This window comes from Uloborus diversus, chromosome 1 (genome assembly GCF_026930045.1).
Source record: "Uloborus diversus isolate 005 chromosome 1, Udiv.v.3.1, whole genome shotgun sequence".
Lineage (NCBI taxonomy): Eukaryota > Metazoa > Arthropoda > Arachnida > Araneae > Uloboridae > Uloborus > Uloborus diversus.
Genome location: NC_072731.1, coordinates 108,691,862 through 108,811,195, shown reverse-complemented (window position 1 = coordinate 108,811,195; position 119,334 = coordinate 108,691,862). Strand labels below are relative to the sequence as shown.

Sequence of the window (119,334 nt, the reverse complement as noted above, 5' to 3'; positions counted from 1 at the left end):
TGCATTTTGTTCAAATGTAGAATCCATAACATGACACTTTTTTGCCATAACTATTTAATTTCTGTTTGTTTGGAACATTTATTTGAATTTGAGTTTGTGTTTTGGTAGGATAAACTCAAAAAAGATCAGGGCTGCGGAGTCGGAAGGAAAGTGTCCGGCTCCAAATCCAGGGATTTTAAAAAATTCGACTCCGACTCCGACTCCTTCAACCCGAAATCAGTTTGACTCTGAGTCCGTAGCCATGGCAGATTGTTGATTCGGAAAGAAAACGACCGACCTGAATTTTGGAATTTTAAATTCTTCGACTGCGGACTCCGACTCCGACTCCTATACCCCAAAATCAGTTCGACACCGATCCCAAAATTCTGACCCTGCATCCCCGATAGAGATTGTTGTAGAAACGGGTTTTTGATTTCCCAGAAACAGCAATAAAATATTGAAATATGAAGGCAAAAAAAAAATGTTTTTTGTTCAGCGGAAATTAACTAAGCATGTTTGAACAGTAAAGTCAATGAAAGATAGATGACAAAAATGCAAAAATATGAAACATTAAAGATTTGTCAATATAGCAATATACCGGCTGAGGACAGCATATTCTATAAACATCATAGCGAGTAAAGTTATACAAACTAAACTATTGTTTTACGAATTACAGTCTTAATCTCACAAAAGAAACGGAGTCAAATAATTAAACATAATGTTAGGATTAGAACAACTTCTCTGTAATATGCATTACAACAACCGTCTTTTACCCCACTTAGATCTTCTGATAAGCTAATTGTGGAAAAAGATCTTGTCTTTTAACGCAATTTTGATTGCGGATAACGCCGAACCGTCTTTACGGACGAGTGAGCCCAGCTTCGTATTGAAATTATGGTATCTGCTTTTAAATTTTACAGCTTTTTGAAACCTTCGGGGTTTTAAGAAGCATTTTGTCCGCTAAGTGAGTCATTAATGGTATAAAAGACGATTCGTATTCAAAGTTAGAACCAGACGAAGAAAGGTAGCTCTACCGATAGGTTTCGCTTTTTGAGTAAGTAAAACTTCTCTATACATATCGTATTTAAAAATCGTGATCAAAATTACAATGTAGTTGGGAGATTTTTACCAACGAGAGTTTTCAGTTTTCTTGTTTTTCCAGTCTTCTAAAGTCATTGAATTGTTGGATGGTGGTCCAGTAGCTCCTTATGTAACATTGTATCCGGTTGTGCATTCCAGTACAGTGTATTTAAGTTGAATATTTGGAGTTCGTTTCAAAATATATTTTTTGACAAAAAATTATTTTTCTCTCTTTTTTCCTGATTTTCAGTGTCAAAAGGGTGCGGTTAGATATTTTTAAAAATGCAAGAAAATTTTTGTGAGTTCTAACTAGCTTATTACGCACTTTTTGCCCGTTATTCAAAAAGAAATTTGAAAAAAAAAAAAAAAAATCGGTTTGTTTCAACCCACCCTACTGAACACCCGAGTATTATGAACACTGTTTTTAACCTCGTTTAATGATTACCTCTCTTTATACTGAACCTGTTCACAATCGGTACTCCGGAATTTCAATGAATCAAACTGGATAACTTATAATATTTTCACAATTTTATCATAAGTATTGAAGGTAATGAAGGGAAAGTTGGAGGAAAAAAAATCTTTTTTCCAGGACATTGCTGCATCACACAAAAGCATTTTTCTGAGATTTTTCCATAAAACAATTAAGTGATAATGCCTTGCATAATAATACACAATGCAAAAGCAGATTAAAAATACTCTTTTTTTCAGACATCATACCAATAGCTATATTTTAATATTTTATTGTTGAATTTTAAGTAAAACTTCTTAAATTAAAAAAAAAATGTTCATTTAGGTCCTACTGAGTTAAATTAGATATTGCACTAGCCACCGAATCCAAAATTCAGCACCTCTATGTCAGTCTGATATAGTTACTGACGGCACCCAGGTGTAAAAAATCATGGCACCCCGGGCGAATATTTTCTGGAGGCCCCCTCCCCCACCAGGGTTGACAGACGTTCCGGATTTCAAAGGACAGTCCCGTATTTTGAAAAATTGTCCCGCGTCCCGGGGAACTTCCATATGGGAAGGCTAAAGTTCCGTATTCTGGCTAATAACAATATTTTACAAAACGAGACATTAATTTGAGGGAAAATAATAAAATAAAACAAAAAATGTGAAATAAAGAGCAGTAAGAAAATCATGTGGTGCCAAATGCAGTAATTATTTTCGTTTTATTTATTTATTTATTTATTTTTTTTTTTTTTTGGTGGTAGACCATGAGGAACCGAATGATTGCTTCCTCTTTGCTCATTGACTAATGTTGGAATATCTCTGCGAATGCGTCGTCGAATCGCAATGAAAACGATTTTTGTACTTCGGTTGGCGACATTATGTAAGGTTTAATGCTTGGTTACGATTGAATTTTTCAGATTTATCATGAAAAGACGTTCTACGTCAGAAAGCACCCCTTAAAAATACATCGTCTCCAGTAATTGCCCTCAACCTGAAAAATATCCCCCTCCCCCTTCACTCCTAGAAGCCTGTTCTGTATTTATTGTTCTTAAATCTGGCAACCCTGCTCCCTTCCCCCCACACACGGAATGGTGGGAGTATAATGGAAGAGTGCCGTATATTTTCAGATGAAGTACTGTATAATTGAACATGCAATCTGAAATCTACGTGTACCATAAAAGAGTGGAATTAAATCTACTGTGTTATCATTTTTAAAACTATTTTTCATAAAGAATAATTTTAAAGAATAAATAAATAAATAGTAATTCAGAAAAAGCTTAGTTTACGGCGCCTTTTCATACCTTGTTGCCCTGGACGATCGTTCCTCTCTTCGGACGGCCCTGAGGTGAAGTGATGAACAAAGTCAATCAACGCAATAAAATACATGCACATCGTCGCTTCAGAGCAACAGTAAAGCAACTAATCCCAGAATTAACAGTAAGATATTCTACTGTTGCTCTGAGGCGACGAAATGTATTTCCAGTCTTCCTGTATAATGAACACCGCCATAATCCCCCCCCCTTTTGTTCGGGCCCATGAGTGTTCAGAATGGAGAGTCCACTGTAGTAATTTTTATAATTAAATCCTTCATTATATGCGCTAAAAAAATCATGAAAATATGTATGTATATATGCACTAAAAATACTTTAAATATGTTCTAAAAACAAAATAACATGTAACGTATAGTATTTCTTCTCCCAGGAAGTTGCCACATCTAAATAAGAAATAGCAACTCTATTTTATATTTTATTACAAAGGCATTAAATGCATATTTAAGCAAATTATTTATACTGAAAGTGGTTTGCACAGTCATTATTACTCTAATTGTTACATATTACAATGTGTGATTTTTTTTGTTTAACATTGTCATTTTTCATTTCCCATTATTTGTAAAGATGAAAATATCCTTTCAACTTGCATCGAACCTCTTTAAAGAAAAGAAAATCTTGTGAAAACGTAGTAATCAACATTTAGTTTTAAAAATTGCCGTTTTTAAGTATTTAAATACACTAACGAGTAAAGGAACAAAAATATGCTATTGCATATGCACATATGCATTCTCATATGATTCGGGCTCTCAGAAAATTTAATGTTAAGTTAACATACTTGATATTATGCTTGTCTTGGAATATTTCTATTCAATACCATATGTGGTCTCAAGGCTGGAGATTTCTTATCACTCGATTGGGCTTTTCCGCCAAAAATTTCGTAACACTAGATTTCCCCGTCCAATATTAATCAAAACAACCATTTTTCACTTTATAAACGCACACACATTTATGAGAATAATCACTACATAGTATTAAATGAAGTCTCCAAAAAGCGTCTGTTCGTGGAAACGCGCAAAACTCGAGAACTATCCAGCCGACTTCGCTGAAATTTTCAGTGTCTTTATTTTAGCTCCGTAAAGGTCTGCAGATCAATTCGAAAAGAATCCGACGGGTAGTTATTTTTTTATTCCAATTTAGGCCCAATTTTTACATAAATTCTCGAATATGGGGGATGAAAAATGACTTGCACATATTAATATTATGTATCGTTGGAAAGGGTAGAATTTTCCGCGTTCTACGCAATTTGTTTCAATGCTCTAACTTAATTACGGCGGGAGTTATTTAAATTTTTAGCTCGAATTTTTTTACGCTTAGCTGATATTTAGGAACTACTTTCTTCATTAAATATACCATTAAAAACTGAAGGAATTGTTCCACAGTTTTCTTTTTGACACCTTTGGAAAAAGCGACATTTTAAATTCCAGATCTAACTCGTCAAAATCTTTGGTCGAAAAAGTAAGCTTCTAACTCCAAAAAGAAAAAAAAGGTACAAGACTTCTTAAATCAAGTTCGAAAGATCTCATTTCCATTCAAGTTGTTAACCATTTTATTTTCGCGTTTCCACGGTTACGTTTATTGAACAAATTGTATCTTTCACACTTTAATTTCTATAACTTATTTTATTTTATATTTCCATAGTTACGCTCTTAAAATCCATCTTTTCCATTTTAATTTCTTAAAAGTATTTTGATATTGTCACCATTATTTGGAAGGGAAATTTTGCATGATTCTTTTTTCTTTTATTTAAACCTGATTTTTGAGCATAAGTCACTTGGCACAATTTTTATTTTCATGGTATACCGCTTGCAAAGCCGAGCAGCTAGTTTTCTTATTAATGGCTAAAATTTCTTTACACTAAGGTACAGCATTTTTCTTCCCCCCTCTCTCTTTATCAAGAATTTTGCATTACTTTTGTCTTAATATGAAAAATGTGTATCGAATAAATGTCTTATAAAAAACTATTAATCACTAACATTCCAATATTATCTTTGTCTTTTCTTCCTTTTTTCCCACATCAGAGAAACTAAATTAACGAAATGATCAGCATTCATTCTATATCTATGATTTTGCAGTAACTCGAGGTTCTATATTTTAATAACAATCTCATTGACTTTCAGAAAACTGTTACTCTAATCCCCATATATATAACAGCCAATGATCGAGTATCCCGCGTGTTTTAACTACGAAACTCGCGTCACGTCATGATAATTTGACAATATTTTTTGGTAATGTTTAAAAACATGCAGAGAAAGGCTTTATTGTGACAAGGCTAAAGACACTGGAAATGACTGTCATTTCAGGGGAAGGAAGAAACGAAAAAATGGTCTACAATGAACGCTACCTAGTGGAATTCATGGTTAATCCACTGGAGTTAGGGTTACAATTTCAACTATGAAAATATCACCAAAAAAGCAATGGCTTCGTTCAAATGTAGAAGCAATTTTCACTCGTCATACCTTGTCGAGCAATTTTCTAGTAATAAATATTTTAAACAATCGGAATGAACAATAAAGCAAAAATAATACTATACAATTCTTAGAGTTTTTGCGTTAACGTTAATATCATTTGTAAAGAAAAGTTTCGGCTTGTTGAACAATAGAAAACGTTTGCAGATAACCATCAAATGAATTGTTTAGTTGATAACGTATTAACTTATAATTTTTAGCCTACTTTCCCAGTAAAAATCAGAGAAAGAAGAAAAAAGCATGAATGAAGGCTTAATGCATCTTAAAAATATCCTGAAAAACAAAAAAAAAAAAAAAGTCAGAAATAAATAAAATAGTAAGATAAATATTGAAAAATTAAAAATTGGAAAGTAGGGTATTGAGATGGGGAAAAATGTCTGTTGGTCTGTCTGCCCCCCCCCCAATAACTTTTGAATGAATGGTCCGATTCGAACAATTTTTTTTTGTTAGAAAGATCTCGACAAGGACCTCTCATTCCCATAACTCATTTTTTGATTTGAACAATTTTTCGTTCAATTTTTAACAGTTTAAAAAAAACTTAACCTTAGCGCCTAGGGGGGAAATTCAAAGCAAAAATAAATCTTGAACTTAGAGGCGAAGTGGCTCCAAACAAACTTTGTAGGGAAAAGCTTTTGATGAAAAACATGTATCGAAAATATCTTTTTGATTTGAACAAGTTTTCGTTCAGTTTTGAACAGTTAAAATCTCTTAATATTAGCACCTACGGGGAAACTGAAAGTCAATATAGATTCCCAACTTAAAGGCGGATTTACTTTAAACAAACTGTTGGAAATAGCTCTTGACGGCCTACTCCCGACTCCGACAATTTTGTGACTCCTGACTCCGACTCTGATTCCTGTGCCCGAAAATTACTCGGACTCCGACTCCCCGACTTTGTCTCAGACATCATAGTTTTAGCAAAAATTTATGCACGGAAGAAAAATGACTGACTCCGACTCTTGGAAATTTGACTCTGACTCCGACTCCTGTATCAAATAATAAGTCCGACTCAGACTCTGCAAATATTGGCAGACTTGCGGACTTTTTGGGGAAATGACCGATACCAACTCCTAGTCTTTGAATTTAAAACTTGCGACTCTCGAATCTAACTCTTTTGTCCCAAAATCAGATGGACTCCGACTCCAACTCCGCAGGCATGGTTTTTACTGTGATATAATGGTTTTTAATATGTTTTGGTTTTATTTTCAAGCTAAAGTTTTAATTTATGTATTCAGTTTTTGGCGGAGAAATTCGGAGTCCTTTATGTTTCTACATAAAGGTATGCGCAGACGATTTTTTTTTCCGACAATGAAAATTATTTCTTTAAGTTGACATTTTATTGTTGTTATTATTATTTTTTTTTTGAAAGTACATTAATTCATTCTTAAAAAATTTTTTGGCAACAGGGGAAAAACAAACGTTTTTTTAAAAACTTGATATGGTGCATTGATTTTAATGAGCTTTTAATTTGAATTCTTTTTTTTTCCTTTTCGAAAGCGGTTGAAGATTATTTTTTTGTTTTGATGGAAAAAATGTATTTAGCTGATTTGTTTAAAAGGTGCTGCTATTTTATTTGTTCTTTTATTTATTTTTTACGTATCTAATTCTTTAGATGAGCGAGGCATACTTTATTTATCGAAATCAGCTTAAAAAATTAAAAAAATATGTTTGAAATAATTTATGATTTTATCTATTTTTGAGAATACTGATCAGATACTAGAAAGTCGATATTGGTGTATGGGAAAGTAGGCTCGTTTAGTTCTAGACAGAACTTCTTGTTAAACTACTTATCTCTTCAGCTTACAGATCTTAGACTCAGATCAGATACTTAGTTTCACGGCAATTATTTATTTCTTATTTCAGAATCTTTTTAGTTTTTATTTCTTTATTTATTTTCATTTTTTAAATTTTATTTATTTTTCGTGAAAAAAGACTATGTTAGAGTTTTGAAGGAAGTAATTACTGCATGATTAGCTCATTTGTTTTCTCATGTTATGTAGCATGAAAAATATTCCCAACTTTTCCAATTAGCTTGAAACGATCATTTAGTTTTTTAGCTTACTTTCCAAGTAAAAGTCAAAAAAAGAAGAAAACAGCATGAAAGAAGGCTTAATGCATCTTAAAAATATCGCGAAAAGCAAAAAAAGTCAAAACTAAATTAAACAATTAAGTAAACATCGAAAAATTAAAAATTGGAAAGTAGGGTATTGAGATGGGGGAAAATGTCTGTCTGTCTGTCTGTCTGTTCCCACTAATAACTTTTGAATGAATAGTCCGATTCGAACAAACCTTTTTTTGTTTGAAAGATCTCGGCAACGACACCTCATTCCCATATTTCATTTTTTGATTTGAACTTTTTTTTGTTCAATTTTGAACAGTTCAAAAAACTTAACATTAGCGCCTACGGGGAAATTCAAGGCAATTCCGAACTGTGAGGCGAGTTTGCTTCAAACAGACTTTGTAGGAAAAACCTTTTGATGAAAAATTTGTATATAAAATATCTTTTTGATTTGAACAATTTTCCGTTAAATTTTGAAAAATTCAAATCCCTTTACATTAGCGCCTACGGGGAAACTGAAAGTCAATGTAGATTCCGTACTTGAAGGCGGATTTACTTCAAACAAATTTTGTTGGAAATAGCTCTTGACGCCAAACTTCAGAATCCGACTCCGAGAATTTAGGGGCACCTGACTCCGACTCCGACTCCTGTGCCCGACAACTATTCGGACTCCGACTCCCCGACTCCGACTCTGACTTCGTAGCTTTGGCAAAAATTTATACACGGAGGACAAATGACTGACTCCGATTCTTGGATATTCGACTCCGACTCCTTTATCCCAAAATGAGATTGACTCCTACTCCCACTCCGCAGCTATGGTTTTAACTGTGAAATACTTGTTGTTGATATGACTTGTTTTTATTTTCACGCTAAAGTTTTAATTTAGGTATTCAGTTTTCGGCGAATAAACTCGAAGTCATTTATGTTTCTACATAAAGATATGCGCAGACGATTTTTTTTTTTTTTTGACAATGAAAATTATTTCTTTAAGTAGACATTTTTTTTTAGTTTGGTAAGTGCATTAATTCATTCAAAACATTACTTTTGGCAGCAGGGGAAAAAGAAACGATTTTTTTTGTTGATATGATCTATTTATTTTAATAAGCTTATTAATTTTAATTATTATTTTTTCGCTTTTAAAGCTGTTAAAGAATTTTTTTTTGATGGAAAAAAGTGTATTAGCTGCTTTGTTTAAAAGTGCTGCTATTTTATTTGTTCGTTTTTTTAGATGAGTGAGGAATATTTTATTCCTAGAAATCAGCTTAAGATATAAAAAAAATATGTTTGAAACAATTTGCGATTTTAGGTATTTTTGAGAATATTGATCAGGTACTAGAAAGTAGTATGGGTATACGGGAAAGCAGGCTCGTTTAGTTCTAGACGGAACTTCTTGTGTATTACTAAAATCAAAAATTAATATCACAAAATTACTCCTCTTTTGTGTTTTGTTTTCTAAATATACATCGGTAACTGATATCTTTGTCTTACTTAATTAAAAAATAAGATATTTTATTAACTCATTAACGTTATTGACTTTGATTAGAAAGCTAAAACGTATCAATTATAAATTCATAAATACAGGCTATGACATCACTTCTCCCATAAAAGCATTTGTTAGCTTTCACTAAGCTTAAATCATATCAAAAAGTTCGATATTTGGTGAATTCCGGGAAAAAAAGGCGACATGATACTTGAATTTTGAAAACTTAATATTCTGTCACTTGCCATGTACCATTCTCTTCAGAAATAAATGAACTTCTTGAATCTTAATCTGTTTTTCCCAAATAGTTTGATGGCTTACAGAAAATCAAGGGCAAAATCAAGTTTTCTCTTTGCATTTCTTCAGCGCAAAAAATCTCTTCCTTGTTACGCACTGTAATTTCAATAAACTTGTTATCAGCATAAAATATTTAGGTAAACTTTTATCTTTTGAATTTCTAGTTAAACGTTTTGGTAAGCAAGTTAAAATTTCATTTTTTTTTCAACCATGAAATAGATCCATTACTAAGGTGACAATTTGATGCCCTTCCGTTACCAAAATACAACATCTCAGTTAGTTCACTAAGAACCTATTGGGTATAGAAACTAACGCTTTATTACGCAAAGCTGAATCATGTCCCTCGTCAAGGAGGCATTGTTATAATTTTAATGAATGTTTAATTTATATGGTTTTTAATGGTAACGGAAGGACAAAAAATTACGGTTACGGAAGGACATTTAACATTAAGCTGATACAGAGAAAAATTTAAGAATGCTAGTATAAAACAAACTATTGTTTAAAGTTAGTAGTCACATTTAAAACATATATAAGTAATATTTGTGCAAAAATTATGTGTGCTTTTATTTAAAAAAATAAACTTTTATTTAATTATTTTTACAAATTTTTCGTGATTTTATTTCTTCGATTGTATGTGGTGAAAATCATGTAAACTAGATTAAAAAACTCCTAAGCATGTGAAAATCATTTTGGTTTGACATGTTTGCGATATGACAAATCAATTCAAGCAGAAACATATGCTTAAAAACTTGAAATTTATATTAGAACAATACAATATTGGAACTTCTTTCAGATTTGTTGCCACAAGTCACAGGAAAAAACTGTTAACAGCCTTGATTTAACCGTTAAACGTACTCCGAAAAGTTCAGTAAATTTATAAATCAACTTCCAAAGAGATGGAGAAAAAAGGATCCAAAAAGATCCATTCTCATTCTGACACACAAAATATGCTCTATTTGGATCCTGTAACAAGTTATGTTATGGAATATCAGACTCTCAGTTATAAATAATGTTAAAAATGAAGATTCTGCTGAGTTAAAAACACTAAATCATAAGGATATGCCAAAGGATTCATTAACGTTTGAACAAGTTTTGTTAGTTGGATGGAAAGGAAAGAAATTAACAAAGAGCAATGCTGGACAGGTACTTCATATAGAAGATGAAGGAATAGAAATAACTTGTTTGAGAATGCATAATAATGTGGGAATGATCTTCGTGTTTACTGAGAAAGAAGATAAATGTTCTATGGATTGTGATAAAATTACTGAACATTTAAAGAATTCAGAGTTGCAACAGATGGCTCAGGCATTAGATATCATTGTTTCAGACTGCTGTATTAGCTGAATAAATGTTTATAAGTTGAAATTTTCCAAGTTTAACTGTATGGACTTCTTGTTCTTCCGTTAGTCCTTCCATTACCCTTAACAAATAATTTATAATTTATATGCTTAAAATAATTATTTTTTAAAACTAGAGTTGGAGTTGTAATGACTAAACACTGCTGTATGTGCTCAAATTTTTATAGAATTTTCCCTTTTATAGTTTAGCTGAACTTTTGGGGAGAACATGATTGCGTGAAAATCATGTCGCAAAAATATCCTTCCGTTACCGTTTTTTAAATTTGATTAAAAAAAAGTTACTAAGAAAAAATTCCCGACTTTTTTAGCAACTTACTATGATGTGTATAAAAGTCTATGCATCACTTTTTGAAAAAGTATGTAATTTGATATGCTCACAGACAGAAATGCATCTATATTTTTGTAAAACTCTCCTTCCGTTGCCGCTGGAATTCACCATTTCAGATATTAATGTTTCAAAACATCGATTTTTTGGGCGGATATATCGATGCCATCGATCTTTTAATTTTGAATATCGATGTTTTCAAACATCGATGTTTTGTCATCGATTTCGTAATTCTACCAATTGAAGTATCCCCGATAGTGAAAGGTGCATTTCTGAAAGCGTGTTTACTAAGAAACATCAAAATTTCATCAAAAGTTTTTCTTGTCTTACATCATTTCAAATATTTAACCTTTTTTATACATTCTGTTTCAAACCTTCTTTTCAGTTGTTTGTCTTAAGCTTTTACGGAAAAAACTTCGATTTCTATCGTTACGTGAAGCACTATAATACTCGGATTGGTTCAAGTTTAAGTGTTTGAGAATTATGACAGTAAAAATAAGGAAAAAGTGTTTGTATTGAACTTGAATATGGGTCATATTTTCCTACAATAGAAAATGTGGGGCAAAGTGCTGGGCCACTGAGAGCTAAGACGGAGTCATGTTGCTCGCCGGGTCCTCTATCACAATAAAAATCATTAAAATTTATGCTATTCCTATTCCGCGCCGAGCCCCTAGTTTCCTACTAAGCTGACATGGCTTCTCAACGGACTTGATGAAGTGAAGTAGTTCTCATCTGCCCTGGTAAAGTGAACAGGTTAGATAACTTACCTTTTTCAATATGAACAAATTGGAAATTTGTTTTGAAAATGCCATAAAAAGGTACATAAAAAACAACAATGTAGTTCATAACAAAATTTGCATTGAAACCATATTTTAATTTTTGGCAGTAAATTTGTACCTTCGAAGAAAAGAAAAAAGGATAAGTGTTTTCAAGGGACATTTTTTTTCAAGGGGAACAAAGAAAAATAAAATATTTTACTGATAAAATGTTTTCTATTTGATTTTTAAAAACATTTTTTATCAAACAAATGAGCAAAAAAAATATGAATGAATAAACAAATAAATAAATCAATAAATTAATAAATATATGAGAAAAAATAAATGAGTAAATAAAATAGTGAATAATTCAGAGAACTATTTATTGAAGGAAAATAAGCAAATGAATCAACGCATGAATGCATAAATATATAATAAATGACTTAATAAGTAAACGAATCGAACTATTTTACTTTGCTCCGCATGCACTTGACTAACTGTATAAAGCATTTAAAATTAAAAAAAAATAATAAAAATAAAAAGTTTAATGTTAAACAAAAGAAAAAAACTATCGAACATTCGTAGGTCTAATTATTATTTAAAATGGTAATAGCAAGAACTTTGTCTTTTTATATAAAACAAAAGTAGTTCTGACTTACACCAAAACATTGCAGTATGAGTATCAGTTTTTGAAAAGAGCTTGTATAAAAATATGCTTTGATCTTCAGAGATAACTTTTTTCTGACTTCAATAGATATGGGTTAGAATAGGAGGTGGGAGGGGGAGAGAGGGAACAAAAATGTAGAAAAAAAAAGTGTAACAACATTTATAGACAGCCCTTACAATCTTTTTCCTCTCACTGCCTCAAATAATAGTTTTTGTTTTGTGTGCTTCCAAAAGAAACTTCAAATTGAAAAAAAAAAATGAAGCTGTTCTTACCTGACTAAAATAACATATTTTGTTTTAGATTGCTTAAAAAGGAAAACAAAAAAGAAAACGACAATGTCAAATAAAGTCACTGTGCTTCTCGTGTGCATGCTTGTAAGTTCCATGCTGCTTGAAACGCAAGCTGGCCATGGCATGATGGGCGGACTTATGGGCGGAGGAAAGCATGGACAGGGCAGTGGAAACCTGGAAGCTCTCCTAGCAGCTGGAATTCTGGCAAAGTTATTCTCGGATCACCACAAAGCTCAGGGTCATCATCAGCATGCTCACCACATTTACCATGGTCATCATCATGGAGGCTATGGGTATCATTAAAAAGTAGTCATCTTCCCTCATAGTCATAACCTTGTAAAAAGTGTAGAATAGATGCTTGCATATGATTGCAATGGAAATGTAAATAAACACCATTTATCTAATTTGTTGATTTATTTAGTAATATTGGTTCTCAAGGAGGATAAATCATAGTGAACTTTAGTTCAGGGCTTAAATGCGTTTTTAGGGTTTAATTCTTTTGTAATGCAAAGTATTTAAGATTGCGCTCCAAAACTTTGCTGCTGGTTCTCAAGGAGGAAAAATCAATGTAAACTTTAGTTCAAGGCTCAAAAGATTCAGTTTTATAGCTTTCACGTTTCACTTGTTTATGAATTGCTGTTCAATGCTCAAGTTTCGATGTATACGCGAAAAAGAATTATGGACAAATAAAAATGTTTTCGTTTTCGAAATTTCAGGAAAAGAAAAAAAAAAAAAAGAGATTTTAAAATACGTGCTACTATACGACTATGACGCTTGTTCGGGTGTAGCGCGAATATTCTTGGGACGACAAAAAAATTTCAAACTTCAGTTTTTAGTTAAATGAAAACATTTTGTCTTTTTGCTTCCGGTAAATATTATATAATGCTAAAATTTTGACCAACTATCTAGTAACAAAAAAACATTTAAAACAACAAATAATGACAATAAATAAATAAATATTTAATAACAATAACAAAAAACAACGATGAATTTACAAGATGATTGTAGAAAAAGCAATATTATTACACTACTACTAATATTAATGTTACGGAGAGAATATGGGAACTGTTCACATGCGCTCCAAGTCCCAATGTGTCCTTAGTTTTCAATAACTAAGTTTAGCTTTTAGTTAGTTTAAATATGTTTTTCACATGAAGAAAATAGATAAAATTATATCCAACACCTGCTAAAACAAACACGTTATGACCACAGAAATATAAGTTGGCTCATCGCTCTAAAAGTTTGGTCAGTTAGTAGGACTGGCACTGCCAGTATTTGAGAATTGTTCATGATTTTTTTGTTTGAAGTTATCTTAGTAAAACGTTACATGTTCACATGCGCCCCGTGTTTACATGCGCCCTACTTTCCCCTACATGTTTTCAAGTTACAAATATCTTCCGTAGTAAGAAAATAAAAGCTTTGTTCTTAAACAACATCATTTTCCAGCAGCACAAATACTTTCAACAACTCATCTAGACATTTTTATCAACAGTTAAACAAGATTGAAAATCTTAGTTTTATTTATTATGTTGAAGAAAAAACTTATGCTTAGGCGTCATTGCAAAAAAACCAAACTAAAATACCCTTTGCAATCAACGCTGTATGCTGTAATCCTTTTATGTAATAAATCCTTGGCACTTAGTGTGTTATCTAATATTATGAAACAAACAGCTGTTAATATTTCACACTGAGTTTTGTAAAAGAGCTCGATTAATCTGTGACATAACATATAGATAACTAAACTGAGATGAATATCATTAACATAGAAAGTAGCTTGACAGAAAATGTCCCTCATGACTACAAAGTAATACACACAATGCACCAAAAAGAACAGCTGCTGTCAGTAAAATAAGATTCAAAACTCATCATCCGTGCTTTTGAATAGAAAGTTTAACTCGATAAAAGTAAGAGAAAATGTGTTTGCAGAAACAAAATACTTTATAATTTCATGAACAGCGAACTCAAATCCAAATCATACGAAAAGTTTGGTTCATTATCAATTCAGAACCAGTGAAACTGACTCATATAAAACATTTAAAATGTGGACGAAAATCCTGTGATAAAACTTTAGCTTCAAAATGTTTTTCTAGTAAAATTTACATATTTCTCTAAACGAAGGGAAAGGGGGGGGGGGGTGTTTTTAAGCTCTGTAGCTGATGAGCCAAATTTAAATATTACTTTAAAGTAAACATGTTGCAATTCATACTACTCATGATTTCATGTACTGCTATTTACTTGCAAATACAAAAAAAGTAGACAATGACAAATTCCCGATTCCGACTCATTGAAGATTATGGCTGTCGACTTAGACTTCTGTACCCCACAGTTAGTCGGACTCCAACTCCATGACTCCGACTTTGACTCAGCAGTCTTGGCAGATATGGCAGACTCAGAGGAAAAGTGATAGACTCCGACTCTTCTAATTTTAAAGTCTTTAACACCCGACTTCGTCTCCGGCTCTTTTATCCCAAAATCATTCCGGCTCTGACTCCGACAAGAGAATTTTCGAGCTTTCGACTCTGACTCCGCAAAGCACTGACAGAGTTGCGGACTTTGTGGGAAAATGACCAACTCTGACTCCTTTACCCCAAAATCAGTCCGACTTTGACTCGGCAGTCTTGATTTTTACTGTGAAATGATGATTTTTGATATGGTGTTTTATTTTTCCTTCTAAAGTTTTTATTTATAAATTTCATTGTTGGCAACGGAAAGAAAAAGGATATTCGGAGTCCTTTATGTTTAAACAGAAAGAGCTGTTCAGACGATTTTTTTTTTGATCACGACATTTATTTAAGTAAACATTTTATTGTTACTTTATTATTTTCGAAAGAATATTTCTTAATTTCTGGCAAAGAGTGAAAAATATAATCCAAGTTTTTACCCGACAGAAAGAGCTTAACAAATGCTTTATTTTGATAAATTATACTTATTTTGATGAGGTTTGCATTTTAAATTCATTTTTGTCCTTTTGAAAGTGATTAAAGAATTTTGTTTGGAAAAAAAGGAATTAACTGCATCGTTTAAAAGGTGCTACTACTTTATTTGTTTGTTAATTTAAATTTTACGCATTAAAGTGCATGAGTGAGGCCTATTTTGTTTCTAGAAATCAGATTATGTCTGTAGGTTTGACATAATTTGCAGTTTTAGCCAATTAAGGGAATATTGATTAGATACTTGAGAGTTGATGTTGTCATACGTGAAAGTAGGTGTGTTAATTTTTTGTTGTACATATTTCCTTTTGTAGAAGTTCGCGCTTTATTTAATATTGCAGTGGGGTTGTTTCCAAAATTTTAAAAGTATTGTTTTCTGAAAGAGCATACTTAAAAACATAGTATCTGACCATTTAAAAAAAATAGACTAGATTTAATATTTTTGAAAAAAATATTTAAATTGGTGCGCTTTTATTGTTTACGCTTCTGCAGATGACGTCACAAATGATGAAATTTCATTCAGTGTTGCCATTCACAGAGCAAAATATTTAATTCGCATCTTTACTCACGTGCATTGGCAACGATATGGTTGATAACAAGCTTAGGGCGTAATTTTAATTCGCTTCTTGATTATTATAATGTGGAAATGCGGTAGAAAGATGTGCCAAAGAGCATCATTTGCGACGTCATTAAGATCACGCCTTGTTTGAAAAATCGGACATTTAAAAAAATTAACTAAAAAATAACTGTTGGTTAAAATAAAAGTATTTTCTGGGTCCATGCTATTTTTTTTGCTTATTCTATCAATTTCAGTGACTAAAAGGGAGACCTTAACTGAGTAAAATTACTTTTGACTGAAGGAAACAATCCTATTGTGCGCATCTCTTTTGCTTAGATAAATTATTTCCCGATGATTTCCTTTTATAATATAGCGTAACTTTTAAAATGTTCCGAACTATTATTCATTTTGCATGCTATTTAGCATGGAAAAAGTATGAAAATATCGTGTGAAATTTATGCAAATACATACGTTTAAAAAACGTAGGGTAATAACAATGTAACAAATGCAATTCACAGAAATTCGAAAAGAGAAAAAGAAAGAAAGATAATAAGATTTCTTTTCTCCACAAAAAAAGAAAGAATTAATAAATAAATAAAATGATAAATAAACAACATAAATAAAACTACCTTTTAAATCCTTACTTTGTGAGCCTTAATTGTGGAAACTTGAACTTGTAAGAAAAAAAATTCTCATTGCTGATTTATTTATTTACTAGTGGCACCCAAACGGCTTTGCCCGTAGTAGAAAATTAAATGTCTTCTGGTTCGCCTGTATATTTACAAATAATGTATGATGAATTTCTCGTCAATTGGCTTGCCCATGTTACGGTTCCACGTTTTGATAACTCGGTAATTTACTCGTTCATCTTATGATAATTTTGCTCGGGAAAATGTTCTTTAAATTGAAATAGAAAAATAACAAAATTGAATTTTCAAAAAATCACTTCGAGGTGCAACCCCATGCTACAAACTAATTTTGTGCTAAGTTTCATGAAAATCGGCCAAACGGTCTAGGCTCTATGCGCGTCACAGATTTTCCGACAGAAATCCGGACAGAAATCCAGACAGAGAAACTTTCAGCTATATTATTAGTAGAGATTTTTATTTACTTATTTTTCCGAATGTAAAATAGCACTAAAAAGTGTATTATTAATAACAATGAAAAATGAAATACTATATTGTTGATATTTGCTGATAAATACACAATACAGATGACATTTACTAAAAAAACAAAAAACAAAAAAAAAGTAAACGCAGTTTAGTATTCAACTGCGCTTACTTTGTTAAGTTGTCATTAGTAAAGTGTAACTATTTTGTGATTTTGTTAGCAATGCCATCAAAATTATACGTATTTTATTCAATTCCAATATAGCTTTACCTCAGGCGGCATAATCATAACATGACTAAGTCAATGACACATATTACATTTGACCCTATTCATTGATAAAGAACATGTGTTGGTTTTTTAGAAATTTCTTCAGTCTTTCGATTAAGTAGATAACTTTTGGCAGTAGTATAAAAGACGTTGCTCGGAAGTTAAAACGTGTGAAAAAAAGCACGGGACTCCCGTTTGTGATACTAGATAAAAATGATATTAGCTTTTGCACATTTGAGCTTGCTGCTGGCTTGGATTGCACTTGCTGTGAGCTGCCCACCCGAAAACGCTATCAAACCGTGCAAATGCGAGTATGGAAGATTATATTGCGCAAATCTAGTCTCCGTCAACGATTTGATAAGGGTATTTAAAAATTCAAAAGGGCAGATTGAAGAGGTAAATATGAGTGCATATGTTTTGTGTCAGGGATTTTTTAATAGATTTTAAGCGTAGGATTTTTGTAAAATTTTTAAATCCGTTCAAAATGATTATTTACTCGCACTTTGCCTTCGGGTGATCGATAATACATAAAGATCTGCAATGCGGTGGGCAGGTAAAGAACAGTAAATTGCAAACTTTAAATTTAATTTGTTTTTTGCATTTTTGTCATCTATTGCACGTCAGCTGTATTGTACAATCTCCTTATTTGATTTCCGCTGGGGGAAAAAAGATGTGTAACAAACGTCAAATTCTAGCAATTTGACGTTTTTTCGAGCTCCCCCCCCCTTATTGTTAGCATTGAATCCAAAACGTGCTTCTTCAAATATCTCGAAAACACATTTCTACAGACACTGCCGTTTACCTGCCAACGGCAGGGTACTGTTCCAATCCGGATGGTGGAAAAGAAGTGTCTTAAAGCTTCAAACTCTTAAACAAAAGAAAAAAATACATTTGTCATATTTCTTTTTAGTTCGCCCCAAGCATATTATATGTACTGCATTATCTCTTTTTTTTCTGTACTATGCGTGGAAAAAAAAAAAACAGATTCAGCATTCGTTTGGAGTAACAATTTCTGAATTTAATTGTTTTTACTTACACATATATAGAGTTTCTGAACTAATCTTATACATTACATCTCTAGCCTGTCTGTCAGCCTGACTTTATCAAATTCCATGATTTGTCCATCCTTTTAAAGCTTATCCTGCTGGCTAATGACGAAAAATCAAGGCTACGGAGTCGGAGGAAAAATAATCGACTCCGACTCCGGTAATTTTAGAGCCTTCGACTCCGACTCTTTTATCCCAAAATCAGTGAGACTCTGACTTTGACTCTGACTCCGCAAACACTTGCAAAGTTGCAGCCTTTGAGGGAAAATGATCGACTCGGACTCTTGAAATTTCAAACCTTCGACTCCCGACTCCGACTCCGTAGCTCTGTGAAAAAGAGATCCACGGTCTAAAAGTGTACCACTTCTCTTAGATTTGAGATTTAAATTCATCTAAGAAGAGGTCTTTTAACGGCTGTGTCGATTTTTCGGTAGATATGGAATCGGAGCTTGAATTATCAAATTGGAGAACCGGATAGCTCAGTCTGTTGGTTCGACTTTTAATCGAATAGTCCCGGGACCGAATCGCTGTTTGAGTGGCTTACCTTTGTAGCATTTTAGAGTAAGTATTTTGCATAAACCATCTGGTGGCGTTAAAATTAATGCAGCGCTTTTTTGACTTCTTGCTGCAGCATACCTTCTTATACAGCTAAATTCATGAAGCATACTGAAGTATGGCATTTTATGCATTTTTAAGTCATTATAGAGTTTGTGAAATATCGAGTCTGGTAATTTCCAACCTGGTGAATATGTTAATATTTACACCGATGCATTAGTTTTAACACCTCAGAATATATTTTTTTTCCAGTTCATTTAATTTAGTTTTATTTCTTTTTGCAAGACATAATACATTTTAAAAAGATTATTTCACAAGAAAATAGACAAAGGCATCTTACCTATATTTCTCTTTTAAATTCAAAGCTTAAAACGCATAAATCAAAAGCCTTTTACAAAATGAAGTATTGTCCCTTAAACTATAAAGTGATTCCGTTTCCTAAAAAAAAAAAAAAAATGAAAATTGCATTTGCTATTGAAAAATGTACATATGTTATTCCCTGTTTTAAAATTGATACACTTAAAAATAGCCGTTTGTCATTTGATACAAAATTTGGTTGTGCATTAATACACGTTAAATGCTCTCTCTCTCTTCTGTGTTTCAGGTTCGAATGGTATCTGCTGTGTTACCGTACATTCCTCGTGAAATATTTAACGGTGTACAGCTTAACTATTTTTTCGTGGAAAATTCAACAGTTACTAAATTGTTTGATTTCCCACCGGACAACCAAAAAGACTTAAAGTATCTACACGTTATCAGCTCAAAAGTTTCAAAGTAAGAATAATATAAGAAAACAATGTTTTTTAAATTCTGAAATTATTGCTCTAAGGGAATCAGTATAATTACTATTACATTGTTTCAAATTCGAAAAAAAAAAAGAAAACTTTGATTTCTCTTCGGATGACAGTAAAATGTCAGACTTTAAACATGCGCATTAGTGCAACGGCTCCAGTCAGAGATATGCTTAAGACATCGCTGTCAGGTTAACTCAATTTTCTGATCCTTTTAATGTATTTAGACATTTTAAACTATTTTTCTCTCATGCAACTACAGCTCGTCTAATGTTGGTTACTTCTGGATCCTCTAAATTAGTTAATTCTATTTTTATTTGCTCAATTTTGAAAAAAAAGTTCCGACTCCCAATAACAGACACCGAAAAATCTGATGATACCGAGTAACAAATTGGATGAGGAAAGGAGGAGTAATAGACAAAATTCCTTTTTTCTCTTCAAAATGCAAAAGATCTTTATTTTTAGAACTAAAGCCTTTTTAATTAAAATGAACATGAAACACCAGGGCTGCGAAGTCGGAGGAAAAATCGCTGACTCCGACTCCAACTCCGACTCCTGGATTTCGAAACATCCGACTCCAGCTTTTTTATTATTTATTATTTTTTTCCATATCCCCCTTTCTCATGGGAAGAGGAGAAAACCCCTAAACAGAAATTGAAATATTAATTCATTTTTATGAAATTTTCGCATTGTATTTTTTGTAAACCTAAGATTTATACAAAGTAAGAAATTCAATTTGAAAATCAAACTATCCAATAATTGCGATTTCTAAAGTGAGATTACTTAAAAATCCCATTAAAAAATGAATAGGATTAATTTGCTTCCCTTTGATGTTTAACTAACAGATGCTGATCAAATCCCGTGCTTTCAATTTTTCAAAGCTGTAACTTGAGGGATTTTGTTTACTTAGTCAAAAATCTTTTCTTGATATGGGGCAGTCCTTCCCCCTCCCGGGTGACACCCATCTGGTGGGTACCTCCTCAACTTAATCTCAGAGTTAATAAAAATTGAAAAACTTTAGCTCTGAAAAATTTCCCCAATAATATCCCCCTAAATCTAAAATTTCATCTTAAAAATTTCAACGAAAATATTGCACTATATTGCGGAGAGAAGTCAAACATATATACGTTTGAAGTACATTTTACCAAAAATTTGGCGGTATATAGCTTTGTACAAATAACTTTTACTATACCTACATTTCTTGGCTCAATTTTTAATTTTAGTTTTATTGGCAGCTTTAGAATTAACCTTAATAAGTAGATTTTAGGATTAACTACAATTATTTAGTGTTGTAACCAAGAAGTCATGTACCGATTTTATTTTGAACTTTTTAGTGTTAAGCTTTCTTAGATAAAGTCCTTAGATTAAAATAACATTTATAGTTAATCGAATCTTTTGCATTTGCGCTTTCGGGCCATGCCAACACTTATTTGAATTTACCAAGCACCCTCAGAAATTTCCCGACTTGCTCAAATGATTCACACATTAATTTTACTATTTTATAACTAAGATCGAGGTAAAAAAATATATATAATATCATTTTTGTTTGAAAGTGATTACTTAGGAAATGTTAGGCAACAAAACTGTTTGCTGACAGTTGCTATCACTTAAATAAAATTTAAAAATAAGCAAAACTAGGAGACTATTACAGAAAGCTCGATAAACAATCAAGCCAGCTGGTTGCCACAATGACAAGCATTTTCTTATTAGTAGCATGTAGTCAAATTAATAGGTAGTCAGTTTTTTGAAAAATGCAAGGAGATGCAATGAAAATAACAGAAAAAAAAACAGGAGTCGGAGTCCGCATGTTTTCGAACGACTCCGACTCCTTTACCCCAAAATAAGTCCGACTCTGACTCTTCGACTCCGACTACTCCACAGCCCTGTGAAACACCAGCTGACCTCATGGTGGCTGTTCATAACCTTCCATCACTGCCTTGGAAATACCAACTGGCTCATAAAATTCACTCTGAAAACACTAGATGGCTGCACCGTATTCATGGGTCACAGTAACATCAGTTTTACCCGCTTAAAATTCCTATTATTTAAATCCAAACTTAACTCTGTCTGTTACTAGACCCTTGTCTGTTATTGGTGCCGTTACCCTACTTGCCCAAAAAATTGCTACACCAATAAGGCGACGTGCTATATATTTGAAATTTACACAACAGGAAGAAGATGCTGTGACATGCAAATGATCAAGTTGAAAGATTTTCAACAGAATCGTGAAAAATAAGCGGCGATTTAAATAACTGAATCGTTTATGAACGTAATTACGTTAATGAAACGTAACTGAGTAGGTTTACTTTTAAAGACTAATTTCGTGTTTAGTTAAATTAGTGTTTAATTCAGGATTCGGCGGGTTGTCAGTTACGTTAGGTAATAGTTTAATAGGAGGCCCCGACTTCAACAGGTTATTAAAAATTAAGAAATCGTATATAATTAGTTAGGTATTTAGAATAATTCATTGTATAGTAATTGAAACCAACGTTTAATTTTTAATTGAATGTTTAGTTTAATTGATTTTTGTACTGGAATTGTAAAATAAATTTCATTTCTAGTTGTAGGTAGGAAATAGTATGTGAGTGTAATCAGTTATTTTTTGCTTTTTCTACCCAAACGCATAAATCAAATTTATTTTACAATTCCAATACAAAAATCAACTAAACTAAACACCCAATTGTAAAAAATTATAAAATAAACACTGATTTTAATTACTGCAAGATGAATTATTTTAACACTTAACTAATTATATACGATCTCTTTATTTTTAATAACCATTTGAAGTCGGGGTTTTCCTATAAAATACTACCTAACCTAAAATTACAACCCACCGAATCCTGAGTTGAACACTAATCAAAACGTGAAATTAGTCTTTAAAACTAAACCTACTCAATTACGTTAGGAGGCCTCGACTTCAAAAGATTATTTAAAATTAAGAGATCGTATATAATTACTTAGGTATTAAAATAATTCATCGTACAGTAATTAAAATCAGTTTATTTTATAATTGAGTGTTTAGTTTAGTTGATTTTCGTACTGGAATTGTAAATTAAATTTGATTTATGCGTTTGGGTAGGAAATTGTATTTAAATATGACCAATTATTTTTTACTTTTTAGTTCCACTTCGTTTTTTGAAGTCGGTTCTTTTTTTATTTGAAAATAATCTTGATTCTTCAAGGATCCCATCTTCAGATACTGACCTGATGACCATGGGACCATCTGGGCAGTATATACCTTTTCAAAAGAGAGAAAAAAAAATTAATTTTCCGAATTGGTCTATGTTTGTTTGAGTTTACGGGGAACATACATAAAAAGATTCCGACAAATTAAGAACGTCTTTTCTGTGAAGTCGGTCAAAAAAAGAAAAAATCTTAATACGCATAACATTTTATACGATTGGCCCTAAAAACTGATGTTTGTTCCTCTCCAGGATGTATTTGTGCGCTAATTTAATTAGAACCATTTAAATGTCAATGGTTTTCCTAATTATTTTATATTTAACAATAATACGTGTCACGTAACTCATGGAAAAAGTCACATTTCTCTTTGCTTAGCCCCGTTATAGATCAACACAAGAAACAGAGTATCTACTGTGATGTTGTATATATGAAGATCAAAATACTACTAGAGCAATGACATTAAACGAATTTCCTGTTTGTTTCAGATGAGACTTCATTCAAAATTTGCGATATGGCTACTAATGATTAATACAGGGGAAATGTTTAGGGGGGGGGGGGGTACTCCCCCAAAGCAAGATTCCCCCTAAAAAGAAAAATATCCCTCAAAACACCCCCCTCGCCTTTAAGGAGGTACCCCTGATTACTATAATTGTTTGGTATTATTTTCTTTAACACTGAGTAAAGAAAGGAACTTTCTTTTATGGCGCCCTTTAACGATGTATTTTATATTTAATCGTTTAATATTTAAATTAAATGAAGTTTACTGTTTTTTGCCCATTACTTTTTTCTCAAGAAAAAATATGGTGAAACAAAGGTTTTGGACCTAAGTTAGATCACTCCTATACATTAAACATAAAACAAAAACAAAAATCGTTTCATTAAGTGAGATGCTATAAATTTACAAAAAACAAAGCGCGAGTATGAAATTTCAAGAGTTCCCTGGATTTCTTCAGGATCCCTCCTACCCGGACTTGAAGACCATTAGACGACCGGGAAAAGTATTCCGTTTCAAACAGGAAAAAAATTTCCTAATCGGTCCGGGCGTCTTCTAGCAATTGGGGAGCATAGTATATGAAAAAATTCCAACGAAGTCTGTTAGTATTGCTATATGTGTATAGTAAACTGATGGCGTCATGAAACATTAAATCTAGAATACTTGTCAAACTTCAGAAATCGGACACCAGTTACTCTATTTTTCCTATTAAGGAATATAAATTTAATCGTCAGAGGGGGATTTCTGTCTTCAATTCCCCTTGAATTGAACACTAAATATTTCAAAACTGAAATATTAAAAAAAAAAAAAAAAACCTGAATGACAAAATGAAGTTTTTTTATTAGCAAAAAATGTTCTATATTAAATTAATTAATTCAACTACTTTCGTAGCAAAATGCATTTAAATTACTAATTTGCTACGTGAGTAATAAATACATTAGTAAGACTATAATTAAAATTAACAGGCGGCGCCTTGAAAATCAAACATCCCAATGCGCGAGAATTAAATATCGTCCAAGACAAGATTTCTCCCTGGAAAAAATGCACCGTTCACGCCAAAACCACGTGACCTGTGACGTATCGCGCAGCTGACGAAAACTGGTCTACGTAGCCACAACGCGTATGAAATTTAAAGTTTCTTCGATTTCTCCGGGACGTCTCATCAGATCCAAACAAAATTAACATGGGACCATCTGGAAAGTATATCCTTCCAAAAAAAAAAAAGAGTTTTTCAAATCGGTCCAGTATTCTTGGAGCGATACGAAAACATACATAAAAAGCCGCAAGACGAAATCATAACCTCCTTTTTTGAAGTCGGTTAAAAAGCGCACTTAAATGGTTTCTGAAATAAACGATTCAAATTGAGTAGCAAATTTCTCCCACACAAAATGCTTTTGAGCATTGTTCATGTGGGGAAACGTTGCTGCAATAAAGTACTTAGCGGTATATGTTTGACATAGATAGAGGTTGAACAGCAGTCCACTGACTGTTGTTGGAGTGTATCGAGATCTTGTGACTGTCTCCTGAATATGGAACTTGGAACAGGAGTTAGTAAATGGAGGGAGTAAGTACAATCATTTGTTTAAGAAAAGCTGAGGCAGACCCCGAGTCACGTGACTTAACAACGACGAATGGTTGACACGTTTTGCATGAAACAAGTGAAAGAAACCTGATTTCTTTCACAATGCCTTGCTTTAAAAATCTATCACCTAACTTGGGGTCTTGACTTCCCCCGAATGAAAAATTTCACTCCCTCCATTTTATCATTTCTCAATAGGCTGTACGATCCATCAACTATTTAAACAAACCATCTGTCTTCTGGAAAAAGTGTTTTCACGAAGGATGGCACTCTTATGGTGTACAATCAATGATTTACAAGTTTAGAAAAGATCAATAAACAAAAACGTGTCAAAGCAATAAGTACGAGTATATCACGAATCTATGTAAAATACTTTAATCTTTTAGCTAGTTTTATTAATTTAAAGAAAATTTTAACTTTTATTCCCTAACTTATACAATTATTTAGGGTTGGTTTGAATAAGTGGGACCCCGGAGGGTTTTTGAGAAAAGTTTATTTTTGAAACTTTATACAAAAATTTTTAAACAAAAAAAATGTAAGCTTATTGTCTTCTTTTATCTTAGGCATTATTAATAAACAAAAGTTCATCATTATTTTCTAAAATAATGCTTTAAATATTCTTAACAAATATATTAAAAAAAAAAATCAAATGGGTGTCCCACTTATCCCATGATAAGGGGTAAGTGGGTCACCCTCCTTTTAATTAAATTTAAAGCAAGCATATCCAAAAAAGGGGCAAGGGGGTTTTAGATAATAAACTATGTAAATTTTTAGCGTTAATTTTGTCTCTTAAATGCATCCATTTATGAGATATTTACTGTCTTTCAAATTTGTATGACGAAAAATTTTAAAGCGAAAAACAAAACATTACACCATTGAAATTTATTGAAGGCCAATAGGTACATATTTTACTTTTACATATAAAGATATGTTATATTAGCATAATACATTTGATGAAGATCAGTTTTGGCAAATTTCAACTACTTTTGTATCCTGATTTACCCTGCGTTAATTCATTGTGCACTTTTTATTCCCTTACTACTAACTGTGATTACTAATATGGTAATAACTGAAACACAATCACGCAATAACACCATAAGCATGTTTACTCATCTGACTGTAATAATTCTTTTTCTTTTTGTATAGCAAAAACTGGAATTTGTTTCGATTGAGCGGTCTCAAAACTTTGGTTGTAGCTTATACGAATCTCAGAACATTGGACAAAAACTTTGTTGATAATTTGCCAAAAGGTTTGACACAAATGACTTTCAGCAACACTCATCCTTTAATCATCAAACCAGGTAAATAGTAAAATGTTTATAAAACTATTGTTTTCAACTGTTAAGTCAAATTATTATTTCTGCTCATAACCTTTACGTACGAAAAAGAACATTTTCTATTTTCTATGAAAGTGATTTTGGCATCGATCGCCTGAGGGTTTTATGATTCATTTAAAAATATTGTGTGCTGACTCTAAAAGTATGCCCCAGTGAAAATATCAAATAATATTTAATGTATGAATATGAGCTTAAAAAGCGTTGTACTTGAAGAAAGAATAGAACCAAAGGGGAAATTATTTCCATACCTGAACAAAAATTTAAATTAAATATTTGTTATCTACATGCATTACAGAGAGGTTAGTGACAGAGTGAAAGAAAAGGTAATATCTTTGGTTTCGGCAAAAAAATATCAGTAAATTGAGAAACATAAAAGTTCAGCCATCAACTGGTTTCCTTAATACGTATTATAAAGGATCCTACACATTCAACGAAATTTTTATTCCATCAAATTGATATTGACTTGAAGATAACCAGTTCAAAAATGTAAAATATACTCAAGGTATCAAACGAATGAATGTTATAACAGCTATAAATTGCAAAATTACGGCATGCAGATTTGCACCAGATTTGATAGTGATTTTTGATGATTGATCAAATAAAACAAAGGCTGTTACTGGACTACAAGTAGGTGATTAGTATTATGTGGATAGGAAAAATCCAAACCACATAACTTACCAGAAAGACTACCATCCCTCGAAAGAAGATCTCCAATCCCCCGAATTCTACAGAGCAACTCTCTGCCCCCCAAGCGGCATACCCCCCCCCATAAAATGAAGTTATCAAAATTATTCAACGGCGCAGTCTGCACCATAACCCCTCCCCTCCTAAGCATCCCTAGTTAACAATCTTGGGCACTTTTAGTTTACGTGATTTGAAATTGACTTAAATGAATCACATTTTATTACTAAAAGGACTTTTGAATGAAACATACTTCACATGCGGACGCACTCGTAACACTCTTCAGGCACATTTGTACAAGTGTATTCATTTTGTACTGGCAACGTAAGAGCTTCAGAAAAATGAATTTGCAAATAATATTAACCCGTGTAACACATAATACACATGTAAAAAAAAGTGGTTCATATTACCCTCTAAGCTTCAGTTCATTCCATTTCTTTTATTTTCTGAGTTACAAACGTAATGCTTTAAAATTTTATGAAAAAATTTAGAATTATCCACAATTAAAATATTGCCATTAAAATAATCCTAGATATTCTTCCTTATCATACTAAAAGAAAATAAAGATACTTTAAAAACTTCATTCAAATTTTTATTGTTGTTTATGTTTGCAAAGAACATCCGGTAAAATTTTCTTCTCAAACCGTGATCTGCTTCAATTGTTAAAATAAATTGGTTTCCTTCAGTAAATTTTAAGTAATTAAATGTTTTTCTGCAGTATTTGTGACTCTTCAGTAGTAATATTCACAAAGAGTAACACACGTAACGCACCAATATCACTAAATCGAAAAAATATTTACTGCTTAATAAAAAAAAAAATCTAAACACACCTTTGATATAATGTATCTCTCTTCAAAAAAAAAACAAAAAACAAAAAAACAAATCTTGATTTCACTAATTTTTACTTAAATAAACATATATATATATATATATATATATATATATATATATATATATATATATATATATATATATATATATATATATATATATATATATATATATATATATATATATATATATATATATATATATATATATATATATATATATATATATATATATATATATATATATATATATATATATATATATATATATATATATATGTACAAAGTTTCAAATATCTAGCTTTAGAAAGGGTAACACACGTAACGAAATTTCAGATTTATTTATTTATTTATTTTTACAACAAAAAAATAATATGAACCTTCAACTTTTTTTTTGCACACTTAAAACACATCAAGATTTCAAGATTTAACAACTAGTTGAGAAAACTATGAAAAGTGTCCATTAAGTTTGTAATAAAGGGCATTAAAATTAAAAAATGTTGTGTAAAAGTAACACACGTACCGATAGAATCGCCCTTATTGCAACAGAGAGTGCTTTGTGATTGCGATGCATATGTGTTACTCCTGCAGGCCACAAATTTCATCAATAGCTTTAAAACTTTCTTGAGACCTAAAATGTTGTGTAAAATTGTCTTTGTGTAATAAATTTGTGACCTGTTTTGCTTCCATCAGTTTCTGGCTTTGCGGACATGTAGTACGTCAGCATTGTGTTTGTGACCATATGTTCCGATTCTTAGTTCTTATCCTCCTCTCTAACCCCCATTACTAGTTTGCTGAAGAACTTAAACTCAATCTGTATACTTGTACATCATATGCTTGCATGTAAGTGTCTACACGAGTACATAAGCGTATATACCGAAATACGTGTCTACCTGAGTATATAAGTGTTAATATAAAAATGAGTACAAGCGAGTATATACGTGTATCGTCGAATGTATATCTGTATAGGTAAAAAATACTTTCGGATACCCATATACGCATTTGTTGGTGCATTTATGTGACTACGTCTATATATGTTCCTACACGAGTATATACCTGCGTATACAATCGCATATACTCGTATATTTAACCCGTTTAGGGTAAAAACAATACATATTAAGTGAAATTAATATTTAATTTAAATCTGCCTTATAATTAAAGATTCAGTGACATTAGAAGAACAATATTTGTTAAGCTTAATAATATGACCACTTTACACCATCTAACTTTCGTTCTAAAAAATTATCTAAAATATATTCAGCTAACTGCTATTGTGTAAGAGTTTTTGAGACATGTAGGAAGCTTCCTGGGCAGTCAATCTGTTCATAATTCTAACAAACAAAATTTCCCAAGGAAGTTAAAAGAAATGTTTAAATTTTAAAATTTTTCATATTCACAAAATTTTTTTTTATTAAATAAAATTTTGCTAGTTGTAGGGTTTTGTATTCAAAATGTAGTTTCTAACTGCCCTACTCTTAAATAAAATTTTCACATTCATTTGAACATTTATTTCGAATCTATAGCCATTTATTTAACGTATGACCACTTTCCCCCAACAGACCCTACCAAGCGGATTTGCAAAATAAACCCTGGGTGCTCCACGTTCGGCTGATCATCTATCTGATCTATCCTCCATATTGGTTCCAAGTGCACTCTGAATGCAGACTTGTTTCAAGTATACTTGTAAATGCACTTAACTAGTCGCTGGTTGCTATGTCGTAAAAATGACTAAAGAAAAAATGAGTAAAATGCACTCTCAGCAAATCTAACGATTAACCTAATTTCTTAAAATAATTAATAGCTTCTTGGAAAATATTTCCCGCTAAGAACCCACTTTCTTTTTACTTAACTTATGTAAACGAATGAAATCTTCTCCTTTTGCTGACTGAAAGTAAACATCAATTAAGGCAGTGAAAAGCAAAGGATGCAAGTGAACTACTTTAAGTTTTGAGTAAAACGCGTTTTAAGATCAGATCCTAGGTAGGCTTTCATTGAATTTTTTTTCTAAGTCATGTTATACAGCAGCATCTACCAGGGCAACTAGTACAAACTCTTGCCTCAAGTCAGAGGAGAGGTTCACCTACCATTTGTACTGGTTATCTCCAAATTTTTAATTTTGCCACTTGCATCACTTTGCTTCTCACTACCTCAATTAAACTTTGTCTGAAGTTAAGATACTAGTTTCTTCAACACGCGGGTTTCGTTCACATACTAATATTGAGTACAATCACGGTGGTTCAATCGGCCGAGTGCTAAGCTACGACCCCTTCGGACCCCAGATCGAGTCTCTCAAAACACATTTCAGTTATATTCACAACGTTTTAAGGAAGATAATTAATTATAAACAACGAGGACGCTAAACAATATTCGCAATGCCATGGTTTCAACGGATACACTTACTTTAACGGATGCTCAGTTGATAACCAACAGCTTGTACACGCTACCACGGATAAGGAGACAGAAAGAAAGCCGAGGCGAGCACAAGTGTTACTTTTCGTCGCACAAAATACAACTACGTCACTTCCATCACACATAAAGGTAGCGGAGTAAAATTTCAATGCCCTCGCATAAAAGGTTTCACTTCAAAATTGCGGCTAGAAACAATGACACTTGAAAGCAAACCGTAAAAATTTACTTTGGTGCACAACAAAATCATTTCTTTAGGATAACTCTCTCTCTCTCTCTTAAAAAAAAAAAAAAAAAAAAAAAAAAACCCTGATTTGAATTTTGAAAATTTGAATTCAAATAATGTTTTTCGCAATCATGAGTATTGGCAAAACCCTACTCATTGGCGTGATTGTTTCTAGAAACGGCCAATGTCCCCTCAAGCCCCTGCCCCTCCTCTTGAGCGGTTACGTGTGTATAGTTGTGTGTGTGTGTAGGTGTGCGTGCAAGTATGTGTAGGCTAGGCTTGTGTGTGTGCGTAGACCTGCGTGTGTGAATGTAGGCGTGAGTGTATGTGTGTAAAGGCGGGTGTGTGTGTGTCAGCGTGTATGTGTGTAAAGGCCCGCGCTTGTGTCTAGGACATGCACGCCACCGGATTCCGAGTGACAGCAGAACCAGAGGAGGAGCACCTGCAGAGGCCGGTGGGCGGTCTTTGGTCCCTGGTCCAAGCTGAAAAAGGAACCACAACAGCAAGGACGGTCAAATAAAAGCAGTCAGCAATCGTAATCGCTCAAAAAAAAAAAAAAAAAACTTGAATTTTGAATTCAAATTATGTTTTCCGCAATCACGAGTTGCGACAGGACCCTTCTCATTGGGAGTTATTGTTTCTAGAAACAGCTCCTGTCCCCCCAAGCCTGCCCCTCCTCTTGGGCAGTTACGTGTGTGGTAATGCCACATATTCCTATCTTGCATTGGGATGCCGTTATCCACATTTTTCCGACAAACGGAGCCCGCGCTCTTGTTTTTCTCATCCCACTGCCCACGGGGCTCCGAGGTCCCCTCGCTCTAATTCTGCTGGGGGTGCGTTTGTTGCGCTCCCTCTTGTTTTTTTCCGGTTCCCGGCCCTTCTAGTTGCTCCGCGATCTTTCTGGAAAGTTCGCGGAGCGGATACGACTTCCGTTTTCCGGACTCGCAACGCCGTTTTTGGACCTGGAACGGCAGTTGGTCATGGTCATGTGAGTGTGCGCGGTGGTGCAAGTGTGTTCTCTCTTCATCGGATACTTCAATGGATTACCATGAAGGCCATTAATATGGGTGAGGTCTTTTGATTATGTTTTCTGCATTGACAAACTGGATCTATATGCAAATGTGCTGTATGAAGATTCTATAATAATAAATGTCACGGCCTATACGAACCTGGTCTGTTTCACCCCCAACTTAACACCATCACACTTGGTGCCTGGACCAGCCCTTCACGGGATTAATTAGACGCTTGGAGAAGATTTCTATTGATACCATTTTGAGGAGTAATAAGCTTAGTTTTTTTTTAAAACTTTTGAACTCTACCACTTTTTTTTTCTTTTTGCCGTTGCTCAACTTAAATGTTCTTTCTGGCTCACCCACCTCACTTGAGTTTTCGCAAGTTTTTCCAAGCATATATTTCTAGTATGGCTTTATCTAAAAGCAAGGGGAATCCGTCCAACGCAAATAGAACTTTTGTAATTGATGTTCAACCTTAAAACGGGATCGAAAGCGAACTCAATTTTTTCCTAGAACAGATTAAAGAATTACCTGAAATTAATACATGGAATGAAGACTATCGCATTTTTAAAATCCAAATTGCGCGGAGCCGCGCTGAGATATTTCTTGGAATCAGATGAGCTGAGAAAAATGAGAGCGCGGGCTCCGTTCGTCGGAAAATGTGGATAACGGCATCCCGATGCAAGATAGGAATATGTGGCATTACCACAACGTGTGTATGTGTGTATAGTTGTGCGTGTGTGTTTGGGCGCGCGTGCGTGCATGTGTAGGCTTGTGTGTGTACGTAGACCATTGTGTGTGCACGTAGGCGTGAGTGTATATGTGTAAAGGCTTGTGTATGAGCGCGCGCGAGCGCGTGTGTGTGTGTATGAACGTGTGTGTGTGTAGGACATGGACGCCACCGACCAGGAGCCGCGCCTGTAGAGGACGGTGGGCGGTGGTGCTGCAGAGGCCCCTGGTAAAAGCTGAAAAAGGAACCACAACGCCAAGGACGGTCAAATGAGAACAATAAGCAATCGTGATTGCTCAAAAAAAAAAAAAAAAGGAACTGCCTTGTACGTAGGACAAATCAGCTTAAATGTTTTACTTTCTCATAAGAGTCTCAGTCCTGGGTACATACGCACTCGAGCACTAAAAACCTTGTTTCAAATTAACGCTGTACAAACTGAACCTAGTCTCCCCTGCATTTGAATAATTATTTAGCATTCTCTTTCTCTATATGTCTCTCTTTCTATGTGTGTGTAAAATGAATAAGTTTTCACAGTTTTAGTAAATATCAATTTAAGATGTAGCTGAGAAACTTGATCACTTTTAGCAAGAATTTCGCGATTAATGAGAGGAATAGTTTAATTATATAATAATAGCTAACTGTATACTATGCTTTTGGTCATTACTTTCTTTTCGCTTTAGGAACTTTCAATGAATTGAAAGATTTAGCTTCTCTAAAATTTGATGCGTGTGGTTTAAGGACTTTACGCCGAGACATATTTCCCACTCCATTTGGTGTAAAATACCTTTCTTTTAGGTAAGCTTTCTTTCGGTTTGCATGCTCTTGTCTTTACTAATAATAAAGCAGTAAGTCTCTCTGTCCGGAGGATGTCTGGAGGATGTCTGTAGGATGTCCGTAGGATGTCTGTGACGCGCATAGCGCTTAAACCATTCGGCCGATTTTCATGAAATTTGGCACAAAGTTAGTATGTAGCATGGGGGTGTGCACCTCGAAGCGATTTTTCGAAAATTCGATGTGGTTCTTTTTTTATTCCAATTTTAATAAAAAAAGTATCATAAATTACGAAATTATCGTAACGTGGAACCGTAACATGGGCACAAGTCAATTGGCGAGATACGAAATGATCATAACGTGGAACCGTAATGTCGGTACAAGCCAACTGGCGAGAAAATTCACTATACATTATTTGTAAATATACAGGCGAACCAAAAGACCTTTTGATTTTTCTATTGCGGGCGAAGCCGTGCGGGTATCACTAGTTACTAATAATAAAGCTGAATGTCTCTCTGTCCGGAGGATGTCTGTAGGATATCTGTAGGATGTCTGTAGGATGTCTGTGACGCGCATAGCGCCTAAACCGTTCGGCCGATTTTCATGAAATTTGGCACGAAGTTAGTATGTAGCATGGGGGTGTGCACCTCGAAGCGATTTTTCGAAAATTCGATATGGTTCTTTTTTTATTCCAATTTTAATAAAAAAAGTATCATAAATTACGAAATTATCGTAACGTGGAACCGTAACATGGGCACAAGTCAATTGGCGAGATACGAAATGATCATAACGTGGAACCGTAATGTCGGTACAAGCCAACTGGCGAGAAAATTCACTATACATTATTTGTAAATATACAGGCGAACCAAAAGACCTTTTGATTTTTCTATTGCGGGCGAAGCCGTGCGGGTATCACTAGTTACTAATAATAAAGCTGAATGTCTCTCTGTCCGGAGGATGTCTGTAGGATATCTGTAGGATGTCTGTAGGATGTCTGTGACGCGCATAGCGCCTAAACCGTTCGGCCGATTTTCATGAAATTTGGCACAAAGTTAGTATGTAGCATGGGGGTGTGCACCTCGAAGCGATTTTTCGAAATTTCAATGTGGTTCTTTTTCTATTCCAATTTTAAGAATAAAACTATCATAAGATGGACGAGTAAATTACGATGTTATCATAACGTGGAACCGTATGATGGGCAGAAGCCAATTGGCGAGATATGAAATTATCATAACGTGGAACTGTAATATGGATACAAGCCAATTGGCGAGAAAATTCACCATACATTATTTGTAAATATAGAGGCGAATCAAAAGACCTTTTAATTTTTCTATTACGGGCAAAGCCGTGCGAGTACCACTAGTTACTAATAATAAAGCTGAAAGTCTATCTGTCCGGAGGTCTGTAGGATGTCTGTGACGCGCATAGCGCCTAGACCGTTCTGCCGATTTTCATGAAATTTGGCACAAAGTTAGTTTGTGGCATGGCGGTGTGCACCTCGAAGCGATTTTTCGAAAATTCTATGTGGTTCCCTTTCTATTCCAGTTTTAAGAAAAAAATATCATAAGATGGACGAGTAAATTACGAAATTATCATAACGTGGAACCGTAACATGGGCACAAGCCAACTGGCGAGATACGAAATTATCATAACGTGGAACCGTAAGATGGGTACATGTCAACTGGCGAGAAAATTCACCATACATTATTTGTGAATATACAGGCGAACCAAAAGACCTTTTGATTTTTCTATTACGGGCAAAGCCGTGCGTGTACCACTAGTAAATATATATTTCTACATAATTTCTTTTACCTTAGCAGTTTAAATTTCAAATTATACACAACACGTAGGGAATATTTGGTTAAAGATATTTGAAATAAAACTTTGAGGAATGATGTAGAGATGCATATGTTTTTATGTATAGATAGATAGTACAAGGGAGAAATATTGGCCATGAGTATCCCCAGTTGCAAAACTTCCTATACCATTCTGCAATACAAATTAGTATATCCAAAAACAGTCTGAAGACGAATAACTTGGAATTTTTCATCATTTTAATAGCTTCCCCAACCTCTGAACTTAAAAAATAGATATAAGCTTTAATTCTTAAAGGAAACTAAATCGCACCTGATACGACTAACAAAAAAAAAAAAAAAAAAAAAAAAACTTTTAAAGGAGAAAGAAAATCAAAAAATGAATCAAATATTCGTATATGACCATAGACATATATGACGAAACACATAAATAGCAATGCATATCTCTCCAGAGAACAGGAAAAAGTATTTAAAAAAGACTACAAATTTTGGAAACAAATTTTGTGAACTCTAAAAAACATGAAAACAGATATGCAATCTGCTCAGTTAAGTTAGCTGAAAGACACATTTAAACAGGAAAAGCGCCAAATAGCGATTAAGAAGCAAGTATCAATAAAATAAAATTAAATAAAATTAAAAAAAAAAGTTTTTTTTTTTTTTTTTTCGAAAGCGTGAAAGGCCGCGGATAAGACGCTCGCAAATAATCGTGAGTTTACTGTATTTAAAAGCATATTACATTGTCCAAGTACGACTTTAAAAAATTAATTCTAAAATGCAGAAAAATGTTCGTTTTCAAATAATAATTCGGCGGTCAATGCTGGATTTAAAAAAAAAACATTTTTCGAAGCTACTTTTTATGTCTTGGAAATAGTTACTTTTTTTTAACGTAGGAGTTCGTTCAAGAAAACTTTAGAGCAAAAGGTAACCTTCTCATTTGAATTATTTTGTGTTTTAGGGAAAATAAACTAACTCTTATCCCCGATGGCTTTTTTGCACAAATGCCAAACCTAAAAAGTGTGTGGTTACAAGGTAACAACTTATTTAGAATTTCGGAAGCAGTATTTGGAGGACATGCGTCAAGATTAGAGTCCCTTAGGCTGGATGGTAATATTATTATTTTTTCCATGTTTAATAACGTTTGTTTTCAATGAACTTCAATGTAAGCAAGGGAAACTAATTTCGTTAGTTGCCGTTTCGTTATCTTACATAGGTCACTAAGGCCAGAAGTAAATGTGGTTAAGATCTGTAAGTTTCTTAAAATGGTCTTCTGTTGAAATACTGAATGCAACTAAATTCAAAACATTACTAGTTTACTAAATTCAAAACGCACAATTTATTTAATTCTTAAAAAGTTTAGACTTAGAGAAGTTAAACTTAGTTTTTGAAACTGGACTTTGTACTGCCAAGTCATTTAAAAATCAAATTAAAAATTTAAATACCTTCGGTTGCTAATAATTATTTTGATTAAAAGCTTGCAGCACAAAAATAACAAGGTATCTTTTAATTAATGAAAGTAGATTCTATTCAACTTGTGCGATAAATTAAATGTGGTAGCACGTTTGGCTCTTATAAAATGTAATAAAGGGTGTGATATCACACATGAAGTTGATAAAGAATTTTTTTCTTGTCAAGACATTAAAAATGTGAGTGGTCTTCATATTAACTGTCAAGAATATCGATAAGTTTGTGCTCTCTTCTCATCACATTAACATCCCTTCTTCTAATGGTTAAAGTATAGAAAAATAAACTAATGCGCAGTAAGCCTCTCAGTATGAATATGCATGCCTAAAAATTCGTTATGCAAAACTGATGTAGTGGAGGTTGGTCCAAAGCGGGTAGGTTTTCGAAGAACGCTCAAAAAGTTTAGTTTTTTTATTTGTATCGCAACAATTTCGATTTTATTTCCTAGCAGAGTTCTTGAACTTTAAAATAAAAAGTGATTTTTGTATTATTTCAAATCTAATACTTCGAGCCCCGGGGGTGAGCACCTGGAGTTTTGTGTTTTAAAATTAAAATTAGTATTTTGGTAATTAATGTTTTAAGCTCAAATTTCGCGTAAATTGCCTATTAAAGGGGTGAAAAAGTACTTGCACATATGAATAAAAAATTATAAATAAATATATGATTTAATCCTATACTCGCTTTGCCCGAAGGCACGTTTCTTATTCCAATAATTAGAACCTTAAATTTAAAAAAGAAACAAAAGAAGTGATTATCGTAGCTTGTAGGTGGATGATGTCAGAATAACGTAATAATAATGACCGTTAAAAATTGACATCAATATTATTGACATCAATAAACTCGTCTTCGACTAATCACAAGTTACAAAACTTCATTTTTTTAGAAATGTATCTTTTTTTTTTTAAATTAAGCCTGGTTGCGCCATACCGCTTCACTTCTGCTTCGCTGGGACAGATTAAAACTCATGGATATTCATGTAAACACGACATACATATGCATCGCCGCTTACACACCATGGGGGGAGGGGAGCATACGAAGACCTACTCGCTTTGGGCCGCCCTCCCCTACGCAAAATTCAGCTCTAAAATGACAAACTCATTTATGAAATTGTTGTAGAAAAAACCAAGAGAACCTTCTTAATTCTTAAAAGCAGAATTTTTGAGAAAGAAATCTCGGATATATTGCACAGTAATACTCCTTCAATTACTAAAAATGCTGAAAATAAGTATTGACTCAAAAGTGGATTCCCAGAGTAAAAGAATGTTCAAATTGGTGTCAATAATAATGTAATAAACTTATGGTCAAAAAGGGAACCATTAAGTCAGTTTTAAAAGAAATTTCTTTTTTTTTTTTGAAATTTAGAGAAATTTTTAAAAATAATTGTTTTATTTAAAAAAATAAAATAATAAAGCAATTAAGTGCTTATTATTTCAAAAGCTATAAGTTTTTCACAAAATATGCAGCTTCCAATAAATTTATTTGCTAAAATCAAATTACCTATAAATAAACAGAATAAATCAACTATCATAATAATTAAGAAAATAAAATTGGTCATCTTAAGCCTGCATTTATCAAAATAACTTCATCCTTTCAATAAAAACAATGAAGTCTCAAACAGTCATTTGAAAAAGTTAGATCTAAAACTAGTAATCATATTTCCGCTGTATTAAATTGAATCACACATTTGCGATTAAGCTTGCATAACAGGCTATAAAACAACAGTACACTGAAATATACTCATATGTAAAAAAAAAATAGTTGACTTTTTATAGCGTGTGACTGTAACACATTATTGCTTATAAATAAACTACTGTAGAACGTTCACACCACAAAAAAAAAAAAAAAAAAAAAAAAAAAAAAAAAAAAAAGATGCACCAGTATTTTACTCAGAGGTGTTGTGGCAAAACTAATATTTCTTCTTATGTGCTAATTATAAACTTCAATATTTGCTGTAAATTGCTTGTGTGAATAATTAGTATTCTTCCAGATAACCCAATAAGATGCGACTGCGGCGTATCGTGGTTGGTAAAGAATGGACCTGTTGAGACAGATGGAACTTGTGTGTCTCCAGTTAATCTAAAAGGAAAAGACCTAACTGATCTAACATCAAAGGACTTTAAGTGTTGAAAATTTGCTGATGTTACTCTTAAAAACTGTTTCAAATAAAATATTCTAGAGAATGTTTGAACATTTAATCGCTTTTGTAAATAATTTAACTTTCTTGCTGTTGTAACCAAATTTCTCTAGTGCCATTTCATGTTTCTCACTTATCTTCTGCTTGAAAGGCACTTTCTAGATTTGAGACTGTTTCTGTAGACTTCATCACAGATTCAATTCGAAGCTTAGGTTTTATAAAGAAAATAATTACACTAATCAATCCTCGATACAAGGCGAAGGAAATTTTAAATTTGTGTCAGTTAAAATTTTTTTGTTAAAGAAATAAAATTTTAGAGAGGAGGACCGTGATCAGAAAGCACAGGAAGGGGGAAAATTGCCCCGTATTTACCAGTGGATGCCCTAAGTCTTGCGAGGTCCTGGGCGAAGACTTTTTGCTGGGATAAATAAAACGAATGTGTGTTTCTATAATTTAATCCTAATTATATATACCTAATTAAAATAAACTAAACATTTTTTCTCGATATAATCCCCACATGTGTATATTTGTCCTTGACCTTGGAGGGAGGGGAGTATCAGGAGAGTAATTCAAGGATAACCTTAAATGCAGTATAGAATACCCTTAGTTTAAGGGGGTCCGGAGGTTTCTCCTCCGGGCAAAATTTTGAAAAATTGATATAAAATTCTGCATTTTGAGACCTAAAAAGCGTTATTCAAACAACAAAGTATCAAGAAAAGAATAGGCAAACCAAAACTTATCACACTTTTGCAAAAATAAAGATTTTTCTTTGGTTCGACAAATCGTCGACATTGATCGACTGAGAGATGAGAAAAGACAACGCATCTTCACTTGCTCACATCGGCTTTTGGTAGTGTTAATTTTTGACAGTCTCCCAAACCCAACGACAAACAAAATGATCATTAGTAAAAAATGCATTAAACTCTTAAAAGACACGATTTAGACAAGAGTTTAGAGAAGATTTGGAAGATAAGTAACGAGAGAGTAACATCCTTGCCATTCAAACAATTTACAGTTTACACAAGATAAGAAATAAAATTTGAGTACTTTTTAAGTAGACTCAAAAGACTTTAATTATTTTCCAAGACTCCAGAGCAATCAAACTTATTTAAAGCACTTCATTTGCACTTTTAAGTCTCTAACAGTTTAATACTTGAATGTATCGTTTTACCGAATTTTCTATACTAGTAAGAACCTTCTGTTTTTATTTATTTATTTATTTATTTTTACAAATACTTTCTCCTTACAACACTAATTTTTCGAATACAAGTAGTGTGAGAAACAAAAAAGAATAGTAGATAAATATTTTATTCTTGTGCTAAACAAATTAACAAAATGCAGTAGAAGTAAGATAAAAGTAAGCAATAACAGAAGAACTTCCAAACTGCTGAATTTTGTATCAAATAAGTTACAAAATATAAAAGATGTGAATCACAAAAAAAATATCTCAAGCTGTATGTTACAAGAAACGCGAGAACCATGATTTATGCATTTTTGATGCCGTAATTAGCAATGAGTTGAATTTGGCAGTTTGATCTCCCCCCCCCCCAACCCTCTCATAAGGATTCATTAGGAGTTTTAAAATTCAGTGTTTGTAACTACATTTTCCAAATGTTCAAGGTTTTCGAAAACTAAAAATGATTTTTTTTTGAAACTTTTAATTATTATTATTACTATTTTTTTGGGAACGAATCATGTAGTTTTTTTTTTGGGAGTTAGGAGCCCCCAGAAAAGCTGGGTCTCTTATCTATAACTTGTTTAATTTATAGGTAAATCCAGGCCTGCTAACAGCAATTCGTTAATTTAGAGACAAGTGCAGTAAAGGATTGGGGAGTTAGGAGGAATGGGACAACTGCCTTAATAAGCCGCCTTAACTGCCTCAATAAGTAAAGTGAGAAAAATAAATTTCTAGCTAGTCCGGTAGTTGTAACAGCTTTAGATTCTTGCTTGACTTTACTCTGTATCTGTATCTACTGGACAAGATAGAAATAATTTTTCACGCTTTATTTCGGCTTATAAATGCAGCTGTCCCACTCTCTCTCATATTCCATTTCTTACTGACTCTCCCCTAATTATTGTAATTGTTAATACATAAGTAAATAAATCTTTGAGGGAAAAAGCCCCAGAAAATTATAAAAAATAATCACAAAACTAACGTAAAAACATCTTATAAAATATTACTATAAATATAACAAAAAAAGGAAGTGTTTTTAACGCAAGCAAGTAAAAAGCTCCCAGATTCAGTGGCATTTTTCGCAGACCTATGCAGCACAAGTTGAGATTCCTTTTTTAGAAGACATCTAACTGTCAAACTTCAAGGCAAAATCAAAATTACCCCCCCCCCTCCTGAAAACAATACCTGGGATTAATCTTCAGAGTCAACGAGAGGCCGTGTCAGCCTATAGCCAGAAACTTGGGGCCTGACCCGGGCGGGGGTGTATAATGGAGCAGTATTTGCTGCGTGTGTGGGGGGGTCTGCCGGCTCTCCAGGGACTCTGGTCATCCTTGTTTTGCATTTAAAATGGGGCTCCACGTTCAACAGAGCTTTTAATAGGTCAAACTTATTCAAAAAGACGTAAAAAAATCAGGAAAAAAGTTTTTAAATAAAAGTCAGCGCGGGGCCCTGTGCAGCCGCACGGACTGCACGGCCCTGGAGCAGCACCTGGTATTTACATACATGCGGACAAGGTTTCTGTTGTTTTTCGATAGAACATGCATTGAGTATATATATACATATATTGAGTATATTGTACATATACTAAATCACGGTTATATTTATTAGCATGAAATATTTTTTAGAGAAAACGATGATTTTCAAAAGTATCTCGTGCTGCCATCTATCAGGATAAAGTGGAAGAATATTACTGATGTAAAAGCAAAGCCTGATGAGTTGATGAGTCGGTTTGTGTTTAAATGCATACATTTACAGCTGAAAGGCTAATCTTTATGTATGTGCCCTAACTTATTTTTGAAAATTTAAACACTTGCAAAAACTTTCCAAGCAATCTAAAAATGATGTAGGGAAGTGCGGGTAAAAAAGTTCCGTTTTTCGAACAAGCTCATAATTTGGCATGGAAACTTAGTTCTAGAATCTCTATTCTGAGATTAAAATCGAGAAACATACGCCCTTTGATGCAATGACTTTTGTTTGAGTTGTACTTCGTAAGGCTTTTTTGTAATAATTTTTTTATTACTTAAAGCGGAAATAGAACAACTTACCCCTCTTTATGGCAAGTTGTTCCGCGGAAGTTGCAAGTTGTTTCGATATTAACACGACGATTTCTAACGATGACGATACCGTAAATAACAATGTTTCGATTCTTTAAACGTATTAATTGTGATATCAAAACAATATCACAATGTTGTTGATGTAAACGAGTGTTCAATACGGAGTCTGCATTTTATCTCGCGTTTAGTGTTTAATTGATCTGGGCGTGACGTAGCTGAGCTGAAGGCGACAAGCTAAGTAAAGAAGCTGAGCATATTTTAACACTGGTAGCTAAAAATATATTTCACAGCAATGAGAAGTCTATCCTCATGTAATTTGTGGCTATTCAGGAAGCTTTTCAAAATTATACATTTTTTTCACAGGAAATTAGTGGAAACCCATGAAATCCCGAAATCATCTGAAACTTTTCGGATTTACAGTGTAAATATCAGGAACGTTCTTTAGATCACCAAATTTTTTACGCGCTACTTAAGCAACTTTTCAACTAAATCAGTGCTTAAAGTACATGATTTTTCAATATTTATCTAATGAAATTGATAAGGGCCCCATCTGTTCAAATTCCTTCTATGAAGCTTCGTATCAAATGAAATGAAGATAAAAATTTACATAAATCTCAATTCATTCGGATTAAACTCTAAGTAGATTAGTTGAAATTTTCCAACAGAAATGAATAAAATTGTTTTTTTAATCCTTGCTTCCGCATCCATTTTGAATGCAGAAAAATATGCTCATAGGCGAGACGGATGTCCAACAGATATCGCACCATGTTCATGCATTAACAGTGTTCTAGAATGTTCGAAGATTTTTGAGCCTTATCTTTTGGAAAATGTTTTTGAGAAGTCTGTTGGATACTCTTACAATGAGGTAAGGTAGATAATTGATTGAAAGCGCTTCAAAAACATTTCTTATGCTTGTACTTTGAGAGACACAAACCATAAAAGAAATAAAATATTTTGAATTAATAATTACTTTTTTAACCTTGCTTTTAGGGCACAATATCAATATTGAATGCTGAAAAATGAGATTTTCATGATGTTTTGCACGTTATGAAAATATCATTTTCGATCTCGAAATTTTGCTAGAAATTGTGTATGAAATTTTATTTTTTAAATCACGTTTCTTACATAGCTGGTATAGGGTAGACCGGGGCACGTTACAAGAATTTTTTCCAATGAATTTTCTAATTTTTTTGTTTGAACCTAGGAAATTTTAGACGTTGTGGTTTTATAAAGCAATTAATAAAGTCAAAATTTGTATATTCACTGGTTGCTCAGCTTGTGTTTTTAACCGTGAAAAAAAAGTTTTTTGAGTCCAAGTCGGTTGCGTAAACTTGCCCCGAACACGGGGCAAGTTTACGCTTCGAGTGGGGCACGTTTACGCATAATACAAGAGATACCAAGGAGTAAATGATGAAGATATTTAATCAAATTTAAATTTATTTCTCTTAAAACACTTTGAAAATAAGAAAATCACAAATAATTATTTAAAAAACATTTTATAGGCTAAAATTAAAATCATAGGGCTTATTGCCAATTAAACACAGAAACTATTTAGTCATCATCTTCAGCACTGTTAGATTTTACTAACAAAAGTAAAGTTTTTCTTTTCGCATACTTGTCATGGGACTGCGTTTTGACTTCTAAGACATCGAACAATGTCTTGTCCTTTTTTCGATTGCTTTCAAACAATAGACACAAGCACAATTTTCTACTTTGTACACAGAATCGTCCATTAATTTCCATTTTACAGAATATATTAACTTTTTTTCTATCGCAGGTTTTGGTTTCATACTTTTTTCCTTCATGTCTTCTATTTCTGCTTCAATAGAAACTTATTTCTCCTTTTTTTTTTTGCTCTTCCTGTTTTGTTTTTTTCTTTGTAGCTTCTAACTGCTCTTGTCTGAGGCTCTGAGGGTTTCTTTAATCGGAGTATCAGTTAGGAAACAAAAAAGAGGATGCTCACAATCCTTTCGTGGTTCCTAAGCTTTTGTCCTACTTTTTCAAATAGTTTCAGTTGGGGTAGTCCATATGTGACGATGTGGAAGGCCTAGTGGGAGAAATACTTTGGTTATCGATAAGCCTTTTCATTATTTTGACATCTCACGTGGTTCTGCTAGTGTTTTGAAAGTAATGTCTCACCATCTTTAAAATAAAGAAATTGTATTACAGGCTGAATAGTGTATACATTTAAAGCTGAACATGAAGACAACACTACATGATTGTAAACTAAAAGATACGAATCTGGTACCTATTTAAAAATGAATGGTGGTTTTCAAAACTAAATATCCTGAAAATATTAAAGGTTTGAGACAGAACAGAGTGAAAAAAGTGTCTGGGGCCCGTTTAAAAGTACGACAGAGTAGTAGAATACGGTTACAACGTGCGTAAATGTGCCCCGATGAAAATGCGTAAACGTGCCCCCATCGGCAAGTTTGGATTAATTTTAAACGCGCAACAGAATTTAATAACTTTTCTGTCCATATAAATACAATGCTCAAAAGAAAAAAAAGATAAAATTCTGCTATTTTTTTATATATATTTATTTGTTTTTCACAAAGTATTATTTATTTACAATAAGCTTCAAAAGGTTCGACACAAAATTTACTCGGCTCCGTGTAAAACAGATTTTTCTATCCACAGGCTAAACCGAAGCTCGGCTGATGCTCAAAAACATGTGAGAATATTTGCTAGGGACTAGCATCAATCTGTTATGTCTGTTGACTCTCCATTTGTAACTCGTTTTGAAAAAAGGGCACTGCGTAAACGTACCCCGGTCTACCCTAGTGTATAAAACTGCTTGAGTGTAAAATGAATACAAAATTATTACAAACATCAGCATTCTAAATTTTCGTACAAAAATGATTTCACATAGCATTAATTTTTACCATTGTAAAATACAATGAAGTGCCAATAGAGGTTGAATTAGTCTCTTTACAATGTTTCATTTAAATTACAACACGTATGGGAGACCGGGGCAAGATGTCTATGGAAACAATTTTGGTTTTTAATTAATTTATTTTTAAGGATAGTAAAATTGATTTTACATGAGCTGTTAGAATAGTCCTTTGTAGTATTAAATACTATATTATCATTTAATTTTTCAAATAAAAAATGACTAAGGATATTTTTATTTTTTTATAACCCAAACAAATTGTCATCTTGCCCCAGTACTGGGGCAAGATTACTTTGGCCTTGGGTCGTTGATTACGTTGGGATGACGACGTTGAAAAAGGTTGAACATATTTAATGTTTTGAATATGTTGATAGTTTTACAAATGATTACTGTGCTTTTACATCTTACAAAGTATCAATCAAGCGTAATGCATTTGTAGCGTAATGTTGAAGTTCTGCAACTAACAAAAAAAAAAAAAAACATTTTCATAATTGGAACACTCTTTATGCCACCACTTTAGGCTTTTACAGCACTGGATCCATTCTTCTGTTGGAGGGTCACAATATTCCTCTTTACAAGCAGAGCATCTTATAACACCATTATTTGAAGTTGTTACAACTGAATTGCTTGGCATGAATTGCATAGATTTGGACCTACAGGCAAGGGCGCCAATACAGGGGACCAAGGGGGAGGGGGCTCGAGCCCCTGCCTTGGAAAATAGAATTTCATTGCTTTTAGTACTTTTTTCTTTGCAAAAATATAAAAATATTTCTTCTCCAGAACTTAATGAATAAACAATTAAAAATGTCAAACTTTAACGACTCTAATCTGTCCTGAAATCTGTCTCCATGGGGAAAATATCCTGCTAAACCATGGTTAAAATTTCTGAGCCCCCCCCCCCCCTTACAAGTTTGCATTTGGGCGCCCATGTCTACAGGCACTTAGCTTGAGCTTTTTTTACTCCATTTTTAGCTTTACGATCCTATTTCCCCTCTTTTTTTTATTTTTAATAATCCTTTTTTCCCTTCCGCTTTGCTCGTTGTTCTGACATTTTGATGGGCGGTGCTTGAGAGAATGTTTGAACTCAGTGTTCTGCTTTTCCTTATTATATTTGAAGAAACGCGTTTTTGATTTCCCAAAAATATCAATTAAATATTGAAATTTGATTTTAGGCTATTCTATATGTTTATATCGAAGTATTTTTTGGGCAGTTTGTTTCAATTTGATTTTGCAATCAAAATTTTAATTAAAGCAGATACTGCCGTTTACCTGCACTTCGCAGTAGTAATTTTCATGCACTTTTACTGGTAATCAGCAGTAACTGCACAATGTACTACTGAATGACCAATAATTACAAATTCAACATAATACGGAGTAGTTATGCCATTACGAAGTATATTTATTGCAATGTGATTAATATATTTTACTTTAAAAAATAAATAATACCGTGTATACACTTGACATAAATTGAATATAAATAAATGAAATGTAGGTTAAAAATAAAATAAAAAGGCATATGTTTTGATTGCTTACGGCATTGTCGAAAACTCTTTAATGTTCATACGTTATCACTTGGCTACTGGGAGATTCTTTAGGCATTTTTAAAACTACGACAAATCGCTTATTGTTCCGCACCTTGCAATAAAGTAATAAATATCCATGAAAATTTAGGCGAAAGAAATGCTTCGTGTGTTAATAATGGCTCTCATCGAATTACTAAAAGTGCAGCAGCTTAGTATATATAAAAAATTGTGAAAAATATCGTCTGCGACAGAACAAAACAAATGGAATAGAATCGTTCTGTTGCTACACGTTTATTTATCGTCTGCCAAGCATTACTTGTGTTTACTCGTATGTTATCTTCTATAACTGTACATTAGCAAAAAATAATTTTGTTTTATTGTTTTTAGAACACGGATATGAAGAATCAAAGATTTTTTTTAAAAAATGTTTGAGGACTGAAATTACAAATCGTTTTGTTCGACTTTATTTGAAATAAAGTATGATTATTTTTCCCCAAGTATCTACCCCTTTTATTCCGTCTCTTTCGCTCAAGGACGAGAGACGATTATTCCCATATTTTGCCGAAAGATAAAATACGACCTGGCACGCATACCTACATCTAATGAGAAGCAACTAGGAATCATTTAAAAAAATGCAATATTTTCTCTGAATTTGCCAAATCAAGGAAATTTTTGAGAGGTCACACAATGACCTCCCATCGGGGCGTTACTGCTTGCTCTTAGTTGAGCTAAAAAGAAATCGCGAAAACCGTTTATGCGTCTTGGTTCAAGTTTTGGCGGCGATTAATTTATGTTCCATTCTCCAGACAATGGTTATGAGCAGGTATAGAGCAGTAAGTACATACTGCTGATTACCTGCATAATGTAGCGATAATATCAGTTACTGCTAATCACCACTGATAAAAAAAAAAGCTTTTATTTAGCGCTAACCGAATGAACATGTTTGCACCATAAAACTGAAGAAGCATAGATTTGAAAAATTCCAAAAAAAAAAAAAAAAAAAAAAAGGAAATTTAAAATAATTGCAGTTGCTGCCATTTACCCTCCCACGGCAGAACGATCATGGGCAAAAAATAACATGAAAATCAAAAAATTTGCAGTTACTGCCGTTTGCCTGCCCACGGGAGAAAGTTTTCGTTCTTCCGTGTGCAGGTAAAGAGCAGTAAGTGCATTCTGCCAATTACCTGCAAAATGTAGCGACAAAAACAGTTACTGCCGTTTACCAGACCACGGGAGAAAGTTTTCGTTCTTCCGTGGGCAGGTAAAGAGCAGTATGTATATACTGCCGACTTTCCGCAAAATGTTGCTAAAAAAGCAGTTACTGCTAATTATCACTGATAAAAAATGCTTTTTTTTTTCTGCGGCAGCCAAATAAAAATGTTTGTATCATAAAACTATAGTAATAAAGATTTCAAAAATGCAAAAAAATGAAAATCGAAAAATCTGCAGTTACTGCCGTTTACCTGCACACGGCAGTATAGTAGGTTTTTAATGGCCAGAAAAATAACACATCAGGAGCTCGAGACGATGCGGTGTGTGGGGTAGCAACTCAACCATGGCAATGTTTTTTCACTGCGATATAAGATAGCCTGAAAAGTTATGTGAGATTTATAAATGTCAACAATCAACAGAGCAGGAGTCAACAAGTCATTTGATTTAGGGGGTAGGGGGAAGGTCGTTTAGTATCGGACAGCGGGTAGTATCGGACAAGGGCTGCTTCTTAATTCTGCCACCAGGGGCAGCACGTACTGGGTCAACATTGTGTGCCGTATTGGGGAAGAAAGCCACTGACGCCATATTGGTTCAAATCAACCTTTCGTTCTGGTGTGCAAAGATAGTTGTTGGTTTGTTGAGAGAATTACAGTGCACGAACTTAACTTCTGAGGCATATATTTACACATAGAGTAAGTTATATTGTTTCATTGTTGTACCTTTAGACTGATAGTATATTAATTTAAGTATTATGAGCTATAAAAGTGTCTAGCTTAAGTAATAACCTAGAGGTGGTTAAATAACTGTAGCTTTACAGTCGAGTTGTATCAGACAAACCAATTTCGGGTTGTATCGGACAAAGTTAATGGCACCGAAATAAGATACTGACGGTGTATTTTTTTGTCCAACAGGTTGAAATGGAAAAATCACGACATAAATGGGATGAAACAAATATGAAAGAAGCCATTGAAACAGTTGGACTTAATAAAATGACAGTTAGAGAAGCTAGTGAAAGATAGTTGGCCCCGAAAAGTACTTTGAGTGATAGGATCAAAGCTTTACGGGAAAATAAAGAAGTGGTAATGAAGCCTGTCGTCGGAAATCACAAAGTTCAATCTAAAATGAAAAACAAAGAAAACTCTAAAAGAAAGTTAAAGTATGATGATGAGCCGTAGGAAAACGAAGAGCTAACTCACTGCATAATTTGTAATGAGACATTTGAAGAAGATTGGACCCAATACCAAACGTGTAAGGGTTGGGCACATGAAAAATGTACTGAGCTACAACCAGACAGTCTTTACTAAACATGTGAATTGTGTTCCAAAGTTTAAAATGAATTTATTTCAATTAGGGGCCTAAACCAACCATAGGCTATATTTTTCAACTTTAAAAAAAATTATTACTTATTTTCATTTTTAGACTTGTATACTCTTCTAAGTAACCAACTACTTACTTTGTTCGTTTCATTTTTTTGCACAATAAAATATTATTTCTGAGCTATTTATTTTTATTTTAACATTTTAATGTTTTGTCCGATACAACCCTCCAAAATTTAAAATTGGCCAAAAATAGTTTGACAAAAATTTGTTTAAAAAATACGACTTCATGTTTTTTTAACTAAAATTTACAATTTATGTTAGGTGACTTAGTACGGCATAATTTAGTGTAAAAACTAATTCCTTACAAATAAAACAAAAAGTATTATGATTGAAATGGCTTAGGTGTCCAATATTACCCGACCTTCCCCTACAGTACCTCAAAAATGATGAAACGATCAAAAAATTTTTTATTGCTTATTTCAAAACTAAAAACTATTCTGAACACAGGGGAAAAGTTTCATTCCTTTAGTTCAAATGTTTAAAAAGTTATGAGTGGTTTTAGGCCATGCTTGCTATGTGTTCTTATGCAAAAGAAAAACTTTGAATTGCTTTTACTCGATGATGGTTTTTTTTTTGTGTTTTCGTGTCATTAGAATCCCTAAGGATTTTTTTCTATTAAAGATACAGCTTTAAGGTAATACTTTTTGCAATTGAGATAACATATTTGACAAAACTGTGAATTGGATAAGCATTTTATAAATTACTCAAATGTTTAGAGCATGTTAAACCTTTAAAAACCAAATTTAAAAAAAAAAAAACTTTGATTTTTTACATAATTAATCACAGAAAATTTTCTAATAAACTTATAAGCAAATGAATGCACAAATTTTTAGAGATGATTATGGTGATCGTTTAGCAAAAAACTTTTTTTAAATTACTGCAAAAATAAAAAAGCCTTAGGGATTTTAAAAAATTGAAATTTTCCTCAAATTTTTGAATTTAAAAAAAAATAGGCAATATTTTTAAATTTTGAAAGTAAATTATTGATTACGAAATAAGTATTCATGTTATGGTTTCAAAGAAATATAAAATTTACTTAAATTTAAAAAAAGATGTTCGAAAGGTACTGTGACACCTCAACTAGTTTATAAATAACCTTTGGTCACCCGCTTTCGAACATCTCCCTTGATTCAATGCGTCCTTTAGCCCCAGAAGAGATAGAAGTGCAAGGTTGCGTGGATAAACACACAGACAATAAGCGTTTACAGAATTTAATAAAATGGACTACATAGTTCGTTTAATAAATTCCGAAACACGGGGCAAGATGACGAGCTCGTCATCGCTCGTCATCGCGTTTTGGCCCGTCACCTTGCTCCGGATTGCCTGTTAAAACAGACTCTTCTCCATTGCCATAAAATGAGGCAATTAATTGATATTTCATCATTGTAATAGGTAGCATTTCAACTCAATTACTCTTAATTATTAACACGATATATTTTATACGGATCTGTAGCAGAGCTTATTTACACATGCATAAAAGTTATACCGTGGCAACGGTAAACCATCAGAGCTTTAGAACTAACACAAATATGGCGATTTCAGAGTCACTATATTGCTGAACGCACAGCGGATAGGAGAACCAGTAGTAGGCAGTTGGTGCTGTTACCTAGTGGGAAACGAAAAAATTAAGGCATTCGTCATCTTGCCCCGGTCTCCCCTACTATTATTGTTACTTAGCATATAATAGAATCATACAAATAACAGCCAAAATCTGTGATCGGCTAACGTTCTAGCATCGCCAACAATGAAACTCGCGCCATAGAATAAGAGACGGCACTGCACCTAAAATTCAGTAATTTTATAACGTTTTTGGCAACGTTTGAGAAGCGGAGTGGCAGTCCGTTTCCATCTTCAGCCAGTGTGGCAAAAGGAGACGAATGTTTTATTTGGCTAAGCATTTTGCATGAAGTCAACTCAAGCCATATAATACAAATTATAGACTAATTACACATTACAAGATAACTAACAAGTTAAATCCAACAGGAGTAAAACAAATTGGTACAGTCATGGGACTTAATACCGTATTACCCCGAATTAGCCGGCATGCTGGAAAAAAAGTGAGGTTGACCAGCATGCTGGGAAATTTGAATTTTCCGGTATGTTGGATAATTTGGGGTTTATTTAGCAGAAGTAAAGTGAATAAGAGAACCGAATACAGTGGACTCTTTACTCTGTCTCTATCTGATTACTCCTTAATGTGAAACCCAGATATTCAGAATACATTCTCATTGTCCCGTCAAAGCTCCATGGACTTAACATAGGCTGACCTCTCTGTACTCTAAACACTCTACAATATGAACACCCCAGCAGCACGAACGCTTCTTTTAAACCATGTTCAATTAATACATCTCTATATACTGAACATGTTCACAATCGGTACTCAAAAATTCCTATGAATCAGATTGGAAAGCCTGAAATACAAACACAATTTTATCACACTGATTGAAGAGTATTTAGAGGAAGGTGGAGAGAGGAAGAAGAAAAATCATTTTCTTGATATTACTATATCCAATACAATCATTCAGCTGAGCAATACGAGCCTGAAGTTTATGCCACTGATTTGAAGAGTTTAACCACTGTATCAATTAATATTCAAAACCTTTAAAGTACGATTACCTTCAAGTATAATGCGGCTGAGAATCAACTGGAAATTTTCACTTGGATGGTAAATAAGAATACACACACTGCAAAAACAGATTAAAAATTACACTTTTTTTCTACCAGGGATTGTACCGATAGGTGTATTGCAATATTTTATTGTTGAATGTAATGTGCAGTGTTGAATGTAAGGTTCAAATGAAAGGTGTAGCGATATCTTACATAATTGATGAATATTAAAGGGACTTAAGAGGAATAAAATTCATGAAGATTAATGGTTGCAATGAGAATGAGTCGTTTCACATTCAAAAAGAGAAGAAAGCGAAGCAGGAGGAATGATTTTTAAGGCTGAAACATATGTTTCGTCAAGAAAGTAAATATTTAAATAAGATGAGAGCTACAATTAATGCTTGTTTATTATTATTGTAGGTCGTTTGTTACAGATTTAGTTACATGCCACGATTGTCTCAGAAACAATCACTGTAGTTGGGATTCATTTATAACTTTTTAAAGAAATTACTTTAAATTATTTTAAGAAAACATTTTTTTCCCAATTGAAGAGCCACATTACAATCTTTATTTACTTGCAAAATATCATAGTTTTATGACTAGAAATGTTTGCTTCGTATTTGGTTTGTTTTAATAAAATTATTTGAGATCAATTAGATAATTGAAGCGCTACTGCCCTTCTTTCATTTATTTTATGTAGGTGCATTTGAAATACTCAGTTCTTCAGTACTTACCAAGCGAGGTGTTCAAACAAGTTCCAGTGAGAAATTTGTACTTGAAAAATGTTACTCTCATTGCAATGTTTGATGCTCCTGTTAGTACAATGGATTCATTGGACAAGATTCATATTGAGGATTCCATTATTACAAGGTAAGAAAGAAAAAAATTTCAACTGTTTATGAGTTTTTTAATGCTCGTTGATTAAAAAACTCATAAACAGTGCAGAGACAGTATCGTTTTGTGCGAAGATAAAAAAGTTTGAGAAAAACTGAAAAGTCCCTTATCCAACCATGTTTTGAACTCATAACGGATAGATATGAAAACTTAATCAAGGTTTCCACTGAAAAATGGTTGAAGGATTGTGTGAACGTTAGGTGCTTATAAATTAAACTTGCACAAATTTTAATTCAAATACATTTTTATCCAGAATAGATTTGATGCTTTTTATGAACAAATTTCAAGGTATTTAAGACAGAAAAGGAATAGAAAATATACCAATTTCAATCTTGAAGATTTACTCTAAATTACAGATAGCAGGAGCCATATTTCATGAATTATGTAACAGAAAAGTGTCACTATTGTTACAAAATATAACTGTTGTAGTTTTCTATGTCTAAGAACTTATTGCATATACTTCACTATAGTGTACCAATCCACGAAAAACTGTTGTGAGCATAGACTAGATAAGTGTGGGATAATTCATGTAAGAGGCGAACTAATCAAAAAATGAACTACGCGAGACGGGTGGAGAAACTTCCTCTTGGGATCATTTTCTTTTTCATTTTCAGCTGTTTTTATGAAAAAAATATATATTTTATCGAAAAATCTTTTTTAAACATGTTTAAGCAATTTGCAACCTTAGTTATAAATACTTAGAAGCTGTCCGTAATGGATGTCACGCTTTCTTTCAACATTTTGACCCCCCCCCCCTTTGCATTTCTTATTGTTCTATTTATTGTCCTATATTTCAATATTTATTGTACTAAAAAAAGTTCGTACGTATCCTAAACATAGAAAGACCGACTTCCAGCAAAATTTTTTTCTTAATCTGGTGTAGTAGTTTCGTTATTGAAACGTAAATTGCCTAGAATATCACCACAAGTTACAGAAAAAAGGGACTTTTATAACCTTTATAGTTCCCTTTCATTAGAAATGAGTGCTATTAATTCTCGCATAAATAATAATAATAAGTAACGAAACTGATATATAATGTTCACAGCTGCAGCAGGGTGACGAAATTTTGATACTGTCCATCTGCTCAAGAGTACTTCCTATGTTGTCGCAATATTAGTAGATAATAGTTTTTGAGATTAAAGTGATCGCTGCTGACTAACTCATTTGCCAACGAAAATCTTCAGTAATATTTCAGTCACTCTATGGCACTGAACTAACACACGATCCCATAACCTATTCTTTGCTTATTGGTTGTAATTTTTTTTAGCATCAAATATTTTTTCACGAGATTTTTTTCTTTTGATGATTTGTTTATTTGCAACATGTAAAGCCCTGGTTTCCTAAAAGCGAAGTCGCCAATCTTCGGCGTCGCTCCTCGCCGAGGGGAAAACTTGATTATTCTGCGCATGCGCACCCGAGCTAAATGGACGTCGTGAATGGCCACGCCGGAATCACTTGACTTTGATTTCAGCGTCACGGCGAGGAGCGACGCCGAAGATCGGCGACTTCGCTGCTAGGAAAGCAGGGCTTAGGTCGAATCAGGCAAATCTTTGCTGATGGCGTAAAATTCTGTACAAAAATGTATTGGGTCACAGAGAGGGCATCATGGTTTGTTCTTATCGTCGGTGAACCCAGCTTAACTAGTTCAAAAAGACGAATCGTGGCTAGACAAAATACGTATGCAATTAGAATTGAAATCGAAATCTCTAGAAAAATGCCTTGTAACTCCGAATCGTAAGTCTAAAACACTACCAAGATAACTTATTTTTCTAAAATAAATTTTCATTTAACCTGTGAAACTGCTGCAATAAAAATACACTTCTTTTCACCATGCGTGTTTTTTTTTTTCTTTTCTTTTAAAGACAAGAATGGGATCTTCTTGCCCCTATGAAACAGTTGAGACTTCTTACGATCTATTCATCCAAAATTCCACGACTTGAGGAAGATTTTGGCGAAAACATGCCCAGTAGCTTGGAGCAAATTACGTTTTATGGAACAGAAACGAAAACACTAAAAGAAGGTAATTAATGCAGAAAAATTTACCTTTTAAAAAGATTTTTAAGTGTGATAATCTTAACACCCTAGCTGTTTACTAAGATTTCTTTTTTTTTTTTTCAGGAGTTTTCCGTGGATTATCTTCTCTGAACAAAATTGCCATTGATGCTGCTTACTTAACAGAGCTAAAAAGAACGTATTTTCCTGTACCATTCAATGTCAAAGTTCTGTATTTCAAGTAAGTACACCTTATTACTTTAGAATATGGATCATGAACAAAATTTGGATAATTTGTTTTGCATTTAAGCTGTTTTTATGCTCCAAAAATTTATAACACCAATTTTATATAACAGATTTATAGCAGAAATTATGAAAAAGAAAATTTATTATTTGATATGAAAATGCAAAATTCAAAAGAAATGGCACTATTTTTTTTTTTTTTTTTTGAATATCACTTCTAACGTCAGTGGACAGAATTCTTAAAAAATGAGTATTGATCAAACTAGTATGACTATAATTATTTGTCTTATGCATTTTTATATACAACCTCTCATAATAAAGTTTGGTTAACAGTTCTGTAGCATTAACGTAGATGAAATATTAACGAAACTGACTGAGATCTGCTATGCATGTCCTGGAGATTTTACACAAAATTTTCTGTTAGGATGGAGCTCAAAAATCTCGTCACGTTTAGATTGATGCCAGGAATATCGTCAAATCTCTTTCCTTTCTAAGCTAGTTTGAGTTACGGAAATAGGAAGAAATCTGGGGGAAGAGAGATCTGGCGAGTAAGGTGAATGTTTTTTTGATGTCTAGCTAAGCTCATAAAACAAAACTTTTAGTTCATTCATTTTCCTATTCTCAGTTAAGAACCAATGCACTAAACAAGCACTTTGTAAAACAAGTCTTACACGGAACGTGAGTGACGCTCAACTGAATAACGGCTGGGGCAGATGGTCAATATCTGCCGGTACGCAGGTGCAGTGCTTTGTTATACCAGTGTTGCCATTCAGCCGTTCTGACTTCATTCACTATGCTTTATTGTCAGAAATTGTAATACAACTTAAGCAACATTCTTAACTTCGTTTTCTTTTCCACAGTGACAATAAATTAACATTTATTCCTGATGACTTGTTCACGCAAATGCCTTACTTACAGACAGTGGGACTGAGACAAAACCAACTCATCACCATTCCGGCAGCAGCATTTGAAGGCAGAGCATCTAGAATCACTTACGTCGTGTTAGAAGGTAAATTAATTAAGTGTTAGGAATTGATTTACGTGCTTTTTGAACACATAAAAAGGCACTTTATCTATTCTCAAATGGGGCAGTGAGAAGCAAAGGGATGTAAGTGGCAAAATTAAAGAGTTGGAGATAACCAGTATGAATTGTAGGGGAACCTCTCCTCTGTCTTGGGGAAAGAGATAGTACTAGTAGCCCTGGTTGGTGCTGCTGTACAGCATGATTTAGAATACAATATCAATGAAAGCCTACCTAGGATGTTATTTTTAAATGTGTTTTACTCAAAACTTGAAAATGTCCACTTACTGTAGAATTTTGAGATGTCGGGTAACATTTCGAAGAACTAAGAGATTTAGTTTTTTTTTTACTAACCTTACAACCAAATAAAAAAACTAGTTCTGAAATGGTAATCAATAAAGAAGCTTAAATTATTTTCCATCTGTAGAATGCTGTATTATAAGCCATTATTATTATTATTCCATACTAATTTTTGTTGATTGTTAATAAAAGTTTAAATTAGTTAAAACAATAAATATTTCTTTTGTATAGTTAAAATTACACAATCCTATCACAACTAAAGTCAGGTAAAAAAGAAAAAATATTTGAAAATCTATAGAATTTCTAATAAACCATGGCATCAAAAATACGCCACGAATTTACTCACTATGGCAGTAATTGAAATAGATTTTTGGTTGAAATAGATTTCTTTCAATTTGGTTCGATTCGGTAATAATTAAATGCAGATTATAAAACTACTTTTATGTTTTCAGAAAATCCACTGCTTTGTGATTGTCAGCTGTCTTGGTTGATCAAAGACAAACCTAAAGTACTGTCAGGGACCTGTGCGATGCCTACCAAACTTCAAGGTCAAGCATTGAAGGATCTGACGCTTCAGGATTTGGGCTGCCTCTGAAATTAAAATTTGATTACAAAGGAATATTTATTTATTGTTAATAAAATATTCAAAATAAAATGAATAGTAAATTATTCTTTAAAAAAATGGTTCTATAACGATCATGCAACAACCATATATATTATTTGGTGTTAAAACATACATTGGTTTGCAAAGTAAAAAAACGCTTGGAAAACTTTTTTCTTCACTTTCCATTTTTATTTCCCTCAAATTGATCTTGTGTGAAAATTGGCGGACGACAACGCCTCTCATCGATTCGACGAAATTTTTCGTCATCAACCCTCGTGAAGGCCAATCTCTTTCCCCTCCTCACACTCGATGGCAACAATGTCCCCTCACATCATAAACGATCGGTAAATAATTCACTCCATGTGCGTGTGTTTAGCATCGACCGACGAACGAACCGGTGGGTGGGGAGCTGCCGAGCGTGCCCGAGTCCAAAGTCGCTGTCCGGCAGTGGCCATTGCAATTGCGAGGGCGCAGGGATGCGTTGTGTTTCCCCCGCACGCAGGATTCCGGAATCTATATTCTGCGTGGAGAAGCGCCGCCAAGAAAATCCTGAGTGGAGAGAAGCCGCTTACTCCGTGAGATGGGGTAAGTACTAGGTCTTGTCTTGAGCAAGATTATTTTTCTCTGAATATGTGGTGATGAAGGCAATATCGTGCGGTATGTATCTCCCGTCCGATTTAGTTCGTTTTATTTCTCTCTCTCTCTCTCGCTTTATAGAATGATTAGAGTATTTTTTTTCTTTCATCAAGTATTACACTTTTAAAAAGTAATTAAAATAAAAGTGTTATTGTTACTTAAAAAAAAAAAAAACTCTTAAGTGATACGCAAAATTCATTAAATTAATTTTAAAAAATCACGTGTTTATAGAATTTTGTTTTAATAATTCATTACAACGGCAACATTTTTATAAACATTAGGTTTTTTTAAAAGAAAATTTAACAAAAAGAGAATTGATGCTGTTAAGTACTACTTAAATATTAATAACAATACACATTTGATCATTATATGTTTGCATGCATGTGTGTATAATATATTTTTTGCGAATATATATTTTTTGAAACTAGTGTTAATGTTATTTAAAGAAACAGTAGCTCTTGTGTATTATAGCACGACAGTAACTTTCAGTAACTTTTTATGATATGCAATTTGGGAATATTTAACACATATGCAATAACTGTAAGCACCATATTCATCGGGTAGAAAATTTCGCGAATTTAATATGATCTGAACTAAAAGTTGAAAAATCCGAAAATAATTAATATTTCTTGAGGCTTAAATTTTCGCGTTTGAGACGGGTTCACGAAAATAGGTGATTTTGAGTATTTAAAGTAAACTGTTTTAATAACTAATTGCAACAGCGCATTTATGCATACATTTAAAATTTTTAAATTTTTGATTCAAGAGAAATTATTAAAAAATAAATTATATAATTATTACTTAATTATTGATAACTGCAAATTTGATCATTACATTTGCATATACGTACGTGGATGTATATAAATTTTCATTTTCGCTGCCCTATGGTTTGTTTATTCTGAAAGTGACTGCAATTTGTGGCATACTTGAGAGCTATATTCTGTGTTACAATGATATCGGTTGCAAATCATGGTTTTCAGTTTTTTCAAAATTAGAACGTTCTTGGTTGTAAATTGCATTTTTGATTGATTCTTTCTCCAACTAAGTGATAATAGAAGATAGAACTTCCACAAAGACACCTTTTTAAAAAATAGTTTTAAAAATGTCATCACTGATGTTGAAACTTATTTATCAGAATGCATATTTTTTTAAAAAAGAATTTATATTGATCAAAAAGAAAAAGTTAAAGAAAACTAGAAATAAATTCACATTTCTGAAACATTTGTTGTTATTGAAAGTACATATCAAAGTAAAGTTTATCTTTTAACTCGAGAAAAATCTCCCCTAATGAATAAATGTTTTGATAAAAGATAGATGATAATATTCTTAGGTAGTTAGGGGCCAACGGATAAAAACTATCGATTGCTAATGTTAAAAATGCTGAAACTTTAATTTGCCAATGTAAAATCCAGCTGTTTCATGATATGATGTAACTATTTATTAAAACTATGAATTCTAGTTATACATTTAGGAGTGTCATTCAATGCAATATTTAGTCTATTTAGTTTTTTTTTTCGTTATTTATGTAGTATAAAAAAGGATGGCATAGTTTGGTTACTTTAGTTAAAAAAAAGGAGAAAACATGAAGATTGATTAATATTGTACAACATAAAATAATCAAAATGTTAATGAAAATACTTTTGAGTCCTTATAATACTTTAATTTTTCGTAATTCTTTTTTTCAAAAATAATAACTAAGTGGTTTATTTTCAGGCTGTAAACGAGTGAGAAAATCCCCCCTTAAGGAAGAACAGTCATTCATTTAGGGTATCTTTAACCCATGTCGGTTAACTTTGAACCTCTTAATTTTTTTAGAAACACATTGAATTAACTCTTTTTTTTTTTACAAAAGAGAAAAAAAAAAAAGAAAAAGAAAATACAGTGTAGCGTTCGCAGCTAACTGCATCATTCAATAATTCTGAAGTTACGGTTTTAAATTTGGGTTTTAAGTTGTTGATATAGTTTTTCATTATTTGTAAAATTTCAAATGATACAAATTTTGTAATGTCAGTTACAAGAGGAGATTTCTAAACTTCTAGGCATTTCATTTATCGGAATTAAAGCTGTCCTATTTTTTATAAAAATTATTTTGCATCCCATTTCTAACGTTGCTCAAAAATAACTTTTGGGTATTTTATGGTGGAATAGTTTCTAGCTAGGCTTACTATTTGTTTTAAATGGATAATGAATCTATCTGAACTTTGGGATTCTCCCCAGTTTTATAGCAACTGAGAAAATTAAACTATTAAAATATAAGCTGGACAGTTTAAATTGAAGAAATTGTGGCCTAAATTGTGGCCCTGATGACTGTGCTCACATTTCGAAAAAGAAAAATGGGATTATTTCTGAAAATTAGATATTAATATTGTTTAGAATTTATTGTTTAATAAAATAAGTACATGATAACTTAATTGCAACACTCAAAAATTGCAGTTGATCTTAATATCTTAATGTTTATGTTAATTCTAAAGCAGCCAATAAAATTTGAACTAAAAATTTAGAGGAGAAGAAATAAAGCAGTATAGCAAAAGCTTTTCGTACAGAGCTATATACCGCCTATTTCTTCTCTCAAATTTTTAGTTTTAATTTTATTGGCTGCTTTAGAATTAACATAAACATTAATATATTAATATCAATTTCAATTTTTGAGTATTGCAATCAAGATATCATATACTTATTTTGTTTCCTGCTTTTTAGTGTCAACCAAGCTTATAGAAAAACATTTAGAAAAAATTATATTTTATTTTAAAGCTTTTACGTTTTGAAATTTATTTGGTCTGACGTTTTGAAATATAAAACATATTTACTTGTTATCTATCCTTCGTTGAAAAAATAAATGGTATTGACTTTTGTTGTAAAAATGTATTGCACACAAAGAAAGAATAACTTATAATTACTTTTAATCATTTTTCATCATTGCTGATTTGTATGCTCGAATTTAAAAGCACTATTGAACAAATATAGTGAAAAAAAAAAACCTTAAAAATGCACATATTTGCTTATGTTTAGCCTTGAAATGCGGTAAATATATCAATAATTGATTTTTCATTGTTTTTGTTTTGGCATCAATTGAAAAGTGGAAGTATGATAACTTTATAATTACCATTATTTTTCATTGTGTAATGGCAACTGTTTAAAAATCGGAAACAAAAAGTAGGAATTACGACGAAGAAAGTACGCTGAGAAATAGCTACAGTCTTTAATAAAAAAACTAGCTGCATCGCCCGGCTTTACCGGGTCTACCTTGAAAAAAAAAATTGTGCCGTATATTCAACAATCAGGCTTAAATAAATAATAATAAAAAAATGCAAAATTTCCCTTCCAAAACAATAACGACAGATTTCAAAACACTTTTAAGACATTAAATCCAGAAAGATGGGTTTAAAACGCGTAACCATGGAAACACAAAATAAAATAAGTTTGAGGAATTAGAAAAAAAAAAAAAGGTTAACAATTTCAATGGATATGAGATTTTTTTTTGAACTTGATTTAAAAAGGCTTGTAACTTTTTTTCCTTTCGAGATAGGAACTTAGTTTTTCGACCATAGGTCGAGATGGAACTGGATTAAAAAATATTGCTTTTTCCAATGGTGTCAAAAAGAAAACTGTGGGACAATTCTTCACTTTTATTGATAGATTAAATGAAGGAAGTAATGCCTGAAATTCAGCTAAGCGTAAACAAATTTGAGCTAAAAAGCAAATAACTCCCGCCGTAATTAAGTTAGAACATTGAAACAAATTGCATAGAACGAGGAAAATTCCACCCTTTCCAACGATATGTAATATTAATGTGTGCAAAGAATTTTTTACCCCCATATTCGGGAATTCATGTGAAAATCGTGCCTAAATTGGAATAAAAAAAAAATCTATTCATCGATTTTTTTTTCGAACTGGTCTGCACACCTTTTCAGGACTTAAAGGAACAAACGATGAAAATTTCAGTGAAATCGGCCGGATGGTTCCCGAGTTTAAACACACAGACGCTTTTTGGAGACTTCATTTTATACTATGTAGAGATACGCTGATGTAACAAATGCATAAGGGCAGCATTTATTTTATTGTTATTTTAGTGAGAAGTTCACGATCTTTTAAAACATAAAAAAATATTTGATATTTAATTAACTGCTTTAAAATGAATCTGAGTACAGGTGACGCTTTAAGTCATACATTATTTCTATGTTTACTATTTTTTTTTCTTTTCTTTTTTTTCCGCAAAAAGATAATGAGTGTTGCTCATAATGTATTAAATCCGTATCCCCCAATACTCTGCACTAAGATATGATCATTATTCTTTTGTCTGAAAAATTTATAAAGAGGTTACAATTGGGGCCTTTATTTTTTGCTGTACAAATAACCTTTCAATTTTGGTAATTTTTTATTCCCTCGACACCTATCACATTATCAAGTATAAATTGCAACTGCATTCGTCAATATATTTTTTTCGCCATTTTTGTTTCTAAATCACCCACCAAAGTATATCTATTAACATGCTCTTCATAAAATTATTCATGGGTCGACATCCTTTCTAGGAAATAATATCCTCGCGTCTGACATTCATGTCCAGAAAAAGTAGAGCCAAACATTTACCTTCCTGCCTCAAAAACAAAGAAAGTCACCAAGTCTTTTCAGATTTCGTGACTGATGTCCAGATGGCGTGCAGCATCGTTCCTGGCACGATAAAATGGGAGAGAACTCGGGTTTTTTCATCGATCAAACATTTATTTCGAGATCTTTCTCCATGATTTAAGATTTTTTTTTTGAAATTCTAGGGTAGGTTGACCTAGTTTACATAAACATGAAAATTGATTGCCTTTAGATGAAACAAATAGTTATCACGTTTCTTACTGTTGTTAGGCAACCACTTGGCAAACATGTCACGACTGTTTTACGCACAACTAACATGGAAATCACCCGATTGGTTAATAGTTTGTTTAGTTTTTGATCTAATAGGATTTTTTGTGTACATATACCCAGAACGTGCTATCATACTGCCAAAATATGATGAAAACATCTTTACTAATATCAAAAGATAAAGTATGCTGAAAACATCTTTACTTATATCAAAAGATAAAGTATGATGAAAACATATTTACTAATATCAAAAGATAAAGTATGATGCAAACATCTTTACTAATATCAAAAGATAAAGTATGATGAAAAAATCTTTACTAATATCAAAGGATAAAGTATGATGAAAACATCTTTACCAATATCAAAAGATAAAGTATGATGAAAACATCTTTACTATGGAAACATCTTTACTAATAACAAAAGATAAAGTATGATGAAAACATCTTTACTAATATCAAAAGATAAAGTATGATGAAAACACCTTTACTATGGAAACATTTTTACTAATAACAAAAGATAAAGTATGATGAAAATATCTTTACTAATATCAAAAGATAAAGTAAGATGAAAACATCTTTACTAATATCAAAAGATAAAGTATGATGAAAACATCTGTACTAATATCAAAAGATAAAGTATGATGGAAATATTTGTACTAATATAAAAAAAATATATGTACAAGCATGACAAAAGACAAATCATCGTTAATTTTACGGCTGTTTCACGTGCTACAGATAAAATGAAAAAGTTATCAATTGACACAGATTAAACTAGTCTTTTAAATTGTTCAGGTTAAATTTTGATCAGAGACCTCATACAAAGAAAAATGGAAGAAAAATTGAATTTTTGATTTGAAAGAGCTATTGTGTATTGTACGAATACGTTTGTAGGCAAAAATCAGCCTGGGTACCAAATTTGTCGGCATTCCGATCAGTAAAGCAAAAAATATTAACGAAAAACGATTTCGGAAAATGGGGAGAATGAAAATCTAAAAAATGACTTTCAAGGTCAAAGATTGTCAATCAATGGAAAAAATCCAACTAAACATAAAACATCGGAATAAACTAAAGCTACTTTTCCCAAAATGCAAGTTATTTAGTGAAAATGTTGTAGCTTCGTTTAAGTTAGTTATTTTCACAAACTGGTGAAAAAATCATACTGTTAGAGATTCAAAATCATAAAAATAGGAAACTGTTTAATATCTTTTCATAAATCTAGTTTTCTAAATCATTCGTGTATTGTTTATTTTTCACCATTATATGTAAAGTACAAAAAAGGAAGTTTTAATCATTAAAAAAAAACTGCTTTTAAGTTGCAAAACTTTTATTGAATCAATTTATTCTGTTTCCCAAGTGTGATTAGTACAACCACTAATGATTAGCATAGAATAGTTTAAACTTGCAATTATGCGTTGTTCTTCGCAGACAGCGAATAAAATTATAAATTTTAAACGTCATAATTTTTTTTTATGGAGCTGATTTTGTTTTGTTAATCAATTTTCCTCTTTCTTCACATAGAAACTAAAAATTTATATTTTCAATTTTGTAAAGCTATTCGGTTCCTTAAGCGGAGCAAAACGAAATTTTAAGCATAACATAAACTTATTGAATATTTTGAGCTCAAGTTCTTGATATCCGTATGAAAGTTATTCTAGATTATTTTTTTAATTAAAATATTTTATTCTGATTACACGTTTTTCAAAAATTAATTTCATGATTCTTAAAAAAAATCTAAATTTATATTTTCGAGATCGTAAATGTTTTTTTTTTTTAATTATTGGTTTGGTTCATAGTTTAAAATACAAAAAATGTATTTTCAGTATCATAGGTATCATACATTTTAACTGCAGAAATGATTTAAAAAAATGAATAACACTTTTTTTTTTCAATTTAATTGTGAAGCAACGGGTAAATCCAGTGAAACAAATTTTGTTACACGAAGTTAAATTTTCGTGTCGATTGCAAATCTGATGAAAACATAGATTGTCTTTGAAAATTTTAAAGTTGATGCTCATTTTAATATAAAAATAAATAACCTTTAACAGGTTTTTGAAAATGTTGTAGAGTTCATTCTTTCTAAAGAATTACATTGGAAATCATGGGTAACAATTTCTCCGATCTGAAAGATTCTACCAGGAAGTCCTATGTGTTTATCAGCAAGAACAACGGTAATAAAGCGGAATAATTCCAATTTATTACATGCACATGTTTCAGGATTTGAAGGAGCTCCTATGGCATTTCAGAACGCGTATTCATGATTGCATGGATACAAGCATGGACAAATAAGCCATGTGGACATAAGACAAAAAAGAGAGCAAAGACAATAACAGACCTAACCTAAAAGTGCCCATGGTTTTCTTTGTTATTATTATTTTAAATTTTCAAAAATGAAACTACCGTAGCAATAATGATAAATCTATGCGAAAACTAAATTTCCTAGTGACTTATGCCCAAAAATTGAAACAGAATACTTTCAAAAATAGCTGTTCAAATTTTAATGCACTTGGTACTGCCGCACATGGGCCATGTAATGTTTTACGGTTGTTAGGATGGATGTTTTCTTCCCATTCTATCCCACGATAAAATAGCAGACTGAAAAATGTCATATATGTTGGTTGTTGACTTTGTCGGACATTCTGTCGTCATCAAGGTCAGTTTTTAACAGTGAAAAATGAGCTTCTGATCTCTCCCAAAGACGTGAATATAACAATAAGCCAATTTTTTGTGTTTCTTTATCCCCAAAAGTAATCTTTAGTACTAATAAATGAAAAATCATTTAGAATTTTTTTATTTAGTTCCAATAATCAATCATTTTAAAAGTATCACATTGTTTTCTCAGTAAACAATTATTTATTTTTCAATCATATTAATATTTTCTTGAGAACTTTGTAATACATTGTAAAAATATTTGAAGTGCAAAATATTTTTCGACAGAGGAATTTGTCGCCCATGGCGCCAGTGTCACGTGCCTTACCCTTGGTCGGAAATCCGGCAGGGTCCTGGTCACTGGTGGAGAGGACAAAAAAGTCAACCTCTGGGCTGTTGGCAAGTCCAACTGCATAATGGTACGTATGAAGGAAAAAGTTTCAAAATAACAAATTCTCAATAGTGACATTTCAAAGCCAAAAAATATTTATTTGCAACACGGCCTTAATTTGCGCCGTTTTGATACTCCCTGCATTATTTTTTTTTCCGTCTCGCTGTCGCCAAATCTTCGTTTTCGAAGGAAACTTTTACCTCTTTAGCCTACTGTCCCTTAAAAGTAGAGGAAAAAAAAAAGGAAAAGTTTGCATTACACAGGAAGTTTAAAGTATAATGAAACTTTAATTAAAAGTATAACTAAATAAAGTGTAATTAAATGTAAATATTTTTGAACTATTTCTGTAAACATCTGTAAAAACATTTTTAAATCCAAAGAGAGAAGTTGAAAAAGTTTCCTCTGCAAGACGAGTAATGCAAAAAAAAAAAAAAAAAAAAAAAAAAAAAAAAATTGCATCGAATTCTAAATTTGTTTCCGATATTCTGTTTCAAAAAATATTCTTAAAAAATTTAAAATTTCCCAAAGAAAGATAATGATTAAGCTAATAATTTTTTAGTTTGTTATCCGATGTTGCTTAACGGAAAGTGCTCGTTCAATATGAAAGAACTTCTTGTTTAAAATAGCTGTTACAGACATACAGTTAAGAATACATTAGAACTTTTTTAACCTATACAGTTAAAAGTAACATTGCCACTAATGTTGCGAAACATTGAGTTAACGTTAACATGACAAACTTTTTAAGAAAACGTTTTTTCTCTCTTAGAATATTATTTTCATGAACATAAGAAAATTGCTTTCATATTAGTGTACGTAAATCAGTGCTCTTTTAAGGGAGTTTTAGGCGGTCGTGATGTTTTATTTTTCCGCGAATGAGTTAACTTTACCACAGTGAATTATTAACACACTCTTTCGGTAACAAGAGACTTTGAAATATATTTTCAGTGATTCTTTTCTGCTGAAATTACAACCTTAATCTGATCTAACTCTAATCTGCAGTTACTTTGGTAACATTTGAATGATAAACTTCAAAGATAATGCAATATGTTCTTGATTTGAATAACAATATGTTCTTGAAAAAAAAAAAAAAAAAAAAAAAAACAGCAGAAAAATAAAATGAAATGATCAAAAATTTTAAAAGAAAAATTTGAAAAAATATATATGTATAAAAACATAATTCTCTACGAACTTATAAAATATCTCTTAAGCTCTTTGTTTTTATTACGTAGTCATTCGTTACACAGTTTAGAAAGTAATTTTATCTTTAACATGTCCTTCACCCGTTTATTTTGCGACAGTAATAATGACATGCTTACAGGCTTGTAATTTATCATAGTTGCGTGATTTGTTTAAGACATACTGTTCGGGACTGTTGCCAAGCACCTTAAATGCTTAACCCAAAAACTAAAAAGCTTATTCTAAATAAGAAAAAGCAGGTCATTCTTCGACATTAATTCTTTTTCTTTTCTTCTGTAATAATAGGAAATAATTTCGTGCGCTTTAACCATTTGGAAGCAGAGATTCAAACGTACACTGTTAAAAAAAATGTATTCAAAAATGAAACTCTGAATGTATTCATTTTTTTTTTTGAATACAATTGATTCAAAAATGAGTAAATGTGGCATCAAATACAAACATACGAGAAATACGAGTCATCATATACGAACATACCCAAGTCATCATATAAGAATACAACACATTATCAAACACTAATTCATGAATAAAGATGCATACAATCATTTAATACTGCAGTTAACGTGTCAAGAACATGGTTTAATAAATATTCATGTATAACTAGGAAATATAATAAGCGTGACTTCCAAGAATAAAACTCGCGAGCTTCGAACTCTTTTCTTATTGCGCATGCTACGCGTCGCTCAAGAGTGTGAACAAGTGTCGACAATGTTCATACGCTTTCAGCGCGTTTTTCGTGCTGTCTTGCGGAGCGATCGAGATGGCTGATCTGTTCGTCAAGAAAAAACTAGAAGATTGGAAATTGGAAGAGTTTTCATCGAACTTTGAAAGTAAGTTTTACTTTTATTATCATAGTAAGGATAATAAATGAAGGGTTGTATCTAAATTACCCAAAAATTACTTGCCTAAATTGCTCGATAGCACATTCAACATCCGACTGTGCTCGGAACATATTTTTAAACATTATATTTTATGTGGATATATATGTTTTCAAACTGTGAAAGAAAGTTCATAACGAGCTTCGTAACCTTTATTATCGTAGTAAGGATAATAATTGAAGGGTTGTATCTAAATTACCCAAAAATTACTTGCCTAAATTGCTCGATAGAACATTCAACATCCGACTGTTCTCGGAACATTTTTTAAACGTTATATTTTATGTGGATATGTTTTCAAACTGTGAAAGGAAAGTTCATAACGAGTTTCGTAAATTTTATTATTTATATTTTACTCTTCAAATTTGAAAAAAAAAAAAAAAAAAAAAAAAAAAAAAAAGCGAAAGCAACATCTTGCACAAACAGCTATGGAAGAAATTAGGTTCTCATCAAGCATAAATCGTTGCATGAATACATTTTTGGAACACTTGTGTGTTTCACTGCAAAAATATTTTTTCTTTCGAAATACCACTAATATAAAAACCTTTTTGCCGAAAAGTAACAAGAAATACGGATTTGAATTCAACACATTTCAGTGAACATATTAATCATTTATCGTTACATAACTATTGATAAGATTTCCAAATCTTTAGTATGATTCACTCGGCCATGCACAGGCTTGCTAGATTTTAGTAATGTTCAATCGGGTCGAGGGAATGCCCCCCCCCCCGCAATCCTAAGCTTTGCTCCCTCGCGTAAATAAATAAAACGCGTATCTGCTTGTCAAATTTTGCTGAAATTAGTGGTGATGAAATTTAAAATTTAATTCTTAATTTTTATTCAAAACATTCTGTGTAACAAGAATACAAAATGTATCAAAATGGAAAACAAACTCTAAAAAAATATTAAACTAAACGATTTAAATATCAAATAACCCTCTTAAAAATATTTAAAAGTTCAGTTTAAATACAAAACGAAGGAATTAGGGGCAAAAATAACTACAACTATAACAGCAGTAGGATATTTATTCATTCCACTTGATAATAAGTTCTGCATAACGAGACTATATTTGCTTACAATATGAAAAATTAATACCGTAATGTTAAATTGACAAGCAAACTATTAAGTTACTCCTATCAGGGGTGCCCACAGGGGGGGGGGGATTATGGCGCAAGTTGCGCCATCAAAATTTTTGGTGGGGATTTTTTTTCCAGAAGTTTTGATTTTCTTTAGAACATGAAATTTTTGGTTTTTGGAAGGAAAAAATATTTAATCTTATTCTACAAGAAATACATGCATAAGTAATACTTTTTTCACGTACTTTTACCAAAATTTAATACCCGTGTCTCTTTTCAATAAAGGGAACATCAGAGACGGGATGGAGTTTGTGCCCGTTTCAAAGCTTGATCAGACGATTTGCTTCCTATTTAATTTATTATAAATCTTCTGAAGTAGAACAATTATGCATGATGAATATGTGTGACAGTGATGAGAGGGAGAGAAAGATCAAAAATGACTAAAATAAAAAGTTTTCTCCTCTCCTTAGTTTATTGTTTGTAATAATTCTGACCACTATGCACTTGTCTTTCATTGATTCATTTGCACCTTGACAATCGTTAAGAACTAGTTTTGAAGTTTGCGAAAAACATATTTTTAATCCCTCTAATCGACAATTACTAGAGTTTTTTCATAAACTAGCTTAAGTTTGTGTAGACTTTTTCATTTCACTTTACTATCATCTTCTCTACCATTTTTAAACGGACTGGTTCAATTCTTCAATTGATGATTTTTTTTAAAACTTTCAGTGATGTTGGTTTTCGCCGATGAAAGCATAGAAGGTATCTGATATGCATAGAAGAATATTTGAATCGCTAAAATTCTCGAGTTCTGATTTTCCATGTGTGCTGAATAGCTGAATCCATTTTTAAGGATTTACGAAGGATATCTGCCACATCTGTGTGCTATCCATCCTTTTTGACTATGTAACTTCAATTTTGGAAAACTTTCAGGAGAACGCCCTTCACTGTAACGCCCGAATAACACCATCTTTATCATCAAGAGTCATCTAAAGCTGCGTTTCTAGAACTGCAATTTTGAAAAATTTATAAGAAAGAGCCCCTGATTCCCCCCTCTCTTCTTAACATAATCTAAGAGAATCCTTAAATTGCGTTTTGGAGTATATATTTCGAAAAACTACCGGTTGAATGGCACTGAAACTCACCTTCCACTAACATTATCAAAATCAGCGCCGAAGCCAAGGGGGGGGGGGTGCTACCCCCCCCAGTTTTTAATAAGGGAAGCCGCCAATTTCCTTTTAGAGATGTAACAAACGAAGAAAAAGGAAAAACTCTTCGTTGTTTTAAAAAATAAAATAGTAAATACAAATGAACAACTGAAATAATAGTGACAAAAAGCATTTTTGTAGTAAAATTTAAATGGAAAAAGTAATGTTAAAATACCATTTAGGAACATCCATGATTCTCTTTTAATCAGATTGTCAAAGTAAGGGCCGCGGAAATGTGAGTTTCAAACATTTTTAACGCAAAAAATAGTATTCAGTGCACTATTCACTAGGCCACAGAGTGGGTATGTCTGCTTAAGCGGAAACTATGGACCTGGCTCAAACTCAAGTATTGTGCATGAGTAAAATTAGCATAATAGGAGGGAGAACCGGCGAAAAAACTAACATGGTGCACGGCTTTTCTCTCGGCTGCCCTGGTTATACAAAACCATGCTTCATGGTTCTTCAGTTTTAAAAAAAAAATGGATAAATTAATAGGATGGCTTCATAGGGGCCGCCGAAACATTCCCCTTATGTATTTTTTTTTTGATGAAAAATATTGTTCTGAAAATCGTTGCTTAGTGGAGAAAAATGCCTGGGTCGCAGAAATATATTTGAAACAGAGAGAGAGGGGAAAAAAACAGTTTAATCCTAAGAGAGATTAAAAATATTGTGATGAATGATCACACCAGGAGTTCTAAATGTTTGAACGTAAAAATCGTGGGTAATTCAAAGCTTAATCAAGAGATGCTGGAGGAACATTTAAAATAAAATGAAGTGGAATAATTAAGACCTAAGGTATCGCACAAAATTACCACATCCGTTCAAAATGTTAAAAGTTCTTTTTCTGGGGGCGCAGACGCTTGTGTTTCAAGAAAACAAAAATATTAGGCTGGAAATTGACAATTTTACGATGGAAAATCCAAGCAAATAATCGTGTTTGGCAAACTAAAATTGCGTTAATTGAATTTCCATTTTGAAAATTTTTCAGGAGAGGACTTCGAATCTCTCCACCCATTATTATTAGCTTATCAAAAATCTTCTAAACCAGCGTTTTCTACAGATTGGAAATTTTTCGAGAGAATGCTCCCCCCCCCCCCTCTCTCTCTCTTTCGCCAACATCACCGAAAAACATCTTAAATCTCGTTTTCAGTGCTTCAATTTCGAAACATTTCTGTGCGTGAGCCCCTTCAATACTCCCCCCCCCCCCAATCCTCCTTCAGTGAAGTAAGTGAAGTAAGTTCGGTAAAGCTTAAATTACGTTTTCGGAGCTTTAGTTTCAAGAAACTGGCGGTGCACTTCATTTTAACAAAAAAGTCAACAACCACATTTTAAAGCTTTCATTTTCAAAAACTTTTGGAGGGATGGCGTTCGAATCTCTATTCTCCTTAATATCACTATAAATCGTCTAAAACTGCATTTTTCGAACTGCAATTTTCAAATTTTTCCCGGGGGAGAGCCCCGGACCCCCCTTTACCTGTCGCAATCAGAAATAATTCACAATTACGTGCTTGCAGTTTGAAGAAGTTTGAAAATTTATCAGGGGATGACTTCGAGTCTCTTCCTCCTGTAACATCACCATAGATCGTCTAAATCCGAGTTTTTCAACTAAAAACCTTGAAAAATTGCCGGGGGAGAACCCCCGGACCGCCTCTCATAATCAAATATAACGTACGATTGTGTTTTGGGAACCAAAATTTCTGTAAAAATTATTGGATATATTCGGACCTCCTCTCTACTTACTTCCTGAGCAATAATTACAGTCGGACCTCCATATATCGAACTTCCACATATCGAAATTTTCTATGTATCGAAATCCCAGCAAATTTCTATGTTCATTACATAGAAAAGTTGTTTCTATATATCGAAAAAATCTCTATATATCGAAAAATTTTTCGAGATACTCGTAGGTTTTTCTCTGCTTTAGACTGTTCGTATCGTGAAAAATGAAGCTTAGCGGAGAAAATTATGTTCACTAAAGGTTGCTACAAAACTTGAGGAATCTGGGGTTTAGGAGTGTGTAGTTCGGTCGTTGTTCCGTTCTGGAGTTCTTACATTCCCTCAAGTTTATTTCAAATCTTAGTTGTAACCAGTATCACTGTAAAATCAGTTTCAAGCTATCCCTTTTGTCTGTTGAGTATCATTCCTAGTCTTTTTAGCTTCAGTAAAAATCATTCAAGTTAAGTAGATTGATTTTTTACTTTTCACTCGATTCCATTGTCAAAACGAAAATCCCCTAATGTTACAGATCAAGTTGATTTGCCGAAGAATGAAGATGTATGAAGGCGCAAAAATGTAATTTCTGCAAAATTAATATTTTTATTGTTATTTTTCATTTAATGCTCGTTTAAATTATAAATTGGGTTTCATGCACGTTTTAATGATTTAGAATTTTTTTATGTTAAAATAAGATCGTTTCTATATATCGAATTTTTTCCCGGCAATTTGCTACTTCGATATATGGAGGTCCGACTGTATATTACAATAACTTTGCAACATAATTACGAATTGCACGGTGAACAAAACCTTTTTCCAACACTATGTTGCATACGGTGAGCAATAAGTTACATATCACGGTGAGCAATAACTTGCATACTACGGTTAGCAATAACTTGAATTGCAACTATTGTCAGAATACGCAGATTCAGTGGCACAGAATCTCGTGTTACAATTTCACGTCCGGGAAAGTTTGAATTCTAGCCTTTAAAAAGCATGAAATAAAAATTAAATTAAAAATTTTAAAAATCGCCTACTGAAAAAAACTTTAAATGAAACTAAAATTAAAAATTTAAAAAAACCCCCGACTAAAAAAAACCTTAAATAAAACTAAAATAAAGAACTAAAAATACCCGACTAAAAAATGTTTAAAATAATATATTTATCGGCTTTTGAGGTTTCTGATAAATTGCCTTATAAATAATAGCAGTAATATATCCAAGCGTCGTCGTGTCGGGGGACCAATATGAAAATAAAATATGAAAGAATGAAAAATAATAAAGTAATGAACAGAATGCAGCTAATAATGATAAAGTAGCTATGATATCTAAATACAAGAGTTTGCTCAGCGGTCTATATAACCTACATACCAATATGAAAATAAAATATGAAAGAATGAAAAGTAATAAAGTAAATAACAGAATGCAACTAATAATAATAAACATTAGTTTTTACTTGCAGACAAACATAAAGCAAATTACCCATTTACTATATTATTTTATTTATTTATTTTTTTTGCTTTTTTTGAAATGGTTTATTATTTATTTTAAATTAAATTGATAATTATACTTAATATATAGATAAATTTACTATGTTAAATGGAAATGCATTTACACTTCATAAAATAGTTCAAAAATTTTCTATTTTAAACTTGATGCATCTTTAATCCAAATCGATGCTCTTCTTCGAAGACATTTGGCATTTTTTCATAGGAAAAGCACAACCCAATTACGTCTTCTTTTTTTTTTTTTTTTGTGAAACTTGTTTTTTATAACAAAATTTAAGAGTTGGGGAATGTATGCGCTCAGATTTGATTTCCATATCTTATGCATGCGATAGGAAAATATTAAAAGAGTGGACACTTTTATTTTTGAATTTTCTTACTCATTTTAGGAGAAAGGTCTGGACCCCCGTGGCTATGTCACTGGTGTTCTAACAAATATAGTTGATCATATCAACAAAATATATTTGAAAGTGAAACATAATTATTTTTCGCTAAGTAATAATTTTGTTAAACAATGTTGCAATTTTAAAAATTATGCAACATTCGATATCAGGTAAACAATGCAATGCTGAGACGCCTGTCGCATATCTATAAGATGACAGATAATTATTATTGCAGAAAGATTTTTTTAAATCTTTTTCTGCACCTATCTGCCCGATTTTAAGTAGAAAAATACAGTTCAATATCGTTGAGTTTTATCATTTTCAGTTAAACGCTTTTCTTAATATTCAATTTTTTTTTTGCATATGTTTTTTTATTGATGAGTTTTCTATTCCTTAGGTATGTGAATTACATTTTCGCAAAGAAGACATTCTTCATGAAGCAGAATTCTTCGATGAAAAGTCGATGAGACTTCTAAAGAGTGAACTAAAACATCCTCGTTTAAGAGACGGAGTATTTCCTGTATTTTTGCCGGGTAACTGTCCATCTTACCTCCAGCCATCAGTCACACCTGCGCGAGAATCTCCTTCTAAAAAACGTAAGAGATTAGAGGAATCTCTCTTTAAAAAAGCTCAAGAGGCAAGTATTATTGCTGACAATGAGTATAAAAACAAAACTCTGTTTTCTACCTTAAAAGAACTAAAGCAATGTTTTCAAGAGCAAAAACTTGATGAATTTTGGACTTACATTCCTAAAGAAGATTCCGTGCTCTTGTTGCATCTGTCAGAAACTCATGAGGTATTGTGCAGCATGCTTGTAAAGAATGATTTAAATGTATATGTATTCCATAAAAATTTTTCGTTAAAAAAACTAGATACTTTTGATTTTCCAATGAAAGTCGATGATTCAAATATATTGTTTAAAATTTTGTCTTCTTTGAAAATGTTAAGTAAGTCAGATGTGAATAATTCTGATGAATCAAAAGTAATTTGTGATGTTGTTGTTCAGCTTCTCCTAAAACTTAAAGATAGTTGCAATGATGATTCACAGATCAAGTTTTTAAATTTTGTAATTGAACAGTTTGCTAACTTTAATGTAACAAAACAGCAACGTAGGTATTCTCCCAGTTTTCTCGTATTTTGTTGTCTCTTAAAGTCTATTTCTCCTCATTGTTACAAATTTTTACGAAGTTCAAATGTTTTTATTTTACCTCATGTAAGTACTTTGAGAAGAATATGTGCAGAATTTAATGTGAATCCTTGCAGTGAACAAGATGATGAGAATTTTTTAAGTTATGTAAAACAAAAATATACTTTTTTAGAGGAGAAAGAGAAAATTATCAGTTTGATGATTGATGAAATACATTTAAAGCCTAATTTTGATTATGTCGGGGGGAAAATATTTGGTATGTCCCACAATGACTCAAATGCTGCATCCAGTGCTTTCACATTTATGATCCAAAGTTTATTGTCTCCGTACAAAGATGTGGCACATATTTTGCCAGTCCGTAGCATAGATGCTGACGATTTCCATTCATATATATAAAAAATCTTGATTGGTTTAGCTGCCATAGGGTTTAATGTCATATCAGTAGCCACTGACAATAATGCTATTAATAAAAAGGCCGTTAGTATGTTTGCCTCTCCCCCTGAGTTGCGGGTTAGGTATGATTATCCTGGAAGTCCAGGAAAATATTTCTATTTTTCTTTTGATTCCGTTCATATCCTCAAGTGCCTTAGAAATTGGATCAATCAAAAAAATCTAGGCACTTGCATGTACTATCCCAATTTTGACACCCTTCTACCTTTTTGTACAGCTTCTTTTCATGCATTAAAAAAATTGCATGAAATTGAATCTGAAAAGTTGTTAAAGTATGGTTATGGGCTGTCAGAAAAAGCATTGGCTCCAACCAGCTTTGAGAAACAAAATGTGAAACTGGTCTTACAAATTTTTAATAATGTAGTGGCTGAAGGTCTTAAACTGGTTGGTGAGGAAAATGATATAAACCATCATATTCAAACAGCAGACTACATTCAGATTCTTTGCAAGTGGTGGTCAATAATGAATGTGAAAACTTTGTATAAGGGTGAGCATAAAAGGGATGAGTTCCAAACGCCTCTCACACCAAATACTGACACAACTCAGTATAAGTTCTTAACTAACTTTATTAATTGGTTAGACAAATGGGAGGAAATGAATTGTACAACTGGTGGATTAACAAAGCAAACCCATCTAGCCATAAGCCATACTACAAAAGCTATGCTTGCTCTTGCCGAGTACTGTTTTAAAACTTTAAATTTCGATTATTTTTTACCAGGGAAAATACAAACACTCATTAGAAGACAGATTTGGGTCTTACCGTACATTGGCAGGGTCAAATTACAATGTCAGTATTCGTCAAATTTATGACACTGAAACAAAATTGAGAATGCAAACAATTTTACCCCTTGTGTTAAAATCTAAAAGTTGTGGAGAATTGTTACTAAGTTTTTTTCAGGACAAACATTGGGATGAAGATGAAGATAGCTCAGATTCATATCCTTTTTTTAATGGTTTTCTAATCTCTCCAGAAGAAATGGTAAGTACTCAATCGAGTTTGCCAATTTTAACATACATTAGTGGATATGCAGCTCATAAAGTTCTATTGAAACTAAAGTGTGAACAATGTCGATCAACGTTATGCATTGATAAGCCCCTTGACACAGATGTAAACAATGATTGGATATCAAAATTAGACAGAGGGGGGTTGAAATACCCACATCCCGAAGTTGTTTGTGTTTCTCAATTCACATATGCAGTTGTAAACAAATTGTTGTCAACACATTTTGAATCAAATTTTATCAGTTGTCAAAATCACAGAAAGGTTGTAAAATATTTAACTCTTGATGTACTGGATGAAAATGATCTTTCTCTAGGTATCGATGAATGTGAGAGTCATGATTCTCTGTTTCTTGTAAAACAAATTGTATGGGTTTTCATTAATATATTTTTGAACAACTTTTGCAAAAAACAAAATGATTCCCTTCAAAAAATGAAAAAAGATCAAAAAGAAAAAAATACACTGAAAAAATTTAAGAAAGATGCACGTAAATTGTCCACACTAAATAAATAAGCAATTTTATATTGTTTCTATGAGTTATCTTTTAAAATGTAAAAGTTTGACTGAATTATCCTAAACTATTTTTAAATTACAACCTAGGGAATAGGTGGAAACACTGTGATGTACATTGCAGATTATTGTCAGGGTTGCCACGCCACAGGGAAACCTGAAGAAACAGGGAAAACATAGGGAATTCAAATATATGTATATATATATATAAAAAGAACTGACCATCCAGCGAATTTCAAAAATTTCCTCAAAAACCTGGAAAATACAGGGAATTTTTTTCTTCTTAAATTGAAGTTGCGAAAATCAATTTCCTAATATATAAACCACCAAAAAACAAATAAATTACTAGTAATAATTATAATGATAATATTAATAAAGTAAAATAAAAAATGGCAATTTTGCTTAAGTTTTTATTTTCAAGTTAAATATTAAAATATTCATCATAAAAATAGATTCTTGAATTTCATGATAATTTTGAGTGTATGAAATTAGTCGTCAATAATCATTATTCTGGATCACTTACACACTTTGAGGTCCATGTAATGAATGGTCAAAAGAAGTTTTTTTTTTTTTTGAGTAAAAGTTGAATATATTCAATCACCATGCTATTATTTTAGTTATTATGAATTCTTATTTATTTTCCCTTACTTATTTAGATTTTTTTTTTAAAACCTGTGGTGAAATTATCAAGATATTTATGTTCTTTTTCAAATATCAGTGTCCGCTCGTTTATAATGTTTCATTTTCATGCAGGGAAATCATAGGGAATTTTTCTTGCAAATTCCCTATGATTAGCAACCCTGATTGTGAAAGTGTGCAGAATTTTAATTTCTAATTAGTTATGGACAATGAAGTTTCTTAATGTATTGTACAAAGAGAAATGAACATCTTCTTAAACCCTTTAGAAAAATTCAGTTTTTTTTAAATTTTATTTAATAATTTTAAGTTTTATCAATTAAAATTTAATTATTATTAATCATTATTGATGCTGTATATAAAAAAGAAAACAGTCAATTAAATTAAACCGTGCTTTATGAGAATTTATGAGTGTAAAATAGTAGACCACCACCTCTGCATATGTAGTGTGAACTGTTAGTACTTGAGTCTTAATTTTTCATGTTTTTGATTGTGAGTTCCTAATAGCTAAATAATTTGAGTGTTAGCTCTTGTTTGACCTCATGTGTAACATAAATGGTAATAGGTGTTTTTTATGTGATGTATGTGTTATCATGTGCAAATAAAAGTTACTGTGCTTAAAATATTGTCTTTATTTGAGTATCACATTCATAAGGTAGTTGAAAGCATAACATATGCTAAGCATTCCTTTTTTTTTTTTTCAATTTTTTTCAGAACTTTTCTACAAGAAAGGATTACTTGTGTGAAAGTACAAAATTACATCAATATGAACAAAAGCAAAATCTTTTTAAACAATTAAGTCATTTATTTGTTCACAGATATTTTGTTTAAAATATATTAGGAATGGTATTTATTTACTTATGTGTAGGCTCAACTTATTTATTTTCCTTTTGAAGTAGTTATACTAATTTGCCAAAGCTGTATAGTTCCACCCAAAAGTCTTCAACTAATTGCCTATTTTGATATTTATAGCAAAAGAACATTTTTCCAAAGCAGATTAAGTTGAAAAATCAGAGATAATTATTTCTTCAAAAAAAAAAGAAACTTGGAAACTTCAAATTAAACAAGACTCAATAAAATACTTTTCATTTATTAATAACCCTACATGAAAAAAATGTACGCTCTAAATAATTTTATAATTATTTACGGTACAAGTTCCCCCCCCCCCCCCGATGTCTATTTGAAATTTTGAAAACGTGTGAAAGTAAAATTTGAAGATTAATTTTCTGCCCTGGAAAACGCACAAGTTTCACTTATAAAATTAGTAAAATAAGTGATTTTGTGAGGTGAAGTAGAAATAAGCTGTCTATTCTATTAGATTGGTGATTTAATTGAAAAAAGATATGCGTCACCTTTTTTTTATTTAATATTTAAATTCGTGTTACATTGTACGCACGGCGCTTTCCCGACCGATTTCCGTCAAGTCACGGCGCGAGAGAAACTGGCCTCATTTTGACCACGTGACTCGCCCGTGAGCAGGCCCTCCGGCTCCGAATCCGACACTCTACCGATCGGGCTACCACGGCCCCTCTGTAAATTTTATGGGAAAAATTTGGCCTTGTATAGTAAAACACCATTCTATTGAGGGGTATTCTCCGCAAATTTTACAGTTTTGCACAACCAACCCAGCTGCCGGTAAAAAACCGTAATTTTTACGGAATTTTTTTTACATTATGCATTTAAAAAAATGGAACACAAAATTCACTTATTTTCGCACTACTTTACTCAAAAATTTTTATGGACTTTTAAATGACTGAAATGATAATTGCACTAAAGTGCATGGCAATACTTAGAATGTGAATTCAAAATGTTTTCAAAAGTGAGCTGACCCAATTCATATATTTGAAATAAGCCATTATACTTGATTTCTAAATGTATTCAAAAATGAGTACATATAACTGAGCTAAAAACTCATTATTGATTAATGAATGAGTTTATATTTGATTTCTAAATGTACTCAAAAATGAGTACATATAACTGAGCTAAAAACTCATTATTAATTAATTAATGTATTTATATTTGATTTTAAAATGTACTCAAAAATGAATACATATAACTGAGCTAAAAACTAATTATTAATTAATGAATGTGTTCATATTTGATTCAAAAATGTACTCAAAAATGAGTACATATAACTGAGCTAAAAACTCATTATTAATTAATGAATGTGTTTATAATTGAAACAAATGTGTACTCATATTTGATTACCAGAATGTACTCAAAAAAATGAGTACATGTGTTTCTCATAATTGAACCTTATTGATTCGGAGCTATATTGAGTAATGAAAGTATTCAAAAATGAGTAAATTTTCATTATTTTTGAATACCCATTTTTAACAGTGTATAAACGTCAAAGATATTTTTAAATCATGTTTTTAATAGTAGTTTGAACTCTCTGATTAGATGTACTAGAGTTTTCTATATTTTTACTCCTGATCCAAAAGTATTTATCGTCTAGTAATAGGATTACGATTTTTCAGAAGGTATACTTTTTGATACTGAAAACCGTGATGTGACAACTATCGAGCATTTTTAGAGATATCTCTTGATTTTTCAGGCACTTCATAAAAGTCATTAACAATTGACTAATAGTATGAAATAGAACTAACTTCATATTGAAAAATATGTTTTAAAATTGCGTAAGCAATATATATTTTATTTTTTTACGAGTAATTAGAGCTGCAGTATATTTTGTAGGCTAATATATAAAATGTTTTTGTTGCGAAAATTGGAAATTTCTGCAAATGATGTCGAAGAAAAATTTTCTTTTTTCTTACCTCTTCCTAGATGATAATTGATCTTTATCAATCAATAATATATGATGGGAAATTACATACACTATGCATTCATACTTTTAAACGCTAAAATGTTTTTTTTTTCGAATCAGAATTCGTTTCGAACTTGGAAAGATGTAATTCTCTGCACATTAGATAACATTAAAATCTGCATTACATTTTTCATTGTTTTTTACAGCTTAACAACACTGCGTGGGAACTACAACTCTGATGGCAGAGTATTCTCAAACACTTGACTTTCAATGCTTTGGTTTTGGTTCAAATATCGAAAACTTAGTACGCATTTTCTGTTGCTAATACAGATGTGTCATCAAAACTAAACCCTACTGCGTTAAGAGTCTGAAGAAGATATATCTGACCTTAATAAATATACTTTCATGCTCACCAACATAAAATTTTTGCCAATTAATTATGAATATATTCAGTGGCGCACACAGGAATTTTACAAGGGAAGGATCCATAGTTAAAAGTCCAATTTTAATATCATACCACAATATGCCGTCAAACATATTGACTTGATTTTATTGATTCTTGAGAACAAAAACAGTAAAAATAAATTATTGAATAAATAATTAGCCCTAATTCATAAAAAATATTAATAACAGATACTTAAATTACCAGAAAGTAAACGAATTTATGCAATGTATTTACTTTTATCATTGTTCATAAATGAAAACAGATGCCCAAATTCAAGTATAAGAAGCATCAAGTTTGAAGAACAAGAAAAATCTCATTTTAACCTGCAATAGGGAAGTATCAACCTATCAAATATTCCAATTTTAACTATTGCATATTGTTGACAGGCTTACAAAACACAAAAATTCACCATGGCCGGATTTTTAAAACCAATGATTGATTTTTTATGAATTTTTTAAAGAGCGATGCGCAAAAAAGAGGTGTGGCCTAAAACGTCAGCAGCTGACGTCGTTTCCCTGTTCCGATCAGAGCTCCATTTCCATGGTTGCGCCTACCAGGAGGTGAATAGCAGTCTTTTTCAGCCTTTTCAAAGCCTTTAACCAGCATTTTTTCCATCATGGAGCTAGGATTCACGAAAGGTCAATCCAATAACCTTCCTCAAGTAAAGTCATTCATGGTGTTTGACTTTTTTCGAAAGGACGAGAGATTTAATGTCCTAGAAGTACGGGGAGTGAAACAACAAAGTTTCACCATTGTTATTCTTTAAAATTGTACGTACATATCCGTCTATGTTTGCAGTTCATATTATTCGCATTAGTTTCCCTTATCAAGATTGATCATTTCCATTCGTGTGTCGATGGTTTTTTTTATCTGAATATATAAATTACAATGTAAGAGCGCTATTCCAGTTCTTACTTGGCGGCTTTTAATGAGGCGCGCATTTTGTAACAACCCTCCTGCAAGTGATTCCAGTGCTGAGTTTTAGAGCAGTTTTTGCATGAAAATTTTTCGCTTTGTTGGCGATAAAAGTTGATCTGCTTTTTTTTTTTGTAGAAAATTGTTTTAAATCCATCAATACATGTTTATTATCCTTGAGTTTTTGTGCAACTTAGCAAAAAGAGGAAAAATATATTTTTTTGCTCTTTTGATAAAAATAATAAATTTGAAAATGGTGTTCATTTCATAAAATAAGTACCTTTTTGCATGTGAGAAAGGTCTTGTATATATAGAAACGCTTCTGGTGATAAACTTAAAATGTATTTTTAAATTATCAATTCGTAATAGTTAAAATTTGAAGATAGTTTGAATGTTAAAAAGAAAGTATTAATAGTTTTTGCATTGTTATTAAAATGGTAATAGTAATGCATCTATTACTTTCTCTTTAAGTTTATTGTGCAGGGTTTAAATTCCTTTGTTTACTTGCATTTTTAAAAAAATATCTCATATGCTTATTAAACATTTATTTATGAACAGTTGTGAACATATATTTCAAACTGTATTTCTCACTTGACATAGTTTTTAATTAAAATGCAGTGCAAATTTTAATTTTCAAATTTTAATTAATAAACACACTTGAAAACACTTCTTTCGAAGATCCTGCTGGGACGGAACAATAACAAATCGCTTGTGAGGAGTTTTTTTAGATGTAGATACGCATCCAGGAACGAAGCAATACTTGTAATTGATTCTACAAGCCATGACAAAGAAAATCAAATTAAAAACAATCGCAGAATGCATTAAACCCTACAGACAGCAAAGGATTTTCACTAGCCTTTTATGCGCGCTGCTGTTAGAAGACTCTTGTTTTCCCGCGCTTTCCCCCAAAGATCGCCAAGCACTTCTTTGTCCTAGCCAACCCCGTCACCTCGCAGCGCGGCAGTGACGTCAGTATTAGTCGTATCGTAAAAATTTTTTCGCAGATGATATTCATGTATGTTACTATATCATATAAAAATAAAATTAGAAAATCGAATACTACCCTATTACAAAACTAAACACATTATTATTATTCAGTAAGTTACCTTACAGTTCGGTAACTTACTGAATATACCTGCCTTGCCTGCAATATTCGAGTTGAACCGAACCATTGTTTCGGTCACTCGTCTGGTCATTGCTAATTCTATGTTAACTACCAGTTTATTTGGCACTCTTGGCTTCCTTAATAGGTTTTCCACCTCCAGCTCAGTTAGTCCTATGCCGGGCTGATGAGTGCTAATAAGCACGAAACTGCAGTCCTCGGCTGGAATTGACTGAGCTGGCGGTGTACTTCTACATTATTATTACTCTGTTTTCATATACAGTCACCCATAGTCTGCCTCTATAGGTTTACAAAACATCGTAGAATAAAATTTAGTTTTCTAGTTCATTTTTCGATTTTTATTTATAACTTCCTCAGTGTGTGATGGCGACATTGCTTGAATTCAGCAGTACAAGAACACATTAAACGTTAATTATACATAGTACTATTTAAGTATGTTTTTAGCCTTCTCAAAGTCGAGAAAGATCTCTCGCTTGTGCAATTCGTTACAAGAAATGTACACATTTTCTAAAAAATCTTTTAACAAGGGGATTTTTTTCCCTATTATTAGAACTGAAATTCTTGTTTTCTTTGTTTGGAAATATTTTGTGTATAAAGTACATAGAATCATAATCAGTTGAAATAAGAAAAAATGCAAGTGCTATGGGAGGGGTCCGGACTCCCTGGACCCCTCCCTTGTGTGCGCCACTGAATATATTATAATATTTTAAATGTCTTTTTCCCCAAATTTGGATGACTAACGGCTCAAAGAAACACACTAATAAAAAAGTAAAACTGCTTTGGGTAAAATATAACTATCAGTTGCATGATTGAAATCAAATACAAGCATTTATTTTCGATCGACATTATTTCGATATTTAGTTAACTTCAACTATAGCAATTTAAATCAAGCAACACTATTTCGTTTTTTTTTAAGGAAAATGAACGAACTACTTAATAACATCTAATGCCAAGATTTTGCAATTAATTAACTATCGTTATTAAACTGCTAAATATATTTTCACTAGTTAAGAAATAAAATTTTAAAATTCTCAAGTAAAATGAAATATTTTACGGTGTACATCTTAAGTACTTTTTAGTACAATTTTATTGAAGAAAACCTATTAGTTGTCATTACGACAAAAAAATGAATACATTTTCCAGTGGGGCATTATATTATTTTTATCATTACTTTTTTGAACTGCTCAAAATATATTATATAACATTATCCATATATCTGAAAGAAAATATACACAAAAAGATGAAAAAATAGAAGCAAAGAGCTGGCTGATCTTAAAATGTTTTGACGTACATATTGTATTTAACGACGAAATTATTTTTATTTTAGGTATTAAAATTAAATCTTTTGAAGTATTGAAGGGTAGACCTGTAGTCACTACACTATCTCAGAACACAATTTTTAAACTATAATTTTTTAAATATTAAATAGTTAGTAATGAAATGAAACTATGAAGTTTTCAGGTATTTTCATTTTGGACGATACTTATTGCAAGCTTATATCAATTTTCATGCTCCGAGTTATTTTTTGCTCATCTCTTATTTTTTGCCATTTTCCTGTATTTCCTTATTTTCATGCAAAATAAGTAAAAGGCATCAGAACTTATTCCCTGTATTCATTGCATATTGTTTTGCATTAAAAGTGAAAAGGAAATGCCCGTCGTTGAAAGATCCCCAAAATCTCCGTTCGATCGATGCTACCAAGGTAATGGTCATGTTTTGGCAGCAACCTTCAGCAGGTCGATGACCGCTTTGCCATCTTTCATTGCCACACCTTTTCGGAGATTCTGTTTTGGTGTATTTCCTAGAATGATGGCCAACGGTTTTCATTTAAACCATTACTAAATTGCTTCCACTAACAGAGTCACTGAACCTCACGTGGTCAGTAACGGCAGAAGAACAAAGAGGTTCCTGGGAAATATTGAATGAGTGGAAAGAAACCTTTCGGCTAAGTGGAGGCATTAATGTTAATGTTAGACTTTGGGTTTCAGATATTCAGTTGAAGTTCGAGAAATAGAGAAAAAAAAAAAAAAAAAACTGATTTTCCTGGAATGTATGAGAAAATACAGTTTCAAGGATCTTAACCTTCCATATCAAAGTTTTACTTAATTGACATAATGCGTGACATTATTTATTGCTTAAAAATAAAATTAAATTTAGGATTATTACAAATAGATGAGAATTATAGCGCAATGTCTTTTTCAAGTCCTTTTATCCATAAGCTCACTTCTTTTGCAATGGCAAAGGCGTTCCTTGCAACGCCGAAAAAAGTGTCTGCAGTAATCTGAGATTTGTGCTTTCTGACGTTGTTATTTCTTAATATACAAAATCATATTAAATTTTTTTTTAAACAATACGTTTTAAAAAATATTTTTTTTATATTACGATAAAAAACAAAGACAGCATGCATGGAAGCATGAAAACGAACAAACGTTTAAAACTAACACAGATGAAAATATTGTTTTAATAGTGGTTGACGATTGTTTTTGAACAAATACCTTTCGGTAAATTAAATTAAAAAAAAAAAAAAATAGATAGAAATCATTATTTCGGCTGACGCTTTAATTCACGAAATACTTTTTTAGCTTTTTGTGGTCAGGAATGAACAGGCAATAAAAGTAATTGGGAAATTTCACGGTTAACCAACTGACACTAACAAAGCAAAACAGTATTTTGTATCATTCATCATACAATATACGTAACTTAAAATATCTTTTTCCTGTTTTTGACTTAAGCTGAATTTATAATTAGATTCCTGAAATATGTTTTGAACGATTGAAATAAAAAAAAATGTATGTCGCGCTAAAAATATGGTGATTAATTGACAAGTAATTTGAATTGATGCCAGTCAGTTACCACGTTTTTATCGTTTGTATTGATTTGCTTTGTGAATGTCAGTCAATAACCCGTAGAATTGTCAGTTGTCTCTATTCTCTCAGTTTTTTAGAGAATTATTCAAGTCTTCAAGAGCATTTTAATTTGTATGCAAAGTCACATGACCTGTAAAGGGTTTTTTAATAGTTAGGTTATAATATTTTTTGAAAACATTTTTCTCGTGAAACGAATTTTCCAGAACTAAGAGTAATTTATTTAAAGAACTACAAAGTTTAATGCAAGGCGTTTGGGAGAGGGATAAGGATTCTTAATTATATACATTGAACAAAAATATATTTACATTTCATGTGTTTTTTTTCTCTAATTTTCTGCATTAGTTAAAATTTCTGCATCCAATATGTAAGATGAAACGTCAGTACTTTTTCACAGCTAAGATGAAATCTAATTACTCAAGAAAACAATTTATCATATTTTCATTGCATAAAAAAAAAAAAAAAAAAAAAAAAAATAGCATGACGTTTATTTTTAAATAAACAAAATGTTACCTTAAATTATAAAACTAATATAATTACTTTCATTTTACTTATTCCACTAACTTATTGCATAAAAAACCTTTCATTTCGTTCTGTATTCCTCTCAAATTATAGCTGTTATTAGCAGGATTGCGGATTCGAAATCGCGGAGTCCGAGTCTGACTAAAGGGGTCAGAGTCAGAGTCGGGAATCGACGATCTTAAAGTACCAAGAGATTATTAGTGACTTCAAAAGTTAAAAAAATAGTCTTGAGTTATTAACTCATAAATGTTCTAGAATCGGTTGTTCATCATCAAATGAAAAAAAAAGGTTTTGAATTTTTAAAAAGAAATTCAAAATTTGATCACACACACACCGGTTTAAAAGTTTTAAAAATAAGTATTTCACTAAAATATTGTCTAAAAATTTCTCAATTGTATTATTTATACGCATACATTTCCATTTTCCACTAGAGCTTGAGTGGCCACACGTCTTCAATAGAATGTGTAAAATTTGGTCCCTGTGAAGATATAGTGTGTGCAGGATCTTCAAGTGGTTCCCTAAAAATATGGGACTTAGATCCAGCTAAGAGTAAGTAAGTTTACGTACATTATAATCTACCTTATTTCTATGGTCCTCTCTTTCTAAAAGTTATCCTCTGAAAAATTGCATTTAAAACAATAATGTGCTTTAATGATTCTCACTTGCACAGCTAACGAGTGCTGCTAAGATGTCTGTATGGTCCTTTTTACACTATCTACTATAAGCTATCACTTTTCTTCAAAATGTATTGTTTTAATTTTTCGCATTTTGAAGTTATTGCGTTTTTTAAACTGTTTGAGAATGTTTTATGTAAATTACATATAAAAATATTAGTAGGTAAAACAAATTGTCAGTAAAAATAAATATAAGAGTGATTTTTTAACAAAGATTTCAAATATAATCAAAACACAAACAGAAGATACGCACACACACAAAAAAAAATAATAATAAAATAAAATAAATAACTAAAAATAAAATAAATAAAAAATAAAAATAAATAAATAATAAAAAACCTGTGACCCTCTTCCTCCAATCAACTCCAATTTGAATTCTGAAACTTTGAATTCAAATTATGTTTTTAGCAATCACGAGTTGCGACAAGTCCCTACTCATTAGAGTTATTGTTTCTAGAAATGGCTCCCCCCCCAAGCATGTCCCTCCTCCTGGGTCATTATGTGTGTATAGTTGTGTGTGTGCAGGCTTAAGTGTGTGCACGTAGGCCTGTGTATGTGTGTAAAGGCGCGCGCGTGAAGGCGAGGGTGTATGAGCATGCGTGTGTGGACGCCACCACCCAGCAGAAGTGGATTCCGGGGGACAGTGCTCAGGACCAGAGCAGCCGTGCCGCCACCGGTGGGCGGTGGTGCTGCTGGTCCAAGCTGAAAAAGGAACCACAACTTCAAGGACTGTCAAATGAGAACAATAAGCAATCGTGATTGCTCAAAAAAAAAAAAAAAAAGTATAACATTTTTTCGAAAATTTTTGTGCGAACCAGATTTAGTAGTTTTTTTGTCTTTTGTATCCTCTTTTAAGTTTAGTCTACTTTAAATGCACTTAATATATGCAAAAAAAAAAAAAAAAAAAAAAACTTCAGTATGCAAAAAAAAAAAAAAAAAAAAAACCTTTAGTATGCAAAAAAAAAAAAAAAAATTCTTGCGTTAATGTTAAAATGCACAGATTGCATTTTTCAATGTTAATGATCAATAAATGCTACACTAATTCTTTGCAATAAAAAAAATCGTCTTTAGCAAAACCGTAAAACATAGCGACTTGTAAACAGATTACTTCATTTCTGTTCTGACTTTTATTTTAACACAGTAAAGTTTTAAAGGCTTGAATGTTAAGAACTTGTTTGTTGTTTACGTGTCTATATTATTATCATTCAGGGTCCATGAGCGATGTGGTTTAAATTTGGATCACTTCAAATTTTTCAGGATATTAGAGAGATAGAGAGAGAAAAAAAAATGGCCCAGGCAAAGTTATGAAATAAGTGTTCTACACATTTTTATAAAAGAAGTTGGCAACATCTTAAACAGTTTAATGCATCGTTTAGTAGCTCTGATGCTACTTTTTAGAAGCTATTTTTGAAGTCTTTGAAAATGCTGTTTATACATTATAATGGTCTACGCAGCATAATAAATAATATAAATACTGTGGTAGAGTGAAGTACAATGGAAAAGTTTCTTAACCCCTTGAAATCTTTTTGTTGCTTTAAAATAGCAGTATTTCTATCAAAAGAATTTATTTTGCACCCTTTTCTGGGACAGATCTAAGTTATGGCATAGTAGCTTAATGCCTGGCTAATAATTCATTTTATACGAATTCAATTAGTATTATCTTTTCTTAATTTTGGGTAACTATAAAGTACCAGGTTGAGTCAAAAGTTTTTTCGTATTTTCTCTGTCCTAAATTGGCAGGTCTGAATGTAACATATGCAAATTACAGTTCCTGCGCAGCTGATCTAAAATGATAGAGCGGAATTTGACCTTGATAATCGTTATCAGTTGCTTTTTAAAATAAGAAATAGGTTAATACATGTTTTGTTTTTTGTTAATGCACGTTGTGCATATGTATCGAAATAAGTAGGTACATGTTAATCTTATTTACATTTATCCATCGCTAGAATGAAGTACATTTTTAAATCTTTTTTGCCTAATCCCTATTTGAACACTAATATTAAGTCTAAATTTATGAGATTTTGATTTACGCGGCATTGCTGTGAACGTAACCTCCGCGTAAAACGAGGATCTACTGTATTTATTTACTTTTTTTTGCAATAAACATAAATACTGATTCAGAACCTACAATATTTTGAAAAAGAGCATTCAGTGTATGCTCAAGGTTTATCAAACACTTTTTAACTTCGAAATGTATTTACGTCTTTAAATTATTTACTCTATCAAATCTTATCTTAAAAACATCCATCTGATTACTCATAGTTAAGAGGATGTATAGAAGTAATGCATAATAAATGTTGATGCTCAGTATTTTTAAATTTTTAAAACTGCAGAAAAACCTATATGCATGCCAATACAGAAAGTGTTATTACTTTCGTTTTAAATTTCAGTCATTCGTACATTGCTTGGACACAAGTCAAAAGTCAACTGTTTAGATTTTCATCCCTACGGAGATTTCGTTGCATCGGGATCATCTGACAATAATATTAAGGCAAGTACAAAGCTATCTTGTATCTTTATGTACTAAAAAAAAGAAAAATGCAACACTTTCTTTAAATAAATGCAACACAACAACGCAGAAGTTTTAAAACAGGAATCTAAGGGATATACCGTTTGAGACTTATAAGAGGCATCTAGTAGATAAAACAGATATCATAAGAAATATTTCAAATTTTACTGAAATTCTGATTTTTCGTCGTTTTTTGTTTCATATAAACATTACTGAGGGTTTTACATGCTGTCATTTTTGAGCATTAAGATTAAGTACCAAATCGAATATGAATTACCAAATCGAACAATGATTAAAAACCTTTCACATAACCTTTTCAAAATCAGACATATCCATTGTGAATAGAATTGTTGGATCGCTTCATATCAACTTTGCCTCGTGGTCAGGATTTTGAAGTTTCTAGTAATTCCCTTGCAGTTTTGTTAAGAAGCTTTGCATAATTTGCCGCTATTTTCAGCCGTATCAGTTAGATACATTTAAAATCGCTACTTGGAGTTACCATGAAAAAAACCCCCTCTCAACTCATTTCGAGAAAATCTTTATATTAATCTTAAATACCAATTGGTTTTGAGAATTAAAAATTGCGCCCCTCTAGTATCTCCTTCTTATTTTATAACTTAATCACAAATCTTATTGGTTTAACCATTTACTTACTGATTTGGACAAATATATAAGTTACGTATGCATTTTGTATAATGTTAAATTAAGTAGATTTGATTATGTATGTTTGACTGAAAAGTGCACTATTACTAAATCTTGTATTAAGATAAAACTTTCAGGAAAATAGCATAATTTATTGGTGTTTTAAATATACTGTTCTTAAACTCCCAGTTTATTTTCGAAAGTTAATGTGATAAATAACGTATCTTTCTTTACTCTCAGCTTTGGGATAAGAGACGAAAAGGAAGCATCTTTACGTATAAGGTAGGTTTTTAAGTAAATTAATAATATTAATGTAAGTTGTAAATCAACTTTTGCAGTCAACGTTTTTAATTATTATTTTTATAATTGCGCACAAAGTTATGAACATGAACCCAATGAAATGCCGTTTAAAATACCTTATCCCCATTTCTGTTGGAGACACAAGAATAATATGTATTTTTAATGGATGTATAATTTATAGTTCAAAAGATAACACTTGTTTCATGCTGTGAAAAATGTGAATTACGTGTTATGTTTTACATATATTTTTAAAAATATTAATTGTAACAGCTTTAAAGCAAAATACTCGTACGAATGGAAGATATAATTCAACCAGATTTTTCACTCGTATTTGTTCTCATTGTATACGGTACTACTTTATTCGTATATGTATTCAGACTTAAATTTTTAGTAATATTTTCAATTGAAAAATTGTGAAAAAATTATTACATAGATGCATCATTACAACGAACGATTTTATATTACGAAATTTCAAACTCTTCATATTTTTAACTTTGACGTAAGATACAAAATCTATATTAAAAAAATAAATAAATAAATAAATGAATATATATATATATATATATATATATATATATATATATATATATATATATATATATATATATATATATATATATATATATATATATATATCTTTTTAAAATTTTGTTTTGTCCTTTATTTTTAGGGCCATAATAGTCCTGTTCACTCCTTGAAATTTAGCCCAGATGGACGATGGATAGCTTCAGGTTCTGAAGATGGTGTTATTAAGGTATTTCTTTTAGGGCTACAAACGTCAAAACAAAGATTTATAAAATATTGCTTGCTATGCTATACATTTCGTTACTATTTTGAAAGACCTTCAGTAGCTAAGCAGAAATATGTATATGTAGTGAAACTGTGGTAGCATTTTCTTGCAAATTTCAATTCAATGATAATTATTTAAAAAAAAAGAAAGTAAGAAACGGCATTACCAAATTTATCTGTTATCGGTTTCAAACTTTTTTAAAATTTTGGAATAAATTGAGAGATATACGTTAAAATTAATCATTTCTTTTTCAGAATTATTTCTTACAGCGAATAAACTGACAAAACTTATTGAAAAGTAATAATTATAAGATATTTTTACTATGAACTTCTGTTTTAAATTGGTTATTATTATAGAAGCCAATAAAATAGATTGCAAAAAAGGCAATTACAAATAAGCAAGCCATTTGCAGCATAAAATGTTCCACACTTTCGCTTTTATTAAAAAAAAGTTAAGACACTAGGGCATTTCTTTTCCAATTCATTTTTTTCTCCCTAGCAATGTTTAATATACGAGGGCAAATAAAAAATTCTTTGCGTCTACTTTTTTTAGCTAAAATATGGCTGTGAATACAATGCAAACATATACATTCCCAGCAGTGACAGTCCATTGAACTGTTCCAGCCGTATCTGCTTTTTGCTCGAAAGAGCGGAGTTGCTATCAGTCATTTAAGATGACGGTTGTTCCTCAGACGTCCACAGCGTATGAGCAGCGAAATGTTATTCGTTTTGTATGGAGCAAGGGACAAAAGCCCATAGCAATTCACAGGGAAATGCAACCACGTACGGGGAAAAGTTTCTCACTTTGAGAAGCATTGAATGGTGGTGTCATGAGTGTCAAAACTGTCGTGAAGAGTTGCATGACAATGTGCTTTTGGTCCGACTTTGGTTCCACAGGCAGCCGGAAGAATTCTACCGCAGGGGGATCTCTAATTTAGTGTTGCGATGGGACAAATGTCTGAACCTGTGGTGGAGAAATAATATAAGGTACGTAGTACACTACGTATATTTGTAAATACCTGTATGTTTTTTTTTGGCAATTAAAACATAGGAGCAAAGACTTTATGATTTGCCCTCGTACATTTGCCTTAAATATTCAGTGCATACATTTGTTAAGAATACATGACCAATGTTTAGAAAAGAGTTCTATAAATATTCTTGAAAAACGCTGACAATATTGTAAAATCGTTGACCAAATATTAATTCAGTTCAAGGTGAATTTGTATCCTTCGGCCTAAAGGCATTATTTAACGCTTTGCTTAAAAGAAAAAAGAATGTGTGGTTTAATAAAATGTCACACAGATTTGCTAATATCCCCCCATTAATTTCTCCTATTGCAGCTGTGGGATCTGCCAGCCGGAAAAATGAGGACAGAATTTCATGGCCATAAAGCTGCCGTAACGGACATTGAATTTCATCCCAATGAATTATTGCTGGCCAGTTGCAGCAACGATCAGTGAGCTTTGGTCTTTAGTTTTCTTTTCTAATTCTGAAGCTGGCTAAGATTGACGTTAAAATATATATATAAAAAATAGATTAAAATGAAACAATTATGTTTGCCATACAAATTAATTATAACTTCAAATGCTTTTAAATTGAGAATTGTTGTTGATTTGTCTGCAGATATAACTAAGGTTATGATACGCTGTTTGCTAAAAGCTTTGGTGTACAGCACATATTAAAGTTTTAGTGCTGATATATTAATTTTATAGTGTCTCTGCTTTTTAACTTAAAAGCTCGAAACGACTTAATTGCATAGCAAGATTTTGTTTCTGTTGCATAATATAAGATTTTATCTATACATTTTTAGAGCAGCAAAATTGTATTTTATGCATAAATATAATTTTTTCCTGCGCTATTAGTAATTGTTTCGTTGATTATTCAACTTTAATACATCGCGAATACATAAAAAAATATTTTTTAAGAGCATCAATGTGCTATAAAAGTAAACGCTGTTTTTTAACATGCTGAAAATGAACTAGATCACATTATATTTAAATTTAGTATGTATTTCTTAAAAATAGTTTTACATTGCAGTGCTAGTCTTTTATATTAAAACCCTATTGCATATGAATGCACCCGGATAATTCTAACCAATGCGAAGTATATATGTTTTTTGAAGATATTCATTAACCGCAATTATTGATTTTTCTAGGTTCGTTAAGTTTTGGGACATGGAAAACTACAGAATTGTCTCCAGTTCTGATGGTGATATAGGACCTGTTCAGTAAGTAAACAAAAAGAAAAAAAAACATTATTATAAAATTTATTTTTTTGGCATAATTTATATTACGTCTACCAATCATCTAGATTTTAATGTATTTCTGCTCTTACCTTAGTGTTCGTTCACTTCAATATTAGGAAAAAATAGATGCGTTTTTACCGTATTTCAGTTATTCATTTACTTCTCAAAATAACCTGTCAGTTTTAAATGACGTTAAATTGATAAAACGACAAAAACAAAAAATATTTTAATAAGATATTTTGGTCTTTTGTATTTTTAATGATTATGCTCTTTGAATAATTTCAAGCACAAGCAGCGACTGAAAAAGGCTTTTCTTCTGTAATATTCTGAGTGACACAAGAAGATCAAAACATGTGTTGGATTAATTTAATTTGTTGCAATATAAAACGCAGAGGCAGTAAAATCTATGGGAGATTTATAATACTTAATAGGATTCCTGTCAGGTCATATTTAAAGAAAACTTTTTTTCCGAGTTCCTATTTGTAGCCAAACGCAGAACAGTGAATTGCACCGTAGGTAATGTTGATGATATTCAGTAAATTACCGCCCAATAGCCAGGGCTAAAGCAGAATTACATGAAATGCACCGCCATCTCAGTCATTTCCAGCCGAGGACTGCAGTTTCGTGCTTATTAGCACTCATCAGCCCGGCATAGGAAAGTGACTGAGCTGGAGATGGAAAGAGAGAGGTTTCCTATGCCGGGCTGATGAGTGCTAATAAGCACGAAACTGCAGTCCTCGGCTGGAAATGACTGAGATGGCGGTGTATTTCATGTAATTCTGCTTTAGCCCTGGCTATTGGGCGGTAATTTACTGAATATACCCTGCCTTTGCCTTCAATCCTCGAGTTGAACAGAACCATTGCTTCGGTCACTCGTCTGGTCTTCGCCAATTCTATATTAACTACCAGTTTGTTGTGCACTCTTGGCTTCCTTTAGAGGTTTTCCATCTCCAGCTCAGTCACTTTCCTATGCCGGGCTGATGAGTGCTAATAAGCACGAAACTGCAGTCCTCGGCTTTAAATGACTGAGATGGCGGTGTATTTCATGTAATGTTGATGATATTTTTTAACCGACTTCAAAAAGGAGGCGGTTATCAGTTCATACCGTATGTATGTTTTTTTTTTTTTGTTTGTCCACTCATAGCGTCTCACCTAGTGAACCGATTTTGATGATTCTTTTTTTAATGGATAGAGGATGGCTCAACTTAGGTCCCATTACTTTGTTTGACCATATTTGTTCTTTAGAAAAAAAGTTATGGGCAAAAAACCAGTAAATTTCCCTATTAAATGATTAAAATGATATTGTAGCGAAGTTCGCACGCTTCATCCGTGGATAACGGTGGCTCAGTGGTAGAATTCTCGTTTCCCACACGAGCAACCCGGGTTCAAATCCCGACTAGGACAACGTGAATTTTACTAAAATTTCGTTTCTACTGTTTCTCGAATTTTCTCGAATGTTCTATTAATTTCTGTATCTTTTCAAGTCTGGAAAGTTCCAGCACTTTTTCAAGTTGTATATAAGGAGATGTAACGTTCATTCGTGGTTCTGAATAAAGATCTCGAGTTGAGGCTAACGAGTATTCGCTTCATTTGGCTTTCACATTGCCTTCGCTATCTTCATCTACGTGACAATATGAAACTCATTGTTATAAAAGTTTGGTGCCATATAACTGTAACATTAATAGTAATTGTAATGATAATTTTGAATAAAGGCTTTTCTAAAGTAATACAGTGATATAGAGCCGCACTTCTTACTAGGTTACTTCTTACTTTTAATGAAATATCTACATTTACACTAAAAAGAATGAAATAAAAATATTTTGAAAAAAAAAATAGAACCGACTTCAAAATTGCTCTAAAAAGTGAAAAATAATTTTATTCTTTAAACACCATCGATAATACTTTTAAACATAATTTTTGAAGTTGGCGCAAAAACAAAAAGTAAAATCCATTGTAACCATGCTTCGTTCATATTTTTATCAAAAAATCATCCAAACTTATTAACGAAACATTTATATCGTTACTCAAATATGCTGTCATCAATGCGTAATGCATGTGGTAGTGAAGAAACTGGACGTGGTTAAATTTATACTTGTAGTTGAGTTATGGCTGTGAATGATTTTATCGATCGTTTTTGCGCCAACTTCAAAAATTATGTTTAAAAGTATTATCGATGGTGTTTAAAGAATAAAATTATTTTTCACTTTTTAGAGCAATTTTGAAGTCGGTTCTATTTTTTTTTTCAAAATATTTTTTATTATTATTATTATTTTTTTTGCGTTAAGTTAATTGTTACGTATTCAGTGTTTCATGTTACAATTTATCAGTGAAACGCATAATATGCTTTTTAATTAAACATAAACAATAGTTGCGACGCATGTAGATGTATTTTTTTCTGAATTAGTTCTTCGTTACTCTGATAAATACAAAAGCTTTCTACGTTGCATAATAATTTCATATGTAAATAATTCGGCTTTGTTATTTGTGAAACTTTTTGTGAAAGAACAAAACATTTCTCATTAGGTATAGGGAATTAATTTCCCAAAATTGCAAATACAAAGAAAAGAAATTTTTTTATTCTTTAAAAAAAAAAAAAAAAAAATTCGGAAATGGAACGGTTATTTTATAAAAAATGAAAGCTATGCAGAATAAGCTTTTTTGTTTTGTTAGTAATTGCTATTGTATACCAAAAAAGAAAAAAAGAAAAAAAAAAAAAACATAAAGCTTATAAATTGAAGATTGTTCTTACTTGCAGGAAGATTTACTTCAGTCCTGATGGTGGATGCCTTTTCAGTGGTGCTCAAGATATTCTTAAAGTATACGCCTGGGAACCCATTCGTACATTAGACACTCTTGTAATGGGTTGGGGTAAGGTGTCCGACATAGCTACTGCCGAAAACCAACTGGTGAGAAAATTTCACGGAATTTTAGTTTATATTTGAAATCAGAGGTGGTTATACAAAGCGGGGATCATGGGGATCATGAAGCCCCCCTCCCCTAAAGCATCAACATTAGCATTTGTCCACATTATGTTCAAACACTGTATGAATAAAATGTAAGCGATTTCAGTAGTCTCTTCGATTCATTATTTATTTTTAAAATTGAATATTTAAAATACTATTTTTTTCTCTCTCTCTTTTAATTGCTTGTGACATTAATTTGTAACGTTTTTGCTTTATCGGGTGACGTATTCCTCGCCGAGTTGGTGCTTTTATTGACACCCAAAGAGTTTCAGAAATGTTTCGTATTCAAAACTGTGGGTTTGCTCATGGGGGGGGGGGAGGAGCTAAAATGGTAGTCTCTATTCCTCTGTTTGAAATAAATGTACGATGTATTATCGTATACGGATTTTTTCTTTGTGACTGATTTCGTTTCAAGTTTTTCATGAACTCTGATTCCAAAGCAATTAACCACAGAAAAAAAATTAAAAATTACTTTTTAATAATTTCTATTTAAAAAAAATGTTAAAGCAATTTTCTTTTAGTGTTTTTCTTTTAGTTAACGTATGCAGTTGTTTCATACTTGTGTTTACTGCTTATAAAATATACAAATACTCCATATTTCCCTTTTTTTTACTCCAGTGAAAAAAAATGTATTGATCTATGATGAAACCGTTTTGTTTTCGAATTTTCCTTACATACAAGCATGTACACCGTGTCCCAAATAGATATAGACCGAAGCAAAAAATACAATTCATAACAAACATATGAAAAAAGAAGTTTTATTGCATATGTGTATAATAATAAACAGTACGTGAAACACAAGTTAGGGTTAACAATTGATTACAGTACAAAATTTAGTTTTTATAGCTGAGACAATGTGCACAGTTGTGCTTAGTAGAATAATGTAATGTACGAATATAAATACATTCAGCTTAAATTGCTACACAGTTGAGCAATATTTAATCTGTGAATATTAACTAAAGGGGATAATCATGCGTTGTTCACTATTTTGTTTAAAAAAAAACATTTACTAATATTTGTAACTGAAACGTTTAGGAACCCTGAAATACACCATTTCCCCTCTTTAAATACTGTCAAAATATAAATGTACTATTGTTAAATTATTTTTCTAAAAATAATTTTTTTTTTATTTTTGTACCTAAAGTTAATTTTAACTTGCGATATATTACAGATTGTTGGAGCTTTTTCACTTACAAATGTTTCAGTTTATATAATGGATTTAAAGAAAGTGCAATCATTTGACTCGTGGATAAAAGAATGCTCAATGATTCGGACATCTGGAACAGATAGGTAAATATCATACTGCTATCCATTGCAATTATTAGTTCAAATTGAAATATCAACTAAGAGTCTGTCATATTAATGTAATACGTCTGCGTAAAATAAGTAAATAATCCCATGAAAGTATTTATTTTTTAACTTAAAAATATACAATTAGACATGCTTCAGCAGGTCATATTTAGTTTCACCGCGGTTTCCATTCATAATCTATCTGGAAAGCAGCGAAGTTCGAACTTGAAAAGCGTTTCACAAAGGGACTCAAAAGTTAAAATGGACACTAGGGTATGTCATAATGTTTTTTTTTTTAATATTGACTTGCGCAATAAGGATTCAATGTATTTGCTCCCTAGAAATTCCTTTCTAACATTATTTTTGAAAAAAATTAAGGTTTAGCTACCGGGAAACGAGCTACAAAGTTTGATAAAAAGATAAAAAAATGGTCAAATTCCAAAAATGTTTATGAAAATAAAATAATTAAAATTTTTGTTCTGATACCATTCAAATGCTTCCTTTTAACACTCTTTACACATGTCTTTATGATTAACTACATTCCTTTAAAGTTTTTAGTTCGCGAATAAGCATTAAATTTTCGTGAAATTAACCATAATTCGATTTTTCAGCTTGTCTTGTACATAGCAGTATTTCGGCAGAAAAAGTGCCGAAATATTGATTTTTCAATAAATGTGCACCATGCAGAATCTTTCTTGTTGAAACCCATTGACCGGTCAATTGACACTACTGTCTTCGTTACGCAGCTCGCTCATCTGCAGGGGTGTTTTGAGACCACATGCATCTTGGGCAGCGACGGCATTTTACTTCCTCAACACAATCTTTGACCAAGGAGAGGGGTCCCTTTTGTCAAAGGGAGGGGTCGATTTCCACTAAAAACCCGGAGAGCGAAAGACACTAGCGATTTTGAACTTCGTAGAAGTCGAACTTAACTTTTGACTCTACAGAAATCTACTGTCATCGTGTTATATCATGATCCCAAAATATCATGTGAACATTTGTGAGGTATCGGCACAAAGTATTTCAATATATTTCATTGAGTTTTACCCCTGATAAATTTTCTGCTCAGCTGAAGACTCATCTGTACCACTTCAGTATGCTACACCATGAATTTCACACAATACTCAGGTACTCAAGACACCTAAAAAACTTCATATATTATTTTTATAATTATTTATAGGCACAATGGCATCTTCTGCTGCGAAAAAAAACCTGACATACTTTAAGCACTAAGCCCCAAAAATTGCCTACCAATTGAGTTTCCAACTTTACATGACTGTTTGCGGAGATGCCTCGAATTACAGCAAGATGAAATGCTCATGAGCGATCAAGACCCGCGCAATGTTTCAGAAATTTCCCGTGCTGCTGTTGAGATTGCAGAACAATAGTCAAGTTCTAATTGCGAGTTAAAGGAACCTATTTTGTAAAGCACAAAAGTTATAGGACGAAGACTTTGCCGGAGCTGGTCAATATTCTCTGAGATAGCTCGAAACATAGCACGGAAAACTATTAAAGAACAGTTTGAGCTTAAACTTGATAAATTTTTCAATATAGCTTTGTGCACATGTAAAATTGTACTATGCGGTGAGGATGATGCTCCATACAAGCAAACTTGTATTGCCCACGCACATTGTCTTTGCGATTGCAATATAAACGTAAGGCTGCTCTTCTCTGCTCTCATGACACAAACGAAAGAGCTTTTTGCAGTTGAGAAATTAATGTCAATTAGGGTAAGAAATGAGCAAGGATGAACATCAGTATGGTCTTTTAGAGTTCCGCAGTCGATAAATCTTGATGCTTGCCATCTTACTGAACTGATCGACTGGGACGCTGAGGTCCTCACTGAACCAATTTTCACAGCAAATTTATCTTTGGAACAGCTTAAAGCATTGAATGCTCTCCCACTGGAACTTCTTTCAGATTCAATACACACTCAAAGTTGCGAGGGAGCGGTGAAATTATTGACCGAGGTTGCAGAATCAGTATGTGGTTGTGCCAAAAGAGCTGGATTCATACGAACGCAATTGCGTAATCGAGAAGCAGTGCCTTCTTTGAGAACAAATAAAGACATCCTTAAAGTGTTTCAAATTTGATGGAAAAACAACTGTATCAGTGGCTGATTGCAGTATTGTTTTGGTCACCTGAGTGAAAGATTGACATATGGTGCGTAAAATTTTCCATGCATTCAAATTGTCGTAATTATTTGGTATTTCACTTCTTGCAGCAGATTAAGTATATTTTGTTTCACATATACCGCACTTTTTACTTATTAAATAAATGAGTTAATTAATGATAAAAATTTCTGTAGCTATTAAATAAAACGCCACAAGCACATACTTAACACGAGCATCATCGAACATTTTTAACTGTCATTAATAATATCAGGAAGGAATATCTCATGTGTAAGTACATTAGATACTAAATGAGCAAATCAATACTCAAAAACATTTTTTTTCATTAGTGCAGTACATACTCTACGTGCATAGTGCACATTTTTTGGAAAATAAATATTGCGGGACTTTTTCAGACGGAATACTGCAATGTATAAGAAAAGCTGAAAAAATCGAATTTTGGTTAATTTCACGAAAATGTACGGCTTATTCGCAAACTAAAAGTTTTAAAGGAATGTAGCAAATCATAAAGACATGTGTAAAGAGTGTGAAAAGGAAGCATTTGAATGGTATCAGAATAAAAATTTTGGACATTTTATTTTCGTAAATTTTTTTGGAAATTGACCATTTTTACCTTTTTCAAACTTTGTAGCTTGTTTCCCGGTAGCTAAACCTTAATATTTTTCAAAAATAATATTAGAAATGAATTTCTAGGGGGCAAATACAGTGCATCCTAATTGCGCAAGTCAGTATTTAAAAAAAAGGACATACCCTCATACCCTAACGGACATTCGATGGGGTTTATTGTCCTTTGACAAATCTTTTCACAAAAACTTCTGTCGGATGCTGTTTCATTCTTAAGTTTAAATCTTCTGCAATAGTAAAAGAATTCTTTTAAAATTCAAAAAACGTGTGTGCAACATTGTAATATTTTTGTTGTGTTCATTTTCACTCTGCATCGAAATTTTTCGCTAAAAAAGGTCTTTATCAATGAATTTCATTAAGTGAAATTTCCCTAAAGCACAGAGTGAGAATAAGGGAAAGACTTCTTCAATAAGTATTGAGTGCCTAAAACAGTTGGGCGGAAAAAAATTGGAACCATAACAGTTAGAAAAATTTAGACGCGTTTAATTGCAATGGAAATCATCTCCAAAAAAATTTTTTTGTTGATAAGTGTTCTTTTCTCTTTCCTGGAATAACCACGGTATTATAAAATCTCTAGAGACATTTGAATTTCAAAGTTACACAGCAAAATATTTAGCACACATGTTTAAATTGCTAAAAAGCAGTTGTCTTCACAATTTATTCTATGAATTTCTTATAATGCACTAGGTATATTTTAATATGCGTTTTTAACCCCCCCCCCCCCACACAAAGGAAGGGGGTTCCAAGTTTGACGTGTCTGTGTATATGTGTATCTTTGTGTTTGTGTATCTGTCTGTGGCACTCTTGCGCCTAAACGGACAGACTAATTTTGAAAAAAAAATTTTGTTCGAAAGGAAAGTTGATCGAAAGTGGTCTTAGCTAGGTCGCATCTTCGGTTGTTAGTTAATGAAGACCTGTAAAAAAACCTGTAAACCTGTATTTAAACCTGTAAAAAGTTTTTCACGATTTTTGCAGTGAAAACTTACTTAAAAATTTAAAAAATTTAGTACCAAAATAAAGAGTATTTCTTTCTGCGTCTGACAGAATGTGTTTGGAACTTCCATGTTACATATAATTTGAAATGTAACGTTTTTTTGAAGCATATTTCAAATATGGATAAGCCTTTATTCACGCGATTGGCAACCTAATTAATTGTTGGAAAAAAAAAATTTTGAATTTTAGCTATGCAATTATTGTTTACGTTCTTGTAATAAACTACATATTGAGCAACATCAAACTAAAACAAAGCTCTCAATTTTTTTGTGCAGTAGTTCCTATGATGAAGAACCTGCCGTTTTCGACGAGGAGTCTTCACAATTGGTGGACTGCAGAGGAAATTATTTGTCTCATTTTCAAACAGCTACCATTGATGGTAAGAAGTTTAACAATCTGGCTTCAATTTAGAAATAGAGATTTGTTTTAAATTCATGACCTCTTACACTGAACTATAGAATCATTTTAAGATAAAATCTAAAGACAACATATAAACATAGAAGCTTAAACAATGTACTTCAAGCCGTATCTTTAAAGCACGTTAAATGCTTTTTACGGATATTTGAATGTAATGTTCATTCACAGAAATTAAAATATTTTAAAATTAGTTTCACAGTAAATTATGATTCGTACTTGTGTAGCACTACTTACATTTAAAAACGGGCTGCTTTAGACACATTTTTGTAAACATTCTTTTTGTAAATAAAATTATTTTACTCATCACGCCCTTGCAGATAAAATAGATTTCCTTCTTAATGACTTGTTTTAACAAGAAAGTTTAAAACAAAGTAGTAAATATTTCTTACATAATATTAATAATGTGCTTTTCTAAGCTTACATGTGCTTTGACGAAGAAACTAACCATTGGCAATGTTATACTGTTCCATTTAACTACAATTTTTAAAATAAATTTTTAAAATGACTTTTTTGTTAAAGTTATATAGATGATTTTTAGCAAAGTTGCAATTTGTTTTTGATATGAAAGTAAAATTGCACTTAGCTGGAGCTGCCATCTATAGTCTTATAGTTAAAAATTATTTGTACAAATTCAAAGCAGCAAATAGATTTATTATTTTACTCATCATACATAGCGCATATATATGTATTTATATACAGGTATAGGAAAAATAATAGGAGCACACAGTTAAAACTATGCATTTCTTTCACGTTCAAAAATCGACTGCCAAGTGTTGCAACAGCTTGCTACCTAGTAGAAGTGATAGGGAAAGCATCAAGCATTTGGCAGTGTGATTGTTGAATGGAAAAATTCTGCATTTTGCGAAGCGTGATTATGTGCAATTTCTCAGACGCGAAAAGAGGCATTGTAACTGAAAATTCAGCGTCTAGAACAGCCTGTCTTGTAGGTGTTTCAAGGACCTCTGTAACAAGGTTTATAACAGCCAATACAAATCTGGTTAAGGCGTCTTCTGTGAAGGACATCAGTGGGCGAAAATCGAAGTGGAAAAATAGCGATAGACGATTGTTGAAGTGGATTGTACCCTGAAAACGAAGACTGCCGCAGATAACGTCCGAAATGAATACAAACCTTCAGAGACCTATATCAATGAAAGCAATTCAACGGGAGTTGCATACTGCGCACATTCATGGCAGAGTAGCTATTCCAAAACTGGCGCAAAATGCTATAAAGGGACTACAGTGGAGCAGAGACCCACTAAACTGGATGCAACTCAATGAAAACAAATCATATGGTCTGATGAGTCATCAGTTACTTTATTCAAGACCACCGGACGTGTGTTCGTCTAGCGAACACTGTCAGAATGATATCATATTGACTGCTTGGCTCCTACCGTGAAGCTTGGAAAGGGTTCAATGATACTTTGGAGAACAATATCTTCCCAGGACTGGGACCACTTGTTTTCCTGATGGGGAGAATTGCAGGTGAACATAATCGAAGCATTCTCGCCTATCATCTTCACCATATGCTTCAGACTCTCTTTCCAAGAGAACATCCGGTGTTCCAAGATGACAACGTCCCTATTCACACTCACACTGTGCTCAAACATGGTTACATGAGCATGACGATGAAGTGGAACATTTAACGTGGTGTCCCCATTCCCCTGATCTGAGCATCATTGAACTTTTGTGTTTTTTTTTAGAGAACTAAGTCCGTGCACGGTTTTCTCCTCCACGCACTCTATTTGAACTCGAGGCGGTCTTGCACAGGGAACGGATGCGAATTCCAATGAACTGCATTCAAGACCTTTATTTGCTAGTCCTACATCGAATGTAAGTTATTATTTGAGCAAAAAGTGGCCTGACCCCCTACTAATAAAAGATTTTCATTTTTCACAGGTGTTCATATTATTTTGTCCTATACCTGTATGTATGAAACAATCGATTTCTTTTCTTTTTTGTTTTGCTGTATATGAAGTACTGCTTTATCAAGAGCATAAGTCGCTTATATCATTATTTACAGAAAACAATCTTGTATGTTTTGCAAAATTCGTATTCATTATTTCCTTCTATAAACATGTTTGTAAAAAAAAATGTAATTGTGTTGTTTTTTTTTCTTTTAAAATTTTTTTTTTAAAATAAGGTACATCCATTTTGACCGAAGAAGACTTATCTAAAACGCACGTCCTAGGTTTAGAACTTGCCACTTTTCTACCACCATTAGAAGATTCCCCTACAAAGAACTTGTTCAATTGTACTTACAAAGTGACTAAGGGACTACAAGGAAGGGTTCTACCGACGGCAGTGGCACATCCTTACAGTTACGAAAGAGATAAACTGTTAGAAGGTGAAGAGAAAGAATTAGAAGTAATACAATTCCCAGAGCTTGAGCTTATGCAACAGTCTAGAAGCTATACTGCCATTGAATTAGATGACTTTTTACCGGTAAACAACTTAAAATGTTTTTCTGATTTTGGAAAATAAATTTTGAGTTGAAAATATTTAATTTGTTGTGAACTGTCTACACAATAAAAAAAAAAATTAGTCTAATCTAGTCATTTGTGCCTCCGTGAAAGAAAAGTGGTAACAGTTATGGTCACACAATAATTTTGTGCTGAATATGAACAGATAAAAATAATATTAATAAGTTTGATTACTAACTAAACAATCAATCAGAATCTTGCTTTAACAATATGTCCCATAAAAATATTAGTTTGATTTTATTTTTCTTTACTACAAACATATATTTTTCTAAATAGAGAAATCTTTTGGAAGATGCACGTGGTGGAGCTTTAGAGATATCGGACGCAGAGGCTATATCTTGCATATACAGAGGACATGAATCTATGACGCATGTTTTAGGACATAGGAAAAAACATTTACAATCAGTATTTCGAACGTGGAAACTGCAAGGTCCATTGGTGAGTAATAACTTTCAATTTAAATAGGAACTACATTTTTGTCATCGAGTTAATTATTTTCCCGTAAAATCTAAAGGAGAAGAATACTTCATGCTTCAGCTTTAAAAGAGAATTCTACAATAAAATAATTTCTGCCAGAAATTATCAAACTAACTCTAACGTAGATCAACATCAAGTTTGTTACATTACATGTGTTTAACACTCTAATAATAAAGGAATAGCCAGTAATAATAAGATTTGCAACGAAGAACATATACATTAATATAAATCGACAATTTTTAAGTTTATCTTAGAATGCTTGAAAATAGTTTCCTTTTTTTTTATAAAACTTGTTGCTACATTATGAGATCAAAGGGTTCAAAATAAAAACATTTAATTTAACTTCTGGCAAACCATTTTCGAATTTCTAAATGTCATTGAAGGAAAAAAATGGTTTAAAATGACTTATATATATTTTTTCTTTTTTTAAGATTTGGAACAGCAATTGAAAATTAGAAGAACAATTGTATTTCGTTTCGATTTCTTTATTCTCCTAAGTTTTCTTCACTCTTATTAATTGAAAACTTTACAAAATAGAAAATGTAAATTTCAGTTATCGCATCGGACTTTTGGATATTAAATCAAATAATTATTTGTACAAAAATAAAAAGATACTAAATTACAATTCCACTTAAAAATGGCCAACATTCTTAAAATTCTTCAAGATTTCAAATTCATTTTGTCTGCTATGATTCGCACCTGTACATGATTTTACACTTTTTTATGTTTATCTGCTGGCAGTGCAGTAGTTTGTACAGGTAGGAGGGGGGGGGAGGGGGTGACGTCGTCCTCCGAAATCTTTTTTTCTTTTTTTTAACCGTAAAAGTAATGCAAATGCTGTGTATACACATTTGTTTCAAATCACTTTTGCTTTTGGTGAGTCCTTCCAAACTCCAAAGTAAGTACCACCAAATTCGTTTTCCCAACTGCAGTATTATCTACTTGACTTCTAACAAACATTTTTAAACATTTTAAAATGAATAAATAACGTATTTGTTAGAAATTCTTCTAAAATAAGCAATTTCTAATGTGTATTTTCAGGCTGGTTTGTCGATGGCTGTATGCATGAGTGACACTGCCATTTTAGTGGACATTCTTACGCTGCTCATTTCTAGACCGTAAGTGGGAGTATTTTAGAACGTTTTTTTAAATTTTTATTTTTATAGAAATGTAATGTAATTTTTTGAATTAGTCTATTAATAAAAGTTTATTGCATTACTAAGGATAGGTTACTCATGAAAGAAAAAATATTCATTTGCTTTATTGGTGTTTTCTTGCTATTAAATCTCAATTTTAGTTTTGCTGCAATGATATTTTTTAAAACTAAAGTTAAATAACAAGTTCTTTTGCAGTTCAACATGGACCCTAGATTTTTGTCAATTACTCTTACCAGTTATATGTGATCTACTACGTAGCAAATATGAAACGTAAGTATATTTCGGTGTTCTTTGAACCAAGGGTAGTATAATTGAATAGTTAAATGACGAAATATTTTGTCATGCGAAATTTAGAATTTTGTAAAATTTAAATCGTATATCCTATTTGCTCGTATTCATATGAAATCCTAACACCGCATGCATTGTGCATTTATATTGTAAAACTAGTGTATGTTTATTTATTCGTAGTTAAATGCATATATATATATATATATATATATATATATATATATATATATATATATATATATATATATATATATATATATATATATATATATATATATATATATATATATATATATATATATATATATATATATATTCATTGTACGGATCCTAAACGAGTTCAACAGGTTTAACTGTGAATCACAATGCCACTTTTAACTTTTTCAGAGAAAAATCAAATTAAAGGTAATCTAAAGGTAAGGGTTCTTCAAAACAAATCAAAAGTTTGATTAATCATGTGACCCTTGGAGAGTTAGCCATGCTCAACTCCCATAGACAGTCAACTAGAAAACATACATTGATCCACAAATGCCATGCCTTATAGAAAGTACTAAGAACGCTAGAATGTTGTCGCTAACATAAATTTTCCCCAATTAGTTTCCTGGAAAACGAAATCAAGCAGCAAAATCGGTTGACACTGAATAACAGTCAAGCTTGTAAAAGGCGAAAGTGTGATTGCATCACTCACTTTGCAGTCAAAATTAATCAGAAACGAATCAGCACATGTTCCTATCGAAGTTCAAATAAGAAAGTAAATTTAAAAAAAATACACAAACATCAGCTAAAGAAATGTTAAAAAAGATAAATTGATAAATTTATGGAGAAATATTAACAGCAAAGTAACTTATGAAACGGTCGAAAAAGGTAGAGAAGATGAGAGCTAAAAAGGAACTGAGAAAACAAAAGAGGAGGCTAATAGAGTCGGAAACATGTGAATTTGATCAAATAACAATGAACGACAAATTTCATAAAATAAAATAGCAATGAAAAAATGTGGTGACAATAATAACTAAAAAGATAATAATGATAACGATGATAACGATGAAGATAATGATGAAAAGATAACGATGAAGAAAATAATGGAAAAAAAAAGTCAGAAATTCCAAATTAAAAAGTGAGTAAAAAAATACAGCCTTTAAATTTTTAATTCTTTTCTAAGAAACACACCCCTGGAGTTTGAAATTTACGACACTCCACTAAGCGATCTGGAGTAGGTACAGAAAAAAGGATTATTTGACCTTTAGAAAGCAATTTAAAGCTCGAACCTTATATTTTTGTCCATTTAAAAAAGAATTGACTGGAAAACAACAATATGTCGCAAACGAATGCATTAGTTGTCATAATAGCGCCATTAAAATAAGTTCGGATTTATTTTGCAATTAAAATGAATGTTCATAAGTCTCCCCTCCCCCCATGTGAAAAAAAAAACACATAAAGTACTTTTTTGTGGTTTTTGGAGAAGTTGTTATAATCCTACGTTTGAGAACTTTTGTACAACAACCTAAATATGAAAATGCACAGGGAGTCCGAAAAGTCCTTGACACACTTTGAAAATTTCTAGAAAAGCAACAAATTGTCAAATGAATGTACACTTTGTGCCATAATACTTCATAGGTTCTAAATTTTTCTCTTTTACCAAAACAAACGTCACGTAGGGTTTAATCATTTCATTGAACACAAAGCAATACCTTTCCTCACCAGAGTTCAATATGTGTAGGGGAGGGTGTTGTACTTTGGGACACTGATAATTTCTAATAATCTATTATTAGCAGCCATGTTTTTGTAATCTGTAATAGTAACCTTCACTATTAAATGGTGCCATAGTAAAAATCAGTTCAAATGAGTAAAATTGACGATTTTGTGAGAGTAAGAAAATTTCATGACTCCAAAGTAAATATTTTCTTTATTTTTATTTCATTTTCTGTCTTTGTATTTGTAAATTTAATCAACTGAATTTTATTTTGTTATAAAAGAGAAGTACTTTAAGTACTTTGCGTAAGAGAAAATAATGATAATGCATCTAGATTGACCATCATTTTGGTTTTTCTTAAACTGCGTGGTGATTGTACCTCGGGACAGCCAAACATTTTGTACCTTAGGACACGTTCCAAGGTAAAACATATGCATGGTTCTTAATAATTAAGATATGTTTAGGAACATGGAAGAATATTCTAATCTTATGTAGTGTTTAAACACATTTAATGTTAGATAATAATTCATAATTCATTAATCATATTCACAATTAATTATTCGTGATTTAATTCACTACCATGAAAAAAATACTTTTTTTTTTGTTTTCTGGTGCAAAATTGGTTTAAGTATGGCTGTTTCCTGAGTCATGAAGACTTTCCTATAGTACAACAGGATGTGTCCCAAGGTACAATAGGATTGTACCTTGGGACAGCTTGGAACTTTTACTTTAAACGACTCGTAATATTTTATTTTCGAACTGTCTGAATTAAAAAAAAAATATATATATATTGCATAGAAGTATGTTGGGGTGTTTTAATGTGACTTTTAGATTTTAAATTTGATTCATATAATTGACGTTAAAAATTAAAATATGAAAAGTGACTCTCCCCTACCGTTTGTGGACATGGGATGAACTTGAATGCCGTTTAGATGTGGTTCGAGTAACATACGGTGAACTACACATTGAGCTCTGGCAATCAAAGGTGTTGCGTTCTGTTTAATAAAATGATGTGTGGCGAGAAACAGCGATTAGGGGAAAGTGGGGTAAAACCTGGACCCTAAGGTTTGCAGGCTTCCAGAAATCACAGTTTTTGTTACAAAGGAACAAAATTTTGCAAAAGTATGCATTACTTATCTATTAATGTAACCACAGTTTCAAAAGCATTAGTATGTTTTTTTTTAATTTTTATTAATTTTTTTGTAAAAAAAGTCACTTTACCCGGTTTTACCCCACTAGTTGGATAAAACCGGGTACACATGTTATTGCTATAGAAAAATAAAAATTTTAAAATTTCCAAAAAATTCAAGTTTTATTTAGTGACCTATGTTGACTATGATCATACCATAATAGAATAAGTATACAAGAAGTTCTGTCTAGAACTAGACGAGCCTACTTTCCCGTATATCCATACTACTTTCTAGTACCTGATCAATACTCTCAAAAATAGCTACAGTCGCAAATTTTTTCAAATATATTTTAAAAATACTTTAAGCTGATTTCTAGGAATAAAATATTCCTCACTCATCTAAAAAAATTAGATGCGTAAAAAAAGAACAAATAAAATAGCAGCAACTTTTAAACAAAGCAGCTAATACACTTTTTTCCATTAAAAAAAATCTTTAACAGCTTTCAAAACGAAAAAATAATACTTAAAATTAATAAGCTCATTAAAATAAATACATCATATTAAAAAAATATCGTCTTTTTCCCTTGTTGCCAAAAACATTTTTTTAAATGAATTAATGCACTTACCAAAAAAAAGAAAAGAAAAAAAAAAAACAATAAAATGTCAACTAAAGAAATAATTTTCATTGTCAAAAAAAAAAAAAAAAATCGTCTGCGCATATCTTTATGTAGAAACATATATGAATTCGAGTTTATTCGCCAAAAACTGAGTACCTACATATTGAAACTTTAGCGTAAAAATAAAAACAAGTCATATCAACAATAATTATTTCACAGTTAAAACCATAGCTGCGGAGTCGGAGTCGGAGTCGATCTCATTTCTGGACAAAGGAGTCGGAGATGAATATCCAAGAATCGGAGTCAGTCATTTGTCCTCCGTGTATAAATTTTTGCCAAAGCTACGAAGTCGGAGTCGAAGTCGGGGAGTCGGAGTCCGATTAACTGTCGGGCACAGGAGTCGGAGTCGGAGTCAAGTGCCCCTAAATTCTCGGAGTCGAACTCTGGAGTTTGGCATCAAGAGTTATTTCCAACAAAATTTGTTTGAAGTAAATCCGCCTTCAAGTACAGAATCTACATTGACTTCCAGTTTCCCCGTAGGCGCTATTGTTAAGGGATTTGAACTGTTCAAAATTGAACGGAAGATTGTTCAAATCAAAAAGATATTTTATATACAAGTTTTTTATCAAAAGCTTTTTTCTACAAAGTTTGTTTGAAGCAAATTCGCCTCACAGTTCGGAATTGCCTTGAATTTCCCCGTAGGAGCTAATGTTAAGATTTTTTGAACTGTTCAAAATTGAACAAAAAATACTTCAAATCAAAAAATGAGGTATAGGAATGAGGTGTCCTCGCCGAGATCTTTCGAACAAAAAAAAGTTTTTTCGAATCGGACTATTCATTCAAAAGTTATTAAGGAGGGACAGACAGACAGACCGACAGACCGACGGACCGACAGACCGACGGACCGACACACCGACAGACAGACCGACAGACATTTTTCCCCATCTCAATACCCTACTTTCCAATTTTTAATTTTTCGATATTTATTTAATTATTTTAATTATTTTTGACATTTTTTTGTTTTTCGCGATATTTTTAAGATGCATTGATCCTTCTTTCATGCTTTTTTCTTCTTTTTCTGACTTTTACTGGGAAAGTAGGCTAAAAAGGACACATATGGATGAGTTGTCAGTAAATTTAATTGTCTTTACCTTTAATTTTTTGCTGTAATATAAGGATTATTGACACAAGTCACAAGAAAAATAGTTCCTCTTCGCCCCAGAATAGCTTTTAAGGGCCCAACAACGACATTGGATGCATTGGATCTATCCCTCACCACCCTTGTAGTCCGAGTAAAGCTTATTGCACTAAATGCAGGCAGTATTGTCATCCTCTTCACTGGACTCATCCCTCATTTGCTCCTTCGGTTCTTCTTTTTTTGGAGCTTATTTTCTGCCTGTTCCCTTTTAGAATCTTTATAATGTTGTCTTTTCTTTGATTCGTTTATCTTGCCTTCAGATTTTTTTTTCTTCCGTCCATCTTTAGTCTTATCATTTTTCTTTTTCTTTTCTTCTAATGTTGCCTGAAGATGAAACTGTAATATATCATGCTTTGTAACGTAATTGTAAAATAATTTGGTGAAATAAAAGTTTTATTATCATTATATAATAGACTTTATATCTTTTAAAAATCAAGGGGAAAAACCGGGTAGTACCCGGTTTGGCCCCTCGGTTAGTATCCGGTTTTGCCCCGCATGTACAGCTTTCATAAAAAATGCCGTCCTGTGACTATACATAACGCTACAGACAATTACTTAGAATGATAATGAAGGTAATTAAATGTTGTACAAAGAGAGCTAAATACTTTTACTGTTGCAGAAACAGGAACGCAGTATAATCCTTCTAGTTTTGTTCAAACATTTTAAGCAAAACCACTCAAACAGAATTTTCTTCACGGGAACGAAAGAAGCGATTCTATTACGTTCTATTTTAAATGCCACTGCTTCTTCATCAAGGTAGAAGGTAGTACCTCTCTTGTCCACGCGATTGCAGCGCTTACAGGGGCCAGAAGGGGGTACCCGGTTTGCTCCCGACTTCCCGGTTTTACCCCACTTTCCCCTACTTTTTGCTACATCTTTTTTTTCTATTTTTGTTTTTCCCCCCTTTTTTTACGATGGCATAAATATTTTTGTCCGAATCTTTTTCCGCATACTCATACTACAATTTGTTACTTTTCTATGAATTTTAAAAACGTGTCAAGGAATTTCCGAACGTTCTGCATATAAAATTTTTTGAGAAGAAAATTTCCAGAATTGTGTATCATAGTTTTGGGTTCAAGGACTTCAGATGTTAAAAATATTTTAATTGTTCCCGTTTACGTGTTTGTTATTTTTGTTTTATTTATTTATTTTATTATTATTATTATTATTATTATTATTATTATTTTTTTGCATTTGGTTACATTGAATTAGATTTTGAGTTTAATTGGTTCTTCTTTTATTTTTCAGGTACGTTACAATAGGATGTATGTCTTTAAAACTCATAATAAAAAACTTTGCTCATGTTATTAAGGTCAATATAACAGCTCCAAAAAGTATAGGCATTGACATATCAAGGGAGGAAAGGTATGTTTCGTTTCTATATATGATTTGTGATCTGATTTATGTACGAAATAAAATTTTTTATTAATTTTATGGTTTTTAAAGGGCTAAAATATCGTCGACACCATGCTAAATTAACGACTGTGAAAATCACGTTTTTCATATTCGATGTTAGATGTGATGTACTCAAACAGGCTACTGGTTATACCTACTTTAAACGATAGTTATTTTGCTCTTAATATTATCAATGAAAATTTAAACATTGAAAATAACTAAAGGGTCATTCCATAGAAATGTCAACCTCAACCTCAGACTCAATTGTGACCTATCATTTCATTCAGCATACTTTCTAGTACATAAATCCAATAACAGTTTGTAAAAATTTCATTCGGTGTTTTTCTTCTGGCTCAAAACGTGCGAGGTTGTAGAAAAAAAAGGCTTAGCATATGCAAAAAACATGCGTCTACGTTTTCTTGTGTAATGTAAAAATTTTTGCAAATTTTTAAAAGAACTATGTTTATTCTAAATGAATAGATGTTGGCACAATAAAATTGACTGTTCTTTTTGCATGCATTATAAGATAAGTCTTTTAATTAGTTTGGTTATTTCACTGAAAATATTTACGTTACGTTAGTCACGAAAATGCCCTATTTTCTGCTTAAAAACTAAACCAGATGATTGAACCAAACAGCACTTTTTATTTTCTTACATCTGTGTCATATCTACTTAAAAAGTGCAAAATATTCATTTTAGTATCAGTAGATGTAAAATAATTAGTGTGACTAACGTAACATTTGAGCTGTGACTAACGTAACGGTTTGCATGTGACTAACGTAACATTTTAAAAATGACTGCTAATATTTAAAATTTATTTAGTTTAATGTAAATTTTCATGAACAATTTTGAATATGTAGGCATTATATATTGATTAAAAAAATAAAGGGAGAAAAATACCAGTAATTTTACATTGTAGACCTTCTGTTTACTTAGAAAAATACTTTTTTAAAGCTTCTTTATGAAGATACTTCCAATTTAAAGAATTATTAAAAAAGAAAAAAAAGTGAGTAAAGCAAAATGAGTACTCTGCTGAATGTGCATTCAACACAAGAATCCAAGCTTAAGAATTAAGATAATAGAAATACTGTCTTAACAAAGAAGAACGTCTCTATTTTTTAGAAAATACATCTCCACCTATTATTAAAATGAAGTAACGGCTGCTCGTTGGAAAACTTTTGAAGATGTTACATGATACAGTGACAATAAGCGCTGCTGTCATATATTTCAGAAAATGCAAGAATGATCATTTAGAAATTCAAACATTTGCTGTGATATCTGGAATTAAAATGCATTCTGATAAAACGTTCGAATATTTTTTTCAATATTACATTTTAATTCAAAAGGATGCACAACACTATTCGTTCGATGAATCAGTTAACCTTAAAAAATCATATGCCATTGAAAAGTACTACGGAGTTTCTTATAACGATAACTAGTATATCAGCAGAATATTAGAATTCAGTGAAACTACCAACTTGCAAAAAGTTAATTTTTTAAAAGAGGAGGATTTGATTAGACCAAGAATGATGTTATTCAGTTTGTAAAAGCAGTTTTTTTTATTTGTTTCCTTTTTCGCACATTCAAATTGAGTTAATTTTAATTGAACTGAATCCTTCCATTCAATTTCTTACACTAATATAGAAAAAAAGTAAAGAAAAATCCATAATACAACACAAAGAAGGTTCCTAAAAAGTGTAAAAGTAATATAAGAGCAAGAAATTAATTATAAAAAGTGTTTTATATGCATTCATTGCTAGTTATTCGATGGTTACGTTAGTCACGTTACGTTAGTCACACACAGTTTTTCGGAAAAGTACCATTTAGGGTCAAAAAAGATTCGTCTGTAACAAATCTGTAGTACGATTTTAAAAATAGATTGCTTACCTCTTACAAATATATCCTCCAACTTTAAATGTCTGCGTAAGTTTCAGAAAAGATTAGCTCGTAACATAAGCATTGTTTCTCAGGGTTGCAAAAATGTCACGTTATTCACGATCCCTTTTTGGTGAAAAAACACCTGCTAGTGTTTATTTTGCTTCAAATTCTTGGTAGAAATAAAAAATAGTCACCTTGTAAATTTTAGATCTGCACATTAAACCAAAACACATTTATTTTTACTCCCGGTGTAAGTAAAGAGAGTTTGAAAATCAGCTGCGAATGTTACGTTAGTCACTATGGAGTGACTCTAAACGCGTTACGTGAAAAAAAAATTATATTCCGTGTTTTGGCTCTCCTGAAAAGTGCCAATTTTCATATTCGTTAGTTTAGCATGGTGTCTACGATATATTCTCGATTTCTCATAAAACATGAAACTCTATTTTTGCAACTCATTATGATAGATTTTTTTGCCAGTTTAAAAATGAACGACACTGAGACACTTACGCTCAAATTATTCTTACACATTACGGCTTGTTTCTAGGAGTTTTCGAAACATGTCATTCTCTTACTGACACTCAGTATGTTTTCGCACATAATTATTACATACAAAACGCCATTGGCTGCTATAAAAAAGTTTGCGTTCCCTTTTTTTGTGCAACTCGCTATTTATGACATCCATTATGTCGCCGTCTTTAGCGGCTGCTTAAATAAATTTGGCTGTGGTGTAAAAATTATATAGTCATTATTCATGTATTTAAATCTGTCTAATCTATCTATCTCTGTTTCTATTTCTATATTCGTGCCATTTCTCTGTATTTATTAATCCATACCTATAAATGAATCCCCTTATCTCTATATTTATCTATTTATCGCTAACGGTCTAAATTTAGATTTACCAACCTTCATCTACCGATATAAATATTAATGTAGGGAAAGCAATTTTACTATATAACTATCTATTACTATCAATATGCCTACCTATCTATAACTTTTTTTATTTATCTGTATACGTATCTACTTTTATTTATGCATATACATTTATCTCACAGTATTTAGCACTCTATAACGCTCTATAAAACATTAATTTCAAAAACACTTCGATAACCATATTAACAAACATCTTATTCTTAACTCACATTATTAGTTAAAATAAAATTAAAGGTTTTGACAGCTGGCCACATTGTTGCAGCGCTAGATAAACTGAAGGCGTCCCCTAATTTTCGCCGACACGAAATTTTCCTGTTTTCAGTTTCAACTTTACTCTTTTTTAATATATTTGACGGAGGAGAAAATTTTTATGAATGTTGGCGGAAAGTGTAGGATAAATCAAATTGCATAAGTCGCAAGAATATATATATATTCAAGCATAAACTTAATTTTTGAAGTAAGTTTCATTGTTGCTGACACTTTACAATTACAAGGCATTTATGTGCTCTTTGCAACAATACATTAACGCAACAGTTAGTTCAGTCACAATTGAATACAAAGTGGTAAACATCACTAGAGATGTTAAATCGCGGATATCACAAATTTGCCACAGCAACTGCGCTTGCGTGAGGACTTAGCCCATTTGGCTTTCTGATTCCATGTTGTTTGTTTAAATATACGCAGAACAGCAAATTAATCAACGTTGTTAGAATGGTGCAACTCAGTTTCTCGGACACAAATTTTCCTTCCCCCCTTTTTCAGTTTCAATCACACTATTTGGAGGGGGGGGAGGGGCAAATGTTGGCGAAACTGGGGTTAAACCATTTAAATATTTTCACAGCGATTGCGTGCTAGATTATATGAAACTATACGCATATGAATATGATGCATATAATCTACCACTAAGTCCAAGCACAAGTGAAGTTGCTGTGGCAAATTTGTGATATCCGCGATTTAACGTCCAGTGTAAACATCACCTAAAACATTACGTAACTTTTTTCTGAAGGGTTTATCAAAAAATCGAGCAACGAGGCAACCGCGCCCAGAGTTGTATGAGTCGGCCTGTGGTAAATTTAACCGTGGATAAAACCGGTTGAAACCGGCTTGAAAAGAATCAGTTTTTGTCCTGTTTTGGCCATTGAATGTGAACATAGAAAATAATATAGTTTAAAATAAAAATAAACGAGTACATAAATAAAAGGAATATGAAATAGCAATTCCATAATCATTATTTATTTATTGTTTAAGTTAACAACAGTTAATTTCCCGGCCTATGCAAGTAATAAATTACTGCATGTTCAAAAATCTTGGTCACGTCACATGAGAAATATGCGATATATACACTGGCTTCAAAAATTTAAGGTACAACATGTTTTTTAAAGCTCACCATTAAAGAAATGGCAGTAAAAAAAATGCATAGTTTATATGAGTGATAATAATGAACTTTAAAACCATTTATAACAAAACGATAGCTGCCACTTTTATTTTATAGAAAAGAACATATCTTTATGAGTGAGAAAAAAATATGCAAATATCAAGCTTTCTTACTTTTGTGTGTAAGTTGTGCTGATTTTCAACTGATGTTGGCAGTTTCGGTGACAATAGTCAATAGAGTTTAGAAAATGTCTCAGAGAGACGTCGTTTGCCCGATTTATTAAGGTGGCGGGCAGTAGGATAAATGGAAATGGGATTGTCGCAGGCTGATGCTGCTGAAGTCTCAATGTGTCTAGTAGTGTTGTTCAGCGACTTTGGAATCAATACCAATCAGAAGATCCTATGTCCAGAAGACCTGTTTCAGGTCGACCACGAGCTACAACACCTGTAGAAGACCGTTTTCTAGTTTTTTTCGGCCGGAAGGAGAGAAACCACTACTGTGCCGCAGCTCGTTGCAGAACACTTTGTCGCATCAGGAAGAAGAATCTCTGTTACTATGGTGCGAAATCGTCTTTGCAATGCAGGTCTCTATGCAAGACGACCAGTTGTGTGTGTTCAGTTCAACGGACCACAGCGAAGAATCCGCGCAAGAAAACATGTTTCCTGGACTCAGCAGCGATGGGCTTCTGTGCTGTTCACAGACGAATTCAGATTTACATTGGAGAGTGATTCAGGGCGTCTACTGATCTGTAGGGGAACAGTGCACTAGATACCATCAATCCAACATTGTTGAAAGGCACAGTTATAGAGATGGTGGAATCGAGGTTTGTGAGCAGGGATCTCACTTGGTGGTCACACTGACCTGCATGTGCTCCATGGAGGAACTCTGACTGGTCTAAGATATCGGGATGAGATCCTTGATCCATATGTCCGCCCATATGCTGCCGCTATCGGTAATGACTTTACTCTGATGGATGGTAATGCAAGACCTCGCCGAGCTAAGATAGTTGAGGGGTATCTTGAGGACCACGGTTTGGAATGTCCAGCTCAATCTCCAGACCTGAATCCAATAGAACATCTTTGGGACCACCTTGGCAGAAAGGTTGCTGCTTTAAATCCTCCTCCAAGGTCGCTACATGAGGTGAAACAATGCTTACTCTGTATCTGGTCTTCGCTTCCTATTCCGGTGTCCGACAACTGAATAAACAGTATGGAAAATCGATGTCGCCGATGCATTCAAGTTAGGGGGGGGGGGACACATTCCTTATTAAAAACCATTTTTGTATTGTTTCTATGACATTTTACTACATAACACTGAAATGTTCTGTCTTCTTCAAGAATGGACTTTTCCGCAGATTGCTTTTTTTTTGTTATAAATCGATTTTGCAATGCACTTATACAAATTTCTATGACGTATTGAATAAAAAACTATTTAATGCACATATCCTCTAAATTTATTGGAGAACATGTGCATTAAATAGTTCATTCATTTGCATATTAGACGCAAAAAACCGGTTGTAGCTTAACTTTTTGAGTCCAGTGTATTTTTCAATGTGTGTCAAACTTTGTAAAAAGCACAATATCGTTGCCTCAGAGCAACAATAAAATATCTAATCCCTGAAATAACACTGAGATATCGTACTGTTGCTCTGAGGCGACGATATATACTTTTTTCGATGTATCATGTTCCCAAATTGAATTTCATTTTTGTTAAAGTAAAAAAAAAAAATTTGAAAATAAATTTAATACATGTTACAAGTTTCGTGAAAAATAGCTGTTGGTTAATTTACACTGCAGGCTGTTCAGTGTTCCTAACAAACTAGCGTACAATGCAGCTCTGGTTAGTTGAGCTGTGACCTTTACTATGTGTACCTGTTTTAGGGGAGTTTAGTGAAAAATAGACGTGCTATTGGCTCGGATTTTCGTTGGAATATTTTTGAAAAACTACTGAGAAAGTTTCTTAACTCAACTTAGCGCCAATAACTCTTCATTATTTTCCGAAACAGAGCTAAACATCGTCAGAGTCGGAGTTTAACTTCTCAGAGCCTCACAGTTAGTTGTGAGCAATTTTTAATAAATGTAAGAAAAGTTAAGTTTAAATTACTGAATCAGTTTTTTAAATTACTGCAATTATGACAAATATGCATCTAATTTACTTTGTTCATGCATTAAAATCTACAACCTCATGTATTTAATGAAAACATTTAACTTGAGCGCTTTTATATAATAGTTTTGGTCAGCTCTTTGGTGGTAAAATACAGTTTTGGTCCGTTTAAACGGTTTTTAACGAGTAACAGGGTGAAAATCCGTTTTGTCCGGCCAAAACTACAACGCCAAAAACAATATCTGTATACCAAATTTAATGTTTCATGGCTTCACCGTTTTCCCAGTAAGCATTCCACACACTAACATGCAAGCAAATAAAAATCTCATTTTATTATCTATACTAATAATATAAAGCTAAATAGTTTGTTTGAACGCTTTAATCTCAGGAAGTATTGATTCAAATTGAGAAATTAGTTTTGTGTTAAATAGCCCATTTATTGAGGAAAACTATCAATACTTAATTACTAATAATATGGAGCTGAAGAGTTTGTGTGTTTAAACGCGCTAATCTCTGGAACTAATGGTTCAAATTGAAAAATTCTTTTTGTGTTGAAAAGTCCATTTATTGAGGAAGGACATAGGCTATATAATATCACGCTATGACTAATAGGAGTGAAGCAGCAATAAATTGAAATTAAATCAATAATAACCATGATGCATTTTTTGTTGCATCAATAGCTCGAACTTTTTGTTACTCGAATAGCTCAGTCGGCTCAGTCGCTGGGCCAGCAATACTAGGGTCTCGGGTTCGAGCGCGGCTGCGGGAGGGAGGATTTTTAGCATTTATTACCCGGTTCATTTAAAAATTAATTAATTTATAATTCAAGGATTTCAGTTATTTTTTATTGAAATTTTTTTTCAATTTTCTTATTAAATAAAATATCGATTTGGATATGGGTATGTAATTTTTTACTATTTATGTATATCATATGTATGTATCATAGCGTGATGTACTTAACATACTAGTTGTTAATACATTGTTGTCTTATTAACGCGGATGAAACCGCAGGGCACAATTAAAAATAAATGAAGGAAAGTATAATTTGTTTTTCAATATTATTACTGACTCAGGCAACGCTGGGTATGTTTGCTAGTATGTATATATGGTGGTTTTTAAGTGGAATGTTTAATAAATTTGTATTTTGTTTTAGGTACAAAAAATGCAGAACGTGTTTTAGTCATCTCATGTCATTGCGTTCCATAGTACTACAACGCCAGTCTAGTGAAGGCCAACTAGGAAAATTATTCACAGAACTCTATGAAATGTTGAGGTCGCTTGAAATTTAGCAAAGCCCAATTAATAATATTTATTCTATCATTTTTTATGAAACATTTGATATAGAATATTTTTGGAAAAAAGATGGTACAAGCGATATTACTGTCTTCATAATGCTTTTTACGTTGGATACAAGCACATATTTTTGCATTCATGAACAGAAGGCCAGAAAATGTCACAATATGGGTAGTTGTTATATCGACCCAATATAATGTGCTACCTCTCATTTTACTGGAGCTTCAACATATTTTTGAATTAGTTTCAGCAACAAAGTACATTTTCACAAGCAAATGTAATGAGCAATAATCACATACTAACGGCATTCTGAAGGTCCAAAGTCCTAATAATATCTTAAAATAATTCAAAATAAAATAATCGACCAAGTTTTAAGTATAAGGTATCAAATTATGTTTTACTTTATGTTTCATTCGTGACAGGCAGCTTTAGAATAAATCTTACAACTTAAATGTTCGATAGATTGTATTTCCAATGATGAAGAGCCAGAGGCAAAAATTGTGTATATGACCAACATTTTCAGGGCGGAAACCGCCCAAA

At 32.2% G+C, this 119,334-nt stretch overlaps 2 protein-coding genes across 2 annotated transcripts; both read left to right on the top strand.

The window, feature by feature from the left end:
• Positions 1–42,350: 42,350 nt before the first annotated feature.
• Positions 42,351–56,342, top strand: LOC129234333 (slit homolog 1 protein-like). The gene is made up of 6 exons (XM_054868329.1): positions 42,351–42,548; positions 51,998–52,167; positions 54,054–54,211; positions 54,310–54,424; positions 55,287–55,435; positions 56,200–56,342. The coding sequence occupies exons 1-6, from the start codon at positions 42,351–42,353 to the stop codon at positions 56,340–56,342; spliced, it is 933 nt and encodes a 310-aa protein (XP_054724304.1).
• Positions 56,343–56,827: 485 nt separating this feature from the next.
• On the top strand, positions 56,828–118,790 carry LOC129234322 (katanin p80 WD40 repeat-containing subunit B1-like). The gene is made up of 17 exons (XM_054868318.1): positions 56,828–56,936; positions 64,772–64,902; positions 85,638–85,755; positions 88,271–88,371; positions 89,272–89,313; positions 90,002–90,085; positions 91,461–91,576; positions 92,276–92,347; positions 95,121–95,271; positions 96,500–96,618; positions 100,643–100,746; positions 102,925–103,226; positions 103,541–103,702; positions 104,783–104,859; positions 105,094–105,168; positions 111,069–111,185; positions 118,655–118,790. Exons 1-17 carry the CDS (start codon positions 56,828–56,830, stop codon positions 118,788–118,790), a joined length of 2,016 nt encoding a protein of 671 aa, XP_054724293.1.
• The last annotated feature ends 544 nt before the right edge of the window (positions 118,791–119,334 follow it).

Bases quoted from the DNA above. Each gene is read 5' to 3' on its own strand.
- LOC129234322 (XM_054868318.1), top strand. From the start codon at position 56,828: ATGCGTTGTGTTTCCCCCGCACGCAGGATTCCGGAATCTATATTCTGC. The intron at 103,227-103,540 runs GTAAACAACTTA...TTTTCTAAATAG, and splicing joins AATTAGATGACTTTTTACCG to AGAAATCTTTTGGAAGATGC. The intron at 105,169-111,068 runs GTAAGTATATTT...TTTATTTTTCAG, and splicing joins CTACGTAGCAAATATGAAAC to GTACGTTACAATAGGATGTA.
- LOC129234333 (XM_054868329.1), top strand. From the start codon at position 42,351: ATGAATAAAATTGTTTTTTTAATCCTTGCTTCCGCATCCATTTTGAAT. The intron at 42,549-51,997 runs GTAAGGTAGATA...TATTTTATGTAG, and splicing joins TTGGATACTCTTACAATGAG to GTGCATTTGAAATACTCAGT. The intron at 52,168-54,053 runs GTAAGAAAGAAA...TTTCTTTTAAAG, and splicing joins GAGGATTCCATTATTACAAG to ACAAGAATGGGATCTTCTTG.